The sequence below is a fragment of the Hippoglossus hippoglossus genome, chromosome 23 (assembly GCF_009819705.1).
Source record: "Hippoglossus hippoglossus isolate fHipHip1 chromosome 23, fHipHip1.pri, whole genome shotgun sequence".
NCBI classification, from domain to species: Eukaryota; Metazoa; Chordata; class Actinopteri; order Pleuronectiformes; family Pleuronectidae; genus Hippoglossus; species Hippoglossus hippoglossus.
In genome coordinates, this window is record NC_047173.1 from 5,837,198 (window position 1) to 5,959,093 (window position 121,896).

General features: G+C 42.6%; 6 protein-coding genes, 1 long non-coding RNA gene and 3 other non-coding genes across 15 annotated transcripts; 5 read left to right on the top strand and 5 right to left on the bottom strand.

The window, feature by feature from the left end:
- Positions 1-49,722: 49,722 nt before the first annotated feature.
- Positions 49,723-62,042, bottom strand: LOC117757171 (crystal protein). The gene is made up of 8 exons (XM_034578010.1): positions 61,153-62,042; positions 59,922-60,123; positions 59,521-59,654; positions 58,772-58,899; positions 57,963-58,081; positions 57,284-57,424; positions 56,498-56,670; positions 49,723-50,376 (listed from the first exon to the last, which is right to left on the bottom strand). Exons 1-8 carry the CDS (start codon positions 61,636-61,638, stop codon positions 49,924-49,926), a joined length of 1,836 nt encoding a protein of 611 aa, XP_034433901.1. The 5' UTR covers positions 61,639-62,042; the 3' UTR covers positions 49,723-49,923.
- A 717-nt stretch (positions 62,043-62,759) lies between these two features.
- trnal-cag lies at positions 62,760-62,842 on the top strand. Its single transcript has one exon. It is a non-coding gene; the product is annotated as a tRNA-Leu (tRNA).
- A 1,412-nt stretch (positions 62,843-64,254) lies between these two features.
- On the top strand, positions 64,255-64,337 carry trnal-cag. The gene has a single exon. It is a non-coding gene; the product is annotated as a tRNA-Leu (tRNA).
- Positions 64,338-66,250: 1,913 nt separating this feature from the next.
- Positions 66,251-85,413, top strand: LOC117757625. Its single transcript, XR_004613167.1, has 4 exons — positions 66,251-66,263; positions 69,275-69,280; positions 70,736-70,738; positions 85,246-85,413. It is a non-coding gene; the product is annotated as an uncharacterized LOC117757625 (long non-coding RNA).
- LOC117757617 lies at positions 68,162-72,730 on the bottom strand. 2 transcript variants are annotated; one of them, XM_034578907.1, is made up of 9 exons: positions 72,651-72,730; positions 72,217-72,399; positions 71,670-71,914; positions 71,236-71,534; positions 70,620-71,013; positions 70,174-70,216; positions 69,641-69,950; positions 68,868-69,202; positions 68,168-68,744 (listed from the first exon to the last, which is right to left on the bottom strand). In XM_034578907.1, the coding sequence occupies exons 1-9, from the start codon at positions 72,693-72,695 to the stop codon at positions 68,415-68,417; spliced, it is 2,184 nt and encodes a 727-aa protein (XP_034434798.1). In that variant the 5' UTR covers positions 72,696-72,730; the 3' UTR covers positions 68,168-68,414. The 2 variants fall into 2 exon arrangements, with proteins under 2 accessions (XP_034434797.1, XP_034434798.1); XM_034578906.1 differs by having other exon boundaries at positions 68,162-68,744; positions 68,868-69,950.
- On the bottom strand, positions 73,918-73,989 carry trnaq-cug. The gene has a single exon. It is a non-coding gene; the product is annotated as a tRNA-Gln (tRNA).
- Positions 75,120-84,828, top strand: LOC117757616 (FYVE, RhoGEF and PH domain-containing protein 4-like). 3 transcript variants are annotated; one of them, XM_034578903.1, is made up of 16 exons: positions 75,120-75,409; positions 78,832-78,957; positions 79,129-79,708; positions 79,827-80,298; positions 80,442-80,587; positions 80,698-80,854; positions 80,944-81,082; positions 81,217-81,275; positions 81,503-81,646; positions 81,877-82,049; positions 82,160-82,190; positions 82,298-82,381; positions 82,462-82,587; positions 82,672-82,806; positions 83,380-83,520; positions 84,335-84,828. In XM_034578903.1, the coding sequence occupies exons 1-16, from the start codon at positions 75,136-75,138 to the stop codon at positions 84,641-84,643; spliced, it is 3,096 nt and encodes a 1,031-aa protein (XP_034434794.1). In that variant the 5' UTR covers positions 75,120-75,135; the 3' UTR covers positions 84,644-84,828. The 3 variants fall into 3 exon arrangements, with proteins under 3 accessions (XP_034434794.1, XP_034434795.1, XP_034434796.1); XM_034578904.1 differs by having other exon boundaries at positions 79,836-80,298; XM_034578905.1 differs by lacking the exon at positions 75,120-75,409 and adding an exon at positions 78,071-78,185.
- Positions 85,414-86,110: 697 nt separating the features above from the next.
- LOC117757621 (DENN domain-containing protein 11-like) lies at positions 86,111-95,141 on the bottom strand. The gene is made up of 9 exons (XM_034578913.1): positions 94,745-95,141; positions 92,354-92,453; positions 92,003-92,161; positions 89,016-89,172; positions 88,768-88,906; positions 88,477-88,608; positions 88,198-88,348; positions 87,895-87,963; positions 86,111-87,166 (listed from the first exon to the last, which is right to left on the bottom strand). Exons 1-9 carry the CDS (start codon positions 95,139-95,141, stop codon positions 86,971-86,973), a joined length of 1,500 nt encoding a protein of 499 aa, XP_034434804.1. The 3' UTR covers positions 86,111-86,970.
- On the top strand, positions 94,967-99,463 carry arl1 (ADP-ribosylation factor-like 1). Its single transcript, XM_034578915.1, has 6 exons — positions 94,967-95,853; positions 96,397-96,534; positions 97,218-97,299; positions 97,614-97,725; positions 97,976-98,154; positions 98,372-99,463. The coding sequence occupies exons 1-6, from the start codon at positions 95,850-95,852 to the stop codon at positions 98,400-98,402; spliced, it is 546 nt and encodes a 181-aa protein (XP_034434806.1). The 5' UTR covers positions 94,967-95,849; the 3' UTR covers positions 98,403-99,463.
- On the bottom strand, positions 99,313-121,542 carry utp20 (UTP20 small subunit processome component). Of its 3 annotated transcripts, none has more exons than XM_034578891.1 (61): positions 121,347-121,542; positions 120,439-120,519; positions 120,267-120,333; positions 120,023-120,155; positions 119,713-119,901; positions 119,481-119,562; positions 119,178-119,315; positions 118,811-118,966; positions 118,526-118,678; positions 118,291-118,425; positions 117,823-117,900; positions 117,248-117,426; positions 116,938-117,102; positions 116,442-116,530; positions 116,204-116,309; positions 115,964-116,114; positions 115,715-115,777; positions 115,460-115,627; positions 115,193-115,269; positions 114,927-115,006; positions 114,513-114,780; positions 114,209-114,385; positions 113,642-113,732; positions 113,190-113,275; positions 112,274-112,399; positions 111,328-111,494; positions 110,884-111,092; positions 110,532-110,675; positions 110,137-110,216; positions 109,779-110,032; positions 109,542-109,686; positions 109,363-109,450; positions 108,923-109,066; positions 108,492-108,545; positions 108,222-108,374; positions 107,781-107,936; positions 107,520-107,660; positions 107,299-107,436; positions 106,914-107,053; positions 106,685-106,767; positions 106,155-106,480; positions 105,933-106,072; positions 105,547-105,703; positions 105,227-105,325; positions 104,931-105,098; positions 104,646-104,812; positions 104,387-104,534; positions 104,096-104,212; positions 103,830-104,000; positions 103,543-103,674; positions 103,312-103,422; positions 103,034-103,183; positions 102,485-102,667; positions 102,181-102,312; positions 101,954-102,086; positions 101,668-101,852; positions 101,505-101,576; positions 101,068-101,409; positions 100,462-100,588; positions 100,227-100,372; positions 99,313-100,082 (listed from the first exon to the last, which is right to left on the bottom strand). In XM_034578891.1, exons 1-61 carry the CDS (start codon positions 121,395-121,397, stop codon positions 99,927-99,929), a joined length of 8,547 nt encoding a protein of 2,848 aa, XP_034434782.1. In that variant the 5' UTR covers positions 121,398-121,542; the 3' UTR covers positions 99,313-99,926. The 3 variants fall into 3 exon arrangements, with proteins under 3 accessions (XP_034434782.1, XP_034434784.1, XP_034434783.1); XM_034578893.1 differs by having other exon boundaries at positions 116,938-117,090; positions 121,347-121,532; XM_034578892.1 differs by having other exon boundaries at positions 116,938-117,093; positions 121,347-121,532.
- Between the last annotated feature and the right edge of the window lie 354 nt (positions 121,543-121,896).

The window sequence follows — 121,896 nt, forward strand, 5'->3', positions numbered from 1 at the left end:
ATTGTTACGTTTGAAAGCCGCTCAGGTTGGGATGGGGAAATCTGAAACCTCCAGTGCACATACACGGAGATCGGACAACAAAATAGACATTTAGTGTCCAGCATAATCAGGTGTGTATGTTCATAGAGAGGATTATTTCCTAAGGGGAGAATGTTTTCATCAGGTTTTTTTCCTAATTGTTCCTAAAAAACTAAACACATTATAATTCTAAGCATGATATATATTTATTAAAACATACCGTAGGAGGATCTTTACCTTTTTCGGGACAGGATTTTTTTTCTCTCTATTCCATGTAGGCTAACTTTACTGATGGACATTGACAGGTACAAGGCCAGCCTTGGCATTTTTGAATCCAGCCATTCCCCAGTGATTGTTTCTTCATATAACTTTTGCAAGTTACCATCAATGAATGTGATTTGCAGTTGAAAGTGTCTATGGATATACACTACCGTTCAAAAGTTTGGGGTCACCCAGACAATTTCGTGTTTTCCATGAAAACTCACACTTTTATTTATCAAATGAGTTGCAAAATGAATAGAAAATATAGTCAAGACATTGACAAGGTTAGAAATAATGATTTTTATTTGAAATATTCATTTTGTTCTTCAAACTTTGCTTTCGTCAAAGAGTGCTCCATTTGCAGCAATTACAGCATTGCAGACCTTTGGCATTCTAGCTGTTAATTTGTTGAGGTAATCTGTAGAAATTTCACCCCACGCTTCCTGAAGCACCTCCCACAAGTTGGATTGGCTTGATGGGCACTTCTTGCGTACCATACGGTCAAGCTGCTCCCACAACAGCTCAATGGGGTTGAGATCTGGTGACTGCGCTGGCCACTCCATTACAGACAGCATACCAGCTGCCTGCTTCTTCCCTACATAGTTCTTGCATAATTTGGAGGTGTGCTTTGGGTCATTGTCCTGTTGTAGGAGGAAATTGGCTCCAATCAAGCGCTGTCCACAGGGTATGGCATGGCGTTGCAAAATGGAGTGATAGCCTTCCTTATTTAAAATCCCTTTTACCTTGTATAAATCTCCCACTTTACCAGCACCAAAGCAGCCCCAGACCATCACATTACCTCCACCACGCTTGACAGATGGCGTCAGGCACTCTTCCAGCATCTTTTCACCTGTTCTGCGTCTCACAAATGTTCTTCTGTGTGATCCAAACACCTCAAACTTTGATTCGTCTGTCCATAACACTTTTTTCCAATCTTCCTCTGTCCAATGTCTGTGTTCTTTTGCCCATATCAATCTTTTCTTTTTATTGGCCAGTCTCAGATATGGCTTTTTCTTTGCCACTCTGCCTAGAAGGCCAGCATCCCGGAGTCGCGTCTTCACTGTAGACGTTGACACTGGCGTTTTGCGGGTACCATTTACAGAAGCTGCCAGTTGAGGACCTGTGAGGCGTCTATTTCTTAAACTAGAGACTCTAATATACTTGTCTTCTTGCTGAGTTGTGCACCGGGGCCTCCCACTTCTCTTTCTACTCTGGTTAGAGCCCGTTTGTGCTGTTCTCTGAAGGGAGTAGTACACACCGTTGTAGGAAATTTTCAGTTTCTTCGCAATTTCTCGCATGGAATAGCCTTCATTTCTAAGAACAAGAATAGACTGGCGAGTTTCACATGAAAGTTCTCTTTTTCTGGCCATTTTGAGAGTATAATCGAACCCACAAATGTGATGCTCCAGATACTCAACTAGCTCAAAGGAAGGCCAGTTTTATAGCTTCTCTCACCAGCAAAACAGTTTTCAGCTGTGCTAACATAATTGCACAAGGGTTTTCAAGGGTTTTCTAATCATCCATTAGTCTTCTAAGGCGATTAGCAAACACAATGTACCATTAGAACACTGGAGTGATAGTTGCTGGAAATGGGCCTCTATACACCTATGTAGATATTTCATTAAAAACCAGACGTTTCCACCTAGAATAGTCATTTACCACATTAACAATGTATAGAGTGTATTTCTGATTAATTTAATGTTATCTTCATTGACAAAAACAGTGCTTTTCTTTGAAAAATAAGGACATTTCTAAGTGACCCCAAACTTTTGAACGGTAGTGTATATCTGGACTACGTGGCAGTGATAGTGGTTTCTGGTTCTGCACAGTGGATTATAGCTGACAATGTGGAACGACAGTGGGTTAAGACAAATTAAAGCAACACCTGCCATCTGCCTCCTACACGCACATGATTGCAGTCAATCACTGCCACTATCCTCACAGATCCACTCATGTACTACATGTAATATATCAGACACATGAATCCAGTCAAAACTGAAATTAGACTTGACAAATTATGAATTATGACACTGAGTTGCTGCATTTACTGCTGCATTCCAGTATCCAAACATGCACTGGTCCTGAGGCAGAAACACAAAACAAGGGGATGTATTTGTAACTGATTGGCTCACATGGGGCATTCATCATTCCTTTGGGAAAAATATGTATCCCACTGCTTTATTCTCCAAAGCAGGAGGAGAACAACAAAGCGAACAAAGAGCCAAGCTGTTCTGAAAGTCTTCGATAAAAATTTCATCCACCTCCGAGCTTCTGAAATAACTGCAACATCGCCTAATCCAGAAATGCAAAACAACACGCCACTCCGCTGCCGGGGAGTTTGACAGCGGGTTTTCAGCTGCAGGCACGGGACCCCATCCGTCTCCCCTGAGGCCTCGCTGCTGCGTTATCGTGCATCATCGATTGGGCGCAGGGATGTAGCCGATGGGGGACCTCCCATTTGTTTCCCTGCTGCTGTTGTTTACGATCAGTGCAATCTCCCCCTATCGCTCTCTCTCTCTCCATCACTCAGTCACACACACACACGCGCGCACATACACACAGTTGGAGCAGATGAAAGAGAGCCTTGCGTCAAGATAAGTGACGCTGAACACTAAGCTGAGGTTTGTGAGTGTTCACTCTACATATGCACGTTGTGCCCTTGTGTCTGGAGTTCTGGTAAAAGTTTTGGTTCTGGCTGATGATTTAGTATAATTTGATTGGTGTAATATCTGTGTTGGCAGGCACTAAAACAGTTAATAATATTGGCCTAATTATAATTGGTCCCATGGACAGTTGCATGAAAATCAGTGCTAACTTTAGCTTTGTGAATGTGAATGCACAGATATCTGAATGGTACATGTTCAATGATATGTGGACCATAGGTACTAATGACTGGTGTAGAAAACCTTCAAAGAAAAGTAACGTCTAGTCGGAATCAGCGATTATATTATCAAGCTAGGTAAACTACTCTACACCCACACACCCTGAGTTCAAAAACTGTTTTATCCCACAGTTTCCGCTACGTTCATTTTGCAGCGGCATTCATTTTGTAGGCCCCCACCGGCCTGCCCCCTCATGCTAAAAAAATTCCCACACTTTGGGAATGACTGCACTAGAGGAAACACTGAGTGCTATTATTGAAAAATTACACACAACAGTAAGGATTTAAGATTTTAGTCGACTAAAATCGACTATCTCTGAGCATGTTGTAAGAGTTTGTATATATATACTGTATATATAAATGCAGGTGTATACATATGTGTGTGCGTGTGTATGCGCATGAGTCATGTTCTCTTAGAAGTAAGGATAAATGTGTTTTTACTTTACGGAGGTGTATTCAAAAGGTATGGCTCTTATTATACCTGTGACTGTTCATATAGATTGAGTGTATGCAGTGTTTGTGCGACTTTGAAGAGTGCGTGTCCCAGAGGACAGACAGGAGAGCTAGCGCTGAATTTAAATGCAGGTCATTGTGCAGCTTGTAGATTCAGGTTCTGTCTCTCTCCGCCGCTCTGTGCTCAGGGTGGAAATCTCTCCAACATGGCACGCATACCGATAAAATCTAATAACCTCCTCCCTCGCAGTGCGATTGAAGCGCGTTGGCTCTGAGGGAACCGACGGTGCACCCGGCGGACTTGGCAGGTGAATCCTGCAAAGCACCCGTTCCCTCACTTTGATGTGTTACTGAGGGTGTGGTCTCAAAATGTTTGTCCATTTGCACAGGGACAAAACTGACAAGGTCACTGGGATAATTGGATTGATGTGGGACTGCGTACGGCCATCAGCTTCTTATTTTATTTCCTCTGACTCACTCATTAGTTCAGGAATCAGGTCTTTAATTATTTTCAGTGCCGGCTAATTAAGGATGGAAGTATGGTGTGAATGAAAATAAATGAAAGGTGGGCATCAGCTCACGCTTGTTGATGGCACCATAAATTTTCCATTTCAAAAGAAGAACTGGGGTGTAACTTCTTTAATTGCAAAGTAAAATAAAATATGGTAATTCTTTTTTGTCAGGGTACATGAAGAAGGCTGTGACTGATTTAAAGGGGCAGCGCAGTTTTACTTATCTATCAATTTTGGGGAGTTACACAGGACATATAAACAAAAACTGGTCAAACCTGATGCAGCTGAGGATGAGATATCAAGACATATAGTCCTAGTATTGGTCAAACTATATTCCTGCATTTGCCATAATACCAATAAATAAAAAATGTGATGCCTCCGTGCCGGTGACAGCTTGTGACATTATGTTTTCGGGTTGTCCATCTGTCCGTCCGTTCACTTGGACTCGAAGATGAACTAATTACATTTTGGTGTTCAAAAGTCAAAAGGTCAAGGTCACACGGCCTAGCATTGTTTTGAACTCAATATATCAGGAATGCCCAAAGGGAATTTTTATCACATCTGGCACAAGCATTCATTAGACTCAAGATTCAACCTGAATAGAATTTGGTGGCCAAAGGTCAAGGTCACTATGACCTCAGAAAGCATATTTTTTGCCTTGTGAATGCAATATCTCTGAAACGCCTCGAGGGAATAACATTCACTTGAGCTTGGATTTCATCTTGGTAGCCAAAGGTCAAAGGTCACAGTGGCCTCACAATGTATGATTATTTTAGTCTTGAACATGATATCTTAAGATCAGTTTGAATGTCTGGGAATGTCTTCAAATTTGGTACAAAAACTTGGACTCAAAGATGAACCGATTCGATTTTGGTGCCTGGAGGTCAAAGGTCAAGGTCACAGAGACCTCATGTTACTCTGAATGTGACATATTAGGACTGCCCGTAGGGGATTTCATTACATCTGGCACAATTCACTTGGACTCACTGATAAATTTATTAGATTTCAGAGGACAAAGTTCTAGGTCACGCTGGCTTAAAAAAACATTGAATGTGATATCTCAAGACTGCTTGAGGGAATTTCTTCAACTTTTTATCAGTTGTGGACTCAAAGATAAAGTGATTATGTTTGAGTTGTTCAAGGTAAAGGTTACAGTGACCTTTATATGAATCTGGAAAAAAGTATGTCGAAATATGTACACAGAAACTGCACTGGTTAACGGAGGCATTCTAGTCTGTTAGGGCGTCAGGACAAAGGTCCATATCTTGTTTTCATTGTAAACATTTGATCCAGTTAGTTATGGTTTCACATTGATAGTCTTGGTTCACATTGTAATGTTATTTGGGGTGTACTGAATACTTTTATATGATAAATGTATGTTTGTCCTGTTGTCATCACCTATGTGGGTTCTATCTACCTGTACTTGACATTGATTGTTTTGTGGATGGGCGTTCGTCTGACATAGTCTTGCCATTTGAATGGAGAAATAAATTAAGTGGTTCATTTTGTTAACGTTGGCACCACTGTGATATCATTTTGGTTTTACTACCAGAATCACCAACTTCCATACTTCCAACTTCCAACTTCATCACTTGAGTAGTTCGAATGACGCCAAATTAACGACCTCGTCATTCAAACATTATATCGTCACTTCTGGGGAGAGCGGCAAGGACTCTGCTTTTTTTCTTCTCATGTGGTTTAACTAATGAAGTGTTTTCACACTGCAAATGAACCTAACCATGGTTCATTTTGATATGGACTGAGACCACCTCTTTTGGTTGGACAAAAATTTGGTGTGTTGGTCCAAACCATGGTGTGAGGCACCTTTCACACCTGTCATCCTGGTTAGGACTAAACTGAAAAGTCCAAAGGTCCAAACCAAACAAGGTAGATGTGAAAATTCCCTTTGACCCTAATTCCCATGCCCCTATTTTGCAATGCAGGCTCTCTGTTAATGCTACAATATAATTTTCAGTTGACAAGGACAATGCGGTTGTGGTTTCCAGTGGCAGTTATCTCATTGTAGGCTGATGCGCTGATTTAAGAGTTATTATTTAAGTAAGCAGACCTACAATCATTTGTAAAGCTGTGATATTCTCATCCAAACCCATCAAAGTCTTTTCTATTGTTTTTATCTAGGCTCAGCAGATTGTGCTCTGCAGGGGGATGACCCCGCTGTTCTTTTCTAACTGAGGGAAACAGTCGTTTATATGCACACCACCAGTCCCACTTAAATCTCTGAGCAAATCTGAGATGAGGGCAACAGTTCAGACATGAATAACCGAGCGCTATTTGGGCTTAATTGAAAAACATATCACATAGAGGTTGGCTAATTGTTCGCTGTCAGTATGACATTAGTTACTTCCAGTTCACCAAAGCTAAAGATCAGTAATTATTGCATTTTAAGAGTGTGAGGGTTTAGTTTAGTGGGTCGCTGCACAATTTCCTATCTGATATTGTTGTCCATGTTTCACAGTGACACTGTGATGTCGGATCAGAGAAAGCTCCACTGCCCCTTTTCTTCCAAAAACAAAGATGCCCTGCTGCAGATACGCCCCCCCCCCCCCCCCCCCCCCCGCTTCCCCCACTCCCACAGTAAATCCACCACCGACTGTCACTTTCAAAATCCCTTTTTGATGTGATATTCACATCTGCTAAGAGTAATCCTCTGAACAGTATCTTCAGAATCTCTCCCCCACAGCCATGCCTTAATCCAACCTGCTGTTTATACCAACACCCCTTTTGCTTTCAGCCCCCAATTAGGCAGCTTAGCTGGCTCATGGTGAACAAATGAGCGTCCATGGTCTGAATGGATTTTAATGTCTGACTGTGCCACAGTGGAACGGTTTTCACTGATGCCGAGATTTGCTGCATTACACTGATAAATAATTGAGGTTGTTTACCAATAAGTTTGTCTACTTTAACCCCATAATCACCTCAGCTAATGTATTGCTGGATGTGTTTTGATCCAGCTGCCAGCTTATCTGCCCCCAATCACATTTACTACAAACAACAGAAGAAGTGTAATTTATCTGAGGTCAGTCGGGCAACATTGAGGCCAGCGCTTAAGAAGTGCAAGGTCAAACCGCCTGTGGCTCACCTCAGGTGTGTGCACAAAGGCTATTCTTTCTGGAATGGCAGCGCCGGCATTGCATTTCTCTCCGAGGTTAGTGAATTATTGGCTCTCTATGTTCAGACCTGTAATCATTTGGGCAGATGGCATTTGTACTTCTGTAACTGTAGTCAACAGCCTGCGTTCGTTTGAAGGGCAGCATCACCAGTGGCCCCATCTGCCAGTGCTGCTGATGAAGTTGCAAATAAGAGTGCAGTGGTTTTCTCTGCTTAGTGCATCCAAATTCACTTTAAAGCTGTTTTTGGATACAACAATTTCAGATATGACACTTTTATCACCATGCTTTATCATACTTTTTACCATGCTTGAGTTTGTTCACGTACAATTCTTGGAGGTACAAATATTATCTTTAATTCAAACCTCGGGAGCTGCAGCTGTAATGAAACAGGAGGGAGGAGGTAACCACGAAACAGCACTCTTGCCAACTGAAAAACATACTTCAGTCTTATTACTAGCAATTCTTCTCAGTACCAAGGCCAGTTCCATCATTGCCCGGAAGGAACTCTGCACATGTAGCCCATTCATCTTCATAATGCACAGTTAGAAAACTAATAATTAATGTGTGATTTGGAACACAATCCTTGTAATGAGTTTAGTCAGTGGAGCTGCAACTTCATTTAAAATGTCAGTAATTTAAAAATGTAAACGCTTTATAAATACTTAGTTGAAGTTTCTAACAAGTGTGTGTCTAAACTTTGGATCCAGCACAGCAGCATCTGCCATGTTCCAAAGTGTTATTCACATATTGTTTGACATCAAAATGCTTATTTCAAAGGTTGTGCTATGTCTAGGAAACAGAAAGCCTACGTGATAAAAGGCCAGTCTGAGTCAAGTCATTGTGTGTGTGTGTGTGTGTGTGTTTTCGCACACATGTGCAGCATCGATACTGCGATTTAAACAGACTGTTATTTGTGCAGACGAACAGGTGATACATTTATAAAGATTAGAGATCTGTGGATTATGCACAGAGGAGACAGACTAGCTAAACACTTTGTCTTACAATCGAGAGCCATCCACACCTGCTTTGTTCACTGTCTGTTTACAAGACTGAATATGGGCCAGCCCCGCTCTCATAAACATGTCCAATCTACAGAGGAAGGTGAGATAAAGCCAGGTTGGAATTGCCTTGAAAACAGCTAATCAGTTCTTGTATGTCGGACAGTCGTTGACACTATTACCCATGGGTCTTGCCACGACTCTGCCATTTGTCTTTATTGATGTTTTCCGAGCCAGCCGAGGATTTTCTGCTCATACGTCTTACAGTCCACCACAGCTATGGGTGTTGACGTCACACTGATTGGGTGCGACCCCTGGGATACACAGTTATGGAAACACTCTCCCTCAATGCACTCTTGTTGTAAAATAGCCTCAAGGTAGCCATGATACAGGAGCCTTATCAAGGCCTTTTTATTTTCCATGCTGTGATACAAACACACGCCTGTTTTCAAGTTCCAAATTTGATTTAATAGAGCTGTTAACACTGGTGGAAAATGGCATTCTGCCAAAGTGTGGAATAGTTTTTATATAATTCAGTCCATCTGTCGAACATGGACTAGAGAACCAACAGATTGCTCATTGTGTTTTTCTACGCTTCTTTTTTTGTCTTCAAATTTCAGACCGAGAACAAGCTGTATTCTTCAGATATGCAGTAAAAACTATCTTTGATACTTAAAAGATTGTTACATTTTTCCTCCCCTGCTGACTTGGCACAGTTCAATAACCGATGCGGATTTGATGTTTGGACAGAATAGTGGTTACAGAATGTTAAAAATAGATACTGTTGATAAAACTGCAACAAGGAAGTGCAGTTTGATGGATGTATTTCACGGCAATAAATGTGTTAAAAGAGCCTCTCATCCATGGAAATGATCCGAATGAACCCAGAGAATTCCATTTCTTTCTTAAGCAAAACATTAAGTCATTCAGACAAGTCAAACTAAACAGAGCATGTACACACACATATGTTGGAGGTTTCAACAGAGAGTGCTGCTCATGCACTTTAAATATAGTGACATCATGTGTTGCCAAACTGCACCGTGGCTCGTTTTGTTTGCAATGCGTGCAATAGAAATAGAGAAAAAGGAAAACGGGTTTATACCTATTCCCATCAGTGCATGAAGACGGCATATTTTTCGAAAAGTGTCTACATTGTTAGACACATCCCCCCCCAGAAGTGCAACTCTGTTAAAGTGTTAGAGGGGGGGATTAGAAGTGATCCATGGGGTAGACCAAGCTACCAGTGGTGGTAACAAGCCACGGGAATATACTGCAGGCAGAACACTACTGACTATGGGAACTATTTTTTACAAAAAATAAATATAATATGAATGCAAATCTTCAAGATTGGCACAGTAACAGATTTTGATTGGTTTAGTGCCCCGAATGAAAAGCTTCTAATTTCAGTATGATTACCATGTTGCCTTCCCACAAAGCCTTTGTGTGTTATATTTACTTTGTCGTTGATAACAAAAGGGGCTGCGCTGTACCCATTCAGCTCTGCTCAATCATGGAACTGTGTTCACCAGCAAAAGAGTGACAGTGCTGACAGCTTGTTGGTGGATTCCTTCAAGACGTCTCTAAAGATGTGGCTTAATTGTAACCTCCTTTGATCAGCAAACTCTGCCAGAGTCTGGCTCTCTGCGGTGGGAGAGTCATCTGTCTACCCTGCCCACGGTTTGACACTCATTTGCAATGCAGATCTTCTTCATCTTCTTCTGTGGTATTTGAAATGTTAAACTGTGAACAATAGGTCCCGAACAAGGTTACTGTAGTAAGTTGCCTTAAGAGGGTGCACGTCACAAGAAAGACTGCATTATACAGTGTTAATACTTGTGGACATATGTATCATCTGTGGAAATAATTCAAGCAATTAGAGCTTATGTATCCGTTAGCTATCGGAGGTATTGAAGTCATTGCTGAGATTACACAGCCGCATTCCCAAATGGAAAGTGAGGTGCAATGCAATATAGTAAACAAGCCAAGGAGGTGACATGATAAATCTAATCATGTCTGCAAGGAAGCTGAATTCACTTGTAGATGACTGAAGAATAAATTATTAAAAATATTAAGATAACAGAATGTCTAACACCATCTTATTTGTTGGTAGAAGTAAGCATGCTGTAAAGTGTCTGATAACTCTGAACTGTGTTGAAGCCTGTTATGTGATTTTAACACATGGTAACTTTGCATATCTGTTTTCTCTGACTAGTCTGTGGGCTTTCTGCAGCCAAATCAAGTAGTTTTGGTGCCTCGGAAAAACTAGCAATACGTGAGGTTTCATGCTAAAAGTCTTGTTTGCCCAATCAGGGGAGACTTTGACATGAGACTTTGACATTCATACATCAATGGTTAATGATATCACTTTTTTTTTTTCATTAATTACATTTCTAGCAGTGCCCCTGTTCCATGGTACCTGCAAGATAGTATACTTGGAGGATCTTTTTTTGGCCCAAATGATGGAGGCAGCAGGTTTCTTGTTAACATTGTGAAAACGTCTTCTTAGCCTTAACAAACCTCGACCTACAGGCCTCGTGTTTTGGGCAATCAGGTCCTGGCTTGATGATCAGACCTTACACTGTTTGCACATATATCCTGAGCTTTGGCTTTAAAGGGCTGATGATTTACATTTTTTTAGATGAAATTTCTAACAATGCACATTGTAGGTGCAGCTTAAGTTACACTTGTTTACACTAGTTTGACCTCCTCAAAGAATTATGGAGGTCACAGGGACACGTCTAAAACACACAAGCTTGATTAACCATTATTGTTCTACCCTCTATCCAATTAGAGTTTTCCTGGTCCTGATGAGGTCATTCCAATAAAAATCTCAGGTATGTCTTAGCACCAGGCTGAGTAATGTTCTGTAAAGGACAGGGGGAGGGGAGGGGTCGGATGCAGCAGAGCACTTCCCTCCATCTTAGTCAAGAGGTTTGCTTTGAGTTTGAGGCCCTAACCTTTCGTCTGTGCCCTGCCATCTTCCAGAGACATGTTAGCATCGCTGATGCGTGAAATTGTAAAATCACTAATGACATTTTCCTTGCATAATGGCGTCCCCTTGAAATGGTGCTTACAGCTGCTGGTGCTTTGAACGAGGAATATAGTGTGTGTGTGCGTGTGCGTGTGCGTGTGCGTGCATGTGTGTGTGCGTGTGTTAGAGGGGCATGCCTGAGGACACATGTCCCCCATTTTTCAATTTCTGTAACCCAGTCTGCCAAATGTGCTTAATGTGGGCTATAAATTTAATTGGGTGGATAACTGTGCCCTTTTTAATGCCACCTATTGGCCATGTCCTTGACTTTTACTGTCACTCATTCATTTTCCATTGATCGTTCTATCTCATTGCACTGGGTTTCTCATAAAATCTATTTATTTACTTACAGATTTCATGGAGTTGGGAAGTGGAAGGGGTCATTTTCGAGCATCCGAGTTTCTGAAAGTAAGTTGTTAGTTTTCTCAGTAGATGATGTCAGGTGCCAATACTTGAAAAGACCTGAACTTTCCTGGTTCATGTTAATGTAGTATAATATTTTGGTCTTTGATAAATACATTAAATAAGATACATAAATAGGATACAAGTCTGTATATATAGTTAATTCTACGATTCCCATGGTTCATTTTCGATATCCAATACTAGAAATTTAAATCCAACATGCATGGCTGATGGAAAAAAGATAGGCTAGCTATTTCCCCCAGCTGTCTTCGTGCTAAGCTAAGCAAATTGTCTGTTTATGGATAAATGTTAAAATCTTTGGAATGCTAACATGGGACTGAGATTCCCCCAAATTCAGTGACAAAGCTACAGTTAAGATACACATCTGACTGGCCTCTTCTCCCTAACTATGGTGGTTGAGTTTCATCTTTCTTGACACACTAACCCTTTTCTGGTACGTTTGTTTTAAATTACTTCTTAGATTTGATAAAAGTCGGGTGAATTGCCATGATTGACAGCTGAGACTGACTCGCGATTGGTCAAGGACATCATTAGTCCATCCCCTGATTGCTACGGTGCTACATCCCTCTCTATATACAGTCTATGGTTTCTGTGTGGAATAGCTGAGATGATCAATAAGACAAAAGGGAAGTGAAAGCAGGGAAAACAATCAGAATCAATACGTCCTCTGAATTTGTTTTATAATAACTGAAACTGAGCTTGAAGACAAATTACATATGACACAGAGATGTGTTACTCGGATAAATTCAACTTAAGTATTAACATGCATTGTGTCAAAAATAGTCAATACAAGGAACGTAATATTGAATATAATATCTAACCGACAGCGATTAGTGTAAGTTGTTGTGGGTGTCTTGTAGTTCATCCTACTGTGTATGCATCACAGTGTGTTCATTGTGGACTAAACTGTGTTTTGAGTAGTGTAACTGAGTAAAGGCACTAAAGAGCAGCACAGTCAACACCATAAAAAGACAGTGGACTATAAAAGTTTCATTCACTCACTCACATAATGAACTGCTGCTATTTCTGTCCCAGCACATTACTGTGTGTGTGTGTATATGTATGTGTGTGTGTGCGTGCGTGTGTACTTGAGGTTAAGAGTGTCTGCATTTCTCTGCCTGTATATTTAGGTGTGTTTGCCTGATTTGTTTGCATATTCAACCAGAAGGTATTTGACTTTGTTGTCGGCATGTTTAGGCTAAAGTCACCACTGCTAATATTTCAGCACTTTTAAATTGAACTTAATTATCAGGCCAGATAATATGCGTGTGTCTCTGTGTGTGTGTGTGTGTGAGTGTGTGAATAGCGCTGTTGTTTTTCAGTGTTTTTGGGGTCAGTCTTGGCCTTGCCTCGGGCCATGTCAGCCAATGCTATCAGACTCAAAGAGGAGCCTCTCTTCACACGAATAATAATTAGGATACTCTGTGCCAGTTCACAAAGAAACGGACCATCTGGGTTTGATCTTTCCAGCCTCACACAGTCCCTGCTGTCTTGTTTTTGTCCGTCTGATGTGCCGCAGACTTCGACCATGCGGCAGAATTCCGCTTTTTATAGACAGCGGGGCTCGTCTGCTGCCACAGCGCATTACAATCTTCGGAGAGACGTCGATGAGGCGCACTGAAGAGGGCTGTTGTCCCTAAATGGAAAAAGATCTGTACACACACACACACACACACAATTATTTCATTTTGACTTCACAAGTTACAGTAGTGCCATTGTTTACCTATTTTAGGACTTCATTTTATTTTAGATCTTAGTTCTCAGAGCGACCATGTTGACTGTGTCTATTCTTATGAGTTTCTTTATTACTTTTTAAAATTATAGTTGTGTGGAGAAAACACAAGACACCACACTTGACATTTTGAAACGAGGGTTAAAAGGACCTTAGTAGTAAAGCATCATGTCAGCACAGAATATAAAATATGTTGTCTTTACCAATCTGGGTGGTTCAGCCTCTTCAAGCATCTTTGTGTGTGTGAGCACCCCTCTCTCTGGCTACAACCTCCAGCACCTCATTGGGGATTCTAAGGCATTCTCTGGCCAGATGGAATATATAATCCCTTCGGCGTATTCTGGGCCTGGTCCAGGGTCTCCTTCCAGTCAGACGTGTCTGAGAACCTCCACAGGGAGGAATCCAGGGGGCATCATAATAAGATGCCCAGACATCTTTGAGGGATCAGCTAACATGCTGTCCTTTCAAGAGGGAGTAGTAACTCTATACTCCAAGCTCTTCATGCATATCCCAAAGGCTGTCTCTGGATTTCATGATCACAAATACGGTAACTGATGCAGTCGGCTCTAATCAAAGAAATTAAATCTCTCGTGGTGTCTCTCAATAAAGGCTCGCTTGTGTTTTGCCACATTGATCAGTTTTAATTTGAAGTCATTGCAGTGGGATATTCTGTTTGCATGAGCAGTAACCTAATACAGCTCTGACACTGTTAAGAGCCAAACGTTAACACTTAGGCTGTTAACAGTGAGTTTAAATTGGTCTGGATCTAATTAATGCATCGTCTCCTCTGGGAAATCTGAATCCAGTGCAGAAATGGTGGACTTTGCCACCTTCAATTAAAGCTACTCTATAGAGAGTTAATTGATCAATTTAAATGCATCAAAAGTGCACTGCTGGAAAAACAAACCACAAACCAAAGGTTTGATTTCCTGAAAACATTAACATTTGTGACCTTGACCTGGACAATGAGCTATTTGATCATTTGCTACCATGGATGGCAGCAGAATGGAAATATGCAACATGCTTGCCACTTCTATCTTTCTCTTTCTGCAGCATAGACACTGATTTGTTAGCTTTGGAGCTACAGGTCCATACTACATATCTATAGAGTTTTCACTCGCCATCTGGGCTGTTGCTTACATCCACCTCATGACTGATGTCATCCACTCTGTTAGCATTAGACTCCACATCTCGACCTCAACTGGACATGAGTCTTCACTCTTTGACTCAGTTTGTGGATTGTACTACCAGAGGACACTGGACCCAAAGTAGGGTGTTCCAGATGTCCCGCTCTCCAGTAACGCTTTCCAGCTCCTCCCGAGGGATTCTAAGGAGTGTCCAGGCCAGATGGGATATGTATAATTTCTCCGACGGGTTCTGGATCTACCTCAGGATCTCCTCCCAAGTGAAGGCACCAGGAGTCATCCTAATCAAATGTCCAAACCACCTCAACTGGCTCTTTTCTGAGCTTTCTCTGGATGTCCGAACTCCTCACCTCTCTCTAAAGCTGAGCCCAGCCTTTCCATGGATAAGGCTAATTTGGCCGCTTGTTTCCGTGTTCTCATTCTTTTGGTCACTACCTAAATCTCACGACTGATCAGGACTGATCAGATTCCATTGCTAAAATATCAGTGTTACTGCACACTAATGATGCTGATAAACAGTTTAATGAAGTGTGATTTAAAAAAAAAGAACATGTATTCCCACACACAGTTTATTCTAATATTAATCAAATCCTTTTTCTGTCATAATGCGACATGATTACTACCTGATCTATAATTCAGACAACTTTCAAATGCACACAGTGGTTGAATTACAAGGAAGAAGGTGTTAAGTTACTTAAAAGATATTGCCAGCTATCCACAAAGGAGCTAGAGCTCATTTTTTCCAGTTAAATAAGTTCTCTCTGCCTTCTCTCACCTCGTCAAACATCCGGCTGGCACAAGCATCAATAAATTAATTATTGAGTCTAAGCCATTCGTCTGTATTCCTGCCATGCGTCTTCTCATTTAGCTCCTCTAAAGACAATTCCCTGCTGTAAACCTCAACCTCTACCCTCTCCAAGAGGTCTCAACTGCAGAGGCTGGTTTGGAAATATGGGCTGCATCACAATTGTATTCATATTCATATGTGGACAGGTACTTTATCAGTTTAGGTTAGTCATTTATTCCATTTACTGTATTTTTAATGCCTCAAGGTACAGACAATAACAATTTGTAGACTTAGACAATGTATGGAGAGCCGGAGATGGTGGGGTGCGCTCGGTTTGGCTTGATTTGGTTGGAGCAGTGTGCAGTAAATCACTGACAGAGCCGGTAAAACTGTAAAAAATTACTTTTTTACAGTCCAAACGTGTATGAAAAGACCCAAAATGATCACTGTAAGCGAACGTAGTGGAGCTGTGCATGGCTCCCTAGGTGTCTGCCCTGGGCTTGGTGGTGCTGTGGCCGGGCTGTGCGCCCTCTGGCCTGGGCAGTGGAGCTGTGCATGGCTCCCTAGGTGTCTGCCCTGGGCTTGGTGGTGCTGTGGCCGGGCTGTGCGCCCTCTGGCCTGGGCAGTGGAGCTGTGCATGGCTCCCTAGGTGTCTGCCCCGTTATTGGTGGCCAGGCTGTGCGCTCTCTGGACCGGGCAGTGGAGCTGTGCATGGGGAGATTGAGCGTAAGCCTTAGCGGAGCTATACGCCCTTTAAGCACCTGACTAGTTTTCTTTCTGTTCATAGCAGAATTGCACAAAATAATGCTATTTGTCTCACTTTAAGTCAACACCGTCAAATTGCTATCATGTGGAATGAGAAAGCTTTATTGGAATTGTCAGTGGACAAAACGGATTAGTTGAGTTAACACACAAGATTAATAAAAACACAGTGACTGTTTAGCAAAGGTGAATATTTGTTGAGTTTCTAATGACATGAGCCTGACAAATTACTGAGTATAGATAAGCTTCTTCACCACTTTATCTTCTAGTGATTCTGATGTAGCTTCATCGAGAACCCAATGTCTTTTCAATACAATGACGAAATAGAAACTAGTCAATGCCCATCCTCTTGTTGTCCGCTCCATGAAATCCTTTGTGGAATGACCAGATCACTTTTGATCACTTTGCTGTAGAATTAACTGTTTGGTAAATATTTTTTAGAACCTTGGAATATCAGGGGTAGTGCCCTTGAATATGATCTTGTATGAAAGATGCAAAGATTTCCAGAATGTATATACATGTCATGCATCGTGGGTTGATCGGAGAGCTATCTGATTTCAAGTCACCTTGTAATCCATCTTGAACGTTGCTTCGGTGCATTTACACGTTATAAATACATTTGTCTCTCAAGGATGTAACAACATCGGGGCAGGTGTGGCTCAGGGGTAGAGCGGTCGTCCTCCAACCAGAAGGTGGCTTGAATCCCAGCCCATGCCAAAGTGTCCTTGTGCAAGGTGCTGAACCCTGAATGGCCCCTCATAGATGTTGAATGCACTAATTGGAAGTAGCTTTGGATAAAAGCGTCAGCTCAATGACATGTAATGTAACATCAGAGAGAGCTCTGTGGAATCAGCACAGTCTGTCCCACGTTATAATGGCATCTTAAGTTACTTAGATGATCAAACATATTATCAAAATGTTGTTGCTTCTGGTATTTTTAAGATTTATATCAAACTGCTTTAGTTTGAAACAGGCCCCCCCCCCCCCCCCCCCCCCAAAAAAAAGACTCATATACTATCATTTTATTTTCTCTTTGTGATTATCTCTCTTTCGTAATCACGTCATCACAGCACATGTCATCCTTTGCCTCCCTTTTGGACGTGCACAGGGCAGACCTGTAAACTTTATCTAGATTTTATCTGGATACAAGACTCTTGAATCAAGAGGAAATTGGCAAATGAGGCCTCATCTCACATTGTGAATATATGGAAAAGGCTGCTATGTACAAGATCAACAGTATGTAGGATGTAAAATAGAAATTCTGCCCACTCGAGTCTGCACAGAGACTTTTAACTCCATGAGACTAGGGGGAGACTTTAATATTGTAACAAACTAGCCGAGTGCTGTTTAAATGAAGTTTTTGTGCATCAAATGTCGTAAAGGTTAGAAAAGTGGGTGTAATCCTTACAGTCGACATGCTGGATGTTGAAATACTCTGCATATCTGCTGCCAAAAAGCCGGAATCTCTGTTAACCCGGCAAATGGAGGTGAAAACATTTGAATGGGTCTTTTCGGGGCAGTGATGTCCTCGCCGAGGCCCCTCGTCTCTGATTGATAGAAGCTGCTGGAGCCTACACCAGTCCGCCACTGGATAAAACTGGATCAGTGTGACAGTGATGGTGTTTTATGATGCCAATAAGATGCGCTCTGCGTCTCTGCCTCTCTCTCTGCTATAAACGTAGACACTCAGAGACTCGGTAATGGACTGGGCTGGTACTTGTAAAGCCAGAACACGCTCGCTTTTAAGAAATGGGATTCCAGTGTCTCTCTGTCTCTCTCTCTGGTTAGAGATGAGTGGGGTTTAACTATTTTGCTGCTTTTTGTGATTGTACATTTTATGATTCCACATGCTGACCTAAAAATATAGCTCTTTTTTTCCCTCTCTCTCTGCCACGTCCCTCAGATGCATTATGAATAATGGATCGCATTTCTATCCTGCTTGACTATTTCCCTCTCCCAAGGGCTTCAAGTGTGTAGTGTGCCAGCGTATGTGTGCATGTGTGGATCTGCGTATTTTACGTGAGACACATTTATGAAGATATCCAGATTAACATTGTTCTTCCATTCTCTGAGTGCATTAGCAACTTCTTGTGAAGCCGACCGTTGAACGCCAAGTCTTCTGTGTTCATTTTGGTTGAATGGTTCCCCACAATGGAGCAATGTCCTCTCCCTGTGAAATGTATGTTTACAAAGAAACCATGGACAAAATGAAATCATGAAAAATGAGGCCCCATCAACATGATTTGTGTATATATCTGGGGAAATTAGTGATAACTAAGCCTGCTACTGGGCCCTTACTCCAAAAGTGCTGCCTCCTTGATGTTCAGCAACCAGTCAAGAAGACACTGACCATACATTTAAATGGAAACTAATATTCTGCTATAAACCTGACTGAGGCAATTGTCTGAAGAAGACAGTGTCATGTAAAAAACATTTTCTGAATATCTTTACCTGAATTAAATCATGCTTAGAATAATGTGTAATTTGATTATTTTGATGAGTATTTCGATCTTAGTCGCATTATATAGACATGTATATGTCTTAATCACATATATAATATATAAAGTCCTTTTGAAGGTTTCACAGTATTTTACGACATCGACGTACAGCAGTTGTCAACTGCTTGACGATGCATGTGGGTGTAAAACAAGATGGAAGAATAAAAAGAGTTGAAGCTTTTGCAAAATTATAAAGAACACACCCCAAATGTTAAAAACGTAAGCATCGTATATTAAACCATTACCAGTTGGGGTTTTAAAACTGGTGGAATAACGTTGGATATAATGGCGTAGTGGACGTAATGGTAATGTGAGTCATAATCACACTATGCTCTGTAACATATAAAAAGTGTAATTAATGGATTATTCTATCAGCAACTCATGTCGACATCATAATTGAAATAATGTCTTATTCTGAATAAGGTCAATAGTCAGTGTAAATGACAAAAAAAAAGCATCATAAACTGTAATTTTTAGATATTTACCAAAATCTATTATAAATTACTGTATGTTTACTCACATGTGGAGCTGTTTCCAAGCTAAAATGGGCAGAAAATGTCTATGTGATATGTTAATGAGATTAACATATCACATTTTGTTATAAATAGAATGTTAAAACATGGAATGAAATTAGAAAATCAATTTGGATTAAACCTTTGTATTGTTAAGAATATGCATCTTTGGAATTAAACATTAATAACCAAAAATAACACAAGGGAAGTTAAACCTCTTTTTTTATCTAACTGTGTATCACAGGACTGCAGACGAATTTTATACTAATGAATCAGGACTTTTTCAGATGTTTTTAGATACAAATTTTAGTTTTGAAAACATTGAGTTACAAAATGATTCGGTACCAGGAATTAGAAAGTAGAGAAAAGGACACAATCAATAGGTACAATATATAATATGCTGCCAGAGGAAGAATCTAAACATTCATTGCAAAGGTTGCATGGTTATATTAAGGATTTCCATTTTTAAGATACTTTGAGATGTAACTAAACACTAACCAGTAATGCCAATCTACAGTTATTGCAAATGATGATACAAATTTATTAAACCAGAGGTAAAACTTAATCATCATTGATGTTGCTCTCATTTTTGTTTGAAGTGTGGCTTATCTGGCTCTCTACAAAAGTGAACAAAATAAATTAAAATCCAAAAATTAATATTAACCTTTGTGTCAGAGATGTCCTATAGAAAAGCACGTCGGTGTGATATGGAAGAATATCAATGAAGCCCTATATAGCTGCCTTATCGGGAGATCCTCTGCCGGACATGTCTGAAAACGGCTTAATACGTTTTTGGCGAGGGGGGATGGGGAACACCGGAAAGAGAATTAGATGTACAGTCATGTATTATGTGTCTGAAGGTATTCATGTTCACCCCACAGTGGAAGATATGGAATTAAATTTAAAAAAACTGTCCGGCAGACTTATCAGCAGATGTTTATCTCGTGGTGTTGTAAATTGAGAAAGAATTAAAGACTGTAGAGGTGGAGGTTTGGATAATTGGGCGTTGGCAGCAGTGCATTGAGAGCTGAAGAAGCGCTGCGTATAGAAGCGCTGTATGTGTGCGTGAATGGATGAATGCGATTTAAGATAACATAACATAAGATAGTCCTTTATTAATCCCACCATGGGGAAATTTGCAGTCGTATTACAGCAGCAAGAGTCAAAGTGTAAGGAATATTACAAAAAATTCAATATAGAAAAATATGAATGAAGTTAAAGTAGTATATACAGTGTAAAGACAGGAAGAAATATATGCAGTGTGAGAATATGTACAGTGAGTGGATTGCGCATGAACCGTTGATATTGCACAGACAGATGAATGTAGCACAGTGCATATTGCACAGTGGAGACTTAAGTGTTAAAGTGCAGTCCGTAATGGTGGTGAATGTTGTTTTTAATAGGAGCAGAGCTGCTTGTACAGCCTTACTGCTGCAAAATAAATGCTCAGAGTGAGCGAGAGCCGCTGCAACAGGCCCCCACTAGGGAGGCCCCATCGAGGGAGGCGCCATATTTGTACTGTAAAGCGCTTTGAGTTGTTGATAAGCCTGGAAAAGAGCTATATAGTCTATTTCAACACTTTCTTCGATTTCCCAGAGAATAATTAATGGATCTTGATTACAAAAAAAGTAGGAATGTGTAGGGCAATGATATTCATGAGTGGGTGCAGTTTGGTGCAGATCCAAATAAATATATCTGGATTGAGTTCATTTAAATGTGATTGCATAAGGCAGCCTTGGTGTAGGAATGTATTCTGAGTGCCATTCAAGTTTTTGATTATTTGGGTTTGATTTTCTATCAGCACCAAGGAAATTAATCCTCTGACACAACTAAAGTATGAGTAGTTAACGTGACTGATACCGATAAAGACAAAGCACCATTTACAGAAACGCAGACCTAACAGGGAATTTGATGGGAAAAAAAACCATCACCAAATTGATCTGAGAATTCAAACAGTCTTCAAAGTATCTCTAGGGTTCGATTAACCTCTCCGCTGGGATGCCCTCTGTAATCTAAAGTGGATCATTTAAATCTATTGCAGTTCTGTTTGCATTTGCAAGCGGTTTGCTCTTTCTGTGCAGCCACCACGGCCAAAATAAGAAAACTGCGCAGCAAAATTGTTGAGTTTGTGAACCATGCCACAGTACTTTGGTTAAAACAAAATCCTGATGTTATTCCTTTTGAGAAAAAGCTCTTGTTACCCTGAAAGCTGCAGCGGACAGTTTCCCCATTACCAGCCGACAGTGTTTGGAAATCAAATATTCTCTTTGCATTAGAGAGAAAACTTCAAATGTACAGAACTTTGGACAGAGCTGTCGTACATTATAACTTCTTTTTTTTCTGAAGTGTGGATTAAAGACGGAAAAAAACTGCTTAGAACACACACACACACACACACACACACACACACACACACACACACACACACACACACACACACACACACACGATTAGATTTCCTGGAGACTTACTCTAACCTTAACCATAGTTACTACTTGCCTAACTCTAACCTAAACTTAACCTTAATCTTAAACATGTATTCACCTTCAAATTCAATGATCTATGTTACGGCCACTCACCATACAACGACCATACCAGAATGTTCTATTTAAAATTTATAATTTTAATGATTTAATGTATGGGGACTTGCTTTTTGTCCCTATAATGTAGATCCCATTACAACATGAGTAATATGTACAGCACACCCACACACATGCACACAACCTTGTACTTCCATCTTAGTGAGGACACTCATTAGCATAATTCCTTATCCCCCTACCCTAACCTTAACCATAACAACTAAATGCCTAACCCAGACCTAAACCTATAATTCTAACCCTCAAACTGCTCTTTGAAAAGGGGTCAGAAAGTGAGGACCGGCCAACATGTCCACACTTTGCCAAATTGTCCTCACTCCATAAATTCTAGGCTCAAAATGGTCCTCACAAAATTATCTGCACAAGTACACACACACACACACACACACACACACACACACACACACACACACACACACACACACACACACACACACACACACACACACACACACACACACACACACACACACACACAATCACTTCAAGCTTATGGGCCAGTCTATGACTTGGCAGTGTATGGGCCCAGTAGGAGGTATTGGTTATGTCAAAGGGACCTTCAATCACCAGGCTTGCGTTTGCTGCAGAGAACACACCGTGAGCATCACTGGGGAAATAACACACCCATCTACAAATCCCACATAATCCCAATGCTTCCACGCCGCTACATTTCATTCACGTGCTCTCTGCAACGCTGGGAGAGAAGCGCCTGTCACAACATCCTGACAAGGTAATGAAAACAGCCAGTGTGTTAACTTACACAGCGATAATTAGGTTCTTAAGTGATGCAGGCAATAAGCAGGCTGTCAGGTGCTGTAACAGGCCTTTTGGCAGCCATTTTGAAGGTTTACAACTAAAGCAAGTGCCTTATTATGTTTGCAAATGTGCAACTTAAACATTTCAACTCAAACACATGCTTGGAATGTAATGGTGCTATTTTGCCCGCGGTGCATCTGGCATTTGTTAATCAAACAGTTTTTCTGTCCTTCATACAATCTTCAAAGCAGATGTAGATGACAGATGTTCCTGTCACCCATCAATCTACCATCAACCATTAGAGTCACTGGTATTAAAGTCGTATACTGCGTTGGTCTGGTTAAAGCAGCCTTTTCTCTGAGCTTGTGTTCTTGAGATGAAATCATTGCATTTCCTCACTTCCCTTTTGTTGTATTTACCCACATAGATGGTCTTGGTTTAATTTATCCACCCTCTGAAATTTCAATCATATCTTTAGAAACTTAATTTAAGTATATTCTGTTGCTGCTGTCTGTCTCTAGGATATGGACAGAGATGGGAAAGTTTTTATGTCACTTGGAAATAGTTTATTTTCGAGGGGAATTAAAGAACTTGGTATTCTAGATTGAATTCAAGGCTTACGTATGTTAACTCATTAAATAAAGATCAAATAAAGAATTTATCTGATTAAAGATTAAATGAATAATTCATATTTTTTATTTTTATTTAAAAACAGAAACATCCAGCGTCACTAGAACATACCCGGATATACACAAATGTATACAGGTTCACGCAAATGTTTCTTCTACACTTATGTGGTTGTTCACAGGACTTCAGCCTTTCAGTATTTGCTAAAGAACATGTTAAAGGAAGTATTATTAGAAAAAGTATTTCTAGAAGAGGTCTATGGATTGGCCTTTGTTTCTGGAAGGAGATGGGGCTTTTTGAATATTATTCTATTTCTTTAAGTACCACAAACGGAATTCCACTGTATTTGGGGGGAGGCAGGGGACCTGGTTGTGAGACAAAAACAAAAACTTTATTAAATTTTTACTGTCTTCCAGTGTTGATATCTGGCGTCCAGCCTCTCACCATGTCACTCCCCACTTGGAAGCACTGCGCTCAGCACAGATTGGAGTGACTGCCAAAACTAGGCTGGCTTTCCTTCATTTTGTGCCACTGAGGAGAAATCTGTATGGGTGCAACTTTTGCCAAATACAGTGACGGAAATAGCACCAAACATGAGGGAGCACTCAACAGGGTTGTGTTGTCCTGAGTCAAGCAGGCATGACTGTGGTCATCTTTCGCATCAAAATTGTAGCTTCCTGCTGGATCGTATTGTAAGGAAGCAAAATGCCACAAAACATTTTGGATGCATTTGTCATTCACTTACAAACCACTCAACGAAATTTCACCACTTTAAAATGAGGTCTGTCATAACTCATTCCTGGAAAACTAGCTTTTCTGACTTTTCCGACTTATTCACAGCAACGGAAGAAAGCAGAGCAACATTATGAATGTAGCACGTAACCTTTACATGTTTTTGATTACAGCACATCAGTCAGCCTGTATCACCAAAAGCACCAAAAGAATCTTGTGGCCTTTTCAAGTTGGCATCTTTGTCTGTCTTCTAGGTGTATGACACATCTTTTTCATCTTGAGATATTTCTATTCTTTCTGCTTTGCTTCCATTGCATGTTAGAGACGTCATCAATATTCCCACTTGCTCATGGTGAATCCTGCGGATAATCACCTGCTGTATGCTCAAATGCTCACTTGGACATTATCCAGAGAGAAACTATCAGCCCCTCTGGAAAATTTTAGGAGATTATCTGGAGTTCAGCACATGTCTGAACGTAGCTTAAAGGGATAGTTCACCGTCATTATCTACTCACCACTATGCCGGTGGAGGGTGGGGTGAAGTGTTTTGTGGACTCAAACACTTTACCCACCCCTCCATCGTCATAATGGCGAGTAGATAATGAGTGAATTTTTTTGGGGGGGTATTTGAAGGGACTGAATTGAATACCTCTGTTCATAAGGGAGTTAGGTTAGTACAATATACAGTAGTATTTTGAGTATTCATCAAAACTAGACTAAATACATACCATAAACCATAAACAAAGGAAAAAAGAGAGAGAATAAAAAAGGTCATGCCATCGCAGTATCTCCAGAATAGCTTTGAGGTGCCTCGTTGGCCCCAGTGGTTTGACAAATCCAGATGGTCAAAATGCTGTATTTTACTGTACATACATACAATCTGAAAGATGGCTGATTGAAAACAGCAGCATTTTGTTGACGCGGTAAACACAACAGAGAGGTACAGAGAGCAGTAAATTTAGGGCATAGCCATGTTTGCAGCTGTGTCAAATAAGGCGGGCAGAGACTAAACAGTACCTTACTGTGGAGGACGCAGTGGGAAGTTATTTGGAGCTCAACCTGTTGCAAACAATGCGCGCCTGCAACAAGCTGGGCCCTGCTGGTGTTCTCTGTTAGCGCTGTGCCAGTCTGCCGTTACTCACGGCCTCTCGAGTATAAAGTTTGTGGGTTTGTTTACTCCAAGCGTTAACATTGCAGCAGCCTCTGTCCATCACCAGAGCTCAAGCTGTAGAGCGCAAATTAGCTGCCTGGCACAGTTAAAGCAAACCGATGAATTGTTTAAATAGTTTGAACATATGTAGCTGCTGCCTTTTTTTTTATGATAACCTAACCTGGTTACACAATGTCACAAAGATTGTCTTTTATCATTTAAGAAATATTGCAAGAGTAAAACCGTACCTCACTCTGGAAGATGCCAAAAAGTTTACTCGTGCTTTTTACACCTTCTCGCCTGGACTACTGTAATGCACTCAATTCAGGGTTACCTAAAAAATCCATAGATCAGCTCTGGCTTGTACAGAATTCAGCAGCCAGGGTTTTAACGAGAAAAAGGAAAAGAGATCACATTAACTCCGGTTTTAGCATCTTTACACTGGCTTCCTGTATCACTGAGGGATTGATTTTAAGTCTTAATGGTACAGCACCCTCATACATTTGTGATTGTTTATCTGAGCATGTTCCTAACCGTCCCCTCAGGTCTTTAACCACGGGCTTGCTAAATCAGCCGCCACACATCAGACAAGCTACTTCTGTTGATAGTTTTAAGAAACAACTCAAGATTTATTTCTATGATCTTTCTTTGAATTCATTTCATCCTTTTTTTCAACACATTGCCTGTAATTTATAATTATTTTATGCCTTTGATTAGTTTTATGCTTTTATTGTGAAGCATGTTGAGCTGCAATTTGTGTTTGAAAGGTGCTGTATAAAGTTTATTATTATTATTAATATAGTAAACCAATTAATGTGGCTACCGTGTAAGTTACCCATAGCATGTAGCACGGCTCTAATGATGGCCATTGTACATTTTAGGCCAAAATGAAAAAACTGCATCCCTGCAACTATTGGCTGCTTTATTGTCATGACAGCTACAAACATTCATGTTCCCTAAAAGATGAACTGTTAACAATACAATGCTAAACTAGAATGGCAATCAGTAGAGCACATACCACCGCCAAGGCCCAACAGGTTAGATTTTTTTCCCTCAATCACTTATTCTAACATTAGGCCACTTCTTCTCCTTCACTTAACATGCCTGACCAAAAAGGTGAATTTCTTTCTCACAGCTAAAAATGGAATGGAATCTCCTCGGACAGAACTCTCCTGCTACGTGTCCCATTTAATTCAGGGGTTGGGAACCTGCTTCGTATCAAAAGTCATTTCAATTTTTATATCATCCTTTGAGGGCCATGGTAAATTATTGAACAAATATATCACATTAACCTCTCTAATGCCATGGCTGGACCTGCTTCCCTTTATAAAGGTGTCTAATGTCAGATGGTAGTGATGATGATACGCACTGCTGATTTTAGCCAAAACAGCTTAACCTTTGGTAATGTCTTACATGGCTTACAAATACATCAGTGCATCCCTCAGCACTGGGACAGACATGGCTGGGACTGGTTTGTTGTGAGACTCCTTGCTTCCCTGGTTGTTTCAGGTGGAAACAGCCAGCCATCAGCGTTTGATGCCGCCTGCTCCTCTCTGCGGAGTACAAACCCAAAGACCAAACAGACTGACTATGTGCCTACGCATTTCATCAAGGAAGTGAAATTAGACTTTGAAAAAAAAAAAAAAGTGATATCCAATGCTGTTTGTTTATTCACTTTAACTAATGATCCTGTTGGCCTCAGGCCTGGACCTCGATACCGACTACTCCCAGAGAGCGTTTGGCCGCATTTCACAACCCACTTCAGAGACTGCCTAACATTATCAAAGAAGCCCTCAACCACGGCAGATTATTCCCTATTATTTCCTCAAAGAGAATATCAAATCAGCTCTGTGGAATCTTGCAGTGGGCATAGTCATCTTTGTTAGTGCATCTCTCAGTGCTCAGTCTAATTCATGTGCGACAGGTCTTTTTCTGTCCTCGCTTAATTGTGTCCCTCAGCCCTGGCTCTGCCCCGCTGGGTAATGAGAAGAAAAACATGGGTTTGATGTTTTTACATCATCACATGAGACAGCTTTATCATATGCAGATATTACTTTTATAGCAATTAAAAGGTAACATTTGGGCTTTTCTCACTCCTTCACCCTTACCCTCATTCAACCCCCCATTATATATCAAGTGTCCCAAGTTAACTTCAAAGTTAATATTTTAACTTATATCATTTTTACAGTAACAGGAATATATTTTAAAACAGTTTTTGATTTTCTTTTTAATAGTGGATGTACATCAAAAAGGCCTGATAACACCAACATTTATAACTAAGACTGTGTAGCACTGTCTAGTCTAATTTCACTTCACCTTCATCTGCTGGAGTCTAAACTGCTGCACAGAGACAGACGACAAACAAACAGTGCATACTTATCGTCCCATGTAAACTCGACTTGTACTACACTATAATATTTAACTGAGTTCAAGGTTAATGCTTTTGTAAAACAAGCTTTTTCTCTCAATTTTTATAAATCTCTCTGAATTTATTTAATCTGTGGTCAAAGTGAATCCTGTAACGTCACTGACTGACGGGTACAATCAGTTTACAAAGGAATCTTCGACCCTGCACTCCTCCTCTCAGTAGACTGGAAATAATCAATTCAGAGTTGCATTTCATCTCCATAAATATTGATTTCAGCCCACGACACTGGGATTCCATTCATGTTTGCTTAAATACGGCAAATCTACTAGTCCACAGCAGTTCTACTGACTGTGCATCTCATTTTCTTCACATAGGATCAATGTGTTGTATTTGACTTTGGGGTAACGATGCTGCTATTTAAATTGCTCATGCACGGAACATTTGATGTGGAAAATGACTTGTTGGCCAATTCAGTGACTCGTCCTTTTATCTGAAAACACCATGTTCACGTTTGTCACAGAACAGACTCATACAGAGACATTTAAAGAACCTTAAGATTAGCGTGCACTTCTAAAGTAAAACGGAAATATGAAATAAGTCTCAGAACAGAAGTGGACTGAATCAAGAGTAGAATGTTGAAGCTTTCTTTGCTTTCCTCTTTTGTCCCAGCGTCTCTTCATCCAATCGGCCTTTGAAATGTGGAGCCCTTTATTTATATATTTCTTTTTCAACATGCTCGCCCTCCTCAGCTACGCTCCGCAGTGACCCTTGATGAAATCTGGGCTGTATTCAAAAACCTTATGGCCGTGGTACATGCGGTTACCATGGAAATCGCAACACTCAAAGGTTGCAGAGAAGCCTTTGTTTTATTAAATGGCTGCAAGGAATGACAAAACACACGTGGGCGTTGGGCATGAAGGATGCTCAGTCATGCTTTGATTTATTCACAGAGCCTCCCGTTGAGCCGATTTTTAAAAAATGGAGACAAATTGCTCGGAACAAGGTTGTTGTGCATGCCTCCCCAAGAGCATGTCCTTTTTCACGGACACGGCCGGGGCTTTCATTACCACCGAAAGCTGCGGCATTAGATAAATTCCTGAAAAAGCAGATGGCTGCCAGAGGCTTCCTGCCCACAGTGTGCCGCCTGGGCTAAGTGTTTGGTTGAAAACCTGGAGCCCTGTGTATTAGTAGAAAACCTCAGCCATGTGTCTCTGCCTGTCAATAACACTTTTGTCCTCCTTGCTGAATAAAAAAGAGCAATTGCTTTTGTTCGGCGGCCCATTTGTTTTCTTGTTATCTGTGCTGGGGCAGAGAAAGACGGTTCTTGTAGGAAAATAGCAGCCTGCTGTGAAGTCTTTGTTAATTTTCCATTGAGATTAAAATGTGTGTCTTCTACTGTAGTCTGTGGTGTAGCCAATGCTGATTCCTCAGCCTATAGAAGGCTGGTGTATAGGCCATGAAGCGCGCTTGCGTAAATGAAGTTCTTTGTGCCTTATGTAGTGAGGAATGGGGCTTTTGATTTACAGCTCAACCGTATGCGGAGCAGAAGTAACTGCTTCATGTATCGAGTTGTGTCATCCAGGCCCCAATGAGACACCTACACATTTATATTGATTGGGTGTATTTATATTTCGTCTGCAGTATTGATTCAGGTGCCGCTGTGACACAGTGCAAACGATGCTGCGCCCACAGAATGTTGCATCACAAGCGGTTACGTCTCCACAGAAGGTCTTTATTTTGAACTAATAAAAACTTCCTCTCATTCCGCCACTGAAAATGTTTTTATTCCATCTGTATCCTAAATGTTACTCAATATCAAAACACTTGCTCATTGTCACGGTTCTCTTCTACTGGAATATTTTAGTGACACCTGACAGAAGAATTTGAACCATCGGCTGTTTATCTTGACAAACTTTAAACAATTACATCACGGAAGTGGATGGAGATTTTCAGTGGATTATAAAATTCACTGAATTTGGCAAAGAAGAAATGCCTGTCTGCCTTACAGACTCAAAACCATTCACACCTACAGGTGATTTGGGGTCTTAGGTTTACCTCACCTGTGAGTCTTTGGACTGAGGGGAACATGGGTAACCAGAAGAGGCCCATTAAGAGAGTGAGATGTGAACTCCTCTTACAATGGGCCTGTGGATTCAAATTTTTATGTGAGGCAGTAATGCTAACCACTGCACCATTATAATATAGTGTATTCATTAACATATTGATTCAAATGTCACCACTCTGGGAGAGCCAGAGACGGCCATGCAGAACCACTGCCAATATGCAATCTGAGAAAAAAAAAGGAAAAGCAGTCTTTTTATAAGCATTTACGAGAAATGTAGGATCAGACAGACTGAGTTTGATCTAATGAAAGCAGAACTGAGCAAATAAAAATTATTGATTTAGTTATAAGGGAGGTTAAATGTTTGATGTTTTATTATAGTACCATTGCACAATAAAATAAAAGTAATATGGAGTTTCAGACCATGTTCAAGAAAAAATATCTGAGAATGAATTTTTCAATTTTATGAGAATAACTTTTTAATTTTAATGGAATAAAGTAATAAATTCATGAGCGCAAGTCGTCATTCTACAAGAATAAAGAAATAAAAAAATAACAATATAAGCTACAAAGAGAAACCGTCCTCTCCTAGGTTCCACTCCTGGATCCAAAATCTTGAACCAAGCTCATTGTTTCCTGACCATCTACGAAACCCTTTTGAATATTACTCAGATGTGACCAATGATAACCTCACAGTCGACCACGACCAAACATTTCCTCCTTCACAAAAGAAGCAATTTCCTCCAAGTCTGTGTGATTCATTCTTCGGAATAGACTCAGTCTCTCTCGCAATCTTTTTCAAAGTCCCGATACTTATTATAATGTGGCGCTGATAAGACAAAACAGAATATCAAAGTATTTAATTTTTATATTAGTTTTTTGTGAGACCTATTCCAAAGAACTTTAATGCAGGCAACAGGCTGATCCTCTGATAGTCCCCCTGTAAAATATGTCCCTGATACTCCATCATGAAAAACTGATTCTACAAACATATTGTAAAGAAGTATCTCTACATTTCAACTCACAGCAGAACAAGTGTATTTGTCATTTCTACCAACCTGACCTTTTGTCTGACCCATTAAAAACTCAATGTTACAGCTTACCTCCTTCTCCCTCTTCTCTCTAAACTAAAGGAAACGATGCAGTTGTTCACTTTTCATTCTCCGTCCCCTTTGAAACTGAATACACTACAGTTGATGGTGTAGTGATAGCTGTCTCATTTTCACTGAAGAACAGTACACAGCTGATTTCCCAGGCAGAGACAGGCGGTTAGAAGGAGCTCTTTTATTTCTGACATAAGCATAATGATGTTTTTATACATTCGTGATTCATAATCATTTGAGTCCACATACAATGCATACATGAGAATAAAAATGGAGGAAATAAAGGTCAGGGAGCATCTTTTAATTGAAAATCATTATAGAAACTGTCGGTTTCTATGACGACTTAATAGAAAAGTACCACATTGAACCATGAAGAGGTGCGTTTTTTGGGCTGGAGCAACCTGTTGTGTAAAAAACATATTCATCAGCTTTCCGTATCTTCGTGCCTATGTATATAATAGCCATATTTATTACATAACCATAGGCTCTGCAATTTTGATCCCCCCAATCCGCATGCAGAAGTGTCCTTGAGCAAGACACGGAGTCCCAAATTGCACCTGACGGCTGTATATAAGTGATGTTAACTGAGAAAGTGCTGCACATATGCACTGTATGAATGGGTGTGTGAATGGGTGAATGGCAAAACTGTACTGTAAAGCACTTTGAGTGGTCATCAAAACTGGAAAAGCACATTATAAAAACAGCCCATTTTTATTTTCCATAATTTAAATAAAACGGCTGCTTCTTTTTTCTGTTCTCATGCAATTAGCTGTATTTAAAAAGCATATGTCTTCCATATAGACACCATGTCAGAGGATTGGAAAAACAACACAAGCCTTCTCCTCCTTCTCTCCCCAGCGATGAATAAAATATGGAGCGCATGCTGGGCACGACAGTTCAGAGAGGCAACATACGATACAGAGAAACCCAAGAATTCATTAAAACTTACTGTATGTTCCCACTGTAGCGCTGCGTTGTCTCTGCCAGAAACACAATAAAAAAAACTATAGAAGAAAAAACAAAACTCTTTAAAATTTTAAATGGCAAGACAACAGCTGAGAGAATCATCTGTGACGAATGGAGGAACATATGTCGAGATTAGCATCCATGCACGGGAGAATCATCTTTGATCAAAAATGAAGGCAGACAGGTCTTTTTTGCCATGGATCTTGTGTAGTCAAATAAAAGTCTATTAAATGGACAGGATTAATTACATGTTATATTTATGGGTTTATCAGCCATTGGCTACACATGTTCTTGTACGAGGATACTATCAATATTGATTTTTAATTTCACTGGATTTTACAATATGTGGCACGGAGGTTAGCACTGTTGCCTCACAGCAAGGGTCTTTCTGTGTGGAGTTTGCATTTTCTCTCTGTGTTTGTGTAGATTTTCTCTGGATACTCCAGCTTCCTCTCACAGTCCAAAGACATGCAGACTGGGGTTAGGTTAATTGAAGACTCGAAAACGACCGTAGGTGTGAATGTGACGCCCGTGCCACAGACAAAACCACGTGACTGATGCGCAACAGGGGGAAAAAAACCTTCCCATTTCGGACCACTTGTCAAGGACGAAAACGAAATAGTGATGTAAAATGACATCATCATATCAATTATTTATGGTCGTGTTCGAGGCAAAACCTATGTAAAAACATGGCATTGGCAGAACAACAGAAAACCACGACACGCAGCAGTTTTGTGGCACAACCGCAGCCAGTGTGTCAGAGTGAATGGTTGTCCAGGGTGGACCCCGTCTCTCGCTCAATGTCAGCTGGGATTGGCTCCAGCTCCAGACCCTCAAAGGATAAGCAATATATATAAGATGGATGGATGGATGGATTGATTTGACAACATATAGACAAAATATTGGAATGCGGCCACTCTTATCCTTTAGCTTCTCAGAACTCATGATTGGTCTCGGTGGTACAATTGTACACGTTGATTGTAATCTGAGGTCAAATATTGTGTTTGTTTGTTAAAGTTCTGTATATGATCCTGTTTTTAGTAGTTATCATTATATATAAAGGCTGTAAGATTGGGTTTTGGAAGTGAGGAGGGGGGGCACATGAGCTCAGAGGTTCTTCTCAGTGGACGTTACGCCCCTGCTCTAGAAGAAGGGACCGACTCCCATCGGTCATCATGTGCGAGACCATCCTGCTATCACACACTTATTAGGGGTCATCAGCTCCAATCATGGCTCCCCTGGCTGCTGCATGTTGTGAGTGCTAATGTTTAGCCCTTTTGTAGAACAAAACAAACACTGGATATGGAGAGTGGATATTCCTGGATCGATACAAGGATCAATAGCCTATTCATATTCCACACTGAGTGTGGCTTTGGTGCCCAGAACAAGACGCTGAGCTGAATAAGCAAACAAACACGGTGCATCTGTAATGAGATTTTGTTCTGGGCGAGTGAAATTGCGATCAGTCTCTGGGTTAAGGTAAAGTGCCGTGCTGCCTTCGAACACACATCGTACATACAGATTAGCTGCCCTCTCCCTCTGCGGATACTCTTGCGGTGGACAAAATGACTCATTATTATAAACTTCCACGTGTGTCCGCAATATTTACACAGGTGAGGTCGCCTGCAATTACCGGAGTCGCCGGGCGTTTAGGTTGGAGGTGAAAACATCGGCGAGAAAGTAAATAGCCTCGTGATACTCTTCCTGCTGGAGACTTGTGATGAGGGCCAGCGGTGAGGTGATGCATTGCTGTGCACACAGCACCCTTTGGTTTTTAATTAACTGAAACTGCATTGGAACGCGGTGTGCATTCAAACCCTGGCTAAACCCCATCCGCTCGCCTCCTCCCCTGTCACCGGGGCAAGAATGATGCAATTTGTGCAATTTTATGATCCACCGAATGCAATTACTGGGCCTGTCAGTGTTTTAGGCATCTTTTGTGTGTGATGTATGCGCTGTGCAGACTCTGCCTCCGATAGATTGTTTGCATACTCCGTCTCTCTGCCACACACAGGCGAGCTCGGGCGTGTGGTGATTCATGCACTGTTGGTGACTGTAGTAAATATTAGTTATATATGGAAATATATTCTATGTACCGTGCAAGCCTGCAATGTTTACGTGTCAGTGCACACATCCTCTGACTTAGGTATGATTAGTAACTATGTTTTCATGTTAGCGGTGATGATGCTGCTGGCAAGTGGAGATGATACTGGATCATTTATTGCAACAAAAAAAAAAAAACAGCTTCTATTTATATCCACCAACCACCCTCTACAGTACTAGTTGTAATTGGACGGAACTGTTTCTGGATGGGTGGCATGTTGCTGCAGTGGTTAGCACTTAGGGGGCCTGGGTTTGAATCCACTAGCTGGTCGGTGCATGTTCTCCCTTTGTCTGTGTGACTCCAAATGTGCCGTGCACGCTGTGACAGGCTCCAGCCCCTGACAGCCCTGCAAAAATATATATGCATGGTTAAACTTTTGGACAGCAGAGCTAATAGATATAAGTATGAGATACCATTATGCAGGGTTGGATTAACCCCATAAAGAGGCCCGGGGCATATATAAAATGTTGGCCCCTGTACCTATTGCATCTGTGCTGGAATACTACCCTGCCACAGGTTTGTTGTGGGTCAGTTAGTTTGTGCTGAAAATGGCACAGGGTAGTTTAAATTCTTCTTCGAAAAATTTGCCTGACGGTGTCACCAGGGTTATCTCTGCTCAGTTTTGAGACTTCATATCTCAAAATAATCACATCTTCACATATAAAATACAAAAATACTGCATCAATATTAACTCTACCTCGCTTGTCAAAGTATGTAAATAAGGAAGCTACAGTGGAGCAACAAGCAGCTGGAGATTCTACTTTTGTCTTCCTCTCTCTATAAAATCATGAGCCTATTGTTTCATAAATTACTCCAAATTTTGAATCAACCATTACCCCTGTAAACCGTTCATGTGCCATCATATCACTGTTCCTGCACCATCTCATTTGAATAATAAGGAATTATTGCCCTAGCCATTTTTCAAATAATTACTGTATTTCAAAGGTTTCAGTTCATTCATCAATCTTGCATTTTTCCTGTCAGTTTTACATTGAGGCAAATGGGGGAACAGTTCCTCTGAGCCCCCGATGTCTTCATACCTGCTAAATGTTATTTAGACGTTGCTATGAAAAGTGTTTGATGGGCAGGAGCGCTGGAGGCTGTCCTTTGAGCGCACACACGGCCACACACACGCCCTGTCACTTTATCCCAGGAGGAGAGCGGCGGGATTAAATGCCGGTGCAAACTTTCCCAGCTGAATCCAATATCTGCAGGCTGGGCAGATGGAGGAGAGGAGAGGAGGTGGAGGAGTATGAGGGTGGGAGGCCACGTTATTCACTTTCACACAATCTGAGGTGTGAACGCACTTGGGCCGAGGCAGCTGCCAAGGGCTCCTGCCATTTACAAATCCACACCTCCTACTCTCTCTCTCTCTCTCTCCCTCTATCTCACTCTCGCTTTCGCTCTCCCTGGTTAAGTGGAGACGAGCCAAGGAGAGAGAGAGAAAATGGGATAATGAGGGGGTGGGAAGTGGAAATAGCCTGTTACTGTCCATTTGGGGAACTGAGAGAGAGAGAGAACACAAAGAGGAGGCGAGTCACAGCAAGTGATAATGAGGACGGTCCATTCACATCTCGCATAAACAGTCGACTCTGAAACTTGCTGGATTATATTCGCTTGTAGCACATCTGCCTTCCTCTTGTCTGAAATTCTGCTTATGCTCATTAACATTCACCATAAACACCTCGCCCTGTCTGCTCTCTATTCATTAACATTCTGAGCATCCATCTCTGCCAAGATTGTCACTATTTACTCTGATTTGGATGTTCCCTTGCTCCTTGTGTGAACACCTTGTTCTTGAAGCTACAAAATGCGACACTCTGCACTGTGGTTGGAAAGTTGACAAATTACTCTGGACCTGCTGAACTGCAGTTTGGTTTCTACCTCAGGTTTGCTTCAACTACACAGATTTGATAGAGATGTCAGCATTAGTCGGATGTTACGTTCACACTTTGCTGTGTGATTGTTCGTGTCATGCTTTGATGCATCAATTTTCAAAGGTCTGTTTCACTTATAGGAAGAAGAATAACCAACGTGTTTGGCAAACTGACAACTTTGACTGGAGTTCCTGGAAAGAAAACCTCCACAAATAAATTAAAAGCATCTCATGTTAGCTTTAACTCAGATATACTCGCTCCTTTACAGTAGTGTACGGTCATATGAGGTTCCTTTATTTTTATTACTCCACTCTTACTACACAACCATTCAGGGAATTTTCAATTGTCTCCAAGTTTTGTGTACTAGAGCATCTGTCCCAAGTCAGAGACACTGCAGCCAAAAGGGGTTTGGGCATTTTACTCATCCTGTTTTAACTATAAAACTAACAACTGTTCAGAAATCCCTGTTCACTCTTCAAAATATAATTATTTAGTCAGTTTCATACATGATTGTTCTTGATAGAGGAAAAATAAAATGACTTGTTTGCACCATCTAATTCGGTTTGATACAGAGCGTAACCCTCACAAAATATACCAAAGGCTTTTATTATTGTCTTAATGGTTTCCCACCAGTATAATGTCTCAGTTCTCAGCAGCATGTGTGGGGGTGGAGGTATTGAATAACAAGGTAATGGCATGGGAGGTGGGTATAGAAGCGACTTTACCTGAATTCTATGTTGTGTGTCTGTCTATCAAGGTTGGTTGAGTGTATACGTATGAGCAGGCTGGCATTAGAATTGATCTTCATATGTGAGGAGGTAAATGTCCTTTAATATTATATTTCCAATAAGAGCAGCAGCTCTTCCTGTCTCTGAGAATCCCCTTACTAAATGGTCTTTTAGCTCTTAAGATGAGGTGGTGAGGGAACAAGGGAATAAATGACAGAAAACTCTTTATTATTTTTAATTTGAAAAAGGTCTCACAGGTGTATTATAGAGAATGAAGATAATGATATGAAATTGTAGTGTGAGCCAGTCTAAATGTCATCAGTCTAGTGCACTGTGTGGGTGTCATTCATGAGAAAAGAAAGGGCAGAGATACAGTAACTGATGCTTTCTGAAGAGCTTTAAATTTAGGGGCGATCAGGTAGCAGGGATGTAAGCAGGATGTAAAGATGGTGGCGTGCAGCTGTCGGCTTCCTGGTTTCCCCTGGAGGACGCTGCTCAGTGAGTCAGGCGGCGTAGGCAGGCGAACCGGGACACTGAGAGAGGAGAGGCTATTGTTTGCGGAGGAAACGTGATACTTACTCTGCTGCAGGTCTTTGACCTTTATTGAACTTGACTGAGTTTGGGCTCTTTTACAGCAACGCCCTGCTACACTTTCACACTGAGAAACACTGTCATACCTGAGCTGCGTTCTGCCACTCAGGATTACTGATGATCATCCTTACTTAGACGGTTGTAGCTTGTGATGTTTCTCACCCATTCAATGTGCCCATTCACAGATAAAATAGTTATTGTCAAAGAGCTTGGTAATTCAAGATGTCATTTGTTATTGTCTTCAGTTATATTATATTACATTACATTACAGTTCATTTAGCTGACGCTTTTCTCCAAAGCGACTTACAATAAGTGCATTCAACCATGAGGGTACAAACCCAGAACAACAAGAATCAAGCTCCACTCTTGCTTTTGCTGATCTCCAGCGGTGTGACGAGCGTCTTTGCTGCTGTATTCCAGGGTAATGCTGGGTGCAGTTACAGATGCAACAGTACATTTTCCCACCCACACCATCATACCACTTCCATCAATAATGGTGGGTGTCGGCAGAGGTTAAAAGGCTTGGAACTTTCCACCAGAATGAAAAACAACAACAATAAAACAACATTGAAATGTATATGAAAAGTAGAAATAAAAGTAGAAGGGTGTGCTTCAGCATAACTCCGCCCCCGGACCTGTTCATTTTTTTTATTGAAATGTATTTCCTCAGGCTTACAGATCAAATGAATGACACGTCAGCAATTTATTGGTGTACTTTAAAAGAATTTGCCTTAATAATGACTCTGTCATTAAAATGAACAATAATTGATCAAAGTCATTATTTATAATGCCCATCCCTTGAAAGTATAAAATTAACGAGGTCATGGTTTATTGATGATAAAATGCAACATGTAGCTGCTTAAGGGGATAATGTAAAACTCATTAGGGAGTGGAGTTGGTCTAGTAATAGATATTCTGCTCTGAGGTGAAAAGTCGATTAAAAGGCGAAACAGAATCATGGAGAATATTGAAAAGGTTAACGGCTGTCAGCCTCCTGTGGCGAAGCCTGGATTTATAACAAAGCTGAAGCTGAAGTCAAAAGAGGCCCGACACACACTGGAGACAGTAAACTGAGTGTGTGCATATATGAAAAAGAGGAGCAGGCTTTGACAGCTGAACTTGAATTAGATGCTAGCCAACAGCTACGGCCTGTCAGCTTTGTCATGTTTGTTCATTGGCTCAGTGAGGGATTATAGAGTTGGAGAGTTGGGGACAGTGACAGACCATCTTCCCTAAAATATGTGTGCATGTGCGAGCGTGTGTGTGGGTGTTTGGATGCGTGCATTTGTATTGAGTGTGTGTGTATGTGTGTGGTGTCATGTCAACAGCCCTTAAGGTCTATTGTTTGTGGCCACTACCCAGCCTGCCAGGGAGTCTAAATACACACACACACACACACACACACACACACACACACACACACACACACACACACACACACACACACACACACACACACACACACACACACACGACCGGTCTGCATGATGCCCAGAGTAAGGCCACCACAACAAACGTGTCAGACTCTGGAGAGCCGACGCAGGCGGGCTGTGGCGGCGCTGACACAGGAGAATGTAATGTGTTTTGATAGACGCTCGGGGCTAAAAGGAAAAGAAGGGCAAGCTGGGGCTGGGAAACACTGCAACCAAAGTGAACTTGTTGACTAGTTTGAGGAAGAACAGTTGTCCGCTTGACTCTCTGTCAGTGGAGTTGGCTTACATGCAGCAAAGCAGTGGGATTTCAGGAGGTAAACAGCTGAAAGGCACCATCAATAAGCGATTTACTGCCAGTATACCCCTAATACTGTATATCTGCAGGAGGGTGACAGGAATAATAATTAATAATTGACCACAGGGAGGCAGATAATTAATGTGCGCTGCAAAATCCAATCCCAATTAAGTCGGCTGCCAAACAGGGACTAGAGCAAGAAGCAATCGCATCCATATACCTTCACAGCACCTGTGTTCGAGTTTCATGAATTCATGGCTGTTTTGTAGACGGCTGTTGAGTCTCATCAGTCCATAAACACATCAAAGAAGAACACCCTGCTTTCAACTTTGACAAAAAAATCAAATGAGGATGATATTCATAATTGGAAGCAAGTTCAACGTCCCTCAAGTTGATTTACATGTCGTAATGAAGAGAGTGGAAAACAAAGGCTGGCAGGATGTCAGGAAATGCATATTAAACACTATATGAAAGTGGTAGACAGAGCAAATACGATACTGCCTCATATGCCCAGTGTCTATTTCTGGAGCTTTACCAGTTGAATGTAAAGTGCGTCCTGAGGGTGGTGCTGGTAGAATTTGCTTTTGTTGAGGGGAAGTGGGTTTACTTTAACAAACCAAAGTGCAATGAGCAGCATCTGTCTCACTGGCTCTCTGCTTGTATACACAAACCAGCCTTTTCATTATGTGCCCAAAACAGCTCCGAGTGGGTGGGAGAGGTGACTCATTTCAAGCTATCAAACAATGCTGCAGCTAAGATGTGTAGCTGTTCATTTCAAATTCATTAATATTCATACTTTTTTTCCGTCACTATAATCTCAACTCAACAAGCTCATTCACTTAAGCTCACCCGAGATATTTAATCTGATGTCTTTTGGTTTTGAGTTCATTTCCATTTGGCATGAAAATGTGATCCTGGCAAAACAATCCCACAAGCAAGGCTTTATTCACTTTGTGAGGTTATGGATAAATGTTATAAAATAGATGATTGAAAGTCATTTCCTTCACTCAAACTTTGGGGCCACCAAAAGAAGGCAGTCTTCGCGGGCCGCATAGAACACGAAGGCCAAACCGGACTTAGGACAGTCTGGTCTATAGAGGATTTACATGATCAGTGTTGTCCCACCTTCTATTGCTGTCACCTAGCAACAGAGCTGCAGTTGGACGTGATGAGAAAATTCTAATGTCCCTTTGTAACATTTGTACCCTCAGCTGTTCAGTTGGGTTGAGGTCTGATACTTGAATATCTCGTCACTTGCTGGCACCATTACCTTTTTGTTACTGAAACGCAATTAATCCTGGGATTGGTTGGCCTGAGAAGGCTCCACCTTCTTGGGGAAGGAACGACACATTTGGAGGAGCCTTCCAAATGAAAAGTATTTATAGTATTTACAGTATCGGTTTTCAAATTGAGCCTGCGAAGGATGCAGCCCCTGACCTGAGCCACGGCTATAGACTTGATGCTGGAGGAACACATCACTGCCTACCTAATAAGTCTTAAAATGTGTCTGTTTGAGGAATGTAGTCAAATACTCCTATACTGTCAATTTACCTCTAATTTATAGCTGATGTTGATCACTGTTGTTTTCGTTGGGGAAAACACTGGCATATTGGGCTAAATGTTCTCGCTACAACCTTTCCACACACTGATTGATGTCCCCGGCTCCATCACTGGGACTGCTAATTACTTAATAGCACCTGATATAGCTGTTAAGTGAAACAGTAATTGGACTGCATAAAATTTTATGTGTGCCGAGGTGCTCTGTGCACTGTTTTGCATGCAAAGTGTATTTCAGTCGGTAAAACCAAATAATTTTCTTTTAAATAACTGAAGGAGGCTACAATTGTGGTTACATGTATCCAGTCTGAATGTCCATGTTCACGTGATCAAGGCTTAGTTTGCATGTGAGATGTGTGTTGTTGCTGAGAGGGTGGATGCTAATGAACAGTAGAAATGGAGAAAGAAAGTGGATGAGGGCTGTGGTCAAGCCCCTGTGCAAAGCAGGGAAACTCTCCCTTCTCCTTCTTCCTCGAGTATGAAGATTTGGAAATGTCCCCAAGATCATCATCACTGAATGATATGTCTGAATCCATCATATTTCATAAAGAATGCACTGGTGAAAATCTAGCTGAAGCTTTTATTGATAAACTGTTGCACCTGCTGCAAATTCACAGTGCTGCCAGTATGAATAGCTTTGATTAGGGCTGGTCGATTATGGCAAAAATCATAATCACGATTATTTTGGTCAATATTGTAAACAAGATTGTTTAACATGGTTACTCATTGACTTTGGAAGCATCACACTCTCATTGAACTTTAAAGAAAAATAAATAATTTCGTCACATTTATTTAATTATTAGTCGATGATGTCAGATAATGAATCTGGATCATTCAAGTCACTTTAACCCTGATGTCCCTGAAGTCTTCTAAGTGTCCTCATAACTTGTGATTAGTGTTGGTGTTTATTGTTAAAGTGTAAAGTGAGTGCAGGTCAGCAGGGGAGTGAGGTGGGAGGAAATCCAGTGCAGTAATTCAGCACGGTACAAGAATACCAGACCTATAATGTGCGTCTGCCCTAATCCTGAGGCAGCGGTGGCAATAATTTTGCAGCGGCTGGCCCTGAAGTGTCCGAGCATTAAGTTGAGTCCATAACCCCGAGTTTTATTCGAGGAAGTAAAGTTGTTTTACCAGAAACCTCACACACAGCAGAAACACTGCCTGTGTGAATAACAGAGAGCCTCAATACAAAAAGAAACACAGGATAATAATCATTTCACACCAATTACTTTGTTTTCATAATTGCTGGAAGCCATAATCATAAACGTAATTGAAATTCAATTAATCGCCCAGCCCTCGCTTTGATGTGAAACATTCACACATTTTTGTGCCATTTGCAAGGAAGGATGTGTGTGGATCAAATTTTATGACAATTCATTTCTTGTTGAAAAACAAGAGGATCCCCAGAATCAATAGAGCCATTTTCAAACATGAACTATGGAGGATGTCCGCAGAGTTCTGGAGTTCGCCTTATGAACAATGCAACAGGAGATTGTCCGCTCAGATGTGTTCACAACACTGTCCGAAATCCCCTGAACGTTCAGGTGTGGGGTGGTGCTGCAGGCAGAGGCAGAATCGTGTATTTGTATGTCAACAGTACATTGACACTGTTTTTTGTTTTGTTTTACAGTGTCCAGCTTTAAACTCCTTTTTTCACTCCATAGCTGCTACTACTTCTACTACATCTGTACAAACTTGATCCATTCATTAATAATTGACATATATTAGTCTGGACGAAAGTGGTGGACCAACTAACAGCACGACCAACAGAGCAACTACTATCATAAAGCTACTCCACTGGCATAGAAGTCAAACTCAACTCTCTGACCTGCTGTCTTTTCAATAAGAACGATGCTGCATGTTTTGCCAGAATTTTCGCCACACTTTCTTTTTTAATATAATTACCAGTTTTATCTTTAGACACTCCACACTCACAATAAAAAAATTGTAGTGGATTCTTTTTAAATTAAGCAATTGGTCCCACTTATGATTAAATTATAATAACATAAATGTACTCTGACTACATTTCACTTGATGAAGGAGCCTCAGAGCGGCCAGTAAGAGAATAAACTGGCATTTGTTGATTGATCTGAGAATCTCATCCACCAAGTTATTTTCATGCAGTCTCAAGGAGTGGGATGCAGCTATTAAGACCACGTATTAAAATCCTGTGCTGCTCTGAGTGCTTACTGACACCATTATTCCACATAAAGAGAAAATGGGCTCATAAACTAACTTTATTTCGGAGTCCATAAAACCACTGGCCTGTGTGTCTGATGAGTGCAGTTAACTTAAGGAGCAGCCAGGTGCACCTTGAACTGTCTCTGTCGTCAGTGAAGCAGCCCCGGGCTCAGGGCCGCGCCGATAAATTTCACCCAATGGTGCTGAACCCGTGCGCTGCATTGATCCCTTAGTTCATCACGTGGTGGCTGTGTTTTGTTTAGCCCCTGTGATGTGGTTTGATTAGCTGCTAATGATGGTTGTTGCTAGACTGCAGGATGGGGTTAAACGCCTGGAACTTGGACTCCTTGTCCTTGTAGCTCTCCACTTCACTTACTGCAGCACAACAATACTAATAATGAAAATACCTCGAGACAATGTCTGAAAGAACACATATATCTAAGGATGAAAAAGAGGTGACGTACACGTAGAAGGTGCCAGATAACGTGTCAATTTGAGATTCGAGAGCTTTTGTTGATGAGGGTCCAGACCGGTGTCAATGTGCTGTAAACAAAAACATAGGATTTCCTCAGCAGGGATTTAAACACCGGACTTGCCTCCTGCATACTCTACTCAGGTGCTACCGCAAGCCTGAAGGTTTTGAACATTTTGTTGTTGTTGTGAATGCATCTGATCTGGATAATCTCTCTGAAAAATAGTTTAGCTCTGATTGCTTAAGGCCGTGGTATACTTTCTTCAACATCAAGTATGCGAGGGTCTGTGTGACGTACGTTCATGGTGTATGGACATCTGTGCACCCACCAAACTGGCTTGTTGCAGTCGGTAGCAGCGGACACTGCACATGCATTGAAAGGATAAATCGGCGCTGAATCTGATGTCATCTTTTTGATCTGATTCATAGTGCCCATGCTCAGAATCTACAGTGCATGTGTGGGATTCATGCTCCAAGCAGCGTTTAATACAAACAACTATGCATCACAGATTTCACAGCTGTCCACAATGGAGCGTAACTGAGACCTTAGTTCTTCCTTTTCATCATTGAATTCAGTTTTCTCCAGCCTGTACTAAACTGAACACAAACTCCACACTTTCTCTCAATGAATGCAAAGTAGAGGATGTGACAAAATAGTCTCAACTCAAATGTCTACTCACCAGCTTTATCAGGACTTTCCACCACATATCATTGTCTTCAACAGATGGAGTTTGCATTCTCTGAGCAGACTCTTTAATGCGCAGACGATTTTTTGAGGCCACCTTTCAGTGAATGCTGACATGCTGCTGTTAGTCACACCAGAGCTCACTGGTGGCTCAGGTGCCCCTGTGGTGTGATTGTTGGGCCAAATGAAACATGGAAATTTGCCCATTATGTCAGACCTTTGCAGAAAAGTCGACACAGTCATCTTCAGGACAACCGTGCTGCATTTAGATAAGTTCATGCTTGATGCTAGGCTCTGTATGGGCAGGGGAGATATAATAATGTATCTAGATGCTGATGTTTTCTTGTGTGACCCTCACCACACAAATTCCAGGCTTAGATTACTACAACAACTGCTATTAATAAAAACAGCCCCTTGGCTTTGCATGCTTGATTTAATTTGGCTCTTGGGGGAAACTAATTGGGAAACTCCGATTTAGAGTTTTCTCTTTGATGACAGCTTTTATAATACGTAAAATCGTTTATTTTTTTTTAAATGCAATTTTTTGTTTTGCTATTCAAATGCTCCAGTCGGTTCACACAAGGTTGCAACGGCGTTAAATCTATAGTGCACGTGGGAAAGTGTTGGTGCTGTTATCAGTGCTGTGCTGATGCTGAATGTGTTTGGCTCTGTTCAGTAAAAATGCCCTCTCTAGTATTATTGTCCCAGTAAACTAGCAAACCAGAGGCTGAATGTTCCACTATCTCTTCCCACCCAATGACACATTCTTCCCTACACAAGCTTCCGTTCAGAATTACAGCACTTTTTTGTGATTTATGAGCAAAATGTGCTGTACTGTACCCTCTGAATTTACGCTGATAGCTCTTGGGACCAATTCAATTCAAGTTGGAGAAGCGGGGTGAAAAAAACGCCCTGGCTGCTGCTTTCCCATTACATGGTAAATCTCCAGAGAAAGAGACGGAGGTGTTCGAGTCAGCAGAAATCCAGATCTTCTGAAAGCAGCAATTTATATGCACATGGTTCCTGTATCGTAATAAAAAGCTGATTAAGTGACTTTTTCTCCTTTAATTGCCACTTGAATGGGCCTATATGCCTAAAGGACCGACTGTGCCAGTGTTGATCAGACCATATGGCGGGGCATGACTTTGATAATGAGGATATAGTGTGGTACTGTGAACATAGAAAAGCTGTGTGTCTCTGTGAAGGAAATGGCAGAATAACAGTAGAGATATGAAAATTATTCCAAAGTGTGTTGACCCTCCTGATTAAATACAGCATGCAAAGGCAACATCTCCCTTCTGATCCAGTTGCATAATCCAGTTTTGTCAGTTCCTCCTCTCATCGGGTATTTGGTTCATTGATCAGAAGCATCACACTGATGCTGCGGCTGATTTTCGATAGGAAAACAGTTCAGTCCCATGGTATCAATCTGAAATCCATGGGTTCAGTCATTCTCTGTCATCCAGCTGAATGTTAAATTTCACTACGCTGAACCAAGAGGTTGGCTGGAGGGAGCACTTCATCAAAAGGGACGAGTTTTGCTTAAAAGACTTTCATGGTTAAATGAGCTTCCTAAAGTAATATTAACCAGTTTTCCTGCTTCAAACACACACACACACATTAGCTGACAAGAGTCCGATTAAAATTGTAGTTTTACATTTATTTTAAGCCTTATTCTGTTATTTCTGTGAGTATGCCCTTGTCAAAGTGCCAGCGGAGTGACATTGCTTCAAAAACCAGATGTGATTTTGAAATGTCTATTGTCACTTTGCACTGCTTCACCTGACTAAAACTTGCCAACGTTTTGTTCATATCCTCCCTCCTGTGCACCGTGCTGATTGTCTGGCAATAAATTACTCAGACAGGCAAAGCAAATTTCAAGGTGAGGAAACGGCTGGAGCTCTGCTCGTACTGGTCGCTATAATCAGAGACTTCATCCGTCTCCGTCTGGCTTCTGCTCACATTCCCTCTCACCAAAATAACCTGTCAGCTCGGGCATCCAAATACCAATCAGCAAGCCAAGTAATTAATGACAGATTTCATCAGAATGTTTCCATGATCATTTTCTGGATGCTTCCCTGACCTGAGGTCAGACTCTAACACCTGCTGTGGGGCCGGAAAACCAGTTCTCTGCTCTGCTAACAGGTTAATATTAACGAGTGTTGAGATAGTTCTATGAGATGTCTACATGTCTACTATGCCAGACATACAGTATGTTGTGATAAAAACACTACTAAACTAACTTTCAGTATACATCTTTCAATAAACACTACAGAGATTTAGAGGTATCTGCAAAGAAGTTGCAGAGGAAGGAACTGTCAATCCTGCAGCCATCTGGCTTTGTAGAAATCACAATTTAAATGAGGATTTAATTTCTTTTAAAGGTAACTGTGGACATTGCTGAACAGTCCATTTGATATTTGTTATCACTTATTCTCTATCAAGTTTATTATGTTACACACTAATCAAATGAAGCCTGTAGCAGGATACAGTTATTATCTTCATGTTACTCAGATTAGATAAATATAGAACAGGCTTCAAACCAGTTTTGAAAACATTGAATCACTCAGTGAAAAGTTTCCACTCGTTCTGTCATAGCTGGCGGCAGGAGCACGGGCAGGGGCATCTGGTAGAAGCAGGCCGGAGGCTAGCAGATTCGATGCGGACTGGGAGGCCTGCGACATGGCTGTAGAGGTGGTAGAGGACGTGCAGAAAGCTGATTCTCTGACGGATTCAGGGTCCCACTTCCATGAGTTAGTCACTTTAGGAATCCTGGCTCTTTGTGAAGAAAAGTGACTCTCCGAAGTCCTCCCATGAAAATGGCAGAGAGGGTTGACTTGCCTCATTGCCTTCTGTGAAACGTTTGCTGAGTCTGCAGTATCGCCGTATGAAAGATTATACTGCACAGCTAAAGATCTTTGTTCACAGAGCATTAAATGGAATGTCTTTAAGAGGGAGTTTGTCTTGAGTGATATTCGCCTGCTGCACTATAGTGGAATATAAGAGAGAATCCCACTTTGGGTATTTTCAAAACAAACCTGTAACTGAAGACAATAGGATTTTTCTGCCAGAGGCCTTTCTGTTCTGTTCTTTTAAAGCTTGGATATAAACAACAGCAATCTTAATTTCATCTATCCTCTCATATCAGCCCGAGAGCCTTCACTGATGTGTTGAGACAAAACCCCACACACACTATGTGCTTGTGTTGCTTTATATTCATGTCCTCGGGCGAAGAGCGAAGACAGGAAGAGAACAGGCAGTACAAAAAAAAAGTTTTTCACTATCAAAGTAAGAACTACCTCCTTTGTATTTGAACGCTCATCTGTCTGGAGAGTTAATCTGTTTATCTTTGGAAATGCAAAATGCTTTCATAGGTTGTGACCTTTCAAAGACGTGAAAAAAAAATCCCTGTTTTGGCATCTATATGATTTTAAACGTCTCTTTAAATGAATTGTCTGACTTTGTTTCAACATTGGAGCCAGATAGCTTAGCTTAGCTGAAAGACTGCATATGGGGAAACAACATTTCAACGTGTTTGCATTTATGGGAGGTTGTTCTCAATACAGAGTACCTCAACTTTGTAAAGCCGTCCAAACTCCCTAATTGCCAATTGGGACAGAAACTCGTTTTGGTGAATATCCATCCATCCATCCAATATCTACACCACTTATCCTTTGAGGGTCACTTGGGAGCTGGAGCGAATCCCAGCTGACTTTGGGCGAGAGGTGATGTACACTCTGGACTGTTCATCAGCTAATCGCAGGGGCCAACATACAGAAACAAATAACCAGTCTCGCTCACATTCACAACTATTGTCAATTTAGACAACACAACTGAAGTAATTGTTCTGTGTCAAAATCGAATAACTATAAATAATAAGCAGATTTGTTTTTGGAAGAAAAGATAAACTGGTAAACAGTGTGCTGTGGCCCAAAGCGATCAACCCCCCCCCCACCCCCCCCCCCCCCCCCCCCCTGCAGCACTGTGGCTGGCCTGAGCAGCACTCCAGGCTCAGGGAGCTGTGTGACGACCCCTGCTCCTCCCTGTCAATTTGTCCTGTGTGCTGTGCGTATGTGGGATGAGCGAGGAGCACGAGTGCCAACTATGTGCACCTGGGGCCCGGTTTCCACAGTCTATAAAGTGTGGCCTTCACTGACAGTCTCTCTCTCCTTCTCTGCAGGCACCCGGTTGGTTGTTGCATCCTTAGTTGTCTTCAGTTGCATTATTACCTTTTGGTTTACATGCACCTTGCAACACTCACACATCATGTTCACTCACACACACACACACACACACACACACACCTACACCACTGATTCTACCGACGGCTCACACTCCACTTGTTTTTTACTTTGTGACAGCTGTCATCTGACTTTTAATTGCAGCCACAGTGTCTATAATCAGATCTTATTGGAATGTGCCCATGCAAAGCCAGCAGCCATGATTTAAAGCCCAAGAATGACGAGCAGACATTGATTCCATAACCTTCCCTAAATGATCCAGGCAACAGAGAGGATAGTGTCTCTCTATTCTCTGGCTCCCACTCCGTCTTTCTGCTATCAGTTGTCACTATAATGAGCAGCAGGATTTTGGGGTGGGGTAGGAGTGCGGGGGGGTGGGGGGATGAGCTGCTGTGAGAATCCAGCAGTGGGCGCGGAGCTGGGATGAGCTGCAATTGATTATCTGTGCGGCCGTCTCAGACAGCTCAGTCACAGTGCGGGCTGTACTTTGATACTGCATGACAGCAAAGTAAATGTCTGCCGAGATAATGAGGTGGCCTCAACACACCCTACGTGTCATCACGCTGCCCATCAATGCTCATGTGTAAACAGCCAATAATTGAACGTGTGTGTGTGTGTGTTTGTATTTTAAACGCATGTCAGAAGAAACAGGACAATTCACACTGGCCTTTGTGCCAAGGGGAAGAGAAGCCGCTCCTGATGACCTCCAAGCATCTCTGGACTCTGGAGGCTCATGACCTGAGCCAGTTTAGCTTTCAGGTCAATGAGGAAAAGTTGGATCACTGAAAACCCTTGTCATCATTGTTAAATGATTGGTATCTAGTGTGAAATGTCTCCTGCACAGGCATTTATTTGATTTCTTTGTGGTTATTGAAAGTTAACAGCATAGCACCCACCTCAAACATCATCAGTGGAAAAACTAAAGAGTACATACCAGCCACCCAGGGTACGCTGTCCTGAAACTGGAGCCGACGGCATCAAAGGCACAGATATCTTCTATTCAGGATGAGAAACCCTTCAAGATGGGACATGACTCAAGAGCAGTGCAATTGTAGCTGCTTTTCTTCCGCATTGATAAGTTTTGCCATTTCTTTTCCTTGGGCTACATTGAATGGAAAACCATTCTTAAGCTGGAGTGGCCCAGAAGGGCCAGCTGTAACAAACAGCAAATTTCTCTTTCTCCTTCTTCTTACACAGTCTATTACCACAGTCTCTTTATTCAATGCCATGAAGATAATTCTAAGGCTGGATGTACTGCATTAATTACCATGGCCCTGGAGATGATATGACATAAAATTGAAAGACCGCTCAAAAGACTTGCCCTCTTCTTCTCGGGGTTAATACTTTTTTTTACTAATTTCAGTGTTATGTAATTTTTATTTAGTTTTTCTTAGTATTGCTGGAAGGTAATGGTACAACTATGCTTTTGAAGTACTTGTTTGTACCATTTAACCCTGGACCTTCAAATACAGTTTAGTAACAAGCCTGTACTCAGTGGAAGACTGAAGTGGTTGCTACCTGGAAAGAGAAAGAAACAGTTGGTAGAAAGTGCTATTTATTTTCAAACTACTTGTTTTTATCCATATGTGCATTTTGTTGCTCTGTGGATCAGTGGTTAGAACTTAATACTAAGAATATTCTTGTTATTCTCTAGATGCAAAGGAGTAACGACATTCACAAAGATTGTGATGTCTGCACTCATTATCTTATCTCTTGCATTTGTGGTCTCATTTTTTTGGTCACTACCCAAAGCTCACACTGACAGTGTGTGTGTTTATGGTTTCTTTCTGGAAATTATCTTTATAACATCTTCTCCATTGTTCTCTTGTCTGGGCTCAGGATGAAGAGTCACAGACCCATTTTTAACTTGTATGAACTAAGCTTCTTCTGTATATACACCAAACGTGTGTCTTTCTGCATCTACAAACAGTTTCCCACTGAATCCATATACATACTTATGTTCAATCAGAAAGGGAAAATGGTGGAGCTTCTTCTATTCCTTCTGGTATAGCCCAATTCTTGCTAGAGAAACACAATAGCACTCAGTTTTTGTAACAGCTGAATTTTTATTAAAACAATTGCTGCGTGGCAGTGATTTCTAAATGTTCACTACATACTGATGAATGCATCTTTTCTTTTGTAATGAGCAAGCTTTTGCAAGATTTTCTGGCTGAATTCATATCCTCAGGGACAAAGAGAAAAGCAAATATTGATGTTGGTTCAGCTGAAAGCAGCAGCCCAGCCTTCCTTCACACTAGTAGATGCCCAGATGGTCCCAGAAGTCACATATATGGTTCCTGGTTCCCACTTGTGCATGTGAACGCACTGTCAGGTTCATGACCAGCCAGCCGCTGGTGTCAGAATAGCGCGGCCAAACGGGCAGGCGCTGCTCCCGGCAGAAAGTTGTCTGTCGAGCTCTCGAGGAAGGGTCACCTGTGTGGGCAAAGGCGCCCCAATAGCACAGCATCCGATTGGACAGCAGCTTCTCTTGCGGCAGCATGGTGAAGTTGGCCACTGTGGCTGAGCCAAAGAGGAAGGGCAGCTCGGCACCATGGCAGGCATGCTGGTAGCAGAACGTCAGACCCGACCAAATGCGATGGTCCGACGCTACGTGGTCGAACACATACATCCACACCTCACTGCCCATTGCTATGCCAGCACGTGCCGACCTCCTGGATGGACACAGGAACACATAGTCGGTAACGATCTGTTGACAGAAAATATAGAGAAAGTCAGACTGGAGTTCTTTTCTTCAATGGGTGACAAGGGTCAGTCAGTCAGTCAGTTAGCCAAGCAGTTCACCACTCTCACTGACACTTGTGCTCCCCAGAAGATGACCTCTAATGGCTCTGAGGTCCCCTGACTTTTCCCACTGAGGTTGACATTTTTAACCTTGAGGGAAATATTTCAACAGCTCTTTGTACAGACATTTATTACATTCCATTTTACTCATTTGGTAGATGCTTTCATCCAAAGTGACTTATAACCAGACTTACACCATTTACAACACTTACAACACTGTTGACTACCGTGTTGATGATCCTATGACTTTTGCTATAACACCACCATTAAGCCCAATTCATGCTTCTGCATCGAAGCTACACCGTACGTACGCACGTATCCTACGCACGGGGCCAAGCATTCATAGGTGTGTGTCGGTGTGTGAGTTGTGCTGTAATTACACAGCCAAAATTACACAGCGATAGAGTTTCTATGCTGGTGTTGAATGTCTTCCGGTTTCTGGTCCGCTTATTTACAAATTCTCTGGTGTCCCTGTTTACTTCGGAACAATAGCGAGTGTTACTGAGTGGATGATGTTTGAGTTGGAGCTGATTGAAGAGCAGTTACTTCATTTAGTTCAATTAATTCCTTCAACTCAATTAAAAAATGGCGGTGAGTCTGCTGGAAATGCGATGCTACCAAGCCGACCAATCACAGCTTTTGCGGTCTGCGGTCTGTGGTGTAGTTGTAATGATTTTAATGATCCTCTTCAAAATTCGAAATTTGGTCAGAATGTTGTACTCCCTGCTAACATGGTTACTTAGCAAATGTTACAATGTTGAAATGCTCAACTAAATTGGTGATCTTAATTAACACTATACCTGGTAACATCAGCTTATTACCATTGCCTCCATGGGTATGTTAGCATGCTAATGTTAATATTGTGTGTTATAATGCTCAGAAAGGACTGTCCCAATCTGGGATTTTAAGCCATGTTCAAATGTTGGATATCCTGTTTACCATGTCCGAGTAGAGAAATAAACTGTGTGGCAGTCAGACATTTTGTGGACAAACTTGGGCACTAAAGTAAAAAACAAGCTGCTTTGCAAGTTGAAGACTGGTTCAGCATTGTTGAAGCTTCTTGTTTTACAGTCTGCAGAGTCTTAGCTGAAAAGAAAATAAAGAAACCTAATGAGTATGGCATCTACATGGCATGTGCGCAGCATATTATGAGATGGGCTGGGTACAAAGCTACAAAAAACAAGATCTATTGCTATCTCTTGGCTAAAAGGAAGCAAAAGAAAAGGAAGATAGGCTGTTACCTGGAAACTAGTTTGTCTTTTTCAGCAATACACAACCTGCACCCACACATCTGACACCTGAACACAAACAGGCCGACTGTGGGAAGCTGATGGACACACATGCACTCACAAACACACACGTACACTTCTTATTTTTACACATATATTTGTCTCTTTAAAATTGGCACATGCAAAAATGTATGCATCCCTAACTGTAGCCTACCTAAACAGCACCAGTTCCAAGACACAATTGCATTGTAAGTGTCTTTATAGTTTCAGACTGACAGACACAGTCCAGCGGCCACTTCTATTAAAAATGTTACTGTGCCCATAGGTGTATTATTCTTAAAATGAGGTGTGGTCATGTTCATTTTTGATGCATTGCTTTATTAAGGCAGTAAAATGCTTCTTTTGACCAACAAAAAAACAGTTTTGAAGTCAATGTCTCAGTATATTCCGCTTCATTTCATTTTAAAGGCACATTATCGAGATGGGAGCATGTACTTACAGAGGTGGGTGCACAGTGAGTGCTGCTTATTACTCACACAGATGGTCTATCCACGGGAGACGTGAAATCTCACAAGCAGATCTGATTCCTCTGCAGAAAAGTGCTCTCTCTTTACTACCTGACAAATCCACCATTGCATCAGCAGTGCGCAAAAGGTGCAAGTACCCCTGGCTTGTAAAGGGATTGGGAGATGGCACTCTTCCAACACACACCCATGATTAATTAAGAGACTAAGTCCAACCCTTTACAACCATGCACATGGTACAGAGGCCTTTTTATTCCGCTATTTAACTAGTGAAATTCAATTTGGACAGGCCCGATTGGCCCTTTCATGTTCTACAGACCATGTGCTTAGATTCTTTAAGAAGAGCCCTAAAGGTCATGAAGCACGCAAACACACATCCAAGTGGATACAAGCCCATGTAGGAATTAAGTTATTTTCCTCTGGATATAATGTTTTTCCTCTATTTCCTTTGCTCTCTGTAGAAAAGCGTGCAGCACTGATGTCATGCATCATGTCACCTCCTGCACCTTGTCATGTGTCAGCAATGAGCTTCACAGGAGGTTGATTCTCTCCTCTTCAGCTCCAGCCTGAGCCGTCACCTCAACCAACCAGTAAGAAACAAAGGCGAGAACCGTGGGTGATTTTCTACTTGTGCACACAGACAATTATGTTCACTGGACCACACTAATATGCCAGGGGTACCTCTACAGTGAATGACACACTGGGTCTCTACCCCTGCAGTGCCTTTTAGTGCCAAGGCGGTTTTGTCTTCAAGAGTACAGACATTACATAGGTTAAAAAGGTAAATAATAAATATGTTGGTGTGAACTCAAATACACTGATGTTGTTTACATTCTTCAGAATGACCTTTCCTCTTGTGTCTGTCATTGCATCACCTTAGAAATAAACGCAGAATTTTCTCGTAATGTTAGATTAAAAATATTACAGGTATTGTTGAGCATTATAGTGACCGACCACTTTTCGAATGACTCTGGTTTTCGAGCGTAAATGTCCCATTTCTTTTCTCCATTGAGGTTTTCATAAAAGAGTTTAAAGCCTGGAATTCGCCACGAGATGAATCATGACCATAAAACACTTTTATTAACACAGCAAAACATATTGGAAACTTGAAAAAAGGCAAAGGTACAAGATGTTGTACCTAACTGTTTTAAGAGTAGAGGGACTGCGTGTCCCATAAACCATTGCAAATGGTTTCACGATCTCGTAGCTTGTGGTAAGTTGATATTGGATGGCTAAAATATTATTACTTCCGGAACCACACTCTTGAGCTCTATTTGGAATAGTTTCTTCTGCAAAGAACAACATTGCTACTACCCTGGCAAACAGGGTGGAACCACATTTCCCATGAGCAGCGTACCCTTTGAACCCTACATATGTATGACCTCTTGTTAAACTGCAATCACCACAATGTCTCCAACAGGGCTAGACACAGCTTTTAGAGATTAATCTATTTGCTGCTCTCTGTGACAGAGTACCAGTCTCTTCAGTAATATATCAATTCGACTTGCCGTTCAAAGAGAAGCTTAGATCATCATTCTCATTTGTCCTTGTGCTTTTATTTGAAAAAGGAATTTTTGATTCTGTATGACATTTAATAGAGAGACGTCTCATGGAGCCACGCTCACACTAGCACTGAGCTTTTCACATCAGCTCCTTCCATGACGACTGCTTGACATTTATGATAACCCCCCTAGTCCTTTGGAGGAGTGCCCTTTATGAAGAGATGTAGGAGGTGTGTGTGTGCGTGTGCGTGTGCGTGCGTGCGTGCAAGCGTGTGCGTGTGCGTGTGCGTGTGCGTGCAAGCGTGTGTGCGGATCGCGGGGTCTACAGTTGTGACTTCACCATCTACCTACTGCACCGTGAACTGTTACTGAATGCTAAATATGTCTGCGAGTGTCACCTCCTGACCCCCTGCAGCTCCCTGAGGCTGTCACCTTGCACTTTGCATGTGAACTGCTGGAAGAAAACGGTCTCCTCCGGTGTCATCATGAGCCGTGCCACCTCTGTCACGGTGATCGGGAAAACAAGAAATCTCACTTAGACAAGTGAAACTGTAAAAAGGAGCAATGATATGTAGCCATAATATCATATAGATAAAAAAAAACCTGGATGGATGGATAGGTAGACATATTGCTAACGAACTAATTGAAGAGTGATGCAAAAGTAGTTTCCCACAGTGTGTAAATGTTAACACTCTCCAGGCTCTCATAGAACCTTTCCGTCAGAATTGTTTTTCTTTTTTTCTGTTTTTACTTTTTTATAACATTTATGTTTTACATAGATAATAATTTACTTTATTTAGATATTTTAGTTTTAATCCATTAGAAATCCAGTGTCAGATGATTGCGTTTTCCCTTTTGCAGATTTCCCATTACTGAAAGTCATTAGACCCATTGGACTGTGGCATAGGAGTTAGAGAGGTTCATCCACTAACCTGAAGGTCAGTAGTTCAATCTCCAGCTCCTTAAGTCTGCATGCTGAAGTGTCCTCGGGCCAGACACTGAACCCTAAATGGCCCCTGACGGCTGTGCTGACAGTGTATAAATGGTGCATGACAGAAAAGGCACTGTGTATAGAAGAGTGAATGCGACTTGTACTGTAAAGTGATTTAAATGGTCGATAAGACTGCAACAGCTTTATAAAAATACAGTTCATTTACAAAAATATTGATAAGTAAGTATTGAAAGTATTGTGGACTCAAACAGCAGTCCTACAATCAATCCTGAGGGTTGTAATGTCTTTTTGAAATCCTTTTAGTCATACCGGAGGCTGTATTTTTGTGGTTCTTTTAAATTGTATCGCATTATACTAATAATGGCTCTGGCCTCATTTACACTAATATGTTGCCATGTGACACAGTCAGCGTTTTGTCCTCTGCCGGCCTTCTCTGTCCTTTACTTCATCTGTGACTCCTCGGCCCATCCTTCCTATCACCGTAGATGTTCATGAGAGACAAGTGGCTTCTTAGTGGGAGCAGTCAGGCTGCATCTCAAGCAGACTGACTCCGTGACTCCAGGTGGTCCACATTTTTCACCCATCCAGATGATAGATGAAAATATGTGGTCTACAATAGCCAGACAAACTGGAATCATAGCTCCCTCTGTAGGCAAGGGATGAGAAGTGATATTGATGAAAAGGGATGCACTGAGTTGGTGGCTCTCAAACTGTTCAGGAGCTTCTACACATACACAAGTTGTTCTTTAGGCTGCCTCAAATGTTGCTTTTTTCCCAACTAACGAATCACAGTAGCAAAAGAGAACAGTTGCCTAATTACCCATCAGGCTCCCTAGATGTGGTGCCGCTGGAGAGAGCGCAGCTGGGTCCTTGTCACACACCCGACAGCCAAAGAATGAGTAGTTATCGATGCATGCGTGTGTTTGGGTGTGTCGGGTTGAATGTGTCTGAGTTTTCATTTTTTCACTGGGAGTTTTTTTCCTTTTTACACAAACACTGCCAAAGAAAATGACTCAATATGTTTAAACACAGATAGTGTGTTAATTCTAATTCTCAGTGTCATCTGATTAAAAGTACCTCTCTTTAGTATCTGTCTATGAACTGATCCATGAAACATAGTTCATATTGTATAATCACTAAACTTAAACCAGGAAATACAGGCTCTTGATAATTAACCTTCAGTCATTATATCGTAGGTTTGAGGAAAGGTTTGGGGTTGTACTTTCGTAAAGTATAAAGAACAATACTTTTACTTTACAAGAGGAAAACCACACTTTGGCATTGCGGCTACTAAACAATTTTAAAACTGACAAAAATTCCCTCTTTCCTCCTTTTCCCCTTTTCCATTCAAAATTAGTTTTTATCAGAAATAACCCAAATCCTGAATCCAGTCACGTTGACAGAAGTAAGTCGGACATAGACTTGAACATGATGTGATGACTTTGACGCTAACTTTTGCCTTTAACTTTAGTGCAAAGCAAATTTGACCTGATGATTTTGCTGAATCCCAGTTTATCCTGAGATGTGTGTGCTGAATTTCAACAAAATCCATCTGAGAGTTGTTGAGAGATTTCACTCAAACCACAGATGTAGACCTCAAGGTGGCTCTGGAGAAAAAGTCAGAGGATCATTCATTGCCTTACACACGTGGGATCTAAGAAGGTGTTAATTCTACATGATCATGATGTTATAAACATTATCTCTGTAGAAATGTTGACATTTTCCCCTCTGCAATGACTGACATATTTTCTTGACTGCACCTGCAGCTGATGTTCTGCGGTTTCAGATCCACCAATGTGAACTGAGCTCATCCTCTTACCTGAGCCAGCATGCCCCTGCGGTCGGCTACGCTCCACAGAGGCAGGTACTTGTGCAGGACCCTCAGAGTGTGTTGTTTAAAGATGGCAGTAATGTACACAGTGGCCTCCACTGCTGAGACTGGCTTATTGAAGACGCCATACACAAAGATCACCCCCTCTTCTGAGGTCGTACCTGCGGGGATGAAAACAGTGTCAGTGCAAAAAACAAGAAAACCCATGAAGACTTCCTGTTCCCCATTTGCACAGCCCTGATTGTCCTGAAGTTTGAAAATCTGTCTTTACAGCAGCTTTCATCTTGATGTAATAGGCTGCTTAGTTTCCAAGACATCACATGTTACTGATCTCGCTCCTTCAGCTTTGGATCTTGGGAATTTCCACTTCAAATTGTGTTTTAATGAGAACCAGAGGGAATTTGGCTTCACTGGCCGGAGGTGATTTTCCGGCCACAGTGATGCCAGAATGAACTGATGTTCATGGAAATTTGTGTTGAATCAGACACGAGGATAAGATTAAGTCATTTTAGGACAGAGAGGGGCAACTATTACTTCTCTTCCAGATGCAGATTACACAGCCCGGAATTGCAGCTGTGTAAATTCAGGAGGTTTAGCGTATAAAATCTGAATCTGCATGGTATATATGAATCTATATGAGTAGAAGTACAAAGCAGCAGAAAATGAAGAATAAGTCCATTGAAATTGTACAATACTTGACTAAATCAGTTATTCCATCACTGCATTGCAGGGAGCTTCAAAGTTGTTTGGTCGGTTACGCTCACTGGTTCTTACCCAGCAGCAGAGGCTTCTCTTTCTGCCAGTGGCCCTTCTGGAACGCTGTGATGGTCTGTTCCTTTATCAATTCCCCATCGATGTGCGGACCCCACGTCTCGAAAACCTCCAGGAACCTGAATGGGTTCACGATCTTAGAAGCTGAGATCAGAAATCAAACAACTCAGTTAATAATACGGTCTGATTTTAGAGCAGTGACCTTGAACATTTGGAACAGAGATCCAACAGAAGGAAGTAGGTGGAGTTAAACTTGAATCCTGTAATATAGAACTTTCTTTTTTTGCTCTTCTTGAGTCAGTAGAGCTTAAATGCTTCTTTTGCTTCCAGTGTTTTGGGCCTGAAAGTGAGTTCACGCAAGCAGAAAACAGCGGCTGACGACGCAATAACAGAGTCAGTGATACTGACCAATAACCCTGTCAACCCTGCTGATATATTACAGTCATTTTGTGCAGTGAAGCAGTAAAATTGTCTAATTGCTCCTTTCAGGGTCTCGATGCACCTTTTGTTTTCACAATTTCCTTTTCCAATATGCCACACACAGTTCAGGACTAAATAATGTCTTTCATCATCTTTCACAGATAAACATGCTACACCCCTGTCTTCTTATGTAACTGTGCGGGCAGCCCTGTAGAGTTACTCTAAATTGGGGGGGCGTGGCCTGGTGTGTGCGTCATCCTACTTGTTTTCATCTGGGCGGTGAGGACGGTCTGTGGACTGAGAGAGAGCAGGCAGACGAAGTCGCTCATAGAGCAGTTGGTCTGTTTAGAAAAGTCCCTTCCCAGCCTCAGGGCATCATGTCTTAGAGAGAGATACAGAAAAACAACAATACACTTAAACTGAAGTTTTCTCAAAGCATGCTGGGAACATCATGGAGGGTTTGAATCGTTATGAGCACACGCCTGACAACGCACATCCTCAACCACTCGTGTGCACTGGGTATGTGTGTCCTGGTGTACTCTGGTATAATAGCTGATCTGCTACACATGTAAACAGTTGAATCATTGTTAAGTTCAGAGTTCAACATAAACATCTGTTTGCAAAGAGAATCACCAACACTTTTCAACTATTCATGTTGCGTTCTACACCGGTAGCCGAGGCTGATTGTTTTTTTTCCTGAAGGGGGTCATGTGACATGAGCCTGACAAATCAGCAAAGGCTACATCATGACCAACAAGTGGTTGTGACTATGTCTCAGTTTTTGTTCGTCCAGACGAAACAGCAGCCCTGGAGTTTTTAAACTAAAACAGGGTCCGCAGCGTTTCAAAACTTCTCTGTTTTAGCTGCTCGAAAATTAAAAAAGTAGTGCGGACACCAAGTGTTTCCAAAGCAGAGGTGATGTGTTTTCAAACTACTCGTATGGATGTAGCCTAAGGTGTGAATTGTAGTGTTATGTAAATAATTAATCTTTATAATATTCTTCTATCCTGAGGCAGTGGTGGATCAGTAACACCAGCGGCCGGTGTCGACCCTCAGCTCAGAGGTCCTCACCTGGTCTTCAGAGGGATGGAGAAGGGCAGACTCTGCAGCACAGCTTGTTTAAACAGAGGCTTGCTGCTCTGGGTCATCAGGTGGAGACTCACGGACTGGGCGCCTGCACTCTCTCCAAATATCGTCACCTGACAAACACCACAACACAGAAGCCATTAACGGCCACGATGGACGACTTCACACTTCAGCAATGAGAGGAGCAAACATTACTACCCAGGAATCCTGTGAGTGGACATCAGTGGACTGCACACAGCTGGAAAGTATTGATCCAACTTGTTTGTCATAGTTTATTATAACAGAATGAAATGAGATGAGGAATGATAATGAGTGTAGTTGTCTTTGGGCCTGTTACTTGCATTGATAGGTTATTATAGGCTGTTCAACCTCATTGCTTGCTCTTTGCTTTGATATCAGTTCACACATGTTGACACCACTGAAGGTGTAGAAACATCGAGAAGTTAATCTTGAGAAAAGTGAGGTACCCGAGTTAAATTTCAAGTGCCATGACAAAGTGTCTGAATATTTCTATCAAAATGATTTATCTGTAATAGTAGTTGTGGAATTAACTATTGTTTTTGTCTTGAAAATTTAAGTGGGGTTGTTTTTGCATATTTAAACCTTTTAACTAAGAACAGAACTAGAAAATGGAATACCATGCCTCAAAAAGTCTAGCAAGGTTATAAGCTGAGGTGACCTAGCATGTGACTTTCTGTGTGTGGGTGTTTGTGTCTGTCTGTCTGCTCGCTTGCCTTGCTGGGATCACCACCAAACACCGCAATGTTCCGCTGGACCCAGAGAAAAGCTGCCTGCTGGTCCAAGATCCCATAATTCCCTGCGGCTGAGGTGTGAGGGTCTTTGCCCGACACGAGGAATCCAAAGGCCCCTTCAATAATGCATCAGTTCACATGATCAGCAGCGTATAATTAACTGCAGCAAGTCACTGATTTCCTTCCAGCTCCAAATTACTGTTCCCTTTATTAGGCTGCTCCATTTAAATAATGGCAGGCACGAATTATCCTGTCACACACACACACACACACACACACACACACACACACACACACACACACACACACACACACACACTCTCTCTCTCGACTACATGAATAAACAGGTTACTACACTGGAATAAAGTAACTAATGTTCTTACCCAGCCGGTACTCCATGCCTACAACTATAGTGTGGGTAAAGTTACTGATGAAGCGTCCGTCATACAGCGGCTTGGAGGCAGAGCCGGCAATGAAGTCGCCGCCGTGGATCCACACCATGACGGGCAGTGGGCTCTGCAGTGGGGAGTGGAAGTTCACATCCAGAGGCACGAAGATGTTGAGGTAGAGACAGTCCTCGCTGACCTTTGAGACGAGAGATTACACAGGTTATTCAGGCTCATTGGAATTGATATTCATATTTTACTCCACAGTTCGAGCTGTAACTTCTTATCCTGACAGGCCATAAATATCATTTGGTTATTATGTCAATGGGTGAGATTTATTTATGTTTTTTGCCTACAAGAAGTCTTTGACTTAGAGAAACATGCTTTTACAGTTTTTTTTGGCAGGTTCTTAAACCAAGTTGAACAAATTGATGCTGTCACACATTCCCAATATATCTGGCTTTAAATTACAACTATGAGGCAGCTTATTTTTATACACTGCTGCTCATAATTATATTTGAATGATATGTGAGTGAAGTTTTATTGTCCTACTGATCACCTGTGGTACTGTAGCTTTTAATTGTTGTTGCTGTAATGTTATTTTTATATGTGTAATCCCATAAAACTGGGCCACAGTTACCAGTCAAGTCACAGCAGCCTGAGTGAAGTTACATTTCAAAGTGAAAGCCAAGTCATGGTAGATTACGATGAAAGTATTTAAGTCTCAACATATTTACATTTTTGTCGACAAAAGGTAATGAATTTCTACACAGCCATGTTGTTCCTTCAAGTCAGGAAGCAAAATTTAAAATAATCAGCATTTTAGAGACATTTTTTGTCTCAAGGCCTTGATGTTTCTTGGCTACGGCCCTGCAGAGAGAGACAAGAGTTTGCATGTGACACAATGTTGGAGCAAACCAGAGCAACATTTTTACTTCCATTGAAGCTGTTGTTATAAGTCCACACCCTCAGAAGTATTGGTGATTCTTTAGTCCCTTCCACTATTTACTACATTAATGTGTCCTAAGTATCTTTGACTGTGAGACACATGATATAACCAAAATTCACCTATTGTCCTTTTGTGCGTTAGCGCAGCTGCCATCTTTAATGCTGGTGAAACCTATTTTACTGTTGCTCTCACTTCAATACCAACAATGCAAACAAGTTATGTCTTCCTGAAGTTTAAACATCATGATGCAAATAAGTGAGAAGTTGGGTTGTTCCTTACTTTATGAGGACACTCCGCAGTGATAGGTCCGCTGCAGGCCTGCATGCATGCAGCCCTCGGAAAGGAGGCATCATAACCCCCCGGCCAAGGAGTCACAGGTCTGGGGGCTTTCCAGCGGTAAGCCCCAACAGGGGGGTCGGCATATGGTACCCCATAGAATATATGGGCCTTATCCACTGTAACCCCCTTAATCTGGCCATCTTTAGTTAACACTACAGGTCCAGGAGCCCCATCTGTGTCCTGACTGCCTGGCTCGTCCTTGGTCTGCTCCGGGATTGAGAGGACCTTGAGGCGTCCCGGCTCCTTGGGGGAGTTTATCTCAAAGTGTCGGTTGATAATGAACGGCTCGTCTCTCACCAGCGGCCCAGGGTAGATAGTTCTCAGGAAGCTCGCAAGGTCGATGTCATCATCATTTTTCGTCTCCTCTCCAGAGACCAGTATTAAACTTAGTGGGCACAGCAGCAGAAAACAGGGCCAGCTCTCCATGTTGCCTTAGAATCCGCTCATGCTTCCCCAGACGCTGCTGCTCCGATCAGGATTTGACTTGAATTATGTTCCCAGCTGAGCCCACACGACACCCTGCAGCCTGAGAGTCTCCACGGACAGTTCTGCACAACTTGTGACTCCAATTTAGCTGATTGCTTGTTAAGATTTCTCAGACAGAAGCTGCTCTGTCTGGAGGATCGTCCAGTCGACCCAGAGCAGCTGGACACAGACTCTGTGGTGCAGGACAACTAATGGACAACAAGTCGTCTTTCCTATGCTTAATGTCATTACAAAGTCACAAACAGAGGGTGAATAGAGAAAAGTCAAGGAGCAGGCATCATTGAAATATAAGAGTGGAGTCCTGAATTGTTTCTGAGGTGTTAGATGTTTACAAAGTCAAAACAGAACATCTAGTTTTTTCTAGATTTGCCATCTGTCTTGGAAACTACTGAATGTATTTACCTCTTGATGATGTAGGAAACCTTCCCATTAATTAATCTGAAAGGGAAAACACTCACAATTCAAGTGCAAACCAGAAGCACTGCTTTATCTTAAAGGTATTTCTGCCTCTGCTAAAAAGTCCCAAAGTCCATTCTCTACCCTTCTTTCTACACCATAAGACTATAGGACAGTACTGTAGAAGACACATGCCAAACCTGTCCAACATTACATTTACCATAAGAATAGTTTACATTAACTTGTGAAATGTGTTCACACAGTTAGAAATACACTTTTAACAGATGTCAGGTGTTGACTTAAAAATGTTTTTCTCTTTTTTCTTCTCTATCCCTCCTTCCTCATTTTCCCACTTTGATGTATGAATGTTCCCTCTTTTGCTAAAACACGTTTTTTGCCCTTTTGTAGGTTTAATCGACATGTGGATTTTTTAAAGTGCAGTATCCAGACAGACAAGTTCGACAATGTTGGACGTGCGGACCAATCACGTTGCTCCAACATTAATGACCAATCACCGTGGCGATTTCTCCTCGTCCGTCTAACATTTCCAACTTTTGTCCAATCACGGTAATAATTGTAAGAACTCTTTTTCGTGATTTCCTGTTAAATATGTAGTTCAGGTTATGAGATATTTCAGCGTTTTGTACAAATTGTCGTTTCCCACAGTCAGGATGGCCGAGCGGTCTAAGGCGCTGCGTTCAGGTCGCAGTCTCCTCTGGAGGCGTGGGTTCGAATCCCACTTCTGACATGACTTTTTAATTTTTATTTACTGTGACTGTGTGAGCGTCTGTTTCTATGTAAACGTCTGTTGTGCTGTTACATCAAAGCTCATTGAGAGAGATTCTTACCAAGGTTTGACCATTTTAGACAAGCTTATACTGACAACATCCACTGGAGGGCAGCAAAGACCAGGGAACATGAAAGTCCACTTTCTGTGAGTGCTCCTTAATGGCTATATCTGTCTGTCTGTCTGTCTGTCTGTATATCTATCTATCTATCCTACACTGCACGATAAATACCCAGATACACAGATAAGTGTTCAGCTAAATGAAGAGCATGACATGGAGGACAATGTGGAGGAAGATGGTGGCTTCTATGACATCACAGTGCTGATCCCACCAGTGTCAGCCTCTGACTCCTGGTCCCTCTACAGTAACATCTGGCCTCGGGTCTCTGAGAACAGCTGGTCTGGGATTCACACAGCCTCTACTGGTCCCAGCACATCCACCCCAGCTCCTGACACTCTGTCCTCTAGAACTGCAGTTTATGTACCAGCTGGCAGTGGTGAGATGATGTGAAGTACATTTTTATTGTATCTGTACTTTTGTAGATTTATTTTTTGGTACTTTTACTTGACTACATATATCAGCAAATATCTGTACTTCATACTTCATGACAGTTTTATAATGTATTGAGTAATATGTTCACTTAAAAGCAAGTACTTACTCAAATAGAAAAGTTAATGTGGTACTTTTACTTTACTACATATTTTGTTCTCAAGTTAAACATTTGAGTTCCTCTTCCATCACTGCATGATGAAGATATAGTCGGTGTCAGTTGACGTTATTGATATGAGTTAACGAACATAATGTCCCTGGATACCAGCACATGGACACACTGAGTACTGTTACTTTACTGTTGGAGAAAAAAAATCACAATTTCAATATTTGAAGTCTTAATTGTATTTGTTGTGTGTTTTAAAGTGTTAATAATAACAATAGTGATGGTTATAATGATGATGAAGACAACAATGAGGTCACGTGTTATTTACACGTTAATTAACTTGACACTTGACAAAAAGACTCCACTCTGAAAGTGAGAGACAGAAACATGGTCACAGAAGGTATTTCCTGTGCTGTTTTTCTCTTTTTTCTTCTCTATCCCTCCTTCCTTCTTTGTTGTATAAATGTTCCCTCTTTTGCCCAAACGCGTTTTTTGTCCTGTTCTAGGTTTAATAAGAATGTTGGACTTGAGGACCAATCACATTCGTTGTTCCAACATTAGTGACCAATCGGCGATTTGTCCTCGTCCATCTAACATTTCCAACTTTTGACCAATCACGGTACCAATTGTAAGAACTCTTTTTCGTGATTTCCTGTTAAAGATGTAGTTCCGGTTATAGGATATCTGGCGGTTTTGTACAAATTGTCGTTTCTCACAGTCAGGATGGCCGAGCGGTCTAAGGCGCTGCGTTCAGGTCGCAGTCTCCTCTGGAGGCGTGGGTTCGAATCCCACTTCTGACAAATATCTTTTTCATCTATCATCATGTTTTTCAGTGGAATTTATAGCTGTGAGTTGATATAGGGAATGAATAGTCGAGCGCCTATGGGGGGTTTTGGTGTCAGCTGCATGTTGCAACATGGATCTTTTCCTCTGACAGAACGATGGCAAAGATACTTAGGTCTTAACCCACTCAATCCTTGGTTCTTACTGCTTTACTGGAGCCTAAAAGTATCTCTGCAGGGGAGCAGCAGATAATATGATAGCTGCAGGTCGAATTTTTAAGAAGTACTACTTCAAGAGTATAACCTGTACAACTTGGAAGAATCACCCCTCTTCCCATAGCACCACAACAGAGTTTGTTGCTTTATTTGGAAAATTATTACACTAATTAATGATCATATTTGTATAGGTATTCTGACCCCCCCCCCCCCCCCCCCCCCCACTTCAGTCGTTCAGAATGAACTCACAACGAATGCAAGACTCCCAATCATAAGACAGCAACACATGCAGTGTGAATGAGTTGCAGCGACCTGAATGTCCTCTGTTGTGTTAGAGGCTTCTTGAAACACAGAAGAGATGACTTCTGATGTAATAGACGAGCCACCATGTACATATGTAACAGACATTGTGATATGTCGTTGTCATGAGACAGGCAGGAAAAACTCTGCTGTCAGAAGTGGGATTCGAACCCACGCCTCCAGAGGAGACTGCGACCTTATAGCAGCCGACGGACCGTCCGTGGAAATGTTGGAGAATTTTGGATGCGAAGGCCAATCACGTTCGCGCCTCCAACATTCAGCCAATAGCAGCGGTGGATTCTTCCCCTCTCTCCAACATTTCCAACATTTGACCAATCACAACACAGAAATGTTGGAAACGTATAGGGGGCGTGTATCACCCAGCGAGTACGTGGACGGAGGAGTGGGCGGTACGGCTTCTTCCTCTGCTGTCGCCCGAGGTTCCGGGACGCCAGGCTGGGGGCCACGCACTGCCCGTTCCCCAGCTTTACGTACACATTTATTTCGCTACCTACTATAACATCATTTTCACTTTTCATCTGTTTAATAATGAAATCAAGGCTGATTTTTTTCGGTCAGGATTGTCCGTATTGTAGTCTGATCGGACCAAGTCCAATAGTCGGTGGAACCTTGAATTACAGGCGGAGTAGTTATCAGAGAATAACCAGTTTGAGTAATCTGCATCTTTTTCAGTTCCTGGAAATGGACCATTAGTACTAATTTCCTCCAAACGTCATGGGGAGGATGTAGTATGGGTCAGACAAGAACCAAATCAGATTTTGCTGCAGATCTGGATAAGGGGACGAATCAAGGACATTGTTTTGTTCCACATTCTTTAACATTGTGCATTTTTCAACATTTTCATTGATTTCTCAGAGAATAAATCCGACATGTTTAGTGGACTGCTATTTATGAGTACGTGTAATTTTGGTGCAGATCCAAATAATAAATGGATCTGGTGAAAATTAAATATGATTTCATATGGGGACTATTTGGCCTGGACCTCATGGACACATGGAATTGCCTACATCCAGCAGACCTGTCCTCCTTACACCTCATCCACTTACAAACTGCATACTGATTAAGACTATAGATATATATTGTTAAGTGCACTTAAAAGTAGTGATGTGTCCCTCTGTGACGAGGCTTCGAAGCGTGTGTCGAGGAATCCAGGAAGATTTTTTGTGAAGCGCGTATCGAGGCTCGTGCTGATGACGTATGTGGTGACGTTCAAAGCCTCGCGAGCCGGCCGTACCACGTGACTGAGTCAGGAAATGGTTCGCGGGTTTGGCGTGTGATTCGAAATATAAGGGGCAGCGAAACGCAATGGGCCCCCCCCACACACACACATTTTGTGGACTTGGGACTTTATTTCGCGTTTGTTTGCAAACGTTTGTTTGTGTGGACGGTGCAATAAATGATCAAAATGTTTTTAGTCAAAGGTCATATTGAAAGTCATCCCTGTCCAGAAATTCTCCAAAACTGAGGGTTAAACTACAGCTGATGTCAGCAAGTTTGGTTGGTATAATCTGTCCAGTTTTAGAAGACTCATCACTTTTCTGCTCCAGGAAATCTCCCATTAGTGCTCATTTGAGGACACTGAGGCCGTGTGTTCAGGTCGCAGTCTCTCCTAAGGTTATTCAAAATTCAAGTTAATTATTATTATTAAGATGAATGGTGGTCTCATTCACTGGAGAGTAACTCGTGACTAAGACTAACCCCTTCTGTTTGGAATAATATCATTGTCATGTATCATGAGTCAAACAGGCTTTAATTATAACCTCACTTCTGTTCACTAATGTCCATTTGACCCGAAAATGATCAAATGCATTTCAGGATGCATCATTTATTGAAAATTTAAAAAAAAAAAAAAAAAGGGACCACACAAAATATTTTAATTAGAATATTTAATATAAAACATTCATGACGAACAACATGGTTCAGTTGGAAAGTTGCTCAGAGTCAGTCCAGATTGTTGCAGTATATTTACTGGAGGAGAAAGTCTAGAAGAAAGAGCCGGTTACAGCCAGTAAAAAGCAGCCTGAGCAGCTTCTGCCCTGATGCAAGACTCCCACTGGAGTTCAGTCACATTTCATTGATCTCCACATACCTGAGCTTTAGGTCACATGACGACCCCATGTCTTTACAGAAGAGAAAACATGCAGCCAAAGGAATAAATGCAAAAAAAATGTGCAAACTAATGAAACATGCAACAACATTTTCATGCAAAGGAAATGGAATGAAGACACAGGGTTGACGAAAAGATTTTTCAGAATTCATGGTAAAAAGATGAATCAAGCAGCTTTGGTACCATTGTAACACCTTTCGGAAAAACAAACACTACTGTGCACGTGTCAAAAAAACAAAAACACACAACCAATGTTCTCAGAGTAGAAGATATGTTAAAAAGTGGCAAAACACAGCATTCAAAATACAAACGAGAAGCTCTACCTGAGACGAAAGACAAACACGGTACCTGCAGCAGTAGCATTTTACATCACCTGATTATTCAGGCTGAAAGGTATTACCAGACCAGCACTGGACTTCATATCGTTCACCACTTCCTTCTTACGAACCTCACACACACACCGTCACTAACCAAAACTAAACTCAGGTGGAGAAACAACATGTGGGAAAATTACTGAGACAACTTCATATCCCACAATTCCTCACTTCCCTCCCCTCCAGTTCACGGTTTACTGCAACATCAGCAAACATCCATGTACAGGGATCTTCTGCTTCGACTTGAGTCATGATATTTGAGTATTAGGGCCACTTAAAAATAATTTGCTTTCCTAAAACTAACATTTTAAGAAAAACAAGTGATATCTTACAATAAAAAGACATTTTAAAGTCATAATAAGACAACTCTTATCAGTGCCCCTAAGGCCTCACAAAATCTGGTTGAAATGAACGACTACAATGATCAAAGTTTCAAAAATGATTGCAACTTTCACCATGTCCAACACAAAATATTATTCATTATATCAAATTTACTTCTTAATTATTGTTTAAATACAGTAATTTGTTATTAGATCAATTAACATATATATTTTTGAGTGAGCACAGAGAGTTCCACATGTCCCTCAGTGGCTCATTCTGGACACAACGCTTTCAGACGTTGAAGTCGAGCTCCGATGCTTGGCACTTAACCGCAAACCTAATCCGTCTGTGCTTCCAGTGTCAAAATGACACACGTGGGAAATGTGTGACAGATATTTTCCTGTTTTCAAATGATCTGCGTGAACAGAACGAGCAGCTGGAGGTGGCTCAGATCAACAGGATGTTCTACCACGAACAAACCACCCAGCTCCAGCAGACAGCGCTGTTATGGTTGAAAAGGCTTCCATCATGCGCAGTGATCATTTATTGTGGTCAGTTTAAATTTGACTTATTTATAGCTTATATTATAATATCTGTAAGAAAGTAAAATCAAATTAAATAATGCTAAAATTCTCAGGACACAGACACAGAACAGGAAAGTTGGGATAGTTAAAAAGATTTTTGACGGCCAATGACATCGACTGACAGGAATTTTATGACGGACAGAAGTTTTGCCGTTGCCATTATTGGTGGATCTCAACTGATGACAAAAGAAAAACTGACTCCACAGACAGACTCAGGATTAAAAAGAGTTATGTAATGGCTCAGACAATCCACTGAATTAGAGCCATGTATAAATTGCATTTGGGGAAATAAATGTAAGTGGTACGTTACACAGGAGTCCGTCTTAGGGTCATTTCTTGAAAATGATTTGCAGGCTCGGTTCTGCAGTTTCTTCCTGCCTTCTGGAGGTGGACAGGTTGGCCAACACCTCTCCCCCACTGGTGACACGAACACTCCCCTCCTCGTCAGACCTGTGCAGGCCGGGCAGCAGAGGATTCCCCGACCAAAAGACGAATCCAAAATCTGAAGTGAAATTGTGGACAGTATGAGGAAAGGCGTGCGGTTTCTGATCATTAGAGCAATTAAACATTTAAGTAATAAACCAAATCAAAATTATTGACCGCAATTTAAGAATAAATAGGTCACCTCTCTCATGTCGATGTTAAACGGGGCCAGAACACCATCAGGCAAGTTTTCAGTCAGGTCGTCTCTTCCACCACGGTCCAACTCCAGAGACTGGTCAGGAAGCAGCTGTGGTGCTGACTGTTCAACTGGGCACTCATCACTGAGAGATGAAGTCCGGATTTCCATGTTTGGTGCCCCCTCGTCACTTCTGGTTGTTATTTCAGACACATCCTCTAAGTGGAAACTGATGGCTGGAGTTACATTCTCTTGCTGAGATTTAATAGATTTATCTTGTAGATCAAGTTGCACAAAATCAGGATCTTGAGCTACTGAAGACAGAGCTGGAGTCGCCAGCTCTGTGGAACAAGGAGATTCAAGTTCTGTAAGGTTGGTGTTCATAGGAAGTGAAGCTTTTCTTGGCATTGGAGGATGAAGTGATTTCCCACCAGGATCAAACACGCCATCATCTGGCCACGTTTCAAGGATTAAAGAGGCTTCTGGTTTGCATATGGTCGCATATTCACCAGATGTGTCCAAATCTTTCCAATAGACACATCCCAGAAGTTTGGTTTTAGTTTTTTTAGCAGGTTGCTTTAAATCAGAGATACTATTTAAGGTAGTTCGATTACATCCAGATGGATCATCCTTGAAGCAAGAGCCTGTAGCCTCTGTGACAGCACCAGGAACCAAATCTGCTCCAACTTTGTCCAACTTCTTCTCAAGCGTCACCTCCTTTTTCTCCTTTTCCAGTTGTAACCAGAAAAACTCCTCTTTGCTCACACTTGATGATTTATCTGAAGGCCTCTGACAGAGTTCCTTGTTGTGGGTTTCTTCACTGCATTGGGTGTCATAGGTCTTCAGGTGCTCCTCCATGATCCCCTTGTCCAGAATGTAGACTAGCCTTAGCTCCGTCAGCAGGTCGGGCCAACTGTGAAATGCTGCTGATTCTGTTGAAGCTTCATTGCAGTGTCCATCATCTTGGGAAACCCTTGTTTCACTTGCAGATCCAGTTGATCTGGCTTCCTTGAGGTTGTCATACACTTCCGGATCAAGGTCGTCTCCAAGGCCAAGAACATCAGCTTCAGTGAACCCACTGAACAACATCTTTTAAAAAAGCACATGCGCAGATAAAGCATGATGAACAAACCATACAGGTTCAAACTGGTTGTATCAAATGTAGATACTTGTCTATACAAGATGCACATAAACACAAAAGGAGACCGTATTTTTTCTTTAAAGATGGAAGAAAAAAGTTACTTAGCAGTGTATCACTTAGCAGTCTCCCAATTCATCATTTACATTCATATTTGATCTGTGAATAACGTACCACACCAAACTGGTCCTCACTCCACAGTGGCCAATGGTTGTGCCTGCCAAAGACAAAAGGTGGCAACATTAGCCAATGACGTTGCTTTTTGGGGATACAGATTAATTTAGGAAAAGCCCCATTGAAGACTGGATGCTACTGAATCAGAGAGAGCAGGCTAATGCCAGTGGCTCTATCCCGATCTGTATTGACGCTGGCAGAGTTTTTTACAGCTCCACATAAACTGGTTGTCTGAGATAGCATTACTGCCAACACATGGCTTTCTCCTCATGAATCAAACCAATGTGCTGCTTTATTTTTTTTCCTACAGTAAAATGCTTATACATAGCTTTTGCCTCTGTCTTTTAACATGTGTGTTGCCTTAAGGTGCATATGTTAGCATTTTAACCTTTTGCAGGGTTCAAATTTAAAATGACTCAAATGGGGACAAATAAAAGAAGTATTACCCATCCACAGCATCCTGACTGTGGTCATGAAGGTCGTAAGAATCCCAGAGAAGACTGGGAATCCCCTCTGTGGTGGAGGTGGACTCGTCTCTTCCATCTGTAATAGTGCTGGAGAGTACGTTTCGGATGGGACTTAATCCAGGATCATCCAAACTGCTCTGAGAATGTCGTATCCAGTCCCTGCTCCGTGGCCCGGACGCTTTCATCTTTGTGGGTTGAACAGGAGAACTGTTGCAATGGGTGCCATTGGTGCAGGTATCCGTCTTCTGCTTTGTGGGGCTGTGCGTGATAATGACAGTGTACGAGTTTTCCAGATCCTCTGCTGGCAAACTTAGCCAAACATTACTTGGATGTGCAGCCGAGAGCTTCATTTTAATCTTTAAATTGAGGGAATCTTCAGTTACTTTAGTAACGATCTGGATTCTAGTCCCAGAGGAGTCAGCCTCCCCTCTGTGATCCACAGGATCTGAAACACTGTTGCTGTGCTCTCTAAGGATTTGAGGATGGCTGATGGTCGGTCTCACACAGTCCCTGATCCCAGCTAATCTAGGCAGACCTTTAACTTCTTCCCTCCCTTTCCAGGCCTCCAGTCGGCTGCTCCCATCTCCATCACAGCCTGAGTCAAATGATTTAAGGGAGGGGGACTTGCATGCAGCTGACACCATCTCAGAAACTTCAGCCAAAGGACTCGTTCCAAGAAGCTGTTCAGTTCCTTTACCTTGCTCACATTTAGTGAGCTTGGACTCCAAGAGGCTGTTTCGAAACTCTTTGGTGGTTCCGTTTGTCGCACTGTGCGCATGGAACTGATTTAAATGGCTGCTCCGCAACAACTCATATTGCCACTGTAGGGCTAGCTGGAGGTGACCCACATTTACAGGTCCTGAAGAAGTTAGAAGGTTCCTCAGGGTCATGCACCTGATGAATAAGAAAAGATGAATATCACATTGGTCACACAACAGTATCCAAAATTGGTGTTATTTCATATGCAGATGTTTAATTGCAAATCAACCATCTCTTTAAATTCTTTTATCTCAAACTCAATTCTCTCACCGCTCTGACATCTGCCTCCCCGCCTGCTGGACTGTATCACCTGGGACGACATTAGACAGACGAGCCAGGTGAACCAGCTCCTCTGTATCTGGCGGAGGATTCTTCTTCAGGAAAGTGAACAGTTTGCACCTCCACGCAGGGATCTTCCCCCAGGTCACCCTCCTGTGCTGTTCTGTAGGAACAACTCCTGACAGCATCTCCTGAAGGATGTTCTCACAGAGGACCAGACTGTACCAGCTGTTGGCCTGTAAGAAGGACAGTTCACAGGTTTATAGTGTTATACAGCATTAGGTCACACACACGCACCATTTCTACTATTCTTTTAAAGAAAAGCTTTACATTAGTTAACTGCTAAACCACTCAAACTGACACATCAATTCCCAAAGGCAGGCCCTCTGCGGCAAACTGATTTGTGAATATGGGATATACAAATAAAATGTTATTAGCTTTTTAGTGTATATGAGCAAACTTCAAGTGCTCTTTAGAAACTGATTATCAACGATTAACGGATTAAAACATTAAGCAGGTACTTCACACGGCTACTTGCCTTGTTGAAGTAGTGATGGTAGCTGGAAACGGCTCTGAGGGGTTGGAGAATGAAGTGCACGGCAGACTGAAGCTCCTCCTTCAGCCTCTCCAGATCCCGGACCCAGCTCTCCCTGCTCCGACCATCCCATGGCAGGGTCTCCGCTAACCTGCGGGTCACATCCTCTGCACAACGAAGAGGTGCCTGAGAGGGGCAGTGGGAGACGAGAGGGGTACGTTTAAGATCATTTAAAACTACAAAGATTCACTAACTACAATCATAGGGAGTATGACAGTAATATATATATATATGGAATCAGGAAACACTCTTCCAGGACTTCCTAGTAACTAAATAGTGAATATCTGAACCATAGTATAGTCTAATTGACCCAACAACTGTGTCTGCATTTAAGCCACGTGTCCAAAAAGTGAGAAAAAAAAAAACAGGCCAAGTACCATAGCAGGAGCATTAATGGACGCCTCAAAGTGGGACATCAACATCACTGCCTTTGCAGCATCCTTGGAAACCGCCAAGGCTGGAGTGACAACCTGCTCTGATCTGTAAGCACAAATAAAAACACATTCAATTTACAGAGGCAGAGGGACATTTTAAACCACAACTACGTATTTCACCATAAGACAACTGAAAGGAATCAAACCATCATCACCTCTAAAACTGCAGTGTTAAATCAGTGATCCAGTGTAGCAGCAGTAGTTCCACCACTCGGGCAATACATTGACCTTTTTCAGACCTGGTGTTAACATCTGTCCTGAGAGATCCGATCCCACCATCTCTCCCTCTTCTCTCCCCTCTTTTCCACCCACCACTCCTCTCCTCCCCATTTTTCTCCTCACCCCAACCTGTTGAGGCAGATGGCTGCCCACGAAAAAACAGGATCAGTTCACAGTTAAACGGCAACAGGTCAGAGGACATCATGCTGAGTAGGAGGTCCTTCATGTGTGGCCCTGGACCACATTTGCATTCACACTGCTCAAAGAATGTGGACACTTTTAGCCCCGACCAACCCCCGAATGTGGTCTGGCGTAATCGCTATCCAATCTGTGTGCGTTCACACCTGTACTTAGAGCTGTCCACTTGAGATCGGATCACAAAACACACATGTTAATACCAGCTGTGTACGGTGCCATTGTTTCTCTGAGGGCAGGTAAATCCTAATTATATTAAAAGGAAACTCGTCCTTTTTTAAACCCCAGAAAATGGAAAAGGTGAAGATCATTTACACTCTTGTGCATGCTCCTGGAAAAATGCTAAAAACAAACGCCAAACCTGGAGCGATGTGGAGCCGAGGAGGGACCAAAAGAGCCTCTGAAGTCCGACCTGTATTTGTAGCCTGGCTGAGGCCGACACAGGTGTCCCCACATCACCTTAACAACCCTCCCTGACTGCAGCCAGGTGAAGCCCTGCAGACTGAAAGAGAGGGAAGCTAATGCAAACGCTGCAAATCAGTATTTAATCCAAAACATGCACTGCTGCTGCTCTGAATGACAATGTGATAAACATCATGGTTTTGTTACAAAATAAAAATATTACAAAATCTGTGAAATTGAGCAGGTCACTTTTTAGTGCACGTGTTTCTTGAAGTTATTTTACTATGTGTAAAAGTACATGTACACAAATAGAGTAGAGTAACTAAGCCTGGTCTTTCAGGACAGTATCATAATGTGTTGAAGGACAGTGAAACATTTGATTTATCTCAAAATCAGGTCCCACCGAGACTTGAACTCGGATTACTGGATTCAGAGTCCAGAGTGCTAACCATTACACCATGGAACCACTGTAAACTGAGTACTTTCTATTTCTGTTTCATGCTTCAGCTTGACACACCTGTCACGCTGCATTCACACACGGTGAAGGGTGGGGAATCCCACAGTGATTCTGCTGCTGCTGAGGAAGTTGTTGCTGTTTTGCCTCATCTAACCTTCAAAAGTCTGTGAAGACCCTTTAAAAAACCCAAATAATACAGTCAGGATGGACAAGTGTTCGAATGTGTTGCGTTCAGGTCACAGTGAACAAGTGTCTGGATATTTGGAACTCTTTTCCCTTCAGTTTCCACTGACACTTGAACTCAGATGACTGGATTCAGAGTCCAGAGTACTGAGCATTACACCTATTCACCATGACTGAAAGTATTCTATCGAACACTTACTCACGGTTTCCTGAACACTTTGGTAAATACAGTATATTATCAAGTCAGCAACACTCACTGAAAATAAACTCTCAGCTGTTCACTGGTCTGTGGACGTTGAAGTGCAGTAGTTTTTTTTTCTGAAGACTTTAAAGACCGGTCCCTCCCTTCCTTTATATTTGAATGCGGCATAACACACGTGTGAAGCTGAGGGAAGTTATTTTTACATCGTGTGGTTCATGGAGCAATGATCAGCAACAAGGACTCACCTCAGTACAAGTCTCAGTGAGACCTGATTTTGAAAGAAATTTAATTTGATTTAATAGTCTTTGAAAATAACTAAATAATTAGTTTGTTAAAAAAACTGATTAACTAATAATGAATCAATCATAAGTTGTGCAGCATTAGTTGTGTTATTCTTGAATTAGCTCACTTCAACTCTTACAAATAGACAATTTATTCGAAAGAAACATATTTATATGTGAGCTCTTACCATTACTAGTGAACATATTTATTATTATTGTCTCTGTCTAAGTTATTAAAAGTAAATAAATGAGTTCATATGTATTTATTAGCCTACTTTTATATTTGTTAATTTATTCATTTAAATTCTGTGAACAAATTTCTCTGCTGAGGAGAAACTTACCCCCAAGTTATTCAAAGCTGATTATATTAGTATTTTGAATTTAGCCTCGGATTTAGTCAAAGTGACTTTGATTTATTGATTTTCTATTTCTAGCTTCGCGGTGTGAGGAAGGGTTGTGATTGGTCGGTGAGCTGCAGTGGGCGGGTGCATGAGTCTGTCAATCAGAGCCGGAGCTGCGGCAGCTGCGGTCAGTTCACAGCCGGTGATTGAAGCAGGTGAAGCGGCGGAGCGGCGCGGAGAGTCGGCCTCTCCTCTCCTCTCCTCTCTGAGTCTGCGGCTGGAGCTCGGGTCAGCCATGTTCGACCTGAAGAAGAGGAACAGTCTGAGGCTCAACTGCGACCGAGAGACGGAGGAGTTCAGGCGAGTGGCCGTGAGACGGAGGGTCAGAGGAGCGGAGGTGGACGGAGGAGCCTCGGGAACAGGTGGAGGAGCTTTTACATGAAATACTCACTGGGACTGAGACTGGTTCTGTTAAACTCACTGGGACTGAGACTGGTTCTGTTAAACTCACTGGGACTGAGTCTGGTTCTGTTAAACTCACTGGGACCCAACTGAGTCTGGTTCTGTTAAACTCACTGGGACCCAACTGAGTCTGGTTCTGTGTAGAGCTTCATATCTCTGCATATTATCCACAGTACTTTTTCTTTGTCGATTCTCTGATATTATTTGATCTGACGTTAGATTTTATGGCTACACAAATAAATTGAATTGAATTTGTAACGTTGTATTTCAGGGCAAAATTTGAATAATTTTTTAAAGAAATAATGATTCAAACTTAAAAAAAATACAGTTAACAGTTTTCTGACTTATTTCAGTTTTTAATATTTTATCTTTTAAAGGGATAGTTCGCCCAAAAATGAAACCTCACTCATTATCTACTCACCACTATGCTGATGGGGTGTGTGGGAAGTGTTTGAGTCCATAATTCACTTTTGGAGTTTCAGGGGTAAACAGCATTGCAGCCAAATCCAATACAATGGAAGTTAATGTAGAGCACGTCTTCAGATGTACTAAAACCACAGAAAAGAAGCCCCGGAAAGTCACGTTTGACTCCAAATGGCGTCATTTACACCATGTTTTTAGCCTAAATGTATCCTCCTCCTAGTTACCTCACTAGGAGGAGGATAACAGAGGACAGATAACAGAGGACATTTGGACATTTAGCCTAAAAACACAGACTAATTTCAATGCCGCGGCTTACGGACACTTGGATGACACCTAGTGGAGCACTATGAGACATTCTATGGTTTTTTTTAACGTTTGAGGAATCAGTCACCATTTACGTCAATTTTATTGAATTTGGCTGCAACGCTCTTTACCCCTAAAACTCCAAACGTGTTTTGTGGACTCAAACACTTCCACTCACCCTTCCACCGGCATAGTGGTAAGTAAAATAGGGAAGGGATTTTCATTTTTGGGCGAACTATCCCTTTAAGCTAGCCTGCAGCTTTTTATGAGTTAGTATAAAATTGGCTACAACCCAATAAGCGACCAAGACATTCAATCTAATTAAAGTAATTTAACAAAAATGGTTAACTTTCATCAGTTTTATTGTTTACCCTATGGCAGGCCACGGGGTAAACAATAAAACTGATGAAAGTTAACTATTATATTTAAAATGCACATGAAAATCATCAGTGGTGATTATAATCTGAGGTTATAACCTAAAGTGCATTTTTACCAGTCATAATAAATAAGTTAATGTTTTGTGTGTTTTGTGACTGTGTTCAAGTTGGGATTGTTTTGTTGTCCATGTCTACGAAACAGTGTCCCAGTACAGTTCCAGTTTGTTAGTTAGTTGAATGTGCTTTGGAGGGCGTGGATTCAGCTCCATGGTCATTTTAAGACCATTAATATCAATGGTGGAAGACTTAACATTAAGCATTTGTGAGAATAAGAACTGTAAGAGCGTGACCAGGGCCTTAACCCTCCATGTTGTGCCTGGCTTACATGCACTTTGTTTGGTATGTGTGCACATATTCGATTTTTACTAGTCACAGTTGGCGCCTGTTAGTCTCTTGTTGGATTACAGCAGAGAAATCTCTTTCCCCTGATTCAGCCTGGACTTTGCTTGTGTGTCTTGAGACCAGCATTTGTCAATCCACCCCCCCCCCCCCCCCCCCCCCCCCCCCACACACACACACACATAAACATGCAAACACACACACTCGCGAATACACACACACGCAAATACAAACACAAAGCCTTTCTGTTCCCCCACTGAGGCAGAACTAGATGTAAGAAGTGCTTTCTCCAATTGTACTGTTAGATGCAAGATTCAATAGTACCGTCCATCACTACGAGCTACATGATACAAAACATTCTTTGAGCTTGATGTGAGGCTTTTTGTAACGGGAGGCATCTGATTCTTTCAAATTTCAAAGACGATGTGTCATTTTTTTAAGCTGAAAAGACATGGTTACAATAGCTGTTAAAATTTGGAAACTATAGTTTATTTGTACATAGTGCCTTTTGTAGTCGGTTTAAAACCAGAACAGCCCTCAGTAGAGAACAAGAGTCCCCTTGAATTCCATCAAGCTGCACCAAATTTAAGAAATATAAATATCGGTCTTCTAAATATGCCTCTTTTTTTTTTTTTATATCAAGATCCATGAATGATTCCCTGGGAAATTAGTGAAAATGTCAAACACCCTATCTTGCAATGTTAAAGAAAGCGGGGGGGGGGGGGGAAATCCTTGATCTGCACCAAAATGTAATGGGTTCTTCACTGACCCATACCGTATGCTTCCACTAAATTTCGTGGTAATCCGTCCTGTAGATTTTGCATAATCCTGCTAACAAACAAACCAACAAACCTCAGTGGAGGTAAAGAGATGCTTTAAAGGAATATTTTCACATTTTTAGAACTACTCCTGCTAAAAGTCGCATGAAAACATCAATACTGCTTTCATATGTGCATACACATCAGTGATCTCTAGAAACAAACCTGAGAGTAATATTATTATCTGTTTAGACAAGTGTCGAATGAACCAAAGTTTGTAAGAGTGGCAAACGTTAGACTTTCATGAAGAGAAAAACAGAAGTGAGAAAGCAGAAGTATGATGCTGTTGAGAAAAGCTGACTTTGGCTCTCTCCACATGACTGTGTTCTGTCACGCTTCAGCAAAGCCTGTAGTGAACTGGACGTTTGCACTTTTTTTGTACGATTAATCCGTCACAATATGGAAATAAACTGCAGGTAAGAACCCAAACTGTTACACAATTTGAAAGTGTTGCGTTGTGAGGTGAGGATGTCGGTCGTGCAATCAGTGCATAGATTTCTAAGGGTGATGAAACAGGAGTCAATACTGTGTCGTGTGTACTATCTGTACTGTTGTTTAGTGTCTCATCCCTTTTTTGATCAAAAACAAAATCTTTGCAAACCAAGAATAAAACCAGAATGAGCTGTGGGGCTTCGGGATAAGAATCAGACCTAATTTACTATGTGTGGCATGAACCTGTGTGTTTGCATGATGAGGGAGAAGAAAGTTCAAATATTGTTTTACTCTGACAATGTTCTCATGCAAACTTTGGTAAAATGACTGGTAGTTGTTGTGATGAGGAATGTAACAAGCTGGGATGGAAACTGTTCAGTGATACTTAAACATGGACTGAGTTTTTTAATGTGCACATTACATGGCTGAGGAGGAACACGACTTATGTCTAGATGTGCAACACTTTCTCTATCACACATCACTATACAAACTGACCTATCTGTGGTTTTACAAATGCAAAGTCTGAAGTGACATTCTTCCCTTGTTGTGATGGTGCAACCAAATAACCAATGCGGTTTGGGAAAAATATGTATTTATGGTTTAAAGAATGACTGATTGTATTTCTTTTAGTGAGTAGTGGAGTGTGTGGATCGTACAGCTGTGGCAATGCTTGTGAACCGGTCTGTGGATCAGAACCAATGTTCAAAGAAGACAACAAAACAAGCCCAGCTAAAATATCTCCTTTCAAACCACAAGGTAAGAGTGGATAACCTGAACAATAAATGCTACTAAAATACTACAGAGTGTGTTGAGTAGTCAAAATACCTTCTTATCCTTTGAGATCACAACCCGTATGAGTGACATGTTCATGCACAACATTACACTGTGATCACAAATTAGCCAACCACACTGTTTATCTCTTTGCAGTGCCTCCTAAACCAGCTCACCTCCAGAGCCCTGTGAGGGCAGGACAAGATCAGTCCTCCAGTCCCACTCCGGGAAAATTCCCACCACAACTGGTTTACAACACCGAGGATGAGCGGAGTCATAACAGAAGTTATGGACTTTCTGTTTCCTGTGTCAGCGCAGCACAGAACTGTCTCGGCTCCCCGAGTCCTGTTAGAGGTGGAGGGAGCCCTTTTTTGAATGTAGTATCAGGACCATATATCAGCCCTGCCCGGCACCCTGAGGGGATTCCAAGTCTTGCAAGCAGTCCAGTTTTAGGATCTCCAAGTCCAGGCAAAAGGAGCATCCAGAACTGTAGCCTGTTGAGGCAAGGACGGCACAGTTCTGCCAAGTTATCCCCAAGAAACCTTAGCCCTCTCGCAGGAAAACTACGGACCCCCAGTCCTGTTCAGGGGAGAACGGGGAGCTACAGCCCTGCCAAGAACTCTATATCCTGGCTAGGACTGCACAGAGTCCCAAGCTGGAAGATGGAGAGAGCAGAGAAGAAATCAGGGAAATCTCTGAGTGTGCCCGACTTGATTGTTTGCTTGGATGAGAGCAGGTGGGACTTTTTAAATTATTCTATTTCTGTACCTCAATTACCTAAACATCGTCATGTAGTCTGATTATTTCTGAATATAGTTAGATTTTTCAATCATGAATAAACTTTATTTCTGCAGGATTCCCACTGAAAAAGTTGAACGTTCTCCACTGAAATGGCTGCAATCAGCCAACTGCAGTGGACCTGCCATCACCATCAAAGCACCGGCTAACCACAAACTCAATCATACCATAAGCGAAGGCCATCTATCGTGCAACGGCAAAGAGCCTTCCCTCGGAAAAATGAATGGCTTAGTGCAGGGTAAAGAGTGGCCGATAGTAAATGGGAAGCAAATAAATGACAAAGTAGAACAAGGCCAAATACCCACAGGGTGTGGTTCCAAGTTCTCCTGCCAGTGGAATGAAGCTACTACACACGAAGGGAGGGTTCATTATGTGTGTGTAGGTGAACAAAGTGAGGAGGACAAGTGGAGGGAGAGTGGAGGAGACAAACCCAAAGAGGAGAGCACAGAGCAGAAATTATACAAGATCGCCAATGAGCTCCTGCACACAGAGAGGGCCTACGTGGCTCGCCTTCACCTGCTCGACCAGGTCAGTGTGGTGATCTATGACGCTCCCGCCATGAATACAAACGACGCTGAAAAAGTCTGAAATTAAATGGAGCTACATTTCCAGTTTTTTCTTGCCAGACTGTAAATCTAATGAACATGCTCTCCCTCTGACTCCCAACACAGGTGTTCTGCTCACGCCTGACAGAAGAAGCAGGTCGAGGCTCATTTCCTCCCGAGGTGATAAGAAACATCTTCTCCAACACTTCCTCCATCTACTCCTTCCACAGCCAGTTCCTGCTCCCTGACCTGGAAACCTGCATCACGCACTGGTGGGTCGTCTTGTCACAAACTGGGGAGACCTCCAGGACGTGCATAGCAGAAACATTATCTGTTAGAGCAGACATCACGTGTTTTACCTTCCCACTTCCTCCACATGTAGGGGTAGGAGGCCAGGCCTGGGTAATGTTATGCTGCAACACGCCCCCTTCCTGAGGATGTATGCCGACTACGTGAGGAACTTTGACCAGGCCATGGAGCTGGTGAGGACCTGGACTGAGCGCTCCGCTGCTTTCAGAAGCATCATCCAGGACATACAGGTAAAAGACACTTGGCAGGTTCTAAATACTATCCAGCTAAAAGTATAGAGGTGTGAACAGGATGTAATATATTCACTGTACCGTACTAGAGTCAGGAGGCGTGTGGCAGCCTGACCCTGCAACACCACATGTTGGAACCGGTCCAGAGGGTTCCACGTTATGAAATGCTGCTGAGGGATTATCTAAAGAAACTGCCCGAGGATAATCCAGACTACGAGTTTGCTCAAAGTAGGTACACTGCACCAGTTTGTCAGTAGTGTAGTTTAACTTCCAGCGTCTCTCACAATGTGTTCGTCTGTCTCTGAGAGCTCATCATGTCTGTAGTGAGGGTCATGAAACTCTCCCTTTGTCTCCCTCTCCAGAATCCTTGCAGACGATTTCCATGGCAGCCACCCACTCAAACAGCGCCATCCACAAAGCTGTACGTTACCATTACATACCAAACCATTTACCATTGTTCTAAGTAAGATTTCATCACAATAACAGAACGCATTGGTTGTATTATGCTGTCAAAAGTCACCAAAATAACATGGTTTTAGGCTATTCTGAAACTTTGCCCATTGTGATATTGATAATTGTCATACAGCGGTTGTTTCTGCCTGTATATACATATAGTTATCTGTGTTTTCTCACCATCTTTCTCTGCAGGAGAGCAGGAAGCGGCTGCTGGAAATCTACGAGATGGTTGGAGAGGAAGAAGTGGTCAATCCGACCAATGAGCTTCTCAGAGAAGGCCGCCTGCTCAAACTCGCTGCCAGGAACACATCCGCCATGGAGAGACACCTGTTCCTGGTGAGAACACTGATAAACAGATGGTGATACACTGCATCTGTGGGCGTAGATGACGAGACAATTATCCAAAATCTATCAAAGAGCCTGTGGATGTGCATATCTACCGGTCTTATTTCTTTACCTCAATCGGAGGATTATATTAAACTGCACGTTTTCTAAGTCGTAGCGATAATATGGACATTCATAAAAAGAACCCTGTGAATTTGAGCTCATAACCACTTTCTCCACAGTTCAACAACTTTCTACTGTGCTGCACTCCAAAGTTCAGCCTGGTCGGGCAGCGTTTCACTGTTCGATGCAGGATTGGTGTGGATGGGATGCAGGTGCAGCAGACCACCAATGAAGACCACCTGTACACTTTTCAGGTGTCTGGAAAGGAGAGGACCCTTGAGCTGCAGGCCAGGTGTGTGTGTGTGTGTGTGTGTGCTCCACATGTAATGCATGTTATACAACTTTTACCTCTGTCAAGTTTACCCTTTAAAACTTAAAAAATGTTTTCCTTCTTTTTCAAAGCTCTGAACAAGATCAAGAAGAGTGGATTAAGGTACCAAAGTATTTTTATGTTTGGTGCTACACAATAAATAACACATTAATCAGGAAAATTTCTGGTAGCGCCTTCCATTTAAAAAGTCTTATCTTTTTTATCTCCAGGTGATTCAGGAAGCCATTGATGTGTTTCTGAAGAAAAACGAAACCTTCAAATTGGCGTCAAAGGAGCCGAATCTAGAAGAACCAGTAAGTTTGTGGGGAAAACGTGATCAGAAAGAGGTTGTGTGCATTCCTTGCCCCAGCTCTGACGTGTGTACATTTTACAGGTGGAGGAACTCGGCCGACGAGCCCCCCGCTGGATCCGAGACAACGAGGTGAACGTGTGCATGAAATGCCAGGAGCCTTTCAACGCACTCACGAGAAGACGACATCACTGCCGTGCCTGTGGCTGTGTGAGTGACCAACAGATTGATACTGTAAACATTAGACATTCTACCAAAGGCCAGTTCAGCAGTGGTGGTTTCTCTGATCCTCAGGTGGTGTGTTGGAAGTGTTCAGACAACAAAGCGGCTCTAGAGTATGATGGGAACAAGCTGAACAAAGTTTGTAAAGCTTGTTACTCCACCCTGACCAGTCGAAGGGGGGACAGGGTGGAGGGCAGAACACTAGAGGTGAATCTGACCGTTTTTTATTTTTATTTTGAAGGGTTGAGCTTTCTAATCAATGACAATTAATTCTCTTAACATTGTTATTTGATGTGGACTCATAAATAATAATAAGCTTGTATACTTTTCCTGTCTTACAAACATAGTTTTAAATGACACTAAATGTAGAGACAAGAACAAACTGTGCCAGATGCAACAAAGGACGATAACAACTAAAAACATTTTATTCCTCTGTGCCGGCGCTAGTGGCCGGGCTGTCCGTCCCATTCTTGTAAAAGCGATATCTCAAACACGTCGGGCACAAACATTCAGTTGGACACAAGGATTAACTGATTAGATTTTGGTGGCGAAAGTCTCAAAGGTCACGTTGGCCTCACAGTGTTTGTTTGTCTTGAACGTGATATCTTAAGATCAGCTTGAGGGAATGTCTTCAAATTAGGTACAAACATTCACATGGACTCAATAATGAATTCATTAGATTTCAGTGGTCAAAGGGCACAGTGACTGCACTGGTTGGCGGAGGCATACAACCGCAATGTGAATTTGAAGTGTTCTCTTTTCTTGTGTGTCCCCTCCCAGTCTGAAGTGTCTCCCGTGTCTAGTGACGTTGTGATCAGTGGTTTCCTGCAGTTTGGTGACGACACCAAAACCTGGCAACGAGTGTGGTCTGTGATCACCAGGACTGAACCTCCAGTTCTCTGCCTGTACGCTGTCCCACAGGTACGGATCTCTGAGACTAGAAAATATCTAATATGTTATTTGATTTTAGAATTTTTTTAATTAAATTTTTAAACATGATTTCATAGTATGTTCAAGCTTTCAGTAATGATGCCACAGACGTGTTTGTTTGTATTTCTGTTATTTGGGTGAAAGTGGGTCTCTAGAGAGTATGACTGACCGCACACACAGATGTTGCCACAGTTACTCCTTCTGAGTGGAAAACATGAACAACAGTCAGCATCTGTCATCCTGCACTCACATTGACTCAGTCGCGCCCAAAAAAGGGAAATTGCCAAAATAATGGTTTAAACATTGCAGTTGTGAAATCAACTGCAGACAGATTCTGAAACAAATGGTTGAGGACATGCAAACATGTTACTACCGAGTTTTCTGAATTAAACTATCAAAATCTAATTTACTGACAAACCTCTCTTTAGACAAATGGTGTAATCTTTGAAGTTCCTAATTTCTAACCTGGTATTTACAGTGAGTGATGTGATCAGCACTAGGTTCAGGTCGGTTGTTGCCACCATCACAATATCAACACTGAGTGTCATGGGACACGTCTGTAAACTGGTCAAAAGCAAGTGAGACACATTCAGGACGGTTTGAGAACCAGGTGTGAACAGACGACCTTAACGCTGTCCACCTGTGCTCAGACCACTCAGGCCAGATGTTCACACCAGGTCTGAACAGGGAGACTCAAAAACAACAGATTCAAAAAGACAAGTTTAGTTTTTCCATATAAATGTTTCCCTGCAGTTTCAGTCTTTGCATCTATGTGCTCTCCCTTTCTTCCCCCTTGTGTCTCCAGGATGTGAAGCAGCTGTTCAGTCTTCCTCTGCTGGGCTGCAGCGTGGAGGATTCCCCTCAGGAGCTGCAGGGTCAGACGTGTTTCAGGTTGACTCAGAGTAGAACCACCCACACGTTCTCCTGCGACGGGTTGGACCTGAAACAGCGCTGGCTGGCTGTTCTGAAAGATGCCGCGATGGGCAGGATGCCAGCTCGCTCGCCGACCGACCCTGACGCCACCACCAATGGTAACATCAGTGACCTCAGTGTCATCAGTATCTCCAGTGCTGAGGAAGTAACCATCAATGGCAGCAGGGACAACTTCTCCTGAATGCACACAACAGGTGAAAAAGCTCATTGACATTAAAGACTATATTTGTGACCAATGTTTTTAAATGAATGAAAATCGAGAAGTGAAATTCAGACCTGAGAACTGTTTCCTTCACAAGTGGCTGTGCACTTTATTTCTGAAATGATTTGCAGTAAAATAAATAAAGTGAAAGTGTTTTAACATGAGTTGGACTGACCCCTTGTTTAACTACATGGTTTACTCTGTACAGGATGTGTAAGGCGCCATGTGACGTGGCATGAGAATAAGTTCTTCTCTTACAGTGGAACACGTGAGGAATTCAGTGACACACAGAGGCTCAGTGGGATCGTCATCGTTTTACAAAACACATTCAACTGATCCCATTTGTTCACAGATAATTACAGCAAGTGGAGTATTTACACTCAAACATTTACAGCTTAACAACATAAACAAACTAAATAAAAAGATAGAAAACATGACATGGATAAGAGTCACTGTCAAACAGAAAATGACTTGGGATGTTCTCCTTAACAAACCATCTTGTTTCAGAAATAAGGGGAAACCTTTTCAGAAGAAAACATAATTTAAACTGTTTCTTTTACAGCACATGTACTAAACTTTAGTCTTGAGGAATTTCCCCTGAACATTGACCTGCTAATTTGGTCAAATAAACCTGATCAATGAATGAATGCAGGCTGAGATTTAAGATGTCTCACAAAAAGGAGAAATCTCTTATTTTTTAAATATCGGACCCAAAAGTCAACATTTGAGAGGATTATCGCGACTTGGTTTATTTGGTGCTTTTAGCCTCCAAGCTAGTTTTATGTTTATGGAACATCTACTGTCGCTTGCTGCTCTCATCAACTAAGATATCCAGACCTACCGAGTTAGTGGCTAGCTGGTAAAAGATGAGGCTACCTTTGTCAGGAGCTGGTGAAGAGCTAAAAAAACATTGATGGATGTGACACCGATGATATTTTTAGTGAGCGCTGGTGGTAATTATACAGTTGTTTGCTCATGCGTTTCCACAATTAAAGAAAATTAGTAGCGGCTGGTGAAGCTGACAATCTCAACTTGTTGGCCCCTTTGTGGTCTATAGATTATTCATAGACCTTTTAAAATTGCAATAACACAAACCCAGTTTTTGTTTGGTCACAACCTTGTCTGGTTCTTTATTCAGTCTATTTTTAAGCCTTCAGTTTGTATTCTGTCTGTCTGGGTTTCTAAAGGTTTGGCTGAAAACTGCTGGAGGGCAAGCGAAACATTTCATTGAAACTTGCTATAAAGCTCAGACAAGCTGATTGAGGTGATAATTCTATGTTGATAAATTACAACAGCTGATTACTTTCACATTGCGTCCTGTTTTCACATTGTCATTTGATAGTTACTTTAAAAAATTCGGTTATAGTGGATTTAGGTTTCTTGTTGAAATTCCTGACAGCGAAGAAACTTGCGATTGAGTCACATGTCGCCTCTTTTATGAACGACACATTGAGATACCCTCTAGTTTTACTGTTGAAGGAGTTAAAAATACCTTATGCTTAAAACAAGATCTCTTCTGCACTTGGCCGCATGATTGCTGTTCAAAATCAAGTTCGTGTCTATGAGCTGAAAAAGCTGGACCTCTGAGAAAAACACTAAACATTGTTCTGACTCTGTAACAGCTAATTCTGAGATCCCAGCTGACAGAGTGTACAGAGCCATCTCTACCTGCCTTTACCTGTTGGACATCATTAGAAAAACTGATTTGGTTTCAGCACAGGTTAAAGAAAAAACTCTCATCTTGACGTTACATGAAAAGACTGGAGGAGCCAAATCCATCAACTGGTCGTTTTCCACTTTTAACAGCAGTGGTTACAGACATGGATCTTGAAGACGAAGGCGGTTTGACCTGATTTGGATATAGAGGCTTAAAATGGGATGTTGAAATCCAGCACTTGATACCAGGATAGCAAAACAGCATTAAACACAAAAGGAGAAAAAAAAGATTATTTACATAACGACCGCCTCTCTCTCACTTTCAAACATTAAGCATCAGCACACGTTTGGTCCAAGAACGTCATCTTACACATCTTCTCTTCTGTCCTTCAAATGAAATGCTCGTTCCTCAAAGAATTATTCCTGCTGTGAAATGAGGAATCCATCTCCGCTGTGAGTTTATCTCCATAGCTGGGTGATGAGAAGGAGAACAACAGAATCAGTTATACCGTTTCTGGAGGCTCAAAGGGTCCTGAAGACTCCAGGACGCCAGTAGTGCAGCACGTGGAGTCGTCTGGAGGCAGATCAACTCCCTTTTTCAATCCAGCAGTGATGAAAAGCAGAAAAACTGTTGGGCCGTCCGCTCTGACTCAGCTGCAGCAGAGCTGTTCCGATACCAGCAGGGTGTCGTAGCCGTAGATCTCCAGCAGGTGGAGCAGGAAGAGCCTGTCTCCATGAGGATCCAGACCCATGGCCCTCACGCTCTCCTGGGTCAGGGTGGGGTCGGGGCTTCCTGCCACCTCGCTCAGGGTCTGGAAAATTCGGTTGTTCTGCTCCAGGAAGAACCTGGGAAAGATAAGAATGAGAAAGCAGGTGGGTCAGGTTTTTAAAATAATTTTTCTGTATATAATATATATGAGGTAATGTTTTGTCCCTGTCCATTTATTTGTTGGGTTGATGGTGTGATAGCTGGGTTACACAAAAACTGACAGATTTCCACATTGTTGGATTAAAAAAAAAAGGAAACCAGTTGGTTGTTTATTTCAAGAGAAATTTCTTTTTTTTCTCTTTTGTATATTTACTTTTTCTATTTAATAGGGTAACATATATTTTGATTATTTGACTCGATCAATTAGTGGAATAATCAAGAGAATACACGATTATTAAAATAATCAATAGCTGCAGCACTACTTTCTTTAACATTCTGAGACAGAGTAATTTCACTGTTCAATTCCGGCACATTTAAGAGACTAATATCTCTGAGTGTTTGTAATTTGGTGCAGCTTGGTTAAATTTAAGGGGACTGTTGGCAGAGGTATGCGCTCCACTCAGTGTCATTCCAGTTCAAATTCCAGTTTTAATGTGTCTCCATGCTGACCAGTAGCAGCAATAACCTGAGTAAAGCACAGGAAACCAGACGTAATAACCGAGAAGACTGTCAGAGGATGAGAGTGGTATGTGGAGTCGGTCAGACTCATTACTTCTCAGATTCAATTTTTAGTTCCATAAAAAGAACAAGTTGTTTCAGTAGTTTCTGCTTCACCAGCTGGTTTAATGAATCGTGTTGTACTCACAGAATAAAGAGATCCTCTTCACTGGACACACAGTCTCCATTCTCCTCCTGGGAGTACAGCAACATCTGCCTACACACACAGATACACACTGTATTTCTAACAGGTCCCTTTAGAGTTGTGATGCACAGGTGATGATCTACCTACAATTATTTGGTTATACATTCTTTGTAAAAGTCGAGATCATATATTCATCTGTGTATATCAGCATTTTGTTGTGCAAGGATAGAGCTGCTTGTTCTAGAATTCAGTTATTGTTCAAATGAAAAGAACCCCGGTAATTCATGTAAATGTTGTTTCACACACCTCTGCTCTGTGAGCTTGCGATATTTCTCCCGATCTGCGGTGCTGAGGCGGAGCAGAGGCTTCAGGCCTTCTCTGTAGGTTTTTACATTCTGATTGTCTACATACACGTCATAGAGATCCTTCTTCTCCTCAAAGATCTTCTCAGTCGTACCTACACGTACAAACACACACACACACACACACAGGATCTGTCAGATTCCAGACTCTGGAGATGCTACTTGATATAATAAAAGTCCTTTATCTACAAAAATATTGAGCATGTTTCTCGCATCCACTCACATGCTACATAGGAGAGCTCGTTCTCCAGGGCGCTGATGTCGGCCACGTTAACGTAGAAGAAGGGGCGGAACTCGGGCACGGCCGTGCTGACCCCAGGGATGGAGATGTTCGCCAGGCAACAGCAGCCGTACACTGAGGGGGGGGCAGAGAGCGAAATCAGACAAATGATGCACGAGTGTGGGAGAGAAAAAAAGGGTTAGGGTATGTGCACTCTCCAATCACCCTTCTAGTTTCAAAAATGTCGAACACTGTCATTTAACTTCTGTTCAAACACAGAACCGTGTTTCTCACCCCTGTAGCAGACCACTCCCACGGGAGGAGGGGAGAAGATGAGGATGCGTCTGCGGAGGAGAGCCAGTTTCCACAGCACCATGATCTGCTCGCCAAAGAAGCGGATGAACTGGGACATGCAGCCTGCGGGGTGGGTGATCTGGTCCACACAAAGAGGCACTCAAGGTCAATGAGTTGTATAACGCATGAACACACTCAGGTCAGAGACAACAGCTGGTTGGAATCAAGATGGGAAAATCTCCTCCTACCTTCATCTCAGGGTGCATACTGTGGTTGAGTGCAGCTCCCCAGGCAATGGCTGGACATGCAGTAACAACAGCATCTCCACTAGGGGGCAGGAGTGCTCTCTTGTCCTCATAAAAGGCCTCGAGAGGGGAGTAGTGGCCCGGGGTCTGGAGTTGGAGCCTGAGGCGAGAGACAAGATAACGAGAGTGAGAAGAGGCAGTAACAGTGGAAACAAGATAAACACATATACATCCTAATTTAATAAACTTATTATAGAATGGACATACACAGCATGGTGCACTAAAGACACATTAAACATCACCTAAGTTGCAGTTGCAAGGTAACTGTGCTCCAGTGGAAACCACCACAAGAGGCACTACACTTGAGATGAAAGATATTGTTCATATATTGTTTGCTTTATACAAATGAAAATAAAAAACAGTGATAAAATGAATTGTTGGAGTGGTTACTAAGGCAACAACAGCCTTCTGATGTATACATCATGAAGAGTAAACTCATCTTCATCACTGAGAGCCCTTTAGATTTCAAACAGGAGAAGTAAAGTGTGGTGTATGTGTGTTTAACAGTTACTAATTAATCCAGACAGTGTTATTGTTGAAACAAATCATCATCGGCAGCCCTTTGTCATACAAATGAATCTGTGGCCTGGAAACCGTCGGCCAGTTACAACAGACTGGACTGAATTCAGCTTCCATCCATATGCAGTGGCCTGGATGACAGACTGAGAAAACTACTGGAGCTGCACAACACTGCTACACACAGACTGTGGCTGCAGAAATGTGACACAAAATAATCAAGTGTGCATTTAGGAAACTAACTAACTATTACATCCACCGGTGATTCTCTTGTGAGGTATTTTTCAAATTGGTTGTTTAGTCTATACAATGTCATACAATTTCCGATCACAATTTTGAAAAGCCTAAGGGGCCAACTCAATGCCACTTTAAATATATAAATATTATATTTAGGATTTTCAAAAAAGTAAACTACAACTACAATCCAACATCCACACCCAACTCATTTTAATGTAAAGAGAAGGGACAAACAGCCATGAGGTAAAAAGAAAAGATAGAAAAGATTAAAAGATTAGGAAACAGGTTTAGTTCGCTTCATGTTTAGTTATTCAATGTTTAATTTCCTACAGGATCATTTTTTTCAAACATCCTGACAGAGCATCCTGTATAATAAAATTCAAACGCATCAAACACATGGATTACCACTTCCTCTATTTCACAGTGAACTGAGGTGAAGACAGAAATACAAAAGATGAGCCAAATATTCCAAGTATACTGTTGTGCATGTACAAGCTTTACATTCCAATTATTAGACACCATAGACTGCACATAAGGATGTACGAGGATCACTCAAAAGTGAAGCCCAAGTGTCTTGATTGCCCCCTGGTGGCTGGCTGAGGTATAGGCCATGAACCCTGCCACCTCCATGTTCACTGATCGGCATAATGAGGCTTTCTTTGTAAAAAAACAGTTCCATTGGCTGCAGGTACCAAGAGAAGACAAATATTTAGGCGAAGAAAAAAGAGGGATAGAGCGAAAAAGAGAAAAAAGGGTGAAAGTCTCCATAAATCCCTGAACATCTTAATCACCTCCGAGAGCAACAGAGAGCCCTTTATATAAGAAACAGACGTTGGCATGGCAGTCAGCAGATGGGGAATCTGGAGCGAACCACGCGGGGAATGATGAGTGAGGAGCATGACCGTGAGAGAGAGAGTGGGAACTGTGTGAAGGGGGAAAAGAGGGAGATCAGGGCGAGACAGGGGGGGGGGGGGGTACTGGACATAGAGAGGGCTGTGTTTAAAAGGCCACTGAAGAGAAAGTGTGACAAAACTTCAGATGTAGCACTGAAGTGCACAGACCAGCAAGAGAATGAATGGGGTGAGAGGATAATGGAGGTGAGTTGTGACTGGAGGAGATCAATGTTGTCAGGAAGAGAAAAACATCCCAACAACTATTATCTCAACCTCGTTTGGAAAAGAGATTGAAGTATTTTACATCTAGGTTCAGCATACGAGGTAAAATACAAAGAGGGCAGAGTCATTAGATCTACGCATTTTATTTTCACACAGAATGGTGCGTTCAAGTGTAATCAAATAAAGAAGTCAACCTCTGATGGCGTTTGACTGCCCAAGTTTGCCCAAGTTGAGACTGGCAATTTTGATGAGGATTCTCAAGTTGTTGTTGGCCACAATATGTGTCATATTTTTTATGACACAATCACAGTTCTATTCCTGTTGTCTCATTCATATATTTAGTTTTAAAGGTTCAGTGAGTAGAATTTAGTGACATCTAGTGGTGAAGTTGCATGTTGCAGCTGAATACCCTTCACCTCACCCTCCCCTTCCAAACATGAGAGAGAACCTGTGGTAGTCTTCAGTTGTCATAAAAACTCAAAAGGTTTTTAGTTTGTCCAGTCTGGCTGCTGTAAAAAACATGGCGGCCTCCGTAGAGAGGACCTGCTCCCAATGTAAATATAAAGTATTTCAATATAAAAGGGCCCATTCTAGGGTAAAGAAAACAACAATTCATACAATTTAGATGAAACACACTAGTGAAAGCATCAATAGGATTATTTTGTATTCAATTTCTGCCAATAGATCCGTTTCACCTCTATCGTAAACAGTGGACCTTTAACATGTTCCAAACAAATAAATATTTTTCCAAATACAGAAAAATAAATTATATTTTATATTATATTATATTTTTGGTCAAATAACGCCAACAAATTATAAGATAGATAGATAGATAGATAGATAGACATAATTTGAAATGTATGAACAGACATGGATGGATGGATGGATGGATAAAACTAATACCATACATATATTAAAAAACATTGTATACTAGTGCAAGTCAAGTGAAAATACAGTATATGGCACAAACCTATAAAGATGACATTGATTTTAATTTGTATCAAATGTGATACATGATGTGATAAATAAAAAGTGCAGAGTCGACTCTGTTGATCTTCTTACCTGACCTGGTGCTCCAGGAAGCTCATGTAGCGGTAGAGCAGCGTGTAGGAAGGAGACAGGATCCCCACCGACTTCATCCTCGCCCCCCTCTCCACCGTGCTCTCCACCGCCATGTTGGCAAAGCAGGCCAGGCCGAAGTAGTGGCCCTTCCGGAAGTATCTGTGGACGCAGGGGGAGAGAGAGACGGAAGAAAGCATGAGTCAAGAAAGGCAGAGAACCTGCCAGATGGCTGTGCCAGGCAGGCAGCACTATGTGACGTTCTGTCCTGCCAGAAGGGAAACATGGGGCCGCATCCCAATACTCACAATTAGCGCCCTCCACCTGCTTGTTTGCATACACACACATACTTACATAAAGTCTGTGGTGACTCGGTGGGAGCCGCTGGCGATGGCCTTGAACTCCACTCCCTCCAGGTCCATGTCTTTGGGCAGACACCACTCCAGCATGTTTCCTATCACACACACCACACACACACACAGAGATAATAAGAGATACTAATAAAACACACATGCAAGCTGCTACACAAACAGACAGTGAACGTATCATAATTCAATTTCCTTTTTCATGGAGCTGGATTCATTCTTCAGAATCCATTGTGTCGGTTGAGGAGTGACGCTCGGGCGGCAGCTGAGCAAATAAGGTCTGATAGAGGCAGGGACACAGAGACGGTGACTCAGCATGTGCGGGTTTTTTTCAATCTAATCATTAGCTACAAATATCAGTCTGTGGAGTTCCTGCAGAGATGTGAGTATATTAGTCTTTTTCTAATTAAGGCTGCAGGTCTGTATCATCCACTGAGACCGTGTGAGCACCTGCAGCTGAACACCACAGACGCTCTACTGCCCATTTGACAGCTGAGATTGACTTGAAGTAGCGAGCTGAAAGTATTGTGCAGTGCTGCAGGTGTTCACTGTGCAGACAGACCCTCATTAAACTGCCACTGCTAAAAAATGGGTTGATGTCAAATAAAGCACAGGACGATTTGCTCTGATTTGTGATGCATCTGGATTCTTCACTTAAGTCTGTAAGAAATGATCTTGAAACCAATATTTTGTCAGACTTATTATTAAATCATTATTAAAGGTGCAAAGATTTATAAAGTTGAATGTTCAAGTTTCAACTATGAGCCTTTTTTCTTCTCATATCCTGTCAAATCTACTCAAGGTTTCCTCTCTTTCTATTCAGGAATTCAGGGGAACAATTGCTCAAAAATGGTCATAGAATTTAACAGAAAGCTTAGTACTGATACATTTAACCTCCTTTCTGTGAATAATGCAGGGTTCATGATTGAGAGATTCCATTACAGGTGATAGCAACATCCATCATTACTCCCTGTGCAACATTTGTTGTGAACATTTTACTTGAAAATACTTATACACATATCAACTTCAAAGTTTGACCAAAAAATGACAATGCTGTACCTCTATAACAATTTCAAAATATTGAATTCCCCATCGAAGGGTTGTTTAACAGGTAATATTGAAATGTGTTGTTTCATGAACCTCTCGGAGCCAGGAGAGTTACATGAGAGGGCCTTCCTTTAATACTGCACAGCTTCTTACCAACAGTGGGTTGAATTTCAAACAAAACACAATCTGAAGTTTATGTAAGGGGCTAAAATCAAATCAAATAAAAATTCCAGGACAATTTGATTATAATTATAATTACAATATTTAATTTTGTAATTTTAATCAATTTCCAGTCCAATCAATTTAATCAAAACTCCTCTAAAAATTTCCAGATTATTCAGGATGCCTGGGAACACATATCTACTTTCTAATAAAAAAAGAATATGTAATTTGTCTTTTTCCTTTAAATGAGCAGAACTTGTGCTTCCTGTGTGGAATAAGCAGGTTATTAGTCCATATCTTGCAATATATCATGTTTTTTGGGTGAAATCTTACACATACATTTGCACCAACTGTTACCATCCTTCCTTTACAATTAACATTTGGGCGGCATTTGGTGTGGCACCAGCTCGTTAGCGGACTGAAAGCTCCATGGTAACAGCATCGAGTGTACAGATCAGGAATTGATTCAGCTGATCTACCTGGAGCCTCGTCTGTGTTTGCTTCGAATTCAGGCCTTTGATTCACATCCACGATCAGACTACACGGTGTCAGCGATGATGGAAGATTCATGACACTCTCAGAGACAAACACACATTTTATATAAAGCATCATTAAAAGCAGATCATCCTCCTGATCTCCTATAGTCTGACATTCTGCAGCACACAGTACCCAGCTCCACCCTGCAGGACATCTCCTGTGCCATCCAGCCATCTTTTCCTCCACCATCCTATATGATTCTTACGTTGCAGGTATCTTGATTGGCTAGTGTTTCATCCTGTCCTCAAAGTGCCCCTCATTAAAAATGTATAGGGCAGCTCTGCAGAATCCAGGAGCTGGTGGATTTGCATCACTGAACCCCCCCCCCCCCCCCCCCCCCCCCCCCCCCCCCTGTCATTGTGACATGTCTGATGTGGAGTGAGGCTCCAGAGGATGACATGGCTCTTTAATGGTGTCCGTAAACTTATGGCCGGGTCAGGCAGAGCCACACCTGTAGGAGAGAGGCTCTGCAGACTTGGTACAAACATGCAGCCGATCATCAGACAGACGATCTGACTGAGGCAGGCTCCATCTATTTGATCCCTTTTATGTGTGTAAACATCATTATTTCACTACATTTTCTATGTAATTCCATGATGCATTCGTAATGAAATGATGCAGATTTGTGTCTCACCTGATCTGGTGTTGAACGCGACCACAAAAACCGACACAATCTGGTCCTTCTCCTCCCATTTCACCATCCTGTCCTCCAGCGACAGCTCCCCGGGTTCCGAGTCCGACAGACACCCGTCCTCGTCGGGTTGCAGCCCCTCATCCCTGCCCGCTGGGGCGCCGGAGGTCGTGGGCGGGGTGCCGCAGCCGTCTGAGCCAGAGACGGACCTGCAGGGAGCGGGACCCCCCGGACCGCTGCTCCACCCAAACACCGGCGCGGAGCATCCCGGGCTGGCGCGGCTGTTGGAGGGGCTCGCCAGTCGCTCCTTGGCGGGAGCCGGCGACGCGCCGCCGGGCTTCTCCGCGCACGGAACCTCCTCCCAGTCCAGCAGCGGGGCTCGGTCCGACCGCTCCACCATCCTGTCGGCGGTCCCGCCTCGTCGGGCTCACCGCGGATCGTAAATGATGTATCAGCCGCTGACGGGCGCCAGATCCACCCGTGGATGATCGCCGCTCAGAACAGGTCCCGCATTATCACTATAAACTGTTCAGAACGGCGGAATAAAGCATCAAATGTGGCGTTTAGCGGAGCAGCTTCTCTCCTCCAGCTTTTAATTCTGTCCAGTGTGGAGCGATCATTAATGTGATGCTGCTCAGAGAAGGCTTCGTCTAATGGAGGCTGCATTCAACACACCTCAGCCGCCACTGTCACGGCCCCTCCGCTTCTAAAGAGCAGCTGTGGAACACCACAGAACACGGATCCGTTTCAGCTTCTTGAATGCACCCCGAACTACAGCGTCGGGCTGATCGCATTTTTTACGAGCCGCACTTTCGATAAAAAGATGAACGTTTTAATAAGAGCGTTGCACCCAGAAATCATAGATACAAAATAACATAGAAGATCAATATTCTGTTCTGCACTATCAGAATATATTAAATTAATTTTATCTGCAACCGTGGCTCACTCTCATAGTTTAACAGGTCACTTGGAATGTGTCGAATGTTGCGGAACAAAATATAAGGCAGAGTGGGTGACGTCGTCCAGCGACACGTCAACCACACGGAAGAAGAAGAAGGTGTTTGTCTTGCACCTGCATTTCTGATCCAAGGAGCTCAGCCTCGTCAAAATGGGTCAGTGTTTGAATGAATAGTTGATACAACGTGCATTTGTCGTTCTTCTTCTTTATCATACATGTGTGAATCATTAGCTACCGGGTTTCTTCAGCTGGCTTCACTTAACGCGCAGTTCGACTGCTGCCAGCTAGCTAGCTAGCTAACATTAGCAACTTACAGTATATGCCGTATGTTTTCTTTCATCCCTGGTGTTTAGGTGTGAGCCGTTTCCTTCACATTTCTATATAATCTATTTGTCTAAGCTGGTTTTAAACAGTTACACGTTATTGTCAAGAGAGTAACTTGACAGTTTCCAGTCAGTTCCATCCTGACATGGCTACTGTAGCTAAGCTAACCTCGGCTAACTTGCTCAACCCCCTGAGTGACACTCGCTGAGAATTGTTAGCCTTCACTCTTGGATTGTACTTGTCATTCAGACGTATTAGATAATATTGTATGCACATTAGTTCATAAATGATCTAATGTGCATTTTCTATCCATCCACAAATCAAGATCTACTTTTCTCTGCATTGAACGTCTGTGTGTGTGTTTTCTCTCCAGGTGGTTTCTTCTCTAATCTCTTCTCAGGCCTTTTTGGCACCAGGGAGATGAGGATTCTGATCCTTGGTTTGGACGGTGCAGGAAAAACCACCATCCTGTATCGGCTACAGGTTGGAGAGGTGGTCACCACCATCCCCAGTATGTAGCACTTTGCCCTAGTCTGGTTTCTGTATTTCTGTCCTTGTCTTACACATCATTTGATTTTTTTTTTTTTTTTTTTTTTTTTTTTTTAAATTGCACAAACTCTGCATGTACAGTAATTAAAGAATGATTGGCATAGATCAGCCAACTGGCTGTTAAATGCCGTCCCAGGCTTGTCAAACACAAATAACTCGTCAGGTCAACATTCCTGTTTGAACACAATACAATCTTGAGCTGTAGGGAAAAACAAGTTGAACCGGATCTAATGCAACAAATTAAGTTGCAGCTCATAGAGACTGCAGTGATAACATCAACCCCTTCACATAAGGGAATCTGCGAGAAGAACAAATATAATTGAACCGTAACACTGTAAACATTGAAATAGAGACGTATATAAATATAGGTCATATGTTGAATAAGAGTAATGAAAATCACAAAGACCTAAAAGATGTGCATGGGCAGGTTTGACAGCTGCTAATGCTATATGTTTACTTTTTATTTAGTTATTTTTAATACATTTTATGGTTAAACTGTAAAATCTCAAGCCTCATTTCTGCGTCCTAAGGGTTTGATAACGTCCTCTTCAAAATACATATATGAAATGTTTATACTTCATGGTGATTAGAATCCGGCTCGTGTTCTGTGTCCTCACTGCAATTGGAAACTTTCTCTCCTCACAGCAATCGGCTTCAACGTCGAGACAGTCACATACAAGAACCTGAGGTTCCAGGTGTGGGATCTGGGAGGACAGACTAGTATCAGGTAGGTGGAGGAAGTAGCAGATTGCAGCTCCCAGGAGTGTGTGAATGAGAGGAAATTAATTAATATGGAGCAAGAAAGTAGCTCTAAACAGCTGTTTGCTCTGTCAGCACTAAGGAGTCTGGGTATAAACAGACGAATCAAGTTTTCCTACAGCACATTTGAGATTTTCGATATTGTACACAATCATGTAATCATTAACGTTACTCAGTTTTGTTAATTTAACCTATTTTCACATCACATTTTAACACTCACCACTCGCTCTTTGATGGACCGCTCCTCCTTTCTCACATTCTTCTCCTCCCTCCGATCCACAGGCCCTACTGGCGATGTTATTACTCAAACACAGACGCGGTCATCTACGTCGTGGACAGCAACGACCGCGACAGGATGGGCATATCCAAGTCTGAGCTGGTGGCCATGTTAGAGGTAAGAGCACCAACTCTCCACTACAAGCAAAATGCACTGCACCAAGTCAGATGTGAATATATTTCATCAGAGAATCATTGTGCCAGTGATGCACTTGGGTTCAGAGTGAACAATTCCATGAAGTTATTGGCTACTTGCATTCAGTGCTGCCAATTGGCAAATCTAGGACTTGACTTGCTTTTTTGAAAGATCTGTAAATTTGTAAATACTTTTGGGAATGTAATTTTGTGGCTTCTGCATCTTTGTCCAGGAGGAGGAGCTGAAGAAAGCGATCCTGGTGGTGTTTGCCAACAAGCAGGACATGGATGGGTCGATGACACCCACCGAGGTGGCGAACTCTCTTGGCCTCCCCGCCCTCAAAGACAGAAAGTGGCAGATCTTCAAGACCTCGGCCACAAAGGGCGTAGGCCTGGATGAGGCAATGGAATGGTAGGCTTTACTATTACTATACTATATTAGGAGTGCCGGTTTATCAATGTGTTGACTACAACATAGGATTGTGGAAGGTCTATAAAAAGCTGTCTCCACTACACTACTCACTGTGAGCTATGTAGTACATCTGATATGTAGCACATATTGCACAACGTGTTATCTATCCTAAGTTTGCCAAGGCTGAATTATGTTTACTCTCCGTCTGTCCCTGTAGGTTGGTGGATTCCCTGAAGAGCCGGCAGTAAAATCTCCCCCACCCTCTCTGTACATACTCCTGACCCTTGACCCTTCTACATGACGCCTTGTGACTGACCCGCCCCTCCTTCCCATGTTCCACTTTCTTTTGGACCAGTGATTGCACTCCTGCCCCTCCTTCACCCACCTGAAGCCTTGGCCAAGCCCTCCCAATGCCTTCTGAGCCTGGAACTAAGAAGCGAGGGCTGCAGTAACATCTGGACTGAGAACACACATGTCTAAACATGAGTGAATGTTTCAGATAATCTTAAGACTGCAGTGATGGTTAAATTGCAGTTTTTCCATTTTTGTATGTTTTGGGAAATTCCGCCAAATGTCAGTTGATGGTTGAATAACACCTGTGGACAAACGTTACTACATTTATGAATCCATTTGTTATAGTGTAGACGTTGAATTAAGTTATTGTGAATGAATAGGAATCAATAAATGAGGCTATATGAAAAGCCCGTCCACTCCTCTGTAACGTCTCTGAAAGCGCCAGACACTGCATCAGTTTACTTAAGCACTAATATCAGTGAAAATAATGCCGTGAAGATCCAGAAGGAGGCAGCGTTTTCCTCAATGAGGCACAAACATATCAAGAGGTTCAACAGTTAGTCTCACTCCCGGGCAACCAGAGACGGTATCGAGAAAAACTCCATATGTGTTTATTGTGGCAAATATAAAAAGCCCATTACTGACGACTCTAAACCATCTGCCGATCTGGTTGAAATGACAAAGTAAAAAGAATTTGGCAAGAAAATTGAAAATATATTTCTCAATGTGTTACTGCAGCCTGGGCTGGTTTTGTATTAGTCAGGCAGATGCACTGATATGGATTTCTCTTTTTCCTTCCTGTTCATTTGTGTTCCCATTTTTAAAAGAAATGTAGTTAAATGGTTAAAGCCTTTTTTCCCCCCCCCCATTGAAATCCTTGAGTGCGGCTTTGGCATATTAGTAATTTAGTTACTGAATGAACACTAATTGTATGCTCAAAGTTTTATGGTGGCATATTTATATCTGCTTGTACAGTGACAATGATTCTCAGTAAATGCTATCAGTGATTGTACCAGTGCTGTGTTAAAACTCTTTTATATTTGAAGAATCAAACAGTTTTAACGTCACAACAGATTATCAGTAAAAATGTCAAATCTTTTTTTAAATTACAAAAACGTACATTTCGCTGTGGAGGATGTGAATGTGAGCACGATCCTGTTCACAGCAGGAACATTCCAGCTCTGATTTGCAATTCATATGAACTGATGTCATCAGTGATAGACGTCCTGCTGGGTAACAGCAGTGACAGGATGTCTCATTACACACAAGGATGCCGCATGTCAAACAGAAAAAAGATGGATTGAGTCATAACAGCTTTTTACCGCCTCCTTGTTCTTCAGCAAATCACCAGACGGAGACGTCTGCTCTGACGTTCTTGTCTCAATGCATTGTTCTCTTTGACAATAGTAAAAGTCACGACATCATGATGGAGATGTGCAGCTAGCGCCTGCCTGCTCCATGAAGAGGAGCCCCGGGACTCACTGCACAATGGCCAGGTCTCTGAGCGCGTGGCTCCGGTGCCTCTTGGCTTTATATCCGGGTCGTAGAAACTCAATCTTCCTCTTCTTGGCTTCGATTTTGTTCTTGTGCTTCTTGATTTTCTTCTTGGCGGCGATTTCTGGGTTGGCAACGGCCTGAGAGAAGAGAGATGAGGACAAATGTCAGGTGGCTGCCAAGGATCAAGTTAAAGCTGGAGTGGAGGACAATGTTCATACCAGGTCTGAATGGGATCTGTGTGTGTGTATAAATTCAGCGTGTCTGTCTTTCCTGATTCTTACCTGCATGGCTCTGTGTCGTTTCCGTGCCACTCTCCTCTGTGTAAACTCCTTCTGCACGGCGGAGAAAGCCAGGGAGAACCTCTGCAGCCCCACTTTCCTCTTCATCAGCTCGATCAGCTCCTGTGCCAGGTTCTTCAGCGTGGGGTCTGGACAGAGACGGAGACCGGGGTCAGAGTTCAGACAATGACTGTGTGTGTTCCAACATTTTTCCATTTAGACGAGTGGGAGCAGGTACCTTGTTCTGCGTAGGTGCTGTCCAGCTCTCTGTACAGAGGACTGATGATGGTGGTCAGGTACGGGCCCAGGCGTTCCTCCCCCAGGTCCATGGCTATAGCGCCCAGGAACTTAAACACACTCGTTCTCTGAGGGAGAGAAAGAGTGTTAGAATTCTATTAATTGACATGTTCCTCCAAGATTTAATAGATATTTTAAAATATTACAATATCAGAGGAGCTGGGGGTGGAGCCTGACTGCAACCATTGGACAGTGATAGCTGTCAATCACATGGTATCCACAAATGGAATTACGTGCTCTATTGTCTATTTGACTACGAGTAAGATCATAATTTACAAGACATGAAACTAGAGATTAAGACGATAAAACTCTGTATGAACATGTTTAATGACATCAGTCAGTCGTTCATAGACTTCTATAGAAACTCACTTCTTTTTGCAACCAGTAGCATCGCCCTCTGCTGGTCATTTGAGAGACTACAGGTTTAAGCTATTTGCATATGGAGTCTACCTCCATTTGTATATACAGTCTATGGTAATTGGAGAAAGTGTCGAAATACCAGGATGTTAATCTTCATCAGCCAGAGAACAGGAGTTATTGTGATTACCTTCACGTGGACTTTGGGAGTGTGTGCTGCCTCTCTCTTGGCCATCAGACACAACTTCTTCATCAACCACAGCAGAGACGGAGCTCGATCGTCCTTGTCGTCTTCATCCTCTTCCTCCTCCTCCTTCTCTTCCTCCTCCTCTTCCTTTTCGTTCTCCTCCTCCTTCTGCTCCTCTTCTTCCTTTTCAATCTCCTCCTTCTTTCCTTCTCCCTCCACTTCATCTCCATTCTCCCTCTGCTGCTCCTCCTCTATCTCTTTCACTTCTTCCTCAGTGGACGTGACGTCGGACTCGGGGGAAATGAGGTAGATCACCTTGCCGACGAACAGCAGATTCTTGATCACCTGTGAGCGGAGCAGAACATGTCTCTCAGTTAATTCTGATCCGCGTGATTTAGCTGAAATATGTCAGAGAGGTTGTTTAGGTTATGTTTGTGCACCTGCTCTCCTGATGCTGTGTCCAGGAACTTGGACTGTAGCTGGAGGCTGAACGACAACGCCAACTCTCTCATCTAGAAGCAAGGAAGGGAAAGAAAGAGGAATTAGTTCAAGCGACAAAAGATTAAGATGCAGGAATGAAAAACGAGTGGTCCTCGGCCTCACCTTCTTGTCCAGGTTGCTGGTGATGAAGGCTGTGGTTGACGACTGGGAGGCAGCGTCTCTGCCCTCTCCTCTCCAAACGGCGACCAGCTGGTCTGCCTGCTGGGATGCGAACATCTGGCCGTACAGCTGCGAGGCCGTCAGCCACACCCAGCAGTGAGGGTACCGCAGATGGGCTTCGATGTGACCTGCAGACATTTAAGGGGAAAAAGCAGTTTTGATTCAGTATATGTGCAATGTGGCTGCGTATGTAAGTGAAACAACAGATGTGTGTGTGTGTGTGTGTTACCCCAGATGTTAAGGAGTGTGTCGTGAGGTTTGCGGAGCTCCAGCAGGCCGCAGTGTTTGCAGAGTTTGGTGAGGAGAGTCAGATAACTGAACAACAGCCGGTCTGCTCCTTTCTCATCCTGCTCCTCTTCAATCTGAAAGACACACAGCAACAAAGATGCTTTTCCTTTCTTCAGATTTTAAACTAAAAGCCAGAGAAGGCGTGACTGTGACTGTGTTGACATTTACGTCTTCGTAGTTGTCAGGGTTGATCTCTTTCTCCAGCAGCAGCAGCAGGTCGTTCAGACGACGGGCAAACTTCTCCCCCTCCACCTCCACAAACAGGCCGCAAATCTGAGCCCCGAGACGCCGCAGGCTCGCCTAGGGTGGGGGGAAACGCCAGTTTAAACTCAATTATTCATATGAATTCAAATGTAATAGGACTGTCACCACAGTTACTATAAAACACACAAAATATTACAAAAATAAAGATAAGCTGCTTATTTTTTTAAATGTTCCCCTGGACATTTTACAGACATTTCCGTTTTTGTACCTTTTCTGCGCTCATCCATGTGTTGACGAGGGAGTACAAGGTGTTCTTGTTGTTCAATTCCAGCTTGGTTAGCAAGGTCTTGATGGCCATGGCCGCCATTTTTTTACAGCGTGCCGAGTCGTCGTTCACCACGACCAGGGCGAGCGGGGCGAAGAACAGGCCGCTGTACTTTGACAGCAATTTCTGAAAAGGGGAGAAAAGATAATCAGGTATGCATCAAAGTCAAAAAGTCAGCATTAGTAAAATATGTTGTTTTTCATGTTAAATCCATTGACATGAATTAATACGAATAATAAACTTTATTTATATAGAAAAGACATGGTTGAATTAATGAATTAGGCCCAGTCGGAGAATAGATTATGGACACTATGGATTATATGTTTCTTTATATATATATATATATATATATATATATATATATATATATATATATATATATATATATATATATATATATATATATATATATATATATATATATATATATATATATATATATAGGTGAGGTTAAAATTACAACATACTGCAGTCCAGGTGAAGATTACTCACCTCAGGGAAAGTCTGGAAGATGAATGCCAGCATCTCCAGCACCGACTCCCTGCCGACATCATGCTCGTATTGCAGCTGCGCCACCACGAAGGACATGTGATGCCTCAGCTTCCTCCCCAGTGGGTAGTCCAGCAGGTACTTCAGATAGATCTGCCCGACACAAACACTGTTTACTCACTGCCAGAGCTGAACAATACCATATCTTTACAAATGTAACTGGTGTATTTCACTGATCGGTCAATGTCAAATAAAAAGTGTCACTCTTGGTGTGCTATCACCTGTCGACAGTGGATTCTGATCATAGCGTTGCTGCCGTTAACTGATAGCTTGGCAACCTTCGTCAGCACCTCCTCCATCTCTGGAACCACGAGCTTCCTGGACAGAATCGCCTGAATGAGACAAAAAAACAACACAGAGCGGTTTTATATTTCTTCATCAATTCGTCTTAAAAGCTCCAAACAGATTTTACTAATTCCACCGTCTGATTTGTCTTGCACGTTAAGAGTCACCTTCAGGAGGCCAAAGGCGGTGGCCTGGCGGGACTGATCGTAGATGTCCTCCTCAGCGTATCCCAGCAGCACTTGCAGCTGCGTCTCCGAAATGTTGTTGCTTTTGACACTTTTCACTAGTATGGTGATAGCCTGAGAGACAAACGCGAAGAGAGACGGGAGAAAGAAACATCTTCATTTTTTTTATTAGGGAAAAATCTGATCACTCTGCGGTTTGAAAAAAGAATTTGCGAAAACCCAACAAAACAACAATAATTCATTCATATTTATTTATTTCTTGGTTTTACCTTGAAGCAGCTCTGGACCAGGAGGTAGTTCTCCCCGCGGCCCGCTCCGGCCTTGGAATAATCCTTCAGCAGGACAAAGAGCTGCTTGGTCAGCTGCTCTGCGTTCTGCCCCACTGCCGGCAGAGGGAACTTCAGCAGCCAGCTGAAGCCCACCAGAGCCTCTGTGATTACCTGACAGGGAGGAGAAGATGGAGGAAGTGTTATTTGATAGATCAGAATGGGTTTGATCAACAACGGGTACTTGTATAAACATCAGATGCTTGTACCTTGATGTGCATGGAGTCGATGCATTCGAGCAGCAGCAGCACGAAGGGGTCGAGCATCTCTAGGGTCGAGGCCTCGGCCGACGTCACTATGGATTTCCTCAGACTCAGGTGGAGCAGCTGAGGGAGAGATGGATTCACAAAAAATGTTGTGTGTGTACAAGTGAACCATATGGAACATTATGCTTCTTTTACTACATTAGGAAAAATACATTTCAGAGGAAATGGGCAGTAGTAATATTACATTGCTACATACATACAACATTAGTGACGACTAATTTGAGTGACGTGTACCTTGAGGCCGGCGTCCACCAGGATGTGCATGTTGGTTCGACTGCTGATGTGAGCCTTCTGACCTCCTCTCTTCGGGGTCGGAGGCAGGAGCAGGCAGCTGGGAGGGGGCAGTCTGGGGTCGGGGGGAGGCTTAGCCGACGTTTTCTCTCTAGAATTACACACACATATACACGGTGTCAGAAACAGTCGATGGAAATAAGATTTAAAGTCATTGACAGCAGTTGGATCTGAGCTTGTGTGTGCGTGTGCGTGTGCGTACCGGTCTCTCATGGTGAGCAGCGGCAGACTCTGGCTGACCAGGCCGTGGCTCAGCAGTAAGATGTCCTGAGGGGTCATGCCCCCGTTGACGAGCAGACCCAGGATGAGACGCCGCAGCACCGCACCCACCCGGTTACACACCTTCAGACTGGATGAATTCTCCAGAATCTGATGGGAGGATGACACAAGAGAGAGGAGGAGGAGAGAATCAGGAGAGCTCTCAACTACTCGAGCATTAAAACCTACACTTCTGCAGGTCTTATTTCCATTCCTTGAATCCACTCACCTCCTTCATTGGCAGCATGAGCTTGGTGATGCTGTCCTTGCTGGAGTACTTGGCCAGCAGCTCGTACGAGTCCATGCTCTTGCTGTGTCGCGCCTCCATCAGCTTGGAGACGATCCCCTTCACCTCCTTTTCCTCGGCCACGGCCCCGAACAGCTCGTTGTTGAAGATCTGACCGGTATTGAACAGAGAAGAGGTGTAGGAGGCGATAACGATAAATACGACACCAGCGAACCCATTCCTACAATCTGACAAATGAGAGTCTACACAGGGATATGGAGGGAAAGAGAAGTCCTTACATCGATGAGCATGTTCATGCAAGGGTCCAGGTCGCCGCTCTTTAGGGTTGGACTGAGGGAAAACAGCAGCCGGTGCACGGTGAATGTTAGAACATGGACCTGGATGGAGGGAGGGGAAACGGTTCAGACGTGATATGAGCCACCAGATTCAAAACCAAGGTCTCTGTAAGTGTTTGTGTTCAGATCAATTGCATTAAACTAAAAACTTCAAATGATTCAGATCTTAATGTGGAGGAAACGTATGTTATCAACAAGACACAGACCGACACGTGTATGCTCTTCTCTGCAGTGTATGTGTGTGTGTGTGTGCACGCTCTTGCCTGGTAACCCTTCACCAGGACGCTCTGCATCTCTTTGAGCAGGTAATGCAGGTATCTGAACCCCAGCGTCTCAATAATCTTCACCAGCGTTGCTCTTGCCACGTCACGGACCTCCTGGAAACGGTTCCTCAGGTGCACACACACCTTGATGAGGATACTGGATACCACACACACACACACACACACACACACACACAAACACAAAGTATACAAATCATCACTGAAATGTCATGTTTTATCCAAACTATCAAACAGCATCTTAACAATCCGCTTATCTGAAGATGTCACACACGTAGAACAGATACATGTGTATTTGTTGCAATCCTGGATCTGAGGATTAAAAGCCTCCACAAATAACACACGTGCACGGACACACAGCAGCGTACCCGGGCAGATTGGCCTCCATGATGTGCGGAGGCAGCGTCTGCATCAGTTTAACCATGGCGAAGGCTATCGGTATCCTCGACACCTCTTCCTCCTTCACGTCCTTTGACCTCACCGCCTTGTGCTCGTCGTCACGCTTCACCTGCAGGACACACGCTCTGATTAGGACACTGCCGTTTAGTTTTCAGAACATGCCATGAGTCAGCTGTGTGTGCAGTGTGTACCTTGGCGGTGAGACACCTGTGCAGACGAGGCAGCACGCTGTCGTTCACAGTCCGGTGGATGGCGCTGATCAGAGTCTCCAGCTCGTCTTTGCTCTGTGGCAGCCCGCTGGTCACTGCCACAGGTTTAGGAGCCACTGGTCCCTTGGCTTTAGCGGTGGCCGCTTCCTTTGAGACGACATTGCTTTCGCCAACATTGTCCACTTCCATGGGAACATCAGCCGGAGCAGTCTTACTGTCCGTCTCCATTTCCTTCTCATCATCACTTGCGTCGGATTCGTCCGCTGCAGCTTCATCCACGTCGTCTGCCTCGGCTGAGACACTCACAGCTTTTCAGAAATGTATTGTTTGATTTAGTGAGTTTTTTCACAAGGTCAAGAGATAAAAAATACAACGATTGAATTTTGATTTAAATCAAACTCAACTAATGCAGCAGAAATTAAAGGTTTAAACTCTCTGCTCCAGACATTTGATTTAGACTTGACACCCTTCAAATATGAGAACATAAAGAAAAGATCTGATTGGTCACTGACCTTCTCTGGCCTTCGCTGCCTCCATCTCTCTGCTGAAGGTCTGGTGGTCGAAATGAAAAGCCTCCAGAACTGTGACCAGCAAACTGTAGTTAGGGAGGGAGGGGTGGAGAGAGGGAGAAAAGAAGAGGAGAGGTGTACTTTTACAATACGCTTTTAATTATATCATGAATTTCAATGGCTAGAACTATAAGCATTAAAAAAAAAGGTACAAAGAAGAGGAAGTCCCTACTTCACAGCCAGTTTCTGCTCAACCTGCGAAGTCTGCAGGATGTGGACGAAGTGTTTCAGGTAGTACAGGTACTTGGACCAGGTCAGTCTGCGACACACTGCGCCAACCACCTCCACCGATGCTGACGTCATATTGTCATGCTGCAGCACGGGAGAAGAGGATCAGACACACATACAAACTAGAGTTATAGCCTTGGGGTTGTATACTCCGCTGACAAGTGCAGTTTCAGTCTACGTACACTTTTTTCCAGACTCATATAAGGTCACTGCGACCTTTGACCAGTGAAATCGAATCGCATTCATGAGGCAAAAAGGCGTTTCAGGATGTTCTAATTCTAATCAGTTAATCTTTAATCTTTACATTAGTTTGTGTGTAGATAAATCACCTTGGCCATCTTTTCATCGAGCAGGGCGGTCATGGCGTACGGCATGATGTAATTCTGCAGGGAGCGAGACGTCATCACCACCGTGCCTTCGGTCAGCTGCTTGGCCAACTTCCTCAGCGCTCGGCCCCGACGGTGGATCTAAAACACAGAGAGACGCGTCAGTGGTTGTGCTCGGCAGCAGATTCAAAAGGCAGAGAGAGGAGTCAGAGGTCTTCTCTCACCTGGATGTGCTTCATGTGCTCAAAGAAGTCAGACTCCAGGTCATTGTAGTCTGTGAGCTGCACCAGGTCTCTGAACTCTTTTTTGGAGGGGAAGGTCTTCACCAGGCAGGCGAGCACGTTAGTGTAGTCATGCTGCACACTCTGGTAGTGAAGGAGACAACATTTTTACACACGTACGTCAGACTGAAGGTGTGTTGCAGTCTCTTATAGGAAGTAAGTGTGTGTGTGTAAGTGTGTGTGTGTGTGTGTGTGTGTGTGCACCTCTGTCTTGCTGCGGAGCCCCTTGTGCACAGCGTCCAGGATGGTGTGTTGAACGATGTCCTTGTAGATCTGTTCTCCAGGTCCGACTGCTGCCAGCTGGGTGATGATCGTAGACAGACACATGGTGGCGTTGTCTGCCAGCGACATGTCACCGATCTGCAACGAAGGAGGGACAAGTCACGTTCAGATTCACTGTGAGTAGGGAATACGGAATATCCCTACTCCCTACTGAGGGAATGTCGGTTCAGGGAATTTGTTCAGTCCTTCCCTGCACATTCCCAGTTCCCTTTGAACTGAGCATGATTGCTCCCTACAGTTTGAAATCTCACTTAAGATGGCTGAATACCTTGCGCAGTCCACTTCGCACCCACAGAGAATAGCAATCTTCTGATGTCATGGCTACTAGTTTAAACAGAGAATCTGTATCATACATGTACTGACCTCGTAGGTGTGGAAACAGTTGTAAATGATGGTGTTGATGTAGTCCAGGTCCAGAGTCTCCATGTCTTTGACGCATCTGGTGGCGTCTTGGAACGCCGTCAGACGCAGGTCGAAGTGGATCTCGTCCAAGTGTCGACTGTCAAACGCATTAAGCTGGAGGCGGACAGCAGGAAACAGGTGTTTTATGTCTGTTACGCATTTTAACATTGTGAAGCTGCTGATGACTGTGTGAATAATAATACCTGATGTAAATGTAATAAATCATCTCACCTTTGCTGCTAAATCAGTGATATATTTGAGGGAAGGTTCCAGATCTGACAGAGTCTGAAAATAGAGAAGCACAGACAGAATAAAAACAGATTCATTAGATATTGTGTTAAGACTTTATTCGGTGGAAACATTACTTAGAACCACAAGTAAATCAAGTCTGGGATTCATATAAACAGTAAAGACCTGCATCTGCAACAATTCACTCATATTCAAGATTCTTTATGTTTAATAATTTCATGTTAGGAAAAAATGAGACTGTGGACGAGAATAGGAGATAAGTGGAGTGGTGGGCTTTGAGCAGGGATCAATATCGTTCACATGATTTTAGAGGGTGAAAGTCTCCTGTAAGGAATTCAGTATCTAATGGCGTACAATCTATTCATTTACTGTGTGGCTGTAATCACTGTATGCTGTTCGTTTCTCTGTCGTACCTGGAAGACGTTGGTGAGGGCCTGCCGGGGCAACTTGTTGTGAATGACGGAGAACAGTTTGCTGAGCGGGCTCAGGAACACGGCGGGCTGCACACACTGTCTCAGCAGGTTCTGTACGGTGGCCAGGACGTCGATTTCTGTCTCCTGAAACAAACACAAAGTGAGGTGAAAAACCGGCAGTGTGAAGATACAGCCATTATAAGCACCTCAACTTGGCTGGAGTAACAATTTTTCCCCGAGTTGAGTCTCAAAGGGACACATGCTTTTCTCAATATCTGCAAATACTTCCTCTTTCACTTGAAATAGACCGAAAGCCCTGACCGTGGCCCTGACCCTCACATTTTTATTTTTAAACACTTAATATTGCATTAAATGTTGTTTTTCTATAAAATCAGTCATGTGAGCTCTCATAGAACAGAGATATGATTTGTTGGTCTTACTTGAGGGTTGTTTCCTTTCTGCAGGTACATAAGCAGCAGGCTGATGAGCACTGAGCTCTGCTCCGTCTCGCTCACAAACCGACTGACCCTGGGGGAGAGAAAGTGACACATCGAGGGAATGATCTCTACTGTATCCGCTTACATCCAAATAGAGGAATCTGAGTTGAGCGTGAACTCACTTGGAGAGGATGTTGAGCTCCTTGGCCACCTGCGCTCTGAACTTCTTCTTCTTGAGCCGGTCGCTGTTGCGTACGACGGAGGTGAGGTACCGCAGCAGGGTGGAGATGTGAGGCAGCAGCAGTCTGGAGCCCTGAGTTAATGAATCTGGAGGAGATACAACAACACACTCGTTTATATTTGGCCAGCAAGAGCAAACCTATTTCTATCTTTTTATTAAAAAGGCACAATCTGCTAACCTGCAGTGACGAGAGCGCCCTCTGCAGGCTGCGAGAATACACTGTTGTTCACGCTCAGCTCCGTCTCCATCTCCGTCTCCGTCTCCACCTCTGAGGCAACAAAGTCCTTGGTTGTTGCTAGAGACTCAACTATGTCCAATACAATGTTGATGATGGGTTGGGAAGCGTTCTTGGCAGAGAGGAGGGCAAAGACGTTCATGAGGACGTCACACTCTGGATGCTCGGATCTGTGCTTGGCCAGAAGGGGGAAGTACCTGAGACAGAGAGGAAACTGCTGGTTAACACTGATGGAGGATGAGTGGAGGGACAGATGGATGAGCGATGTGATGGGACAGAAAGAGAAGTGTTAGACCCTGACCTGGCATTTTTGCACCACACATGGATGAGTTTCAGCAGAGGGCTCGGAGAGTTGATGCTCTCTGTGGGCAGACGACACACCTGCACAAAGCAAGACATTCAAACTTCTAGGTGACCCAGAACTCTCTGGACAAAGAATACAAACACAAGCAAATCCCAAGGAAAACTAGAATTACCGCCCTGGGGTTGTATGCCTTGGCAAATCAGTGCAGTTTCAATCTACATACAATTTTTCCAGATTCATATAAGGTCCCTGTGACCTTGGAACTATTTGTAGAGATATATATCTTGACTGGAGATAATTGTACCAAGGGAATTCCCTTGCTGTGTTCCTGAGATATAAAGTTCACGAGGCAAAAAATACAAAAACACAATAAGTAGTTATGCAATATGTACCTGAGGCCAGACCACAGCCTGGAAGACAGCATCCAGCTCGTCTGGGCTGTAGCTGTAGGAGTCAAAGACGTCAAAAAAGTCCAGGACCCTCAGGACGCCGAGTCGCCTCAGGTTCTTCAGAGGACTGATGCAACCTGCTCTCAGCTGCAAACAACAAGAGGCAGAATTCAGCCAGAGGTTTTTAAAATTCACCGAGGAACTTGTTAGAAAACATTTCTCCTGACACAGTAACTCAAGAGTCAAACGTAACATAGAACACAGTCACTAGGTGGCGATCAAAGAAGCTTTGGCAGAATTAGAGACATATTTAGCAAACAAACAAACAACTCTATTAAATCTCCTTCCTGGTTACCTGGTCCCTTTTGTCCAGGACGTTGGACACGGAGGCTGTGACGCACAGAAGGATCTGCAGCAGTTTGGGCAGGTAGATGTTGATGAGGTGGCCCAGTTTCTGGATCACCACGTTGATGATGTTCAGGAGGCTGTGCTGACGGCCCAGCGGCAGGATGGCGCTCATGTCTGTCTGAGCAACGGCCCTCTCCACCGCTTCCAGGCAGGAACCTGAGGACACAGGGAAAGATCACTGAGGGAACTTCTACTGTTCTAACACAGATTTTTCATGACTGAGTCTCAAGAAATAGAGAGATTTGATTTCCAGGTATAACTCCTGTGTGAAAAACTAAAAATCTTCTGTTCTTTACACAAGGTGATGCCTTTCCTGTCACTTATCATAATAACATGTTTTTGTATGTCTTGTTTTGTGTTTTTTATCACAGGAAATAGTTAATTTTCTAACCTTGGCTGTGATGGCAGACGGGCTCCAGCAGCAGGTCGACGAAGATTCCCAGCTCCTCAGCCTGGCAGCCGGCCAGGAAACGCAGGATGATGGAGGAGCGGGAGGCGGTGGAGGATTTCCCCTGGAACTTACTGCCCGCTTTGCTGCGCAGACGCCCGAACAGGATCCTGTATCATGAACAGCAAATACAAGGCTGGTGAGTGAGAGAATGTTAAAGTTTAGATACTTCTACTGTCCTACTTTATGAGCGGGGAAAATAATTGTTTATTAAAGAGCGTGACCAATGTTGAGAGCAGCAGGAAAAGACTGATTACATGTCAATGACTGAATGAATGAAACAACGATGAAAGTATGGGAGACAGACCGGCTGGAGACATTGTGAGTGTAAGAGCACCCCCCTCTTCAGGCTTTCAAGCAGATGAAGTGTCTTTGTGTGTTCCTTGGTTAATATGTAACCTCATAAACTTCAATAAAACTACTGACAAAATGAGCAAGGTCGGTCCCAAGCTAGTTCAAATAATAGCTCGAACTTTTTGGAAACACACTTATCCAGTCTCTTGTGAGGGTTAACTAGTTGAGGGGATCTATTCCGCTCTCATGTCGATTATTTACAGGCTAAATACAAGGTGCATAAACAACTTAAATCTGAGACTTTTAAGGCCTTTTTAATATCACTTGAAGTTAAATTTAAGACCAAGCTTGCCATGGAAAAAGACAAAAAGTGAAAATATGGTATTAAATATAATGCAAGATACTGAGTCGGATAGATGTGAGAGTGGTATAAAACGTCATCATTGCATCGCACGCACGCACGCACGCACACACACACACACACACACACACACACACACACACACACACACACACACACACACACACACACACACACACACACACACACACACACACACACACACACACACACACACACACACACACACAGTACCTCATGAGCAGAGGAATCAGTTTGACTCTGTGGGAAGCCTCAACCACTCCTGTCTCCTCAGAAATGTTGAAATGGACAATCTCCTCCTTGAAGTGTTTGTCCTGCAGAAGCCTCTCAAGATTCTCTCTGAACACACACACACAAAAATAAACAAAGGTCAGAATTCTATTCAACATATGGCGATGGTTGAGGTGTAAGTGCAGGAAGGTCACTTTCATGCGCAACAGATTTGGAGTGACAGGCACACAGACAGCGTGACAGAGACATTCTCGCATGGGAGAGAGAACTGCTTTGGAGGCCACTTACAGCTACTCTCACAACTGCAGCTGAAACTATGACGTCTGAATGTCTGCGGGGACGGTAAGAACTTAATGGACGATAGACAAACAGCTACACAATGCAGCAATGGAGCAAAACACCAGAGATCTCGTGTGTTATTATGAGAAGCGCAAAAACAATGGTTAGATGTGAAACTGTGACAATAATGTGGGCCGCCACAGTCTAGATAACTAGGGAGAATTGCTGTTTATAATGATTCAACATATTGTTGAAAGACACTCAGACTTGTGTTGAAGAAACTCCAACTGGGCCTTAATGTTTCAATGAAGTGAAACCTCATACTGTTTCCCCGGAACCACACATCTGTCTGCAGGTTGGCTGGATGTGCAGTAAGTGGATAGCTTGATAACAGATAGTCGAGGCCATAATGACAGGCAGAGTCAGGACTGAAGTGGAAGTTCACATTCCTCTGTGTGTAACCATAGAAGTTTAATGAGGAGAGTCAGGACTTATCGAAGAAGCTCACAATGATCCCATTGAAGAAGAGGGGATACGCTGGGATTCAGAAACAGAACTCCGATTACTGTACATGAGTTTTCCTGCCCATCTTTTAGGGTGATTAAGGTACTTTTCTTACTTGTATGGTACAATGTTTGGGTCTTTGTATGTGAGAACACATTCCAGGGCCACTCCCTGAATCTGCTGGTCCTGATGGCAGAGCAACTGAAAACAGACACGGAGAGAAATACATCACACTCAACCTTACATACTGTTCATTTGAATTCTGTTCAACGGTTTGAATTGCTGCTCTAGATATGTCCACATGTCCTGTTAATTAAAAAAAACCTTCACAACATTTAAGGGGAAACACATTGATGTTCCATTAAAGGTTTTTCTTTCTTTTCTCTGCGTGTCTTCTTTATTCCGACATGTTTTGTTTATGTAACACAGGAGGAAGATGTAGAATATGCGTTTGTTATTTAGTCATTTCTAGTTATCCAAGAGCGGATGGACCAAATGCATATGAGACAGAAATTTTAAATAAATGTATGTGTGTGTATGTAAACAGGTGGGCAGTGTTTGGATTACCTGGTTATAGAGCTCACCGAGACTGGCCTCCAGGTAGAGAGAACGAGGGTTGGTGAATTTGGCAAAAACTCTCAAATGGATAATCAGCTGTCTGTGGGAGAACATTTAAACATGGGTTAAAAAAATTACACAATTAGCAAAGTGCACAATCCAGGCTTCCTGGTCCTGTTCCTTAGTGAGTGTTTACCTGGAGACATCATCAGGTTATTCTGAGGGCGTAAGATAACTTGTTTATCAGGTTCTGTTTATAAGATGCTTTCAGCCCATTTATTCATGCTTACAGTACAGTAAGTATAATATATATTTTGGAGGCTGTAATTAGTAGTGGCCTGTTTAAACATCCAGCAACATTAGCACTCATGAGTCGTCATGTTTCTGTCCACCTGATGAATGTTAATCTAATATTCATTCTCCTTTTTGCTCTCTTTTTGGTCTCCTCCACCACCGGAGGGAAACACATGTCTGTTAAATGCTCCATTATTCCAACCAGCTTATGTTAGCTGCTAACTTGTCTTTCTGCCATGTGGTGCTGAGCAGTTCGTATACAGCGGGCAGTTGGTGTCTTACTTGGAAGCAGCTCTCCGTGGACGTGCCTTCTTCTGCTTTGGGCCTTTTTCCTCCACATCCTGCTCTTCGTCCTCCTCTTCATCCACAGCCATCTCAGCATCCTCTTGGGCAGCAGCATTCCTTTTCCTCAGGTCCTGAGTGGGGGCTACCATCAGGTCGGCGGGATAAAACTCATTCCTGTCAACCAAAAACGAAAAACATCAGGACCTCGTACTTGGACTCCTATGCCACAGATCTATAGTCTGTCTTTGAAAATTATCAATTAGGGGGAAATTCTTCCTAAATCGACGCCGTTTTCACCGACCTGATGAACCTGAGCAGCAGAGGACTCAGCTCTCGGCTGCGTGGCTCCACTCTCTCAGGAAACTGGGTCATGGCGCGCCACAGCAGGCTGCGGAAGTTTGGGAAGTCCGTCCGGTCGTTGGGGTCACTGGTCAACTTCAGCTCCTCAAGGAACAGCACCCCCACGTCCCCACTTTCAATGACGTTGCAGCCCGGCTCACTCTGAGAACTGGACTCTTGCTCTTCATCACTGACGTCGTCATCTTCATCACAGTCCCGCAGTTCCTTTTCTATAACAAGAGAGAGGAGATTTATTTTTCTCACTTTGTTCAATGCATCTTTTTTACAAAATACCAAACAGCGAGCATCAATCTGTGTAAGTTAGCATCTAAGATCAACTCATGACAATATGTTGCAGCCCAGCAGGGAGCCTCACCTGCCATCCCTGCCACCATCTCCAGATGTTCATGATAGACCACCCAGAACTCCTTGTTGTCCATCCCTCTGGCATGGCTCCTGTGGAAAGGAAAGAAAATACAACATCTTGAATATTTGTAATATTTATTGAGACAAAGCTTTGTTAATTAAACGTTCTAAAAGGTATAATAAAATGTCAACAACCAATGATACGACTGATGTTTAGAAAATAAGAAATCTTCACTTTGTGAATTCAGCTGAATGAATTTTGTCAGGTTTACTCACACAAGAAGTTCAATGACTGCGTCCCACAGGGGCCTGAAGTTGACGAACAGCATTGCGATGAGATAACGCAGAGGCACCTGAAAGAAAAGGATGTTCCAGGATTATAAAGTATATTTCATTACTTTTATGCCTTCAGCAGCAACAATTCGTTGATTAATGGATCGGGCAACTACAGAAAATTTCTTCCGAGACTATATTGATATAAAAAATCTCATTAAAAAAAAAATATATATATCTGAACAGCCAGGAGTAGTAGTCTCCCTGTACCTGCTGGAAGGATCCTGCCGGCCCCTGTGGCAGGCTGCGCTGCACCAGGTCGTGTCTGAGCTTCCGGAGGTGAAGCAGCTTGTCTCTGTAGTCCTGCACTGACGCCGGCACCAGTTCTGCCTGCAGGCAAACTGCAAACACCGGCTGCACGTCCACGGCCTCCTCACCCTGGACAGGCACAAGAGCTCATTGCTTAATATTCATAGAACTACTGTATTTGATGTAATTGGTGAGAGTGTGGACAGGCAGCTGTACCTCAGGCGGTGGAGGGAGCTCCGCCTCAAACTGAGAGAGGATCCTCAGAGTCAGAAGACGGATCTGAAAGAGAAAACAATTATCTGATAAAACTGAAGGAAGTACATGAAAATCATCATCTTAATAACTTACTTTTATATTTTATTCATATTTCTCTTTATATAATTTGAGCTAACCCAAACAGTTAATCTTCAGAATAGGAGTTGAAAAAGCTGTTTCTCTTTGCCACTAGTGTGACTTGAGACAAACCTTAGAGATGTTGGAGGAGAGGTTGGCGTGCAGAATATGGAAGACCTCCAGCAGTGCATTGTGGGATAGATGCTCTGAAACGCCGCTGAGTGACAGGCGGGTATAGTAGAGGTCTCCGAGCAGCAAGGCAGACAGGTCAGAGGGAAACCTCCTGTAACAACAATGGTAAATGTAACTGAACGTGGAACAGGAGTATACAATGGGTTTCATTGTTTATTGTGATGATGGTGCAGTGCAGACCTGAAGATTGAGGTGACCTTGTCCACAGTAACCAGAGAGAGGAGCTGGGCAGAGCCGTCCAGACTGAGGAGGCAGCTCAGGGCCTGTCTGGCCACGAAAAGACCGGCTGGAGGGTGGAGGAGCAGGGAGACGGGCTCCAGTCAGTTGAATGAACCACAAAACTCAACGCACAATCTAAAAAACATTGTTTGTGGAAGACTCCGAAGATTTACTGAATAAAAAACACAATATAACAAACCTTTTCCCATTTTCTCTGTGTCAATCTGACACAGGAGGTGGTTTAAGAGAGCGCTCACAGCAGGAACAACGGTAACTGGAGACAGTGGTCTGAAAAAAATGGATCAGGACAAAATTAATATAAAGACAAATCTTTCAACAATCCATAGGCAAGTGAGTGAGAGGAGGGAAGTTAGCGAGCCAAGTTCACTGTTCACTTCAACAGTCAGGGCATCCTCCTGATACTTATTTTTCTCTAAATTGTTTTTTATATTATTCATATGGGATCAAATTTTCTTTAGTTTACAGTCGATGTGGAGAAAAACCCTCTAAATGATCAGCTTGTTAAATTGTGATTTCCTCTCAAAACATGATTGAAACATAATAAAAAATTCGAGTTAATTTGGTGATCCCAAATATTTCCCTGAATCCGCCTGTCTGAAATATATCACTGAGAATAAGAAACTCTAGGACCGGGAGACCTGAGGAATGTGACAGTACATCCACGTGTGTGTTACCTGATGTGTGGCAGCAGCATCAGGGCGGACCAAGGCAGAGACAGGTCAGCGATGGTCTGGTTCTGCTCCTCAGGGAATTTAATGAGGGACAGCACCAGCTCCGGCACAGTCGGCTGCTCTGGTGCTGTACTGCTCTCCTGACCCTCCTCCTTACTGCTCAGCACACTGCTGGAGGACAGATACACATTCATTTCTTGGAAAACAGCACAATGACAAATGCGTGCAAGTTCGACAGCGAGAGACTTTTCAGGCCTTTAACTTGATTTCAAAAGCGACGGTAAAATATTTGAGGTGTACTTAAGCGTCTCACCCTGTGCTCTGTCCGGTGAAGAGCAGTGGGTACGTTTCAAAGGCCATGGAGCCGTCTGTCGGGGGCGGGGCTTTAGCCAGGATCAGGCTGACCAGCACCTCCAGGCCACAGTGGCGAGACAGGGCGTCTCCGCTACTGAACAACCCAGCAGTGAAGCGCAGCAGGCAAGGGAGGAAGAGCTGGAGGAGGAGGAGGAGGAGGAGGAGGAGGAGGAGGAAGATGTTACACCAAGATCAGACTACACGTCTTTCAAAGTCGTCGGATCTCTGTGCAGTTCACACTACACAACTTGTTGTCTTCTGATTGGGAGTCTTGTAGGTTGTTGTGAGTTCATATGAAAGATGCTCACATGCTACACTATCTCTCAACCCGGAGAAAACTCTGTGTCAAGTATGTCTAGTTCAAACAATTTGCCTTCTAGGAGTTTAAACGCAATTTGGAAAATTTCTTAAATAGCGCTTGGCAACCACCCATCGAACACTGATTTGTACCCAAACACAGGCTTCTGTCTGCAAGTTCCAAATTTCACACAAACTGAGGAAAAGACTAAATATATCTCTCTTGTGACCACTCACCTGCTCAAACTGTTTCATGGTGAACATCTCCTTGCTGAACTCTAGAATCAGGTCTTCTCCCACTGTGCTGCCAAACACCTGTGAAAGAAAATTTTAAAGTCAGAAAAACATGTGCACACACATACACATTTATCAACACTGTGATTCTCAACCGTGGGGTCACGAAATAATTTCTGTCGGTCGCCAGATGGTTGCAGAGAAAAAACACAACATAAAAGATTTTTTTTAATTATATATTCAAACCTGGAATTGTTTTAACTTTAAATTGTCTGTACCAGTGATAAGATCTGCTTTAGAACTAACGTTACTGAGTGTGTTTATTAAGGAAAAAAAGACTTAAAGTGAGAAAACACTCGTAAAACCAGTCAAAGTTATGTTGTGTGCACCAGCCTGATTATACTGGTGGGTCGTGACTTGAAAAGGTTGAGAACCACTGTATTAAAATGAAGGCAAGAACTTTATTTTAACCTTTTGAATGGTCTCCTGAATGAGGGACTTGGGCAGACTGATGTTCTCCCCGAGGAGCAGGGACGAGATGATCTGGAGGAGGAGGCGGGAACAGGGAACCGACAGAGCCGAGCTCTGAATCAACCGCAGCACCGTCTGCAGGCACGGGAGAATGAGATGGTGAAAACAGTCGAAAGGCACAAGCTGCCCGATGGAACATTTAGATACAGGTGCACAAACAATCTCCTCCTCTTACCTGGCAGACGGCTTCTGGCTTGGTGACCTTGGCTCCGTCTCTGTGGGACACCAGGGTGTGGAGAATGAACAGCAGCCTCTCCAGCTGATCTGACGCCTGGTCTGCCTCTTCTCCCCCCGCCTCCACCACACCAAGGACCTCCACCACACTGACCTGTGTGTGCAGACAGCGCCATCAGATACAAGAGAAGTAACTTCACACGAGAAACAGAAGTGAAGGGATGGAATGACCTGAATAACCATCAGTGGTATTTGTCGCTGATGTTCTGACAGAGTGTGGCTTTACCTGTAAGGACTCCCATAAAACCAGGAAGTGTTCTCTTTCGACGTGATCGGCTGCAACCTGGGCCATGTGATCCAGAGCGTCCCTGATGGTGTCCCAGGGCAGAGAGACTCCCGGGTTGGTTGTGGGGCCGAGCTTACGCAAAGCCACAGGGAAAGCCTGGAGGGAAACGTTGCAGAGGAACTGAAATGAAAACCTCAATCTTCTATTCTATGACATTACCACCTCATTAATTACTTCAACAAAACACTTGATTCCTGAGGCTGGGACAAACCAGGCAAAGAGAACATTAAATGAAAACCAACACGCAGCAGGTTTTCTGCACATCACCAACATTTAGTTCCCATCCCCAAAAAGAAATCGAACTCACATTAGCAGCGGCAGAGTGGAACATGTGTCTGACTCCTTTGCACATCTCAAACAGCAGCTGACCTGCTCCCTCTGCCTTGTCAGGGTGCTGCTGCAGGTCTGAGAACACATGAGTGAGCAGGGCGTCGAGATCTGGAACCTGCGGGAGGAAGACGATTTTTGAATTTATTACTGATGACAACTGGATTCAGGAACACAGATGGAATCACTACAAAATCACCTACAGGATCATATGTAATCAAACTTTTTTAAACGTTTCAGACATTAAAAAAGACAATTGAATTTCATGTTTGAAGTCACTCACTTTTCTCATCAAAAAAGAGAAGCTCTCTGCGGCAAACTTGCGGATATGTTCCTTCTTGTGTGACAGCAGTGTGCTGTACAGACTGTGAGATGGAAAGAGGGGTTAACGTCTTTCCATTTTTTCAGCCAGTTCTGATATTTCATTTGTGCAGCAGATGTCACCCATCACCAGGTTCAATGGCCAACATGTTCCCCAGTGAATCAGTACAGTCAGACTCCAGCGGACTCCTCACCTGTAGATGTTGGTCATGTCCTTCACCATGACCCTCCACAGGTACTTGTAGAGGTAGGAGAGGCAGGTGAAAGCCCACTCCAGGACCTCTGTGTCCTTGGTGTCCAGCAGGGACGTGATGAGAACGAAGAAGTCGGGGAAGTGAGGATAGAAGTCAGTCTGCAGGTCTCTGGCCAGCTGAACCACCAGGCTGGAGGGAGAAGTAGAGACAGAAGTTGAGTTCCAGCCGGGTAATGTTTAAGTCATAGTGATTTTAAAGCAACGAAGAAGCACCAACAAACAATAACTCGTTCTTCTGGCAGAACACTTACTCCAGCAGGGGCTGGTAGGCCAGGCTGTTCTTCACAGCCAGGTGTGTTTTCAGACTCTCCACGATCGTCTTCTGGTGGAAAACCAGCATGTTGAACGACTGGCTGTTGTTGGACACCTCTTTGGAGAATGTTGCTGTGGAGGAGAAGGATCAGAGTCACATCAGCGGATTTCTCAGATTTAGCAGAGGATTGGTTGAGATGACTACAGCAAATGATGTGACACTTCTTTGTATTGTATACGTACTGAAATGCTCGGTCAAGTTGAGGTCTCTCCATTTTGTCAGCCCTTCCGAAAAGTATGTTTCTACTTCCTGCGTTGAGAGAAAACAAACCATAAAAAACATGAAAACATGGTTATGAGTCACTGAATAAACGGGAGTGTTGATTAAGGTGTCACGAGCACTGACTGTACAAACCTCAGCATAAGATCCAGTTCTGTCGATGCGATGGACGACATTGATGTTGACGTTGGAAAGTCGTTCAGCAAAAGTGAGAAACTGAAAGTGACAAAGTCAGAAGAGTTTATATTTGGACGAAATTTACTCTTTAACACTCACACAAAACCTGTATCAGTGATTTTGTATGTTTTGTATTTTCTCTTGTGGAATTTCTTTAGTTGTGGTTTTCATATAAGACATTGGTGGTTTCTACCACACCCCACAATAACTTTAACATTTAATTTAGATATATTCTGAATTCATTTTCCACAGTGTAATAATAAGACAATGCAAGGGATTTTAGATTAAATGACATTATTTTCAATGACTTGTCACCGTCATATGGGTCATGGTATCTCACATCGGCAAATGGACATTATTTTAATGACTGTAATGTTGAATGTAAAGCTGATTTTGTCCAGAGAGGACAGATTTGAAAGAAACCATCTTTGTCAACATGAATAAACATCACTCAAAGGTGGAGGTGGTCTCAGGCTCAATACCCACAACACAACACTCTGGTGCTTCTCACAGCAGGAGGGTGGCTCTAAAACTTAATACAGGTGACAACACATTAGGACTCAGGAGACCACAACGACCTGTGTTCAACATCATGAATCTCAATGTAGGTAAAGACCCTCAGAGGTTAAATACCTGAAACCTATGAAGAACTCAAACTTGGATGAGTTCCCTATGGGCACATGTAGAACTCCTGAACTTTCACCAACGTATCTAACAACCATATCTTAGTGAAATCACCACTAACTTAACCAGCTCTTCTTTAAATAACTTGTTAAACCAAGTAAACACAGCGGAGTGTCTGCAGCTGTATGGGCATCACGCTGCAGGGTGTGTGTGTGTGTGTGTGTGTGTGTGTGGACCCTCACCCTGAACGTGTTCTCCGACTTGTGATACGAGGACTTGGACTTGATCTTCATCTTTGCGTCGTTGTCTGATAAAAATACAAACTTATGTTCCGAAGACTGACGTGCGATCGAAGCGATTCATGAAACCTACACGTGTTTCTTCCACGAGCCGATGTTACAACTGTTTACACACACGCCGACACCAGGACGCGGCCATGTTTGAACAATGCATTGTGGGAGAATTTTCTTCTCTCCCAGCGTGGTGGTGGTGGGAGGAAAGAAGCGAAGCGACGGCGCGAGAGAGTAATCCCCCCCGTCACTTCCGCCTTCGTTAGAGGCTCGGCGACATTCAATTACGGAGTTGTTTACGGCCATTAGGCAACAATAACACAAATAAATCAGCTAGGTTTATTTTAAACTGGTAAATATGACGGAAATGAAATCTATATGTAAGTGGAGAGAAACACTTTAACTGCTCAAGAGGACCGGGGGTCAAGAAGAATATACAACCTGTTTAAATAAGGTAGAATTAAACAAACACAACCAAATAAAGTTATGTTTTCAGTATTCT

What these genes read in the sequence shown, in the direction of transcription:
- LOC117757171 (XM_034578010.1), bottom strand. Translation starts at nt 61,638, where the DNA reads ATGGAGAGCTGGCCCTGTTTTCTGCTGCTGTGCCCACTAAGTTTAATA. An exon ending in TTGGTGGTGATCCCAGCAAG is followed by an intron (nt 58,900 to 59,520) that starts GCAAGCGAGCAG and finishes GGTGTTTGTCAG; the next exon opens with GTGACGATATTTGGAGAGAG. An exon ending in AGAGAAGCCTCTGCTGCTGG is followed by an intron (nt 56,671 to 57,283) that starts GTAAGAACCAGT and finishes TCATCCCCGCAG; the next exon opens with GTACGACCTCAGAAGAGGGG.
- LOC117757617 (XM_034578906.1), bottom strand. Translation starts at nt 72,695, where the DNA reads ATGTTGATGTCCCACTTTGAGGCGTCCATTAATGCTCCTGCTATG. An exon ending in AGTCAGGATGCTGTGGATGG is followed by an intron (nt 70,217 to 70,619) that starts GTAATACTTCTT and finishes TGTCTTTGGCAG; the next exon opens with GCACAACCATTGGCCACTGT. An exon ending in TTAACATCGACATGAGAGAG is followed by an intron (nt 68,745 to 68,867) that starts GTGACCTATTTA and finishes ATTTCACTTCAG; the next exon opens with ATTTTGGATTCGTCTTTTGG.
- LOC117757616 (XM_034578903.1), top strand. Translation starts at nt 75,136, where the DNA reads ATGAGTCTGTCAATCAGAGCCGGAGCTGCGGCAGCTGCGGTCAGTTCA. An exon ending in GTTTGCTTGGATGAGAGCAG is followed by an intron (nt 79,709 to 79,826) that starts GTGGGACTTTTT and finishes TTATTTCTGCAG; the next exon opens with GATTCCCACTGAAAAAGTTG. An exon ending in AGCCGAATCTAGAAGAACCA is followed by an intron (nt 82,382 to 82,461) that starts GTAAGTTTGTGG and finishes TACATTTTACAG; the next exon opens with GTGGAGGAACTCGGCCGACG.
- LOC117757621 (XM_034578913.1), bottom strand. Translation starts at nt 95,141, where the DNA reads ATGGTGGAGCGGTCGGACCGAGCCCCGCTGCTGGACTGGGAGGAGGTT. An exon ending in GTATGCACCCTGAGATGAAG is followed by an intron (nt 88,907 to 89,015) that starts GTAGGAGGAGAT and finishes TGTGTGGACCAG; the next exon opens with ATCACCCACCCCGCAGGCTG. An exon ending in GAAGAGGATCTCTTTATTCT is followed by an intron (nt 87,167 to 87,894) that starts GTGAGTACAACA and finishes TATCTTTCCCAG; the next exon opens with GTTCTTCCTGGAGCAGAACA.
- arl1 (XM_034578915.1), top strand. An exon ending in AGCTGGTGGCCATGTTAGAG is followed by an intron (nt 97,726 to 97,975) that starts GTAAGAGCACCA and finishes ATCTTTGTCCAG; the next exon opens with GAGGAGGAGCTGAAGAAAGC. An exon ending in CTGGATGAGGCAATGGAATG is followed by an intron (nt 98,155 to 98,371) that starts GTAGGCTTTACT and finishes CTGTCCCTGTAG; the next exon opens with GTTGGTGGATTCCCTGAAGA.
- utp20 (XM_034578891.1), bottom strand. Translation starts at nt 121,397, where the DNA reads ATGAAGATCAAGTCCAAGTCCTCGTATCACAAGTCGGAGAACACGTTC. An exon ending in GACATGACCAACATCTACAG is followed by an intron (nt 119,563 to 119,712) that starts GTGAGGAGTCCG and finishes TCCATCTCACAG; the next exon opens with TCTGTACAGCACACTGCTGT. An exon ending in TGGTCCAGAGCTGCTTCAAG is followed by an intron (nt 103,675 to 103,829) that starts GTAAAACCAAGA and finishes TTTGTCTCTCAG; the next exon opens with GCTATCACCATACTAGTGAA.